Below are 129568 nucleotides of genomic sequence, written 5' to 3' on the forward strand. Positions count from 1 at the left end.
AGCATTCATTTACTCATTCAATAAGCCAAAATCATCGCTCACTTATTCAGCTGCTCAAAGCCTCTACATTCACAATAATTCACTATCCTCAGCTTGTGTTAAGATGAAGGGCATGGAATCTCTCAGTGTACAACACAAGTAACCAAGGTACTTGTAATAAATGCTCAAGCTGAGTAGCCCATTGAGTTTAATGGGTCTTCTTACCCACTGATTACAAAGAAAGACACTGATTCTTCAACACAGTCTTAGAATGTTAGGCAAGAAACTAATCATGCACAACAATGTTATTTTAATTCAGTTTTCTTAGTTAATTTATTTCACTTCATTTATCTTCTATCAGTTTTACACATTTGTTTATCTTACTTAATCTTATTGATTTATTTACTTTTTTTATATATTTATTTACTTGTTTATTGATTTCAGTTTATCATTTAATTTACTTTGTTTCTCTTTTTTATTTTCTTTATTTAGTTCATTAATCATTTTTCTTACTCTGTTTAAAAGATCTTATTCATTTATATATATAAATATACATATATATCTTATTTGTATAGTTATTTATTTATTTATTTATTTTATCTTACATGTTCATTTTATGTTATTTACTTATTGAAATTATTTTATGCATTGGTTTATTTCATTTATTTGTTTACTTGATTTATTCATGTTCCTCTGTTTATTTATTTTATGTCATTTATTCTTTCCGTTTTTCATTCATTTGTTTTATTTATTCTTTATCTATTCCACCCATTTTATTCATTTATTTATTTTTGTTGTCATTTATTCTTTCTATTTGTCCATTTATTATTTCATTTATTATCTGTTTACTTATTTATTTGTATCATTTATTCTTTTATGTCTATTCTGTTTCTTTTCTTTATTTATTCTATTTTTTCTTATTTTTATCCAGTACTTTAATTAGTTTTCTTTAACTTGCTTTAATTTATTCCTTCGCTGATTTATTTCACCTATTTATTTATCTATTTTTTCATTTATTTACTTATTTTATTAATTCACTTTATTATATTTTATATTCATTTATTTTTCATTTACTTGTTTACTTTATTTGTAGATATTGTTTAGCAACTTCATTTTATTTATGTACTTTTTTCCTATTTGTTTATTTTTTAAGTTTTAATTCATGTACTTTATATTCCTAATTTTCTTATGCTTATTCATTTATTTATCCTGTTATCTATAAAATTTATGTATTTGTTATTTTATCTATTTATTTATTTCTTTATAATTATCATTTTATTATTCTATTTATTTGATATATACATGTTTTATTCAATAATTTTATTTCTTTTTATTTTATTTTTTTCATTTAATCATTAATTTGCATATTCTATTTCATTTATCGTTTCATTTATTTTATCATTCTTATTTAGTTTTATTTATTCTTATATTTCTACTTATTTACATATTTTATAACTTTATCTAATTCACTAATTTATTTGTTCCATCAATTTATTTGATCTTATTTAGTAATTTTCTGTTATTCCTTTATTTTTATTTATCTTTTGTTATTTTATTTCACTGGTATTATCTACTTATTTAGCTCCATTGTACGTATTCTATTACTTCATTAATTTTCTTTTACCTACTTATTTTATCTATTCACTCATTTTATTTTTATATAGATATTTAATACCTTTATTTTAATTGTAAGGATATTTATTCATTATTTTATCTATTCTGTTTAATTATTTTATTTATTTACTTGATTTATTTTATCATATTCAAACATTTGTTTATCTATTTGTTTTATTTAGTGATTTCCTTTTTTTCATTTCTTTTATTTAGCTTTTTTGCTTCATTTATTTGTATTGGTTAATGACTGTATTAATTTTATATTCATTTATCTTAATTACTGATTTGTGTTTATGAATCTATAAAATCATTTTATCTATTTTTTGGTTTATCTAATTCACCCTTCTGTTGATCGTATTTTGTTTTATTTACTTAATTTTAGACCTATTTATATTTTTACCTTGACTACTTATTTTATTCCTTTATTTTATATGCTTACCTATTCACTGTATCTATTTTTTCTATTTAGTCATTTTTATAATTTACTGGTTTATATTCTTTTATTAATTTTATTTTATTGGTATTACTTATTTATTTAGCCTTATTTTATATATTCTGTTATTTGCTTTTTCTGAATTTATTTTCTGTCACCTATTATTTTCTTTATTTATTTATTTATTTATTTTTATTCTCATATTTGATTTATTCATTTATCAAATGATTTTATTAATTAGTTTTATTAAATTATTTTATACATTTACTTTGTTTTACTTTATACACGCTTTTACTTATCGCTTTGTGTTATTTATCAGTTTTATCTTACTGGTCTTACGCGTTGTGTTTATCTTTTGTGCTTAGATTATTCATATTTTTTTAATTCGTTTATTTATTTATTTTTTATTCCATAGTTTAATTTATTCATTGACATTTAATCATTGTTCACTTATTTTATTTCGCATATTTCATCCAGCTTCTCATTTATCTCATTTTGATTTTTTATTTGGTTTATTTTACATTTATTCATATTTTTGCCTCATTCACTTATTTTATTACCCCATTTTATTTTCTTATTTATTTACTTGAACAATTCATTTTATTTTATTTTACTCGTATTATTTACTTTTTTAGCTTCATTCTATCTTTTCTGTTATTTATTTTATTTATTCATTCATTATCTTTCACTTATTCATTCTATTTGATTTCCTTTTATTTCTCCTTTCATATCGAATTTCATTTTATTTACCAAAAAATTATGTTAATTTTTTATATATTATATTGTATTGTTTTATGTATTCACTTTATCTGTTTTATGTTATTCATACATTCATTTACTTATTTGCTTTATCAATTTCATTTACTTTGTTTTACTTGTGTTATTTATGTTTTTCGCTTAGTGTTTTCATATCCCTTTATCCTTTCATTTATTTGTTATTCTTCCATTTTATTCATTCATTTCTATTTCATGAATTTATTCTTATAGTCAATTTTCATATTTTATTACATTTATTCCATTCATCTTTTTATTTATCTTATTTCATTTTTTGTATCTACTTCTTATAGATTTACTCAGATTTTTTACCTCATTTTCTAATTTCACTACTTTGTTTTATTTAGTTATCTTTTTACTCTATTTCTTTCATATATTGTATTTTATTTTGTAATCTTTAATTTAATTTAATTTATCATTCTATTAACTTTCTTCCATTGGTATTATTATTTATATATTTAGCCTCATTTTACATATTCTACATTTCATTTTATTTGTTCATTTATTTTCTTTCATATTTTAATTTTATTTATTTATTCATTTTATTTCATTATTATTATTCATTTATGTATTTATCTTCATTTTATGTATACTATATATTTTATCTATTAATTTATTTCCTTTCCCCTATTTATTTTGCTTTTTGATTTATTTAATTTTGATTTGCATATCTGATTTCTTTATTTTAATAATTAAGATATTTCATCCGATTATTTTATACTCCTGAGAGATTTTATATTACGGTTACTTAATTAATTTAGTTTCATTCATCCATTTGTCTATTTGTTTTCCTATTCAATTTCATCTTACTTGTTTAACTAGTTATATTTCTCTTTTTAGCATAATTTATTCTTATTGATTAATTCTTTCGTTCACTTTTTCTGTCTATTATTTACATTCTTCTTTATTTTATACATTTCTTTAAATCATTAATCTACCTATTTTCTTTCATTCATCTTCTTATTTATCTTATATTTCCGTTATTATTTTAGGTTGGTGTATATTTTTCCTTATTTACTTACCTTATGGATTATTTTTATTTACTTATATAATTATTGCAAGTATTTTTTATTTAATTTTTTTCAACTTTATTCATTTTTAATTCATTTTATTTTCGGAATTATTTATTTATTAGCTTTATTTTATATGTAATATTATTCATTTTTTCATAAATTTCATTTTTACATATCTATCTTGTCTATTTATTTATTTATTTATTTATCTATTTTGTTTTTATTTTCATATCAAATTTCTGTATTTTAGTCATTAAGAGGATTTATCCAATTTTTTAAATTATTCTATCGAGTTATTTTAAATATTTACACCATCTATTGTAAGATACTTTATATATCTACTTTATTCTATTTCTTCATATATCTATCTATTTATTTGTTTCATTTATCAATTGCATTTTTTTGGTTTAACTTGTTTTATTCTTATTTTTTGCCCAGTTTATCAGTATTCGTTAATCAATTTATCTTTCTTTATTCATTTATTTTTAATATTCATTTTCATTTTTTCGATTCATTTTTATCATTAATTTGCCTGTCTTATTTCATTTACCTCATTCATCTTCTCATTTATTTTTTCCTTCATTTTGTTCTTGTTTATTTAGTTTATTTTTTCTTTATTCATAGTTTTGCCTAATTTACATATTTTATTACTTTATTTGATTTACAGACCTACCTATTGTCTATTTCCTCTTTTATTTAGTCATTTTTTTATTAATTGATTTTTTTTCATTTTTTATTAATTGGATTGTATATGTATTACTTAATTATTTAGATTCCCTCTGTATCTATTGTTTTTAATGTTTCATTTATTTTAATTCACCTACTTATTTTATTTTCATTTACATATTTATTTTCTGTATTATTTCTATCAAGATATTTTCTTAATTCATTTAACTTACTTTATTCATTTATTCTAAATGTTTACTTTATCTTATCTTATTCATAAATTTATTCGTTCATTTGTTTTATATATCAAATTAATTTTATTTGTTTGACTTGCTTTATTATTTATGCCTAATTTATTAATACTGGTTAATTAATTTATTTTTTATACACTCATCTTACTTATTATCTTTATTTCATCAATCTTATTTTCATCATTAATTTACCTATTTTATTTTACTTATTTCATTCGTCGTTCTCGTTAGTTTATTTCATTATCTCGTTTAGTTTTTGTCTATTTATATTTTTACCTTATTTACTTGCTTTATTATTTTATTTTATTGCCTTATCTATTTATTCTCTGTATTTATTTGGCTGTGTTCAGTACTTTTTAATACATCGATATTTATTCATTTTTTATTCATTATTTCATTAGCTTTATTTGTTTATTTTGCTTCATTTTACATATTTTATTCTTTATTTATTTACTAATTCTCTCTTACCTTTTTATTTTATCCTTTATTTTTCCATATATTCTCATTTTCATTTTATTCGTTAAGAAATTTAATTAATTTTTTCATAATCCTTTTGGACTGCTTTATGCATTTGCTTTGTTGCATTTTCTTCATACGTTTGTTCGTCTATTTGTCTTCTCATCCTTCTTGTTTTGTTTGTTTACTTCTTTTATTTCCATTTTTCGCATAATTTTCTCATATTGGTTATTTCATTTATTTATGTTATCTATTTATTTTATTTATTCATTTTCATTTTATTAATTTATTTTAATCACTAATATACCTAAGTTATTTCGTATATCTCATTCATATTATTTTTTATATTTAGCTTCATTGTGCATGTTCCATCATTTATTTTATTTATTCGCTTATTTATTTATTTATTTATTGCTTTATTTTTACATTTACGTATTAATTTCATTATTATATTTATCAAGATATTTTATTATCTGCTTCTTATATTTTATATAGTTATTTTAGATACTATTATTTTACTTTAACACGTATTTACTTATTTGTTTGTTTTATTTATCAGTTTCATTTTATTTGTTTCACTTATTATAGTTATCTTTTTGCTTAAGTTATTAATTTTAGTTAATTGATTTCTTTATTTTCTATTCGTTTACTTTACTTATTCATTTGTATTTTATCAATTTATTTTATCATTAATATACCTATTTTATTACATTTATTTCATTCATCTTTTCATTTACCTTTTTTTATTTTGTTTATTTACTTGATTTAAGATTTATTAATACTTTTACCCTGTTGACTTACTTTACAGCGTTATTTTTATATTTATTCATTTTTTGTTTACTAATTTTTTTATCGTTTATTGATTTTTATTAATCTTTTATTCACAGTTTATTGGTATCATTTACTTAGCTCTTTACATATTCCATCATTTTTTCTTTATTAATTCATTTTCTTTCACCTATTAATTCTATTCATTTAGTCATTCATTTCATTTGCATTTTTTATTTATTTTGCTTCATTTTATACGGTGTGTTACTTTTTATTTACTCATTTATTTTCTTTCACCTGGTTATTTTGCTTTTTTATTTATTTTATTTGCGTTTACATTATTAATTTCCTTTTTATTTACTAAGTATTTTAATTATTTATGTTATTCATTTATTTTATATGCCCATTTTATTTTATTTTATTCATGCATTTATTTATCTAATTCATTTTATTCATCAGTGTCACCTCATTTTTATACTTGTTTTATTTACCTTTCTTTCTGATTTCATTTATGTTGGTTACTCATTTTTCATTTTGAATCATCTTATTATATTTATTTTTATTTTTTTATTTCATTCACCTTTTTATTTATCTTGGTTGTTTATTTAATTATAGATTCATTTGTATTTGTATCTCATTTTCTTCTTTTATTGTTCTATCTGTATTGCTTTCCATCTATTTTATCTACTTTTTATTTTATTTGATTTGGTATTTTTTTGTTACTAATTGATTTCTATTCATCTTTTATTCATTTTACTTCATTGGTATTATTTATCTATTTAGCTTTATAGTATATATTTTTTTACATAATTCATTCATTCACTTCCTTTCACCAATTATTTTTATTTATTCATTAATTTTATTTTTATTTACATTTTAATTTCTTTCTTTTATTTATCAAGATATTTTATTCATCTATTTCATTCGTTTAGTGATTTTTATATATTTACTTCATTTATCTTATTTTATTCAAACTTCTATTTATTTATCACTTTTGTTTATCAGCTCCATTTTATTTGTTTTACTTGTTTTATTGCTCTTTTTTGTTCATTTTATTCATATTAGTTCATTATATAAGTCTGTTATTTCTTTTATTTATTCTTTATTTATTTTATTGATTTTTACTTCTTATGTCATTTTATGTTAATTTCTGTTTTATTTATTTCAATTGTGCTGTTTATTTATGAATTCTACTTATCTATTTATTTTGTGTTATATACTTATTCATATTTGTAATTTGTTTCTTTTTATTTTACTTATCTTTTATTTTATTTTTGACGTCATTTATTAGCTCTATTTATTTGACTAGTTTATTTATTTATTTTCTTTTAATTACTTTATTTGATTTATATCAGTTATATACGGTATTTATCTTATTCTACTTATTCTATCTATTCATTTTTCTAATTTATCTCATTTATTTTTATTTCACTATTTTTCATAATTATTTATATATTTATTTGTATGCTTTGTTTATTTAATTATGTATTTTTCTCAATTCCAATATTGATTTTATTTATTTATCTATTCATATTATTCCAGTTATTCATTTATGCATTTTAATTTTATTTTTCTATTTAATTTATTGGATTTATAGATTTGGCTTTTTCTTTACATTCATTTGTCTCTTCATCTATTCTACTATATTTTTTTATTGATTTTATTTTGTATATTATTTTTTTTTTTTATTTTGGGAACAAAAATACACTAAGGAGGCATCGTCTTTTCTGGCACAACAGTCGAAGTGGCACTTGAAGTAGTGGGTATTAAGGAGTCTAATAAGAAACTGGCACTGAGGAGGCTGACCTTATAGAGATCTACCTCAGGCAAAGGTGGCATAGTAAGTGCTTGGCCAAGTAGACATGCGCTGACCCTGGCCATACATAGCCTGTTGTTGCCCTATCATCCGGTAAACTTGCTCCGGTTGCGCGTATGATGTTGTAGGCATGGGTGCAGGAGGCTGAGACAGAAAAGATCTGTAGGACGAATTTTGCTCCATTTTCAAAGACGTCCGTCTAGTGCTTGGGAACCAATCAAAACTCGCTTTCAGTCTCCCTTCTTTCGTGGTCATCTGCAGTTTCTGCACCAGAAACCCGACCTCCGTCTGCAGGTATGGATAGAAGACTGGGTCAATCTCCACGCAGTCCTTCGTAACCTTCTTTAGGTGGAGGTTCCAATGTGCCTCTTTTGGGTTGGATTCGATCTTCTCCAATATTGCATTCTTTGCTGCTTCAGCGTTTTCAGTCACCTAAAGAAAATGAAAAAGAAATTAGTCATTACAGAATGGTTATTTATTATATTTCATTTCAGAAATGAAAACCAGAAACAAATCACAGACACAATAAAAACAAATCTATACAGTTTAATGTTAAGAAAATCAAATATTTTATAAATGTTAATCAACATTTTAATGTAATGTTTTGTTTCAAGATTGAAAATACTAAAATATTTATTTACCTTCTTAAAGACGAAACCTTGGTTTGCTGACGTTCCCGGTCAAACTTTTTTTCTTGAGCCTCTTTTCCTCGGTGGCGGGAATGAACTTCACCTTGTCATCATCCCCGCCCAAAGTTCGGCAGGGTCCTCAGGGAGGGCATCGGCAGCAGCAGCGGACTGTAGGGAAAGAAAAAGGAAAATGGATTAATAATTTTCGAAGCAGCATATACTACTTTGGTTGATCTGTTTATCATTTATGAAGTATGAAAACTTATATTATGAAATTTAATAATAGTAAAAAACAAATTTACCATATAAAACCAAGGGTCTTGGCCACTTCTCCCTTTCCGTCAGGTCCCTCACTGCTGCCTGGCCGCTTTTCCCTTTCGTCAGACACCCATACCTGGTGTGGATCGACTTCAACCACGTACTTAGCTGAGGTCCTGTCAAAGGTGGGTCGAGGGACCTGGCCTTCTCATCAAGGAGCAGTGTCTTCTTGGCCACTTCCTTGAAGTCAGTGAGCCCCTTGTCATACAAAATGCGGTGCTCCTGCAACCATTCCCCCAACATCCTCTCTTGGTCGTCTGTCAGGAAGACAAATGGAGCTTTTTTTTTTCCTATGCTTCTGCATTCCTCATCGCCTTTCTCTGCATCCATCGTAGAAATATACTCTTCGTCGCCTTCTAAGCCATCCTCGGGCATGACCTCGGCGTCCTCCCCAAATTCAAAGGTCAGCACGGAGTTCAGTTCCTCATCCTGGTCAGTTGTGGCCATTGACGTTGATGGAGGCGTGTAGCTTTCTTCGGTGGCTTGATGAAGGGCCTGATGAAAAGGGTCACAGTCAGCAGAAGAAGCTTTGGTGCTGGACACCTGCTGCAGAAGAGGAAGGAGCATCCTGAAGAGGGGAGTCCTTGCAGGGCACAATCTTCATCGTCTTCTTCCTCATCTCCTTTACAAGGGTACGTGGCATCCTGACGGTTAATCCAACAAAGGACACAGTGAGGAGAGCAGCAGAGGTCACGGTGAGGTGGCTCGTGAAAGACTGGTTGACCTCTTGTGTGAGCTGCTGCCTTTTATATGCTCGGCGATGTGCGCGAGGCAGCATTGCCACATCACAGCCCATGCAGTGCACAATGTGATACTGCCAACTGCCACGTCACCATGGTGATTCATGGTGCATGTCGTAATGGATGGTGCATGTCGCAATTGCGAGTTGTGACTTGCGCAATAAAATGGCGACACCATTGCGTCGGTGTTGCGTCTTGCTCAATGACATGGCGACAAATGGCAGTTGTCGCAACTCAGCTGTGTCTGTGTTGGGTGGTGTTGCGCATCCGCCATCATTTGGTACACGTCACCAAACTCAGTGAAGTGGTCACAATTCCTGGCGATTGTTGGCGACTTGGTCGTAATTGCATCATAATGGCTTCAGAATGAGAAAATTTTCGGCTGTTACAACGTGCGCGGTCTTGAATCTCCAATATGTGAGTCAGGCATAAGAGTTCATAAGCTGTAACTCAGTGGCGTAACTAGCGTTAGTGGAGCCCGGTGTGGACTCTAGAAAGTGCTGCCCTATCCTGCGCTACAAAGTACTCAAGTGGTGAAAATTAAATGCACATATTATGCCTTAACATCTCAATCATTTATTGTATTTCATAAAGCTGAAACAAAAACAACACAGCATATTTACAACGGAACCCTACGAGCTTTGTTAGAGGTGAATTCGCTAATAACAACGTCAAAGTCCAACTGATTAGTAATTTCATGCTCTATTGACAATATCACGAGGTTTGACAATCTGAACTGACTCCTAGTTGATCTTAGATAGGTTTTGATTAATTTTAACTTGAAGAAACATCTCTCACAAATGGCAACACTTATTCCGACGGTTAAGAACAATCGCAACATTATAACAATATCTGGAGGACAGATATCAGGGCTGAACTGTTTAATGAACTGCAGATGCTCAAGCTGTCCTCTTTCAACCAGATTAATTAGCAAGTTACAGTATAACTTGCTAATTAATCTAATTAATGCATTTTCATTTCACAGTCAAACAGTACAACTTAATAAAGTAACAAATTCACTATGACATCAGAACCAGAGCATCATAATCATATTTTCTTGTTCCTTCATTAGTCACAACTTTTTTTTATTTTTCACTTTCAGTAGTCCTTAATCTTCCAGTCACTAATAACGGCAGATACAGAAGCAAGCATGAATTGAGATGAAACTCTGGTAAAAATCAGACAGCTGGATTAAAGTTTTCATGAGAGGAATAAAAAATCAAAAGTGACCCACGCTAAAGTATAGCTCTGCCCAAGCATTCTCGCACAGATCAGTCTTCATGATTAGTATGTATTTCTACAAGTGGAATAGAATGGACTATAGAGTTTAGGCCAAAGGCCAAGCACTGGGACCTTTGAGGTCATTCAGTGCTGGAAAGGAAATTGAGAGTAGGTAGGTTTGAAAGGTGTAACAGGAGGAAAACCTTACAGCTGCACTACGAAATAATCATTAGGAGAGGGTGGATAGCAAGATGGAATAGATATTATATGAATGGAGGTATAGTGAAAGGAATGAAAGGGGCTGCATGATTATACCAGTGCCATTACTAGTTTCTTTGTTCATGAATAGATTTCTTAGGGTTTATTCAGTAACTTTCAGATAACTTTATTAGGTTTCACAGAATTCATTCATTTTAAGAGATACAACTGCACCAACGCTTGTACTTGTTGGAGCTATGTCACTCATGTCACTCACTTTACTTTTACCTGCAGATCTCTAGAAACTATTTAAGTAAGCACATTTCTTCTTTATTTTTCACAACTTTTTTTTTCCACTCATTTGAACTTTCCCTGTTTATATCTACAGTAAGCAAGTGGCACAGTGAATGACCACTAAGGCCAAAATTCCTACAAAACTACATTAAAATATTAATACTTAATACACCAAACAGCCTTTGGAGTCCTTTGACACTTTATGAATTTTTGATTGCTTGAACTAATATCATCTTTTCACTGATTCAAGGAAGCCAATATCCGTCATTTGTAAGACCTGGATACCCCAGTCATACCCTTCTTTTTGCTGCACACATTTTGATAATACTCTTAACATTTCTTCATGCTCTTTTCACTCTTCAACTCTTATTAAGAAGTCAGTAGGAAAACAAAATAGCACAGGTAGTCTAAAAATACTTTTTCCGTAATCTTTTACCACAAAGCGTTACTACTTACAACTCCACATGGTAGTCGCTGTGGACAATCTGTATATAGTAAAATGTAATGTGTATCAATACATTTATCATTCTGGTGTATAACAACAATAGTCTATGGTTAATGAACTCTAAGTTTACACTTAACATCATCCAGCCTGGGCCAGCATCTCTTATATAAGGACCCCTACATAAGTATGCAGAATGAAGGTACCTTGCTCCGATCTTCAGGACAGCATGTAATGTCTTTAGGGTCAGTACTCGTTGACTCTCTCCTCTCTTATATTACCGCCAGTGTGTGTGTATCAAAATTTGAAAGGCTAGTCACTTTACAAGATCCCTAGTATTCATTTGGGAGTAATATTAGGGAGGAATATTTGAGACTAATCTTGAAATCAAGTAAACCTTCAGAAAATTGATGTGTGATATGGCATCTTGAATATTAATACATATGTTAACCCCCTTTCAAACTAAAAACTCCAAAGGAGGGGGAGAACTTACCTCTGCCCATCATCTATGTCCGGCAATAGTTTTAGAAGGCATCTCATGTTTTCTATCACTAACCCTACCCATTCCCTCATTCATACCTAAGACGTATCTAGGTTCTTGAAAGAGATTCTCGAAATACATAAATATAGTTTTATTCAATAAGTTTAACATAATGAATCGATAAGTCAGATTAAGCGAAGTAGCAGGTAATGCAAGCCCTAACTTTAAACAGAAAAATTAAGCACTGACTTTAACTAATCAAATCCTCCCAAAAGAAAAAAAGTCAGAATTATCTACAATGACAGAAGTCAATATATCTGTCAAAGTTTCCCTAATCTCGTGACCTTATAATGAGACATCTGCAGAAACATCAACACTAATAAAATCTGGGACAATTTCCCTGGTCATTTAAGGTCTAAAATACAAATTAAAGAAAATGGGCAAAATATGAAATATCAGAACATAAATAATATTATGCAAAATACAAGTTAGAAACAAATAATAAAATGTCCACTTCGCATCAAAATATTTCAGCTTACCTCAACAGCGGTAGTAAAAGGCCCACCACAAACACATCTTACACAAATAATAGTTCGTGTCTTAATAATTCACCTGTACAAAAATCATAATCTTCGACTCATTCGCCCCTCCCACTGGGAACGAACATACGAACTAATTTCTACATTCCCACACTCCACCAGCAGACTTCCGCCGGAAGCCGCACCAGTATGGGTCAATGTTCAAGGATGCTGATATCTAATAGATTTCAAAAGAAAAGAATTTTCTCGGTTTCCAAGGGAACGAAAGCTGACGTCAAACCAGCTAGGCACTGAAGCAAGCATTCATGGCGCCTGCAAGACCGCTGAGCAAAAAAAACACATATCTGCACAGTTTCATAAGCAGTGGCAACGCATTATTAATACACATACAAAACAGATACTCAGCCACCACCAAGCGCAGCCCCTGGCACAAGTTAGCATGTAACAGGTTCAGTCGGCCACCGCATGTCACCAACAACTCCACACTCGGGACTGGCATCTGATTAGCACAATACTTATACGCAAAATTTACGTATATGGTGACACACATCATCGCAATAATTATCGCCAATAATATTACAACACTTGGTAGCGTGTACTCTTCTGGAAAAAAGAAATCATCTTCCTCTGTGGCCATTGCAGGTATAGTAGTCAACTCCCATGTTTCCAGCAACACGATGCTGTGTTGTTTATGCAGATGATGCATGAAAATGTGGGTTGGTGAATTGTAGATCCAATGGCTCATGACAAAAAAAACCAGGCTGAGACGATCCTACAGAATGCATCATGAAGTTGGGACCCTAGCAGGAGCTGCAACGTAGTGGTGTGGCACAGAGGGTGGCGATTCGACAGCTGCAACAGTAGATCGTTGTTACAGTCTTGAGAGAGGTCACATGGAACTTTGAGGGAAATGTCTTGAAGACGCAATGTGAAGGTGTCTCGTCATGAGTGAGTTCTAGCTCACAACTAGTCAAGTCCACGTTTCTCAAAACAAAAGTCTTACTGTCACAAATGTGTTTATCGTGAACTAACACACAACTGATTCATAGTCAACAGCAGAAGACTGATACTCATCCCCCAAAATGTACATAATCTCTATTCCATCCCATGTAACTACTGAACCCTTAAAAATACTAGGAAAGGGTCTAATGATAAAACTTCGGAACTGCTCCTTGCTACTAACAGGGACTTCAACAATTAACCCCTTGTCAGACAAATAAACCTTGAGAATTCCATAGTACCTATATAAATTTCCATCTTTAAAGATTGTATTGGAACCCCAATCATAAGTTGCATTCTTCAAAGTAGACTCCAACACCCCAAAAGGTAAAATATACCCTCAGAAATACTCCCCTGCGAAGCTGCTATTACTGCTTGAACCTGGATTTTAATCTCGTCCAACAAAGACTCAGTTTCTTTCTCAATATTCATAATCATAGCCTGTATAGTAAAAAGTACAACAGTCACATCTAGTTTACCCCGAACCTCATGGACAGAAAACTGCAACACATTAAAAGATTTCCTCAACTCTTCAAAGCTCTGCTGTAATTTGTTATTACTACCCCGTAACGCCGTCAAAGCCCTCTCCTGGTCAGCTATTATGCCCCCAAATGTTTTCAACCATTACTAAGCTTGCTATTGCAATATTACCAATAGCTGCTATAGCTGCTGCTGCTGTTCCAACAAGTACCGCTGCCATTTTACATCTCCTAGGTGTAGGCTGCTGTGTACTATTAGGTGTCGTATCCGGAAACCACGTTAATGTCTCCGTAATTGTACCCTGTACCCTCTCCGCTGTAATCTTAATTTCTGTCAGCCCAGCCAACGGACCAGAGATGGACAGATTCCGTTTAGATACCTTTTCATCCAACGTAAGCATTAGCAACTCCACCTTGTCACGAGAGCGTTCTAGCTCCAACCTAGCTGATCCTAAATCTTCAAATTCAGTGCTCAATATGACTTTCTCAGATGACAACCATACTTCATGGTCTTCCTTGATAATCACACCTGGGCCTAAACACACTTTCCCTCTGGCATACACAAGCACCAAGGCAAAGAGCAAACAGAACATCAGCATAAAAAAAAAGGAAAAACTTATAAATAATAACCAGATCCAAAAAAAAAAATGCTAAGACTACAAAAATGCTACGGACACCCGTCCCCACATTTCAAAACTCACGAACCCAAGAGACTCTACTCAATTAAACATAAAATCGAGGAAAAAGAGAGGGAGAAAAAATCAAACCAGAAAAACAAGCAAGCAAGCCCCCATCTACAATTAAGTTGTTCTCTTGATCTTCGATATATGCGTTAACCTAGTCAACCCAGTTCTTTCATCAAGAACAACAAATCTATTTTTTCTCTTTACTTCAACCACCCGAAATGGGCCTTAGATCTTAGGTCCCAGTTTGTAATTTAATTGATTCCTGACATTAATTTTCAAGAACATGTTATCCCCAATTGCCACTTTTATGCCGTCTGATTTTGAATTGTTTCTCTTGACCATTTCTTGCGTCTCCACCTCAAGATTACTACTAAGACATGCATGACGCTCTTTAGCCATAGCTACTAACAACTTCATTGTATCATCACAACAAGAAGGTATAGACAACAAATCAAACGAGCCCCGAGCTGGATAACCAGATAATGCTTCCACAGGTGACACCCCAATCGTGTCTATGTACTTATCCCAATTCTTATCATTGCCACCTACAGTGGCCCTAAGAGATTCAGTCACTTTCCTATTGACTTGCTCACACCATCCATTAGCTTCTGGCCTTTACAGAATAATATTTACTTTCTGTATCCCCATAACTTCTGCAAGACACTCTAATGTCTTATTCAAAAACTCTATCCCATTATCTATAATAAGCACCACAGGAACCCTATAATGGCAAATGTACCCATTGAAAAATGCTATAGCAACCTCTTCTGCTGTCTTATGCTTTAAAGGGAAAATTTCTACAAACCTAGTTAACTCATTTACAATCACTAACAAATGTCTGTGGCCTTAACTAGACTCACAGAAATTCGACAAGATATCCGTATGCATCCTCTGAAAAGGCCTACTAGAGATAGGAAAAGAACCCAGTTTACAAGAAGTAACCCTCAATGGCTTGCATGCATTACAAAATGAACATCCCTTCACAAAGTTCTCCACTGATGAAAACATGTTTTTCCGAAAGAACTTACCCCATACGTTCTGATACGTCTTCTCAATCCCCAAATGTGGTCTACAAAATGTACAATGAACAATTTCCAGCACTACAGGGATTAATTCCATAGGCACAGTGATTTGTGTCGTATCCCCTTTATCTTCACTACTCCTCAACTTATACCTAATTTTCCTAACTAACAAATTACCCTCTAACTCCAGACCTGCAAAAGGCAACTTATAACCCTTTCTTACTAATTCACCTCTAAGAAACGCCTTTGTGTCTGCTAAAACTTCATCTTCATCTTGTTTAGACTCTATTAAGCTAATATCCTAGTCTAAACATTCACCAGTTACAGTCCCTCCGTGTCAACAAAATTCCTACAGAGCATCTGCTATCACATTATGCTTCCCTTCAACATACTTCAACTTATCAAAATCTCTAGTTGTCAAAAACCACCTAGCTCTCCTAGGGGAAAGATCAGGCTTATTAAAAAGATCCAACAATGCCTTATGATCTGTAAAAACTACCACTTTATTCCCCCTTAACAACATCTTAAAATGGACCAAACTACTGTAGACACAACAGCGAAGGCCTCCCTGTCAATAGTGGTCATCAACCTTTCATTACTCCCCTGTGTTTTGAACTTTCTGCTATAGAAAGCAATTGGGTGCAATTTACTCTCTAATTTCTGCATTAAGCAGGCACCTATCCCATCCTGACTGGCGTCTGTCACTAACGTGAAAGGAAGCGTAAAATCCGGGAACTCTAAAATTGGAGGACTCATTGAAGCTTATTTGACTTTCTGAAAGGCTATCTGCTGTGACTCGCCCCATGAAAATTGTACATCATCCCTTAAAACATCTGTCAAGGGAGCTGACAACATAGAAAATCCTTTCACAAACATCCTAAAAAACCCCTCCATCCCCATAAATGACCTAACCTGTTCCTTGCTCCCAGGGACAGGAAAATCGACGATGGTCGCAACTTTGTCATCATTTACTCGAACACCCTCCCTAGAGATGACATGACCTAAATGAGTGATCTGTTTCTTCAAAAAATCACATTTGACTACTTTAACCTTCAAATCCACTAACTTAAGTCTCCTAAGAACCTCCCTAAGCACCTCTAATTGTTCTTCTATAGAGTCTGTAGCTAACAAGATATCATCCATATAAACAAAAACAGTCTTCCCTAACATCCTGTGCTAGACAATATTCACTAACCTTGTAAAAGTCATAGGACTACCTGACAAACCAAAAGGCATTCATGTAAACTCATAATGTCCTTTCAGTATAGAAAAAACAGTGAACTCCTGACTCTCCTCGCTAAGAGGCACTTGCAAAATCCCTTGCATATGGTCAATTGATGAGTAAATATTTTTACTGCTAATTTCCACAAACAAATCTGTAAAGTCCCCTCTAAATGGGTTTTATGTGAAGAACCTCCCATTTTCTACTGTGCCTTTTCGCTTGACCCTGGGTCAGGGTAATCAACCCTATTTTTACTATGTAATTGTACATTCATTACCTATCCATTTTTGCCATTGTATATTGTGTATGTGTCAGAATATCTTTGTGTTTAATTTACTATTTTTATTTGTCACGTTATCTGTATGTACCTGTCTTGTTTTGCATATTGAATAATTGACCTCGGGTCACTTGTATGTCTTTGTATGTCTTCGTACTGACGTCCGCATGCCGCTTTATAAGCGGGCTGCTTTCTCAATAAACTAGCAGTACTTGTCTACCTACTCTTTCTTTTGCACCCTCTCACAGTGGTGACCCCTGGAGTGGTTCCCGGAGCCATAAACAGACCCAAACGGCGACTCAGTCTTGGTCCCATGAACCACCCCACGCCCCTAACGGACTAATTACAGTGCTCTAACATTCCCTCCCACATACAAATAACCGCAAACTTCTCGAAGATGGAAATCTCCCTCACGCAACCCCCACTCGCGCCAAAACCAGCGCGCTCCTCCACGCCAATACCCGCTCCTCACGTGATGCCCCTCCCAACGGATCAACCAAAGGCCGCCCTCACCATAAAGCTGCCGCCGTTCACCCATCACAACCTGACATCATGGCTCTACAGGGTCGAGGGGAAGTTCAGGGTGGCAGGCCCAACCGACGAGGTGCTGCAGGCAGACATAGTGATCAATGCCCTGCCGGAGGAGATATACAGGAAGGTCTCCTCATGGTGACATCATCTTCGAGCCCTTCCACCTACCAGCACCTGATGGCCTCTCTCGACGAGACCTGCTCCCTGCCAGTCTCCGAGAGAGCCACCTGCGCCTTCGACCTTGCAATTAACCCCCGGCAGGACATGAACCTCCTGGAGACATGGCATGCCCTCCAGGACCTCCTCCTCCTCCCCAAGGAGATCAGCCTGTCGAGGGAGATCCTCATGTGGCAGCTCCTCCCGGATGTTCGGGGTCAGGTTAAGGAGCCCTACACCCTGCCGGTCAAGGATCTTATCAGAACGGCGCAGCAGCTAACTGACTCCACGAGGGCGGCGAAGCGGGCATCCATGCCCGCACTCCCCGTCAACTGCCTCCAGCCAGAGGAACCCAACGCGGAGATCAACGCCGTCGCCAGGAGGCAGCCACCCTATCACCATATAAAGAAAGGCCGGGGCTTTGCTACTACCATCGGAAGTTTGGTGAGGGCACTCAAAATTGAGAAGCCCCCTGCCTTTTCGCCCATCCAAAAAACTGGGGAGGCGGTGGCCACCCTCACAGGCCGCCATTGCAGCAGAAGCACCCAGGAGCCCCGCACCAGTAGGGTTCTACGTCCGCGACACCGTCTCCAGCAGGATGATGCTGATCGACATGGGAGCCGTACGGTCAGTGTTCCCGCCTTCCAGAGAGGACCGCAAATGCCCGCCAGACCCTGTTGCCTCCCTGACGGCTGCCAACGGGTCCCCCATCCTCTCCTACAGCACCAAGCTCCTGTCAGTCTCCATCCTGGGCCAGAGATACAAATGGAACTTCATTGTCACGGACATGAGGACCCCACTCATGGGTGCGGACTTCCTGGCCCACTTCAGACTGGCAGTCAATTTCAGCTACAAACACCTGCTGGACACCAAGTCCTGTCAGTCCCTGCCCCTGGCGCCGGGCCCCAGCGAGCCCACAGTATGTTCCGTAGCTCCCCACCAATACGCCTCCCTCCTGAAGGAATTCCCTGAGGTGTTCAGGCCCAAACTTCGTCAGGTGCCCGGAGCCCCCACCAAGCATGGAATTTACCACCACATCAAGATGAGGGGCCCCCCCAACGCATGCAAAGTTCCGGAGGCTTCCCCCTCAGTGCCTTCAGGAGGCCAAGAATGCTTTCGCTGAAATGGAGTGTATGGGCATATGCAGAAAGGTCCCCAGCCCCTGGGCCTCTCCCCTTCACATGGTGCAGAAACCGGATGGCTCCTGGAGACCCTGCAGCAATTACAGGTGGCTCAACCTCGCTACAGAATCAGATCACTACCCCCTCCCAAACATGCAAGACCTCACGGCCTCTTTCCGCGGGGCCAAAATATTTTCAAAATTAGATCTGTTAAACTCCTATTTTCTGGTACCAGTAGCTCCAGAAGACATTCCTAAAACCACCATCATCACGCCCTTCGGGTCCTGTCTTCGCCTTCTCCACCTTTGGCCTGAGGAACGCAGGGCGACTTTCCAGAGACTGATGGACAGCATCCTGGGGGACCTGAACTTCTGTGTCTGCTACGTCGATGACATCCTAATTTTTTCCAGGTCCCACAAAGAACACCTGCAGCACATCCGGAAGGTCCTGCAGCGCCTGCAGGAGAACGGCCTCGTCGTCAGGTTCGACACGTGCACCTTCGGCGTCGAAAGAATAGTCCACTTCCTTGGTCACGAGATATCCCCAGGAGGCATCCGCCCACTTGCATCGAAGGTTGAGGCCATCGTCCTTTTCCCCACCCCTACCTCCATCAAGGGCGTACAAGAATTCCTCAGGATGGTCAACTACTACAGGAGGTTCATCCCTGGGGTCGCGCACACCGTGGCCCCCCTTACGGAGATCCTGAAGGGCCATCCGAAGTCTTAGTGTGGGGCCCCAACCAGCAGCAGGACTTCTCCCTGACGAAGGCCGCCCTCACCAAGGCAACAGCCTTGGCCCACCAGGACCCCAGCATCCCCCTCCAGCTAACAACAGACAACAGCAACGTCGCCTACGGGGCCGTCCTGGAGCTGGTCGTCAATGGAGCCCCTCAGCCCATCGCCATCTTCAGCAGGAAGCTCAGCCCCACCGAGTCCCGCTACAGCACCTTCGACAGGGAACTCTTCGCTGTGTACCAGGCAGTACGCCACTTCAAGTTCCTCCTGGAGGGTACGCCCTTCACAATTTGGATGGACCACCAGCCGCTGGTCCACGCCTTCACAAAGCTGGGGGGGTACATGGTCCTCCAGGCAGCAGCGGCACCTCACGGCCATCGTGGAGTTCACCTGCACCATCAAATGCCTCCCCGGCAGGAAGAACCCTGTAGCGGACACCCTCTCAAGAGTCGAAAATAACGCGGTGCAGCTCGGGATCGACTACAAGGACCTCGCCCAGGAACAGGCCACCGACCCAGAGATTCCAGCGTACCGCACCGCACCGCCATCACATCGCTGAAGTGGAAGGACGTGCCCCTCGCCCCTGAGGGGCCAACACTGCTGAGCGACGTGAGCACTTGCCACTCCCACCCACTGGTTCCCACCTCCCACCGTCATCTGGTCTTCAACATCATCCACGGACTGTCCTACCCCTCCAGCAGGATGACGGCCAAGCTGCTGGCAGAGAAGTTCGTCTGGCACGGCATACAGAAGGACGCAACGGCCTGGGCAAGGCAGTGCATTCAGTGCCAGACCAGCAAAGTAGGATGTCACACCGAGTCGGGGGTGGGCGACTTTCCTCAGCCAGGAAGACAGTTCGGGCACATCCACGTCGACGTTGTGGGTCCTCTTTCCACATCAGGAGGAGCCAGATACCTTCTGACAGTCGTCGACAGCTCCACCAGGTGTCCCAAAGCGACACCCATGGAAGAAGCCACAGTCAGTCCGTGCACCGAGGCCCTCCTCTCCAGCTGGATCAGCCGGTTCAGTGTCCCGGACCACATAACTACGGACAGGGGCCCAGCTTTCATTTCCGAGCTGTGGACCGCCCTGGTGCGCCTGCTGGAGAACACTCACCACAGCACCACCGCCTACAATCCCGCAACCAACGGATTGGTGGAAAGGTTCCACAGGTCTCTGAAGGTGTCCCTCATGGCTCGTTGCACTGCCTACAATTGGAAGTACCAGCTGCCCTGGCTCCTCCTCGGATTGAGGACTGCCCCCAGAGCCAACAGCAACCCGTCCGCAGCTGAAAAAGTCTACAGGGAGTCCAACGTTGTCCTGGGCAAACTCATCACGCAGTAACAGGACAACCTAACAACACAGAGGCTCCATGACAGGGTCGGAAAGTTCGCCCCCTGCCAGCGGACGTATACCAACAGGACACCCCCCTTCATGCCTCCCGGTCTGTCCTCTTCCACCCACATCTTCATCAGGAACGACGCCGTCCACCTGCCCTTAACCAGGCCCTATAGGGGGCCTTTTCTCATGCTGGAAAGGAACAAAAAACGCATTCCGGGTGGCCATCCACGGGAAGGACGACTGGGTGTCGGTAGACCTCATCAAGCCCACAATCATGGAGGAGGAAGATTTAGAAAAGATACCTGACTCAACACCCACCCTCATAGCAGCATATGGAACTCCCATCCGCAGGTATGGCACGACGACCCGGACTATCTCAATTCTGGGACGCAGATACAACTGGCCCTTCGCCATTGCGGAGGTAAAGGTAGTCCCCTGCTGGATGCAGATTTCCTAGGGCACCACAGACTTCTGGTCAACGTCGCAAAAAAACGCCTCCTCGACACAGGAACCTGCCACACCCGTCAGCTCTCCACCAGACCTGGAATGTCCACCATCTGCTCCACAGCCCACAATGGCTACACGTCCCTCCTACCGGAGTTCCCGGACGTATTCAAACCAGAGCTACACCAGTCACCTGGGGCTTCAGCAAAGCACAGCATCTTCCATCAAATCACCACAATGGGCCCACTGACCCATGCAAAGTTCTGACAACTGTCTCCCCAGAAGTTACAAGACGCCAAAAGGGCCTTCGCAGAGATGGAACAGATGGGCGTCTGTAAAAAAGCATCAAGCCCATGGGCTTCTCCCCTCCACATGGTAAAGAAATCTGATGGTTCATGGAGGCCCTGCAGAGACTATCGGCATTTGAATTTACTGACAACACCAGACCACTACCCCCTCCCTAACATGCAAGACCTGAAGGGAGCCCTCCATGGAGCAAAGATTTTCTCTAAGATTGACCTGCTGAAGTCATACTTCCAAGTCCCTGTTCATCCCGACGACGTCCCAAAAACCGTCATCATCACGCCCTTCGGGAGTTACACATTTTCCTATTCCACCTTCGGTCTCAGGAACGCAGGTGCCACATTCCAGTGCCTGATGGATACCATCTAGGGGGATCTGCCTTTCTGCATCTGCTACATCGACAACATTCTCATCTTCTCCAGGTCCCCAGAGGAACACCTTTCCCACGTGTGCGCCATCCTGAAACGTCTGCAGGACAGCAGACTAGTCGTCAGGTTCAACAAGTGTGTTTCAGGAAAGAAACAGTAGACTTCCTTGGCCACAAGATTTCCCCAGCAGGAGTATGCCCCACGGCCTCTAAAGTGAAAGCTGTAGAGAATTTCCCAAAACCACAAACCATTAAGGCCCTTCAGGAGTTGCTCGTCATAATAAACTACTACCGAAGTTTCATCACAGACGTTGCCCGCACTATGTACCCCCTGACGTCAGTCCTGAAGGGCAAGCCAAAAACACTAACCTGAGAGGCTCTGCAGCAGCAGGCATTCATTGAAACAAAGAGAGCCCTCTCCAGTGCCACTACCTTGACTCACCACAACCCTGCAGCTGCCTGCAGACTGACAACGGACACCAGCAACATCACCTGCAGCGCAGTACTTGAGCAGCTAGTGAACGGCACCCCCCAACCCTTGGCGTTCTTCACCCACAAGTTTTCGCCAGCAAAGACCCACTACAGTGCCTTCAACATGGAGCTGCTCGCTATCTACCAGGCCGTGAGACACTTCAAGTACCTGTTGGAGGGGACAAAATTCACAAACCCTTGGTACATGTATTTGCAAAGCCAGGAGATGCGTGGTCTGCAATACAACAGCAACACCTGACCGCCATCTCCGAATTCGGGTGCATCATCAACTACATCCCTGGCAGGAAGAACCCAGTAGCCGACGCCCTGTCAAGGGTAGAAATCAATTCCCTTCACCTCGGCATCGACTATGAAGACCTGGCAAGAGAACAAGCAGCAGACCCAGAGACAGCAGACTACAGGATGGCAGTGATGGCTCTTAAGTGGGAAGACGTGCCCTTGGCAAACTCGAACACAACTCTCCTCTGCGACACCAGCACAGGCCGTCCCCGTCCCCTAGTGCCCGCTTCAAGGAGGAAGCAGGTGTTCGACATAGTCCACGGTCTCTCCCATCCATCAGAGCACACAACGGCATGCCTCATGACTGACAAGTTCATCTGGCATGGCATCAACAAGGACATCCGACAGTGGGCAAGGAGCTGCATCCCATGCCAGGCGAGCAAAACATCCCGGCGCACAGAGTCCGGGGTCGGCGACTTCCCCAGGCTCGTCGGCGCTTCAGCCTCATCCACATCGACGTCGTCAGGCCTCTTCCGCAGTCGGAAGGAGCCAGATACCTCCTGATGATCATAGACCACTCCACCCGCTGACCTGAGGCAACCCCCATGGAGGAGGCATCAACAGCATCATGTGCAGAGGCCCTCATCTCCAGTTGGATCAACCGTTTCGGAGTGCCATACAGCATCACCACAGACAGGGGTCCAGCCTTCCTGTCAGCGCTCTGGGTCTCCTTGGCACGCCTGATTGGTACAACTCTACACAGCACAATGGCCTACAACCCAGTAGCAAATGGCATGGTCGAGAGGGCGCACCGCTCTCTTAAAGCAGCTCTCATGGGAGTTTGCACCGACAAGAGGTGGAAGGAACAGCTACCCTGGGTCCTGCTGGGTCTCCGCACCACACTGAAAACAAGTGGCGACATCTCCCCTGCTGAAAAAGTCTACGGGGAGACACTGGTTGTTCCAGGAAAATTCTTCCCACCGTCAGCTGACGGCACCGACATCCCCCTCCCGAGGTAACTTGCCCAGAAGTTCGCGCCCTGCCATAAGACCTTCACCGACAGAACCACCACCTACAGTTCACCTGCCTTAGACTCCTGCACCTACGTCTTCGTCAGGGTGGACGCCCGTCGGCTGCCCTCAACCAGGCCTTACAGTGGCACCACTGAGTCATCAGGTGGGCCGCCAAGGCATACCTCCTTGACATCCACAGGCGGGAAAATTGGGTCACCATCGACAGGTTGAAGCTGGCATTCCTGTTGGACAGCGAAGTATGTGAGGAAACAGGCAGGCACCCCAGAGTTCCCCTTCAATACCTCCCCACAGACACACCCGCTTCCCCACCAAAGCGAGGTCCGGGGAGGCTCAGGGGACACATCGAGCCAACCCAAGATGTTGGTTCCACCCCACACCCACAGTTCTCCAGGAGTAGGGGCCCACTCCAACTGCCTCAGCATTTGCATGATTAATGTTCTTTCTTCCAATAATTGCTCCTCTAATTATTGTCTTTGGGGGGGAGTATTTGTAAGGGCATCAAATCGCCTCTCCATTCTTGTGTTTTGCTCTTCATATGTACATTAATCACATCATATATGTTACTAGTTATTGTTTCAGATTCTTTATGTACCTCATTGTATGCATCATTGTACTGCCTGTCCCCTGATATATATATCTGCCTTTTACATTTTCTGTAACACAATATATATGTCTTTTTTATGCCTGTTAACAAACACAACCTCTGTATGGACGCTGCGGGGGCCTCGGGTTGCCCGCTACCTTTCCATCCGCTTTCCGCATTATAAACACCTGTCGAGAATAATAAATGATCAGTCTTTCACTTCTGACATTTTTTGAACCTCACAAAAGTTACATGTTCAGTAACCTCCTTGAAATTCTTGGGATTCCACTTTCAGGGCTCAGTGTGTGAACCAGTTTCACTGTTTAGTTTGTTGAAGAGCATAGAAGTGTACTAATGAAAAGGAGGACATATGAGAGAATACTTTCCATTGAGTTTGGTCAAGTTCTTCATACCTTAAGACGAGGGTAATTGCCCTCATTTCCCTTAAAGATCTTAAAGAGTGATACAGAATCATTTCCTTGAAACAAGGTTTTAATTTTTGGCAAAGCAGGCTGAAATTCGTTTTAAATCTTCCACAGAGTAAGAAAGATTCCAACATCAGACAAAGTTGGCTAGCTACAGTATTCCAGGATAACCCAGATCATTGCCCAAAGAAAGCGGTGCGTTGCGGTTGCTGGTGGGATGCTGCCACACGCTTGAATGCAGCCATATTTTGCCTGTCTGGATGACATATGAATTTGTTTCTTTGTTTGTCTACCTGTTGGTTAACCTCCCTGCTTTCTTGGTGGGCTTCGAAATTTGATGTGCATTTTTTAGTAATATAAGAAAATAGTTCCAGTTGCTGTTACATTGATTTTTCTCTCTTGATTTTACCATGTTTCATTAAACATAAAAGCAGCTTTGAACTGATGACCCACAAGAAACAATGACATTTCTTGATTGCTTCAGCAGAAATATAATACTTCCTTCACAAACGAGGAGTGTTTCTATCCCCTAGCTGAAAAAGGCAACAAGACCACCAACCTTCCTGAGCATCATACCAAAAGTGAAACTGGAGGAGTATGCCTCCACAATGGCGAGAGTAAACACAACTGTTTTAAAGGTAGACTCCGCCATATATGGTTATAAGCCACAGCACAATAGATAAGAGTGAGAGACACTGATCTGTGTGATGGACATATTCTTTTCTAAAATGCCAGAAATTTGTTGAGAGAAGTAAGTAAATATATCAACAGCTAAACACAATGAACCTGTATGTAGGAGAAACATCTCAAGAACACTTGATACTGAGTTTTGAATCAGGTTTGATTAAGCCTTCAACAGTACATCCATTGCAATTGGTGAATCTGAACAGAGAATAAACATTTTTCTTTGTTTAGGATGAGCTTGTAATTTCTCATTGCTTCCATAAACCTCATTACATTTTTGTTGTCTCTTCTTGTCGGATCCATAGACTGGTACCTCATCAACATATGTATACGTCTTCCCAGGCTTTTCAAAGATTGTGTGTTCAGTTATTCTTTGAAAACTTACCTGCCATTTTTTTCCAAGAATTAAACACTTCTCCGCAAGATTTCCGATCGTTATTTGGTGACATGCACTTTGCAGTCAATTTCAGTGAAGATTCTGTTCTGGGCAACTTTTATTGGACCTTCATTGTTATTGTTTATTCAGTAGATGAAACCTATTCATATGGAAGAAGCCCACTGGGCTTCTTCCATTGACTTGAAATTCAAGCTTCCAAGAAAAGTGGTGCTCATTAGGAAGAAGAAAGAGGAAGTAAAGGGAAATACAGAAAGAAAGAAGAGATCCCACGCATCAAAAAAGAAAAATCAATAAATAGATAAAAATTTATTAAAATGCAGGGAGAATAATATTAGGGAAGTAATGCATTGCATTTTCGCTTGAACCTCTGAAGTTCCAGCTGCACGACATCCTCTGGGAGGCTTTTCCACAGCCCAACGGTGTGAGGAATAAAGGATCTCTGGAACTGAGAAGTTCAACAGTGAGGCACATTTACTGCATATTGGTGCTGTTGTTCAGCGAATCTGGTTGCTCTCGGCAGATAAAGGGGATCAGGGATCAACTGTGAATGTGAAAGATCTCTGTTGAAATACAACTTATGAAAAAGTGACAAACAAGATCTCTTCTAAGTAATAGGTAGGCATCAGTTAACATTAATTGGTGTATAGGATGAGAACAGACAATCAATAATCTGCCTTTAAATCTGTCATTCATCGTCACCCAGACCTGTGATGAGTCATTGGGCTCATAATGTTCTCTTTCAGAATCAACAGAAGACCCATCAGCACTGAGCAGTGCCTGCATTCCACCACTATAGGAATACAATCTAGGTGCAGGTAGGTGAACACAGATGGAAGAGGTGCATTTATGTTAGGCCATTTACAAACAGAGAGTAATAGCCGAGTCCCCCAAAGTGGGATCTCGACCCTGGTGTACTCCTGGCATACTGCCAAAGTACAAGTCCCCGGGCAAACATCCAGATTTTACGGACCTCCACGGTCCAATGTAAATATTTTTAGACAGGAATTTAGTATACTCCAATAAATGATTAACATGGTAGTTTTAATACTTTATATTTGAAGAGCTTTAACTATAGCTGGATGTTCCAGGATATCATAATGTGGTCGCCTTTAATGAGTTATTGGGATTACATCTGTTGGTTAATAGTGTTGATTGTGTCATAAATCTTTACAGTCGGGTGAATTGAATTTGATAGCATGTGGCCGTTGATGGAAAACCGTATAGCAGGTAAATGCAGATCACCGTAGCGAAATGGTAGGGAAAGAAAATAAAAGTCAGTAACTAATACAATTATTTGTTAAGAGGGAGGAAACTAAATATTATATCCAGAAAATCGGAGAAACGTCATCGGGTAGGAATAAATTCCACCGATTCCTTGAAAGTCTGTCAGGATCCCTAATGTTTTCTTTGATCAAGAGCTAGACAATGATTTTCTTAAATTTTTAATAAACAAAATTACAAATGTAACTGTGACTTGCAGGAACGGCTATGTTAATACCGAACCTGATAACGGGTAAGATTATCGAGATTCAATACTGTAAATAATTATGATGTTGCCAAGATTATTAGGATGCGAAGGAAACGAACTATGCCATTGATCCAATGTCGATACCTGAATTTTTAGGGTTGAAATTTTTCTTGCTCACTGAAAGTTACAGACACCAGCATTTTTTGGTGCACATCTCCTATTTCAGGGAAACTGGCTATTATCACAACAGTTTTGAAAGGTGCCCTGGATTATCGAAACTGGTGTTCATATAGACCTATTTCTAATTTAGCATTCCTGTCCACGATACAAGAATATGTGATTCTTGAAAAACTACAATTAGTTGTTACGCTTTTCCATATAATCAATCGGCTTGTTGACAATCATATTCTACTGAGGCTCCTATATTCTCTATTGTAATTGATCTACTGGAAATGGGGTGTGAAGGCAAATGTGATATCCTGGTTTTAATTGATTTTAGAGAAGCTTTTAATACATGTGTGCATGAACTTCTAATTGAGTCACGATCCACTGGAAATGTTGGTAAAGCCTTATAGGATTTAAAATACTACTTGCAAGACAAAAAATACTGTGTACAAACTGGAGATTCGTATTTATCTTAAGAAACTGTCAAAAGGGGCGCTGAGTGAAGTTACAGCTCTTTGAAGATGAAGTCTAATTTTATTGCCGCATGAATGACATGGATAATACAAAACTGCCGAATAGTGTTCTTATTAATGTTAAGGTACTTATGTCATTTAAGTAATTTAAAGTAAATACAAACAAAACTTAAATCATATTGATGAGGGAGAGAAATTAATGGAGGGTCCTTGATGATATCCAGGTTATCATTAATTGTAATCTGGTCCAAATTACTGACTTACACGTAACGCTGGACGGTAGTTTGTCTCCAGGTAGGCTACTCATCGGTTGCTGAACATCATCCTAGAATTATTACTTTCCTTTTTAAAAAAAATATCTTAACGAGTGCTTCGTTAGGAAATTTGTGATTAATTGTACCATTAATAAAGGGGATTACGGTAACTCTGTCATAATATATGTCAGATAAACTTAAACGCATGAAGCTGAAAAATATACTCAATAGATCGGCGAGATCGGTAAAAAGTATTGCACTTAGTAATAAGATTACCTTCGATGGTAAGATATGAACAGGCCGCCATCAAGGCTAAAATAATGTTTAAAATAAGTCTATGACACACCACTATCATGTCTTGGTGTCCTAAGCATCTGAGAGATTATCAGTACACGATAGACAATGACTCATGTCAGCACAAACTTAATTGCAGATGATATGTTATCCGAGCCAAGATGTACTTCAAAATATTTAATGTTGGTTTGAGAGCCTTCAAATAATGCAACCCCTAGATTGTACAATATGCTCCACTTGGTATTAGGACTGAACATACAAGATATAGGTTTTCAAAATTAAAAGAAAACAAGTAAAAAATGCAATCGAGTTTTCTGTACAGCCGCTACAGCGTATAATCAAGGCCAACGAAAATAGATCTATCTTTCGGTGGTCTCGGTATCATGAGCCGCGCCCCACGAAACTTTAACCACGGCCCGGCGGTGGCCTATCCTATATCATAGCCAGAAGCACGAGTAAGGTTAATTTTAACCTTGAATAAAATAAAAACTACTGAGGCTAGATGGCTGCAATTTGGTATGTTTGATGACTGGAGGGTGGATGGCCAACGTACCAATTTGCATCCCTCTAGCCTTAGCTCTGAGGGCGGACAGAATAAAGTCCGGACAGCCAGACAAAGCCGGCGCAATAGTTTTCTTTTACAGAAAACTAAAAACAGACGTTCTTATTTTCTGAGTGTTATGACAGTTAACAAAGAATGTGCCTAATGACTGTTTCTTCGAATGTCTACTGACATGTGCATATGACATAAACATACAGGTCCCACACTGCGCTTTCACAGGAGTGCGACCGAGTGCTAAAAAGCTCATGGCAAGTAACAAACATTATAGAACTCGAGTAAGGTATTACTGAACCAGTTCAATCTTAGTATCTGAACCTATGAAAAGATAAATGTAGCAAATAAATCAGCAACAGAATTCCACACATTTTATGTAACATAACTCCTCACCATATTACACTATGGATCCGGAAAAAATTTCATGGGGGCCCACTAATTTTCATATACATACATATACATATATATATATGTATGTGTATATATATGTATATGTATATGTATATATGTATAATTATGTATGTATAATTATACACACACATATATATATATATATATATATATATATATATATATATATATATATATATATATATATATATATATATATATATATATATATATACACACGTATATTGTGACGAAGTGTCCAGTGTCAGTTCTTCAAATCAAACCTGATATCTAAGTGCTTGTCCCAGAATCTAGTGCACCATTTATATATAGGTGACCCCAAGAGTATCCAGTACTTGTTCTTTAAATCAAACCTGGTATCTAAGGTAACTGATATTTGATTACCAAACACACCATTTATTCAACAATTATAGTTACCTCACAAAAAGCCAGACACCTGAACCCTCATCACACATAAAGACAACTGGCGGATTTCTCTAAAGGCAACAGTGATCCTTATAAAGCTTTTTATCAATCATGAAAAGCAGATAAAGTTCGTTAAACAGGTGTGAGAGTAAATCTAAGGGCATCACTCCATTAACATTATAAAATTTCAAATATTTCCATTTATTTCATTTCCCTAGTTCGAGCTCACTTCAATTACTTGAAGGAAAACATCTCACTTACCACTCTATATAATTCAAATCAAAATTACTGGTGGGTCAATGAATGAAACTCTGATATAATATTTTTAAATACAAAAATTTATTTCTAAATTCAAGATTATACATGACATTTAACAGTCTCAGGGAAATCTATTATTACTCGAAACAAAACAAGTCGGATTAAATCTGAATTAATCATCAGTCCAAAATTAAATCAGAAATTAATTTTATTAATTCATAAATTTATTCAAGAAGATTTAAATTGTTAAATAACAAAACTTGATTGCGAGGAAATATACTGTAAGTAAATTAATTCCCACGTGTTAAACAAAATAAGGCAAATAAATCAATCATATAAAAATGCGGATACAAAAGACACAGAAATATACTCTGCAAAAGATTAAATATCCAAATGTAAAGCAAAAATTAAGGCAATAGCAAACACATCACATATATAAAAAAATTCTTCAAGATAAATATCAAAACATATGTACGAAAAATATTAAAAGTGAAAGGTATCTTTACATATAACCACTGCAGATATTATTTTCAGTGCTACGAGAACCATAATTATTTTACAATACACCTTCAATTCAAATACTTCATTAATCTTTAACCAGACATAGTGCACACACCTTAATAAACCACTGTTCAGATAACTGGACACATTTGCCAGGAATTAAACAGTTAAAGGAATATGAGTGACCATCGTCTACCAAATCTGCAATTACATTAAGCAGGGACATTCGTAATCCCGAAGCGGCTTGAACAGAGAGAGAGAGAGAGAGGCGCCCAGGCGAAAAACGCAACTCAACTTTCCACAACGCTTTTGGTCTCTCAGTGTGGGCCTTTTAGATGCAGAGGGCACGGTCTATGGGTGGAAAGAACAGGTCCCCCGAGCGATGTTTTTATTTTAAAACTCTTTAAATGATGATTAGGAGACAAGTGGAATTACAGTTAACACTAATATTTATCATTACATAGTTTCAGAACAAGAATCTCTAGTTATTATAATAAAATGGAAAACATCGCTACAATAACATTCTGAACGACATTATGCAACTTTGTAATGGGATCTTCACCCCACAATGTTTTTGATGCGGCCCATGGTGCTTGTCACTAATGGAGAGGTGATAGTCTCAGCAAGTTTTGAAACCGACTAAAACAAAGCGCGTCCCTATACAACGAATTAGCGGTTCTCTCTCTCTTAGTATCATTCTTGTCTCTCTAACTATACAGCGTCTCAGACATGCAGCGTTTAATCTTTACCCCACCTACGCTAACTCTTTTATGGTATACGCATATCTGAACACAAAACCATACAGTACACGACAATACACACATACACACGGGGAGATTACTGTATTATGAAAACCACAGCATAAGACTCCTCCCCCAAGAAGATTGGTTATCGGAGTTGGATCAGCAGTTCCATAGCAGGATAAGTGATCATGTTTCAATTTGTTATTCCTGGGTTAATCTTTGTACCTTAATATTATGGGGTTAATAGAGATCATAGTGGTCTCTGGTTTGTGATTCTTGATCACTGTAAAAACGTGAGCGGATTGTGATCGAACAACACTAAAATCTCTTCATTCTAGAGTCTGTTCACATACACTTCCAAACTTTTCAATGCTGTGATTAAGGCTAGAGTTTCTTTTCTATCGTGGAATACACTTTTTTTCTGATGCCTTTTCAGTTTCGAAGACATGGCTTATACGGGATACAAAAAGTTCACTCATCTTCTTGAAGTAGTACGGCTCCAATTCCACAGGCCAGAGGCATCAACTTTATCCTACGAATTTCTTATTGATCTCTGGGCCAGTACTGGTCTTGAAGTTAAAATGGCTTTTACCTTCTCAAAGGATTCTTGACATTCTGTAGTCCAAAACACAAACTTACGCTGGGACTAGTTGATTGTTGAGGGGCTACTACAGCTGAGAAATTCAGGCAAAACACGATAGAATCCTGCCATGCCCAAATACTGTAACTGTTTTCCTAGTAGTAGGTGGGGTAGCCTTATGAATACCTCACCATTCACCGTTTACTAGGCGAGAAAGGCCTTTCCTTCAAACCCAAGATACTGCACAGTTGTGCCCTTCCCGAACTCACACTCTCTTCTCTGGGTTGACTGTTGTTATTCCCTTGGTTTTTCTTGGCTTTCCTCCAGGATCTTCAGATGTTCTTTATGCCTTAAATTAAATGACTATGTGTCATCCAGATATACACCTACTCCTTCTGTGGACCTAACAGTTGATCCATCATATCGTTGAAACGTTGCAGGGTGCATTCATCAGAGCAAATCATGGGAACAGTATCTTTGATACCAGTCCAAAAGGAGTGGCAAAGCTGACAGCAATTTAGCACTCTCATCAGGAATTTGATAGTATCCCTTCAACGATCTATCTTGGGAGACAAGCATTGTCAACATTATCAAGTAACTGATCTATAAGAGGCAAGGGATAATTGTCAGCCACACTGATGGAATTCAGCTTCCTATAATCAGTACACATCCTAAATGAGCCATCAGGTTTCTTCACTAGCACACATGGAGAACTGTAGTGACTTGAACTGGGTTCTGCTAATCCATGCTGGCTGAAATATTCCTTCTTTTCCAAAACATCTCGATGATGGGTGATGGGCGATAAGCTCTCTGTTGGATGGTCTTCTGTAATGTGTGGATCTTGATCTCATGCTTGATCAGATCAGTACCGGTACATCTGCAAATAGTTCTGTAGGCTTCTAATCACTTCGCACAACTCACCACCGCTCCAACACTCAAATGTTTCAGTTTATCCTCCAAATTTTCAAAATTGAAGAATTATTCATGCTTTTTACTTTCAGCTCCCAATTCATATCCATCGTCGTCTTCTGGTTGAAGTTGTCTGGGTTATTGACACAGTTTCCATTTTGGTTTCTGAAGTAAGGTTTTAAGAGGTTCTGCATGTCTTCCTTTTTCGTCTTCGTTTTCTGGTGTTTCAATTGCGCTAAGTTCTGTCACTTAACCTCTCAATTATCTTGTAAGGACCTTGAAACTTGTTGGAAAGGGAAATCTCTTGACAGGTAAAAAGCACTAACACTTGTTGACCAACACTAAAACTTCTTAGCTTGAATCTTCTTATCATATCTCCTTTTCATTTCTCTTGACTCAGTTTCAGATTTTCTAGAAATTTTCTAATCTCTTCCAATCTTTTCCTCAAGTTCTTTACATACCTCTCCTTAGTTTTCCACTTGATTTTCTTCCCAATTTTCTGCAAATTTTCAACGGTCCTCTCACTTCTCTACCAAATCATCTCGTTAGGTGAACAACCCATGCTTTCTTGATAAGCATTCCTAATTTCAAATAACATCAATTGTACACTGTCCAGTCTCTGCCTGACTCAGAACAATACTTAGTCAGCATATAATGTCGGTGAAACCTTTCAAAGTATTGAGTCTGGTTGATGTGATGGATAACTGTTGTTCCTCCTAACAGGTTCATCATCCTGAAACAGTTTGGAAGTCAGAGTGGTTCCTCTGTCACTTTGGCACAATTTCAGGTATCCCCAAACTTTGAGAAAAACTCCACTAGTTTCTCAGCAACTATCTTGGCAGATATGTTTCTAACAGGGATTGCCCACTCAGGATATCTTGTCAGGACACATCAATGTTAACAGATACTCATGACCCTTCTTCGTCTTCGGCAGTGGTCCAACCATATCTATAATCACCTTGCTTTCAGCTATCTGGCAGGTCATGACACTCCCGACGGAACTTGCTAACATCTTTGTGAAGTCCGGAGCCAGAAAAAATGTTCATGGTCTTCTCCACGGTCTTCCTAATTCCCACTTATGTCCAGTCATGAGGCTACTGCTACTACTTACAGCTATCAATGGACATTGGGATCAAATTTGATGATATTCACCCCATTCAGCATCTCCTGGTATATCTGCAGGTCTATGCTTTCTCATCAGCATACCTTCCTTCAGATAATAACAGGTAGGAGTTTGTTGCATCTCTTCTTGATCAACAACTCTGAAAAACAACTCAGCTAAGGATACATCCTTCTTCTGCAGGTCCATTAGCTTCTCTCTGGTCACCTGACCAACTTCAAGGGTTGAGCTCTCAATATCTGCTAACTCAGCTACTGTGGTTCTGGTATCTTCAGGAACATCTTGACTACTCCAGAGTCTCTTCAGGGATGTGACAACTGCAGAGCCTCATGTGATCAGCACTAGAGTATCATTTCTCTGGAACAACTCTTCTAGCTCAATGATCCTTCTTGAGTGGGTAAGTCTCAGACTCTTCACTTGCAGGCATAATCCTCTTCATTACTCATAAATCAGGTCTGCAATAAAATGAGTTAGAGTTAATTCTTCTCCAAATCTACCGTAGGACTAATCCTCAATGGTTTATCTGTCACTATAGGACAAAGGAACAAATGGCACACTACCAACTTCATTCCCTAACAGAACATGTACACCTTCAACTTAATGATGATCCTTTACAGCAAAATCAACATCTCCTGTCTGGATTCACATGACAGGTGTAAACGGCATATAGGGTTACCTCTTCTCCATCTGTACTATTAAATAACAGATCTCTGTAAGATTCTCCTCCAGCTGGGGTGGGCATGCATGGACTGCACTGTGGTTTGCTCCTGTATCCTGTAACACCTTGACTGGTACCTGCACACTTCCTCCTGGAGTTGTCCAGCGTACCCTCATAGATATGGCTTAAGCCTCCAAGCTGCTCATCTTTCACTGCTTGAAGTTACATTTCCACTGGTGGCTAAACACTCTGCTCGTTTAGTTTCAGTCTTCATAGACTTGACTCCCACTCCCATTGTTCTTTTGTCTGTTTCACCTGGTCATTTCTTACTAACTTGACCAACTGGTTTGGTTCTCCAGTAATCGTCTGTTGACACTCCGACTGAAGTGTCCTGCTCTTCCTGTGAGACAACGTTGAGTATGTGATTGTGTACAACATTGATATCATGAGGACTTTACATTGCTTGCTGAGGGATATTACACAAATGACAGTGTACCATGTAGGATTCTGTTAAATCTGCTCTGGTGGGTGAGACCTAAAATACTGTTGATTCTGGTGTCTGACATTATAGTTCCTTCTGCTGCTGATATTGAAATCCTCGCTAAGTGTAGCAGCTTTGTCAAGCTTATTCACCTCTCTCTCTCTCAAATAGGCTCTTATGTGTTCAGGAATTCCCCTAAGATATTGTTCAGGACGATAATTCTTCAAGATCTTCAAATGTTTTAACTTTGTAATATCAATAATCGTTAAACATCTTCTTGCTTTATCTGTATAATCAAGAAAGTTATCTGATCAATCTATTATCAAGATCTGAATCTTTCATTATAATATTCAGTGGTCATCTGGTAAACTTGTAGCACATTGTGTTTAAGTACCTTGTACTCTTTACACAGATCAGCTGATAAGGCTAAATAGGCACTTCTTCCTTTACCAATGAGAACACTCTGTAACAAGACTGACCATTTATCCTCTGGCCATCCCATTCCTGCAGCCACTTTCTCAAAGTGATAAAAAAACTCATCTGGAGCTTCTTCTGTAAACTTTGGAATTAACTTCTGCACTCTTACTACATCAAATACAGGGTCTGAATCACCTTGAGTAGGGTTAGATGAATTGTTACGGGCAATTCAGCTGGCTTTCAACCTTTCCATCTCTCTCTTTGTGTGTCTAGCTATTTCTCTTAATTCTTCAGCAGCTTTCTCTTATATCTTTCTTTCTTTCTCGTTTTCTCTGTCTTTATATCTTTTTCTTATATAAATACCTATCTTTCAATATAATTCTCTCTCTTTATATTACATCTTAATAGTCAAATTTGCTTCTGCTTTTAGACGTCAGCTCTGCTTCTGCATCACTTTTCTCTTTCTTTTGCTTATGTTTATCTATAAGTTCTGCCTCAGCTGCGTTCAACAATTCTTGAGCTTCTCCAGGCTCTTCATCTAATACCAGAGTCCATCCAGTAGCGGATTACTATTGAATTTTATTTGTGCCTTTACCATGTTGGCAGACACCTGACCACCATATGCTACTGCTATCTCATACTGTGCTTTGGTCAAATTGATTTCAGATAACTCTTGGATGGAGGGATATGCTAAAAACTCTTGAACATCAGAGGGAGCCATCTCTCAGTTAATCAATAACAATTAATGTATTAATAATTTAACTTAAATAAATGAAAAAACGAATTATATGGTCTCTCATCATACATAAATAACTATATGGTCACTCTTCTGATAAATATGTCCCTAACACCACCAGTATACACCAGAGTGATATTTGTGATCTGTTTCCCAGGGTCTTGGGCACCACTTATATGTGAGCGAAGTTGTCGGTCTGTTCTTCAAATCAAACCTGATATCTAGATTAGCGTCAGAATCTGAATTACCATTTATATATGGTGACCCCGGAGTGTCAGTGTCTGTTCTTTAAATCCAAACCTGGTATCTAAGTGCTTGATATTTGATTCCTCAAACTTACCATTTATTCAACAATTATGGTTACTCACAAAGCCAGACACCTGAACCCTCATCACCACATAAAAGACGACTGATTTCTCTAAAGGCAACAGTGATCCCTTATAAAACTTATCAATCATGAAAAGAAAGCAGATAAGTTCGTTAAACAGGTGTGAGGTAAAATCTAAGGGCATCACTCCATTAACATTGCAAAAGTTCAAATATTTCCATTTATTTCATTTCCCCTGGTTCATTTCATTCAATTGCGAAGGAGAAAACATCTCACCCACCACTCTATCCTAATTCAAATCAAAATTACTGATGGATCAAATGAATGAAACTCTGATATAATATTTTAAATACAAATTTATTTCCTAAATTTAAGATTATACATGACATTTAACAGTCTCAGAAATCTATTATTACTCGAGAGCAAAACAAAGATTGGATTAAATCTGAATTAATCATCAGTCAAGTAAATCAGAAATTAATTTATTAATTAAATAAAATTTATTCAGAAAGATTTAGAATTGTTAAATAACAAAACTTGATTGAGAGGAAATATACTGTAAGTAATTAATTCCACGTGTTAAACAAAATAAGTGATAATCAATCATATAAAAATGCGGATACAAAAGACAAGTGTACTCAAGATTAAATATCAAAATGTAAGTAAGAAATTAAGGCAATAGCAAACACATCACATATATCTATAAAGAAAAATTCTTCAAAAGATAAAGCATAAAACATATAACACGTAAAAATATTAAAAAAAGTGAAAGGTATCTTTACATATAACCACTGCAGATATTATTTTCAGTGCACTGAGAACCCCATAGGGTATTTTACAATACCTTGGTACCAAATGCTTCATTGATGTTTAACCAGGCGCCGTTACACACACTTAATAAAATACACTGTTCAGATAACTCGGACACATTTACTAAGAGAATTAAGCAGTTTAAAGAATATAGTGACCATCGTCTACCAAAATATCAATTACATTAAACCAGGACATTCGTAATCCCGAGGCGAGCAGGGCAGAGAGAGAGACCTTGGAGAATGAGCATGTAGCTCCTTTCCCTGGCACTTTGGTCTCTCAGTCATTGGGCCTAGATGCAGAGACTTAGTCTATGGGTGAAAGAACAGGTCTGAACGATGTTTTTTGTTGTAAACTCTTTTAAAAATGGTGGGACAAGTGGAATTACAGTTAACACTATTATTTATCATTACATAGTTTCAGAACAAAGAGAATCTCTAGTTATTATAATAAGAATGGAAAACATCACTTCTAATAACATTCTGAACGACATTTATACAACTTTTTGTAATGGAATCTTCCCACCACAATGTTTTTTGATAAGCGTATACTGCTTGTCCACACACTAATGGAAGGTGATAGTCTCAGCAGAGTTTGAAACCGACTAAACAAACGCGTCCCTATACAACGAACAACGGTTCTCTCTCTCTTAGCGCCACTCACATCCTCCTAACTATTCTGGCGTCTCAGACATACAGCGTTTAATCATTTACCTACACTAACTCTTTTATGGTATACGCTGCATATCTGAACACAAAACCATACAGTACACGACAATACACACATACACACGGGGAGATTACTGTATTATGAAAACCACAGCATAAGAATATGTGCATTATTATTATCATTAAGATTATTGATATTATTATCATTAGTATTTTTTCCTCAAAATTTTATTATTTCTATAATGGATTTTTTATTTTTTCCCCATTTTTATATTTCTCATTTATGTTATTATTATCTAAATCTTCAATATAATTTTTTTCATTATTTTTCATGGGGGGCCACGTGCCCAGGTGCCCACCCCCTGGATCCGCTAGTGCCATATTATTTAGTATGGGATTATCAGTCCTGGAGCCAGGGGTGTTTTCGTGTATGAAAGGGCCAGAAAATGTCGTGCTTGATTTAGTTAGAGGGTCCACCGGGACACCTTTTTAGCGAGGGTAGCCATCCAGAAACCACGCCGTTATCGTGTTAATCAGGATTTTCGTTGAATTTGATGAAATCAAAATAAATTCTTTTTTTTTACGTGTGTTGGTTACATAAATTGCAATAGCTCAGCAATAAAATGGTCTACAGAGCTCGTTCACCTCTCAAAATTAAACTTAAAGAATGATCTATTCAATGGATAAAAGAACAATAAGATTGGTCAATACCCAAGGTCACAAGAGGTCAAAGTATTACCTCTTCTGATGAGAAACTAAAATCTATGACTTTTCATATCTAAATATTTGTGAAAAATAGGCGAATAGATTGAACATTTAATGTTTTTACATTCGGGTTAGGTACACTATAGGCAAGTTCTTGAAATTAGTTGGAAAACTTGTTTACTTATTCTAACCCCCGTGTAGCAATCGATAAAAGGAATATATACCGGATCAGCATAGCCTACTGAGGCATAAGAGATATATACCGTAATTTGTATTCTTAGGGATGGCAATAAAGATGCAAAAAATGAATCAATCCAGTTTATTCTACTGTATGTTCTCTGTTCATATATTGTTCATTTAAAATTTTGGGAAACCTAATTTTTTTTAATTTTCTCTTTTTTCAGTGAAGAATTTCTGACTGGCATCACAGTCACCAGCCTCAAGTAGTTCTTGCGATCCAAAGAAATGCATAATCTGCCAAAAATCTAATGATAAATGAAACTACCAGCACAGAGTAATAATAAAGTTAACGCAGCGGAAGTGAGAAGGGGACGAAGTTTTTGAAAGACCGAAGCAAGTGAAAAAAAGCACATTCTTATACCATGTTACTAACGAATGTTATAAACAATATACCCTCAAGAAAACACTGGATAAATTCTAGGTATAATCAGGCCCATCTAAAATATCTGACCCTATTACATCCAGCAAATTGCGGCAGCACAGATTGAACATTTTGGAGACGAGGTTTCCGGTCTCCTTCACCGTCTGCCCTAACCAAGTCCTTTAGAACAGCCACCATTCTGACGAAGTGGTCCCAGAAATTAAAAATCACTGATGCTGCACTATGACTTCTAATTTATTGAAGTCTTCGACCATGACTTCTGAGTTTGACATAAATGCCTCCAAATGATCCTTGCTATCCTCCATCTTTTCCGCTACAGAGTTTTTCAGTAGTCTTAGATGCTCAAGCTCAACCCTGTACCTCTCAATGCCTTCCACTTTGAAGAACTCTGCCCACTGTAGCCATTCTATACACTCAGAGAGCATGAACAAACCCTTCAATGACGTTGTATAATGTGATCCATCAAGAACTGATCTTACCACATTTTGATCAAATACTTTAGACTCTACCAATATCGTTTGTGCTCCACTGTCATTAATGAACTTTCCTATTGCGCCCATGACTGCCTTAGTCATATGAAAGGAGCCCAGACATAACACCACGTTATCAATTTCAAATGATTTGCTCATGATGATTTCACGGGAAATGTGATACACCCCCTCCTCATCACATACCAAAGGCAAGTGTGTTTGGTCTAGCTGGCTCAAAATATTCTGGAATTTTTTTAATGCTGTGTAAACTGTGCCATATTCCATAACAAGGTTGGGGAAGGACTGGTAGGAAATCTACAACCTTCTGACACACATTCTCATCAGTAATAAGAGAGTTAAAGGCACTCTAAGAGGGCATTGTTTGGTCCATAGTTGTTTCTTTAACACCTTCTGTCATACATGAAAGATCCATTCAACTAATAGCCTACTCCAAGTTGTCCTTCCTACGGATACTTTTTGCATGTGATTTGTCTATTTTGTACAGTTCTGGAACTATGTAGGTTGTTGGAGGGCTTGGCTTTTTAGCAGTTTTCGTGCAAGGAAACAAAGCCTGACAACCTAACTCTCGCGTGAACTGTCTCTCTATGTGGGTGACACCTGTCTCTGATATCTTAGGCTTACTATTCAGAGTCACTCCCTGAAGTTTGTCCTGCATGAGAATCATAACAGTGTCATGACTTCCTATGCCAGATAGTGTTGCTTCCTCATGATCAAAATTATCAAAGGCCCCTAACGTGAAGCTTGATGGGTTGAAATGACTTGGAAGTGGGAACTGACCCTGACTTGCTTCTGTAACAAATGATGCCATATCAGAGTGATGCGGAGTAGCTCATCATAATTAATTGCCAGTCCAAACCTATTGAGACTAGAGATAAGCATTTTCTACCTACACACATTATAAATAGCTTCAGAATTCAACATGTTCAAAGGGGTTCGCTTTTTACTATTATTTACGATATAAAAAATGACTTGATACACAGATACAGTAGAACTTTTTTCATCATGGAAGATCTAGTGTAACTCTCCTCATAAATTTCAGGCTCACCATCAGCAATATTATAAATGTGTAAAATATCAACATCAGAAAGAGCTGAGAAAAAGTCTGCAACGTCACTGGGAATTATCATGTCAGAATATGCTTTCTCCAGTTCACTGGCATCACAAAACCTGTCATTCAGCTCAAAGACTTTGTTAAGGATACATTTTCTCAACATGGTACCACACTTTCTTATTGTTTCCCTATCCAACGACCTTTCGCTTCTCTCTGGTTCTTTCTCAACTGCATTTGGCTTGAAAACAGTGGTGGGTTTTTCTGAACCGGTTGGGACAAAAAATGAGACATCCCCACCAAACATGTGGATTAGGTACATTGTCACAACCTTGTATGTGTCCTCAAAATGAGTTTGATCATTACTCCGCGCTTCATTGCAGCACTTGGAAATATAAGTCAGGGAATAATTTCTCCCCGAGTTGAAGCCTGGTTTTAAATCTTTCATAAAATTTTTAAAGATATCATACTTCTGCTGGCCAGATGGCGTTGACAATGATTCAATTGCTGCTTTCTCTCCTTTCCTGATGTTGTTACAAATACTGTACATTAGCTGTGACAGTAAAGATCTGCTCCAACTATGGCATTCGCACCTTGCAAGTCGGAAGTTCGGGTAAACACAAACACATCATGACTAACTTAATAAAAAGTATCATATGACTACCTTAAGGAATGATTCAGCTCGTCCTTTTCAGAAATCCTCCATTTATCATATACAGCGATCGAGACCACAGGTTGTGTTTTGAATTCCCATACAAAAATGACACATTTTGAAAAAAATGAACAAAAAAAAAAAATTAATATTAGCTGGCAGAGATGCGGGGTGCTGAGAATCTACCATAAAACGTGTACTCCTTTGCTGAACAGAGGCTGAGCTATCCTCTTGGGAATGAGCAGCAATATCTGTGGAGACTTTGCTTAACTGCTTAAGTTTATCCAGAGTTTTCTTGGGGTTAAACTGTATATAACATTCGTTATTAACATGGTATAAGAATTTGCTTTTGTTCACTTGCTTCAGTCTTTAAAAAATTACGTCCCTTCTTATTTACGTTACTTTAATGATACGTGTCCTGCCATTCTCTGTGCTGGTAGTTTCACATTTATCATAAGATTTTTGGCAGATTATGCATTTCTTTGAATCGCAAGAACCACTTTAGGATGGTGACTGTGATGCCCTTAATTTTTTTCTATGGTGCGCCAGAGTCAGACATTCTTCACTGGAAAAAAATTAGGTTTCCAAAATTTTAAATGAACAATATATGAACACAGAACATACAGTAGAATAAACTGGATTGATTCATTTTTTGCATCTTTATTGCCATCCCTAAGAATACAAATTACGGTATATATCTCCTATGCCTCAGTATGCTGATCCGGTAGCCTATATATTCCTTTTATGTTGATTGCTACACGGGGGTTAAAATAAGTAAACAAGTTTTCCAACTAATTTCAAAAACTTGCCTATAGTGTACCTAACCCGAATGTAAAAACATTAAATGTTCAATCTATTCGCCTATTTTTCACAAATATTTAGATATGAAAAGTCATAGATTTTAGTTTCTCATCAGAAGAGGTAATACTTTGACCTCTTGTGACCTTGGGTATTGACCAATCTTATTTTTCTTTTATCCATTGAATAAATCATTCTTTAAGTTTAATTTTGAGAGGTGAACGAGCTCTGTAGACCATTTTATTGCTGAGCTATTGCAATTTATGTAACCAACACACGTAAAAAAAAGAAGTTATTTTGATTTCATCAAATTCAACGAAAATTCTGATTAACACGATAACGGCGTGGTTTCTGGATGGCTACCCTCGCTAAAAAGGTGTCCCGGTGGACCCTCTAACTAAATCAAGCACGACATTTTCTGGCCCTTTCATGCATGAAAACACCCCTTGGCTCCAGGACAATACCATACGATTCACAACGGCTGATGTACTACAGCTCACTTTTAGTACCATCTCGACTAACTATTCTCAACATTACGCCGCTAAAACGTGTAAATTTTGTTTGTGGTGAATAAAAATAAATATGATGATAAAATCCTTCCTAGTAAATTGGTTAATGATTATTGTTTTAATAAACTTGGGTGGATCTTGACGTATGCAAGACTCGTTCGTGCTTGAGTGCATGACAAGAGAATCATCCGTAGGTAGCCTACAAATCTCGTGTGGTGCCAGGTGATAATGTCTTACACAACGAAAATTGTGTACTGTAGTTTATAACCGAATTAACATGCATTGCCTGTAGTGAATTGGAATCTATTTCGAAATCTGTGTAGGATCATATATAAATAACATCAATTCTATAGTAACCCTTTTTATGCCGTAAATCGGGAAAAACGTAAATTCACAGAAAATCATGCTTTCACACATTCCTTACTGTTTGAGAGCTAATTTCCAAGAAAAATAGGAAGCTATAGTAAAGACAAATTTTCCCAGTTTACTCCCATAAGAATTATGGTTTCCGCCGTGATAGAAGACTTAGTTTCCCCCCGAAAGTGGCCAACTTACTTTTCTGCGTAACGAAACGCGGAAAATGTTTTACATACCGTGAACGCGGATGAAATTTGATATAAGTAGGCATTTTTTTAAAAGATGCTATTGTCATAGTTATAAAGCGTTTTGGTAATAGTGGTATTAATAATTGTAATTATTGTTTTAATAATAATCTCCGATTACCCAAGCTACAAGTCACGTGACATTAGCGTAATCAGCGTCATCTGTAAAAAGGGTGTTCAACTTATCATTTGCTCGGGAAAGGTTGCTAGGTTCATTTTTAACAATTTCGCCATATTGTAAACAAAAGTGGTTGCGTGGTCACGAATTTGAGCGAAATATTGTGAAAGGTAACACGCTCCTCTTAAAGCTTTGGTTGTTTATGAAAGTTGTCCTGCAACTGAATCCAGGAGATAAAAAGAGGCAGTGAGCTATACTGTGACAGACTTCTGTGTTTGCGTTAGGAGACATTCAACAGGAACCAAGGGGAATACTGTAAACAAGGTAGGGGGGAACCTAACCTATTTTAGTTGAGGTCTGGGCTAATTTAGGCCTTACCTGTATTAACGTTGTGTTCTTATGGTCACAGTTTCGTACTTTTGGATGGTGTGCCAAAAGAAGTGAGAGAAAATGACTTGGTCTCAGGCCAGGCCTGGCCTAGTCTGACCAGGGCGTGATCTCTTAGAATGATAAATTAGCCTACCAGGCTAGGCCTGATTTCTCGCAAAATGCATCGAGCTTGGGGTAGTCTAATCAATTTTTCGTGACTGTTTAGTGGGTGACCTATCTTGTTTGTGGGCGAGTGTAGGCTGGAAGGACGGGACAGATTCCACTGATCTAAACATGCTACAACTTTCCTAGTTTGCCCTATCCTGACCTAACCAGACTTTACCTTCCTAACGTCACTTAGGCTATGGCACCGTGCCCTGACCTGGACCCCCCCATTAACACTAAACATCTAAGGAAATGGAATTTGTTTCTTTTCAGAGGCAGTCCTGTCTTTCTGCAAACTACCCCACTATTGGTAGCCTAGGCTAGCTTTAGGCAAATCCACTCAGCCTAACAATTAGTGGGTAGTATGCAGAGTAGGGAGACAGGTAGGCAGTGTTGATTTTAACCCACTACCACAAAAGGGTAGCCTAGGCCACACCATGTGCTTGATGTTTAGTATTACTTGGGGGCTGTCTCAGGGGGCGGGCAAAGTTCTCCTGGCCAGGCCAGTGCACAGCACCTTAAATCAGGTTAGGAAGGTAAGTTATGGTTAGGTTAGAGCACGACGCTTTATGAAAGGTTGTTTTGGTTAGGCTGTAGTCAGTGTCAGACCATGTGTCCCGTTGGAAATTTACCTCTGCCAGTCTTTTTCTGATGTTCAGTGTTACTTTGCAGTGTCCAGGCAGGGGAGGGCCAAAGCTGCCCCCCGTCCTCCCCCAGCCAGGTCAGGGCACAGCACCCAGAGTTAAGTTAAGAAGGCAAGGTTTGATGCCGGCATCCACAGGCTCTAGGCTAATCCTTTTAGATTCAAAGGACTTCTTTCTATTCCCAACCCTTGAGATTTTAGTAAAACTGAAGACTACTGCTGCAGCCTGGTTTCCTCCAATTGCCAACCGTTATATTTACTGCTTTTTGTGTTGTTTTTGTTTGTTTGTATTTATATTTACCATCTTTTGTTTATGTTTTTACTTTCATTCCCAAGGGACTAATGCTAAACAAGGCACCCAGTTTGCACATTAACAGTTATTTACCAAATCAGAGAGGCTTGGGAGCAATCTTCAATTTTACCAAGGTTTTGATGTTGATATTGGACAAAAATGTTCTGCAAACTTTGTTTCCTTTGGACCTTTTCATTTGTTGTTTTCTGTTTATGAACAGACTACAGCAGTATATAGTACTATAGTCGAGCCAAACGAAAGTGGCACGTCAGAGACTGAATGTAATGTGGCGAAATGTAAAGAGTTGGTTCATTTTACCTGGAGAGCGCGGTTTAGAGAAGTCATGAAATCGAAGATGCATTAAGGTCTTAAAGGTGGGAGGGTTCCGTCGGTCATAATCCCAGCTATATTTTCCTTTTCGGCTTTTTTTCCCAGGTGGTCAGTAGAAAAACAAATAGGAACCTTGGAAGAATTATGATCCCAGGTCAATCAGAGCCACACAGGAAGCTCTTTAATACAATTTAAGTGTTTTCTTCCTTGAAAAATACATTTATCCTTAATGTCTTCTGTATAGGATTGTTTCTCCTCTTTAATTGTCATGTATATACATATATTATATATATATATATATATATATATATATATATATATATATAGATATATATATAGTACACATGTGTATACTGTATATACAACCACATAAAACTGCCCATTGACTCGGTATTTGAATACCTTAAAGATGAATTGCATAAACTCTATTTCCAATGAGGAATATTTTAAACAAACGTTTGGTATAGCAATGGGAAACCCACTTTCGCCTGTTCTTTCAAATTTATACATGGAATTTTTCGAATGCCTGTACATCCCCAAGATTTCCTATTCCTGTAACATGGTACTGTATCATACCCAAAGATTTGGATGTAAATACCATATACTGTATATTGGCTCAAACACAAGGGAACCTTTTAATTGTACATGTAGTATTTATTTATATGAAAAGAAAAATAATTTGACATGTGGCTAAGATTTAAATATCAACCCCTCTCAGACAAGAACAAGATTAATTTTTTTTTTTTTCGTCTGACACGCTGAATCACTTAATCCGCAGGTAATAAGCTGGTCAGATTGTTCGCTCGTATCCTCACTGACCGGTCTTTAAGGTCTGATGTCCGAAATCTTTTCATGTCGATACGATGCATTGGACGGAGACCTTCTCTCACGCGCCACTTTCATTTGGCTCGACTATAGTGTTCAGCTTCAGAATTACATCAAACCATCTTATGGTCGACATTTGATTTGCCACAGATGAGTATTGGGACCATACAAAATCTCTCTGTGGACTGCAATGAAATATAGTATCACATGATTAAAATCTGGTATCCAAAATCAATTGCAGATCATCCAGTGTGGTCATGATTCCCCCTATGAATTATATACAGGCAGTCCCCGGGTTACGACGTTCCGAGGTTATGACGCTTTTCAAATATATTGATCAGAAATTATTTCCCAGTTTACGATGCACATTCCGGGGTTACAAAGCTTTCGGTGCTGATCCGACGGAAGAACATGGCTATAAAAGGCAGAATAATCAAAATTTGTGAGCTTTTTTTTTATGAACAGCTCAATAAAAATGCAGTTTACATCATTTTCAATACACCCAAAGCATTACAAGTAAGGTTTTCTTGGGGTTTTTGATGATTTTCTAGGATTTTTCGGCTTACAACGATTTCGGCTTACAACGCAGCGTAGGAACGGAGCCCCAATCGTAAACCGGGGACTGCCTATATTATCATCATAACTGTGCACTTATTATTGTTTCATTCTACAATTAAAGGTATTAGCACCTCTACAAATGATGATTGTTCCGACACAATATACGAACCGTCGGTCCTTTACATTAGGAATTACTTTCAGCGTAGGCTGGAAACAGCCGTTAAACTCTTGAGCAAGGTGGTTAGGCAGTAACTACCATCAGGTAGGCGGGAATACCCGCCTGCCCGGATGTTAACATTCCAGTTTGCTTTCAGCCGTCATGCGTTGCAGACGTGGTTTCGGATCTCCTGCCTGAGTGTCGTTAAGCTCTTATTATCCTGGTGGGATCTTAATGTATTTTGTGTATATATTACGTGTTTGATATTTATTAATACAAACCCACGATTTGTGATAACCTTGCATAGCCATCATTCCCCATTGCTGTGTCTTGGGTTGACAGCCAAGGGCGTATTTAAAGGAGCGTAATCGAGTGGTAATGCTTCTCTCCAGTAGCCCTTTATTTAGATACTGAAGGTGTTCCCCTATACAATCAGAAATATTAGATTGGTACGTAATATCTTTGCTCCCCTACATTGATCGGGATGTAAAAGTTCGCTTCCCTTCTTGGGCTTCCGCCCTCCGTGTACAAGGGTATGAACACTTCCTACTTGTGCTGAGTGTTGTTTTCGTCACCTGCACTTAGAGATTTGCGGGGCGGGGAGCTTTTCTCTCCCCGTAGGTTCTTCCATATCTCTCCTTCAGTAGAGATCTCTCTCCTTCATCCTCTTCGCTCACTCGTCGGGCGAAGACCGCGAGTGGAGGGGGGTGGTCGGGCGACTTCTTGGGTACCTCCTCTTGCTGCATAGGGCAGTAACCCTTGTAGTGAGAGGAGTTTCCCTCTCTGGTCATCTTTGCTTTTTCTTTCAGGTTGACAGTGAGCATCTCAGACACAGCAGTAGTTGGCTGGATATCTTGGGATATCTCGCATGAAGGAGTCCCGACGTCCATTAGTGTTGCTTCAGGATCGACCACAATACCTGGCTGGATGACATAGTTCCACGCCGGTATCGTTCTGACTGTTCCCGCCGATGTGGATCGATCGCTGTCATTGCTGGCCTTCATGTATGCTGTGGCAATGCCTCTGGCATATCTGTGGTCCATCTGCTCCTGCTGTTCCCTGTGTTACGCTCCTGTTAACTCAACAACAGTCTCTGGGTGGCTCTTCCTGGTCTCCTGCCACAGCCATCCTGATCGTTCCTGTTGCTGCTGGTGGCTTTCATGTGACATTCCTGGCCGTTGCAGTAGCTCCTGCCTTTGGAATTGCTTCCGTAGTTCCTGCATTGGCTGTCCTGATCGTGCCTGCTGTTTCTCCTGGTGGTCGTACCCGGGGCCACTTCCATTGTGTTCCTGCCTAGCTGCCCTGGAGGTTACAATGTCCACCATCGTGTAGAAGATGTCGTCGTGAAGGTGAAGGAAGTCGCCTTGTGGACATGACGTTCCTGGCCATTGCAGTAGCTCCTGCCTTCTGGACCCCTGCCGTAGCTCCTGCATCGGCTGTCCTGATCATGCCTGCCGCTTCTCCAGACAGTTGTGCCCTGGGCCGCTTCCGTTGTGTTCCTGCCAGCTACACCAGATGTTACAATGTCCGCCATCCTGTAGAAGATGTCGGCATGAAGGTGAAGGAAGTCGCCCTGCGGAAAGTGACGTTCCTGCCGTTGTAGTAGCTCCTGCCTTCCGAACCGCTGCCGTAGCTCCTGCATCAGCGGCCCTGATCATGCCTGCTGCTTCTGGTGGTTGTGTCCTGGCCGCTTCCATTGTGTTCCTGCCTGACTGCCCTGGAGGTTACCATGTTTCACGTCCACCATCCTGTAGATGTCGGGGTGGAGGTGAAGGAAGTCGCCTTGTAGAACTAGCCGCTGTCTTCTTCATCTTATCTTTGATTTTATCTTCTGCTGCGTCTTCCCTTTCTCTCCCGAGGTCCAAGGGGGTCCCGGGAATCAGATAGACCTCCGTCGGCTGAAGGAGAGGAAGGCTTCTTCTTCCCCTTGATGCCCTTGGACGTCTAGGGACTGCCCCCTTCTGAGGAGGCAGTGGATCTCTCGTTGGCTCTTCCCGACCTTCAGGTTAGGAAACTGATTCGCATACCCCTGGGTTTTGTGTTTCAGGAGCCGCGGGCGCGCAGACCTTGGTTTGAGATCCCGTTCCCAGTCCTAGAGGTTCCACCTCTAAGACGGGGGCTGCTTTGGGCGCTCGTTCATGAGCAGCTCCAAGTGCTCGAGATTCTATGGAATATCGAGTATCCTGATCTGGTCTGGAAAGTATTTCCTTGGCCCAGTTCGGGAGTAGTGCAAAAGAAAGGGCCGAGGCGTCCAGGTGTCTCAGCTCTTCCTGCCAGCACTGCAAGCACTCCAAAGAGATTCCCTCCCGGGAGTCCTGCAGGACGTTTAAGGGACTGACTCTCTTCCGGGAGACAAGTTGCATTCTCCTGTGGGGTCTGGCATTTCAGGGGCCGCGAGAGTGCTGCCTCTCGAGGCCACGCCCTTGTTGCCAGTCTAGGAAGTCTGCGTCTAAGACTGGTTCAGTGCCTGGCTCTTTCAATCTCCTAGGAAACTGAAAGCAGCCGCTCCTGATTTTTGGGAGTCTCATGGGTAGCTCGAATTCTGTGAATCACGAGCGCTGTCTTGACGAGAGGCACAGAATGAAAGAAAGTGCTGAGACACCCAGGTGTCTCGGTGCCTAGACGCCAGGTGTCTCAATACTTCCCGCCAGCTGCTTCAGTTGCTCAGCTGGGTTTCATACTTGTGTCTTGAACCTTAGGGTTTGAGCATGCAGAATAGCAGACACAGAATTCCCCTTTGAACCCTCTTCTCGAGGGGCCTTGGCCTCGGAGTTTAGAGTTCGAGAAACTAGCAATAGTTCATGGCAGACGAGAGTTCCCCCTGTCCAGTTCCCATTTTGTTCGCATGATCGGCTCGGCCCCTGGTCGTGCTTACGAGACTGGCTCGGCTTACTCGCCCCACCCAGCCCTTGGTCGCACTTGCGAGACTGGCTCGGCTGGCCCCGCCTGCATCTCGTCCACCGCATACCTCCCAGTCTGGATCGCTTTTGCGTAATCGGCTCGGCTTGGCCCCACTCAGTTTTTTCCAAATCGGGTTCTCGGCTCTGTTCGAGTGAACTTTTTTGCTCTTCCCAGGAAAGCACTTTGCCACGGCATAAGCGCTGTTCTTCCCTCATGTAGCAGTAATCTCCTATGGTTGATTATCGCTCATGGTCCGCCTCTCCTGCTGGTCTTACTGGCAGGACAGGTAGGGGTACTCTTTCTTCTCACGTGTTCTCTTTTCCTCTCGGTTGTTCCAAGAGGTGCAAGACGGACAGAGAGAGCTCATTGGAGTTCGGCTTCCTTGTATGCTTTGGGTGTCGGTCCCCTGATTGCCTCGTAGTAAAACCAGGTAGCCGAGGAGGGTTTCATGGGATCTGTCAAGGCTTCCTCCAAGGGCAGAGGTACAGAAGTTTCACACTTCGGAAGCAGTGAGGATCTTTCAAGTTGCAATCAGCCTCATTTTTCGGAGAACTTCGCGCCGATTCGTCAGCTCGAGGATCCCCGGGACAGGACCGCAACTCCCCCAATGAATAACCTTCATCACTCACAACCCTTGTAGTTCCCGAGGGGCCAAGAGTGTTGGGGGCTGCCGCGGACCTTGCTTCCGAGAGCATTCTCAACCAGATGAACTCTTTTCTTCGGAGGGGTTCATTCAGGTTGAGATACCAAGCTTCTCCCCTGCCTTGACAGAATACGAATTCTTCTTGCCTCGAAGGGTCTGGCCGGACTGCAGTTCTGTGGACAATTCCGGTGCTAAGAAGAAGGACTGTGTTTCAATTCAGTTTCGTAAGTCCAGAGTTGGCTTGACCCTTAGGAACGAACCTTTCTTGGTTCTGCCTTTCTCTTGCAGAGATTTGCCAGATACCTAGGTAATCAAGGTTCGTACCAGGGCACTGCTTTGTCCTTTGGACAATGGCCGAGACCTTGGGGTCTTAGTCATCTCGACTCGACCTCGAGTTCAAGCCAGCGCCCCCTCAACTCCCAAGAAGTCCCAGGCTTCAATAGAAGATTGCGGAACATAGCCTCTCCTACTCTTCTAGGAAAGTGTGCATAACTGTGTCTCTTTCCACCCTCTTTCCCATAAGGGAGAAGGGAAGAGAGAAAGAAGTATCAACCGGGAAGAAGTTCTGCTACTGCAGATTCCTGGATAAAATGATACTTATCAAGTCTCTGGAGGTGGCAGCGACATTGCGGAGACCTGGGAATGGATTCCTTCAGAAGAAGTATCTATTTAAATCCCTTAAGTCTCGGCAATTCTTTTCATCCCACTTCCTCTCCCGTGCCCCCGATTCGGGAAATGCCAGCCTGGCTAGAGCTAATTGTCTCAGTATCCTGTCATCTTGCAGAAGCTTCCCCTTGGCAGAGAATGGAGGTTTGCTTCCATTCCTCCATCCTTCTTTCCTCTTCAAAGTATGAGGAAGGAATTAGGCCAATGCTTGATTGAAGGAACCTTCGAATATGCTTGCATATTCCCCTCACATCGTGTGTCTACTTACGGATTCACCAATCGAGGAATAGGCACACACCTGTAAGACTTTGTCTTGAAGGTGTGGGACCGAGACAATTAGTACCTTCTCATCACCATCCTGGACTCAAGGCAGCCTTCTGGCCTTCCAAGAATTCAGGATGAGTTTTGCGACACTCACTGGCTCGTTGAACAACAAACCACAGTAGTGGCATTTGTCGACAAACAAGAGGGAATCGTTTTTTTCCTCCTGTTTCATCTGTCGACATTTGCAGGTACTTGACTGTTCTATAGCGCACTCGACATCCCAATTAGCCAGATGCATCCCTGGTGGGCAGGTATTGGCAGGTGAGCTTGGCCTCGGGTTTGTGTGATCAGTCCTGTCTTACAACAGGAAACAAGGGGGAACACATTCTTTCGCCCTCTGCGAAGTAGTGAGGATCTTCTCCTCTAGGCAAGACGGAACCAGATGAAAATCGTAACCAGATTCGTCCAAGACAGACTGAACATCCTGGCAGACCAGCTGAGGAGACGCTTTTAGATCATTCCCACAGAGTGGACTCTAGATCCACTCATTTACGTAGACCTGTGGAAGCTGTGGGGGAAACTGATGCTGGATCTCTTGGCGACTTCTGAGAACCCTTGTCTACTGTTATTTTACTCACCAGTCCCAGACCCCTTGGCATGGGCGATGGATGCCATGTTGCAGGACTGGTCTAACAAAGATCTGTATGCCTTCCCTCCATTCGGGATGATCAGAGAAGTCCTGAACAAGTTCCGATCCCACCAGACTGCATTGATGACGCTAATAGCCCCATTTTGGCCTCTTAAGAGAGTGGTTCCCAGATCTCATGGAACTTCTGGTAGACTTTCCCAGGCTTCTACCACTAGAACACAGGCTACTCAGACAACCCCATTTCAGACAGTTTCATTGAGGGTTGTCAAATCTAGCTCTGACAGGTTACAGACTCAAGAAATTACTCAAAGCTAAGGGATTTTCAAGGGCGGTTGCAGATTCTGTTGCGAAGTGAAGATGCCAGTCGTCTGCCAATGTCTACCAAAACAAGTGGTCTATCTTCCACACTTCGTGCAAAAGTACAGTGAACCCCCCGTATTCGTGGGGGATGGGTACCGCACCCCCCCGTGAATAGCTAAAGTCCGCGAATACATAAAACCCCTCTAAAAACACTTAGAACTGCCCATTTTGATAGTTTAAACACAAGAAAAACCCTGTAAAAATGCTTATACCTGAGTATTTTAATAGTTTTATCACAAAAAGTGCATTTATTCATGAAAATTATTTAAAAATACAGTAATTAGTGAAAATTTCTCAGTGAAAAATACCGCGAATGGGTGAATTTTCTGCAAATAATGGGTAGAAATGTTCCATAGAGAAACCCGCGAATGTGTGAGTCTGCGAATTGTGAGAACGCGAATTTGGGGGGTTTACTGTAATGGCATCTCGTCTTCTAAGACGTCTTTAACAGGACTTGCAGATTTTCTGTTATTCCTGAGGTTCACCAGAGGTTTGTCCGCCTCCACAATTAAAGGTTATAGGTCCATGCTTAGCTCTGTTTTCCAGCATAGAGGCCTGGACCTTACTGCTAACTAGGATATATCCGATCTTATTAGATCTTGTGGCACTATTAGCAAAGGATTATGGAACTAGTATCTTGGAACATGGCTATCTAGCCATTTTCGGACCGCTTAACTCCACGTCCCCTAGGAATCTTACTAAGAAGACCCTTCCTGGTTTCCCTAGCCACTGCTAAAAGGGTGAGTGAAATACATGCAATTGACATAAGAGTCGGATTCGCTCAAGGCGATGCAGTCTGCAATTATACCCTGGGATTTCTTGCAAAGAATGAGATTCCATCAAAACCCTTGCCTCGTTTTTTAACATCAAGAACCTAGTGCAAGTGTTAGGTTCGGAGGATGATGAGAGAGTTCTTTGTCCTGTGAGGGCTTTAAAATATTACCTACACAGGACTGAGAAGATATGAGGACCTGCCAGTAACTTGTGGTGCTCAGTCAAAAGACCCCTCTCGGCCCCTTACGAAGAATGTCCTGTCTTTCTTTTTAAAGGACCTCATTCATGAAGCTCATTCTCATATTGGAGAAGAACTGTCCCGTTTTAAAGTCAGAGCTCACGATATTAGAGCTGTAGCTACGTTGTTAGCTTTTAAGCACAATCTCTCTCTCTCTCTCTCTCTCTCTTTCTTCCACTCTCCAAGCTACGTATTGGAAATGCAAGTCAGTGGTTTCGTCCCATTACTTAAAGCAAGTGGAAATGATTTTTAATAATTGCAGTACCCTAGGCCCATTGTCATTGGCTGTCATGGTGTTGAGGGAGTAAGTGTAGGAAGTATCCCTTCCATCCTGAGTCTCTTCACCTTGACATGGGTGTTGAGTCTTTGAGGAGCCTGGGGTTACTGTGTACTTGGATACCCATAAGTTTTTAGCAGAGGGGTGGTGGTGTTTTTTTTTTTAATTTTTATGGTGTAGGTAATACAGTAAACCCCCGTATTCACGTTCTCAGGATTCGATGACTCAAGTATTCGCAGATTCCTCTGTGGAACGTGTCTACCCAGTATTTGTGGAAAAATCACCCATTTGCAGTATTTTTCACTAAGAAATATTCACTAATTACTGTTTTCATATTTTCATGACTAAATGTACTTTTTGTGATAAAACCATTAAAATACTCAGGTATATCATTTTTAGAGGGTTTTTCTTGTGTTTAAACTATCAAAATAGGCAGTTCTAAGTGTTTTTCGAGGGGTTGTAAGTATTCACGGATTTTAGCTATTCGTGGGGGGGTGCGGTATGCTTCCCCCACAAATACGGGGGGTTTACTGTAGTGTTGTTTTTGGTCTGGTTGTTTTTTGTGATGGTACTGCGCCCAGGGCAGGGGCAAATTTTCATGCTTTATTAGCGATCGGAAAGGTCCTTCGCTAAGTTAAAGCTCCCACTTATGTAGCAGGCACCCCACGGCTATACCTCCATGCCGCTACAGGGTAAGATGAGTGCCACCCAGAGGCAGTATCTTCCTGCAGCAGCTCTTACCAGGTAAGGAAACAAGCATTGTATGAATGCTGGCAATTTTCTCTCCATGCTCAAATTCAGTTCATATACTAATGTTTTGGGATAGTGGTTATCAATGCATCCCACCTCCTATCAGTGTGAGAATCAGCCATGTAATTGCTTGGTATTTTACTTCTATAAAAATGTAATTTTTATGATAAAGTTGTATAAATAGCCTACTTACCAAGTAATTACAGAATTGAAGCCCACCCTCCTCCCCTCACATGGACATAAAGGCACAAACAAATTGAGGTTCTTTGCCAAGTTGTTCCTCTCTTGGAAAGAGAGGAACAAAACAAGAATCACTACCACAAGTTTTCAAATTTTACCTGCTTTACTAGTTAGAAACTAGGTCTATGTAATTACTTGGTAAGTGTATATAAAACTTTATTTTATTGTAAAAATGTCATTTTGTTGAATATTGAAAAAAGACTACGTCATCTTAAGCTTTTCAGTAGTAGAATAAGTGATCTTACAAGAGGCAAGAGTTGCACCATAATTAGTGTGCTTTTAACAACAGAAAGTGAAAGTGTGTTCTGTACTAACTGCAAATAACAATGATTTGTCAAAGTCAGAGGATGAGAACAAATTGGACAAACTTCTCAAAATGGCATCCATCTCACTGCAAATAAAGTAATAGTCCACTATCCAAATATCAAGAAAAGAAGCTCATTCCAGAGAAGCCAACAACCTCTTAACCTTTGCTAAATTCTCTGGGTTATCTGAAACAACTGTGATGAGTCTAATTATCAAACTGAACACCTACAGTACTCCTGCTAGTTAGCAGCAACAAGCATCTCCTTCAAGGAACCTTCCCTGAAGCCCTCCTCTGTTGGATTCAAAGCCACTGTGCATCAGGGCATGCCTAAGGAGACCTTCCTAGCCAAGGTTTCCATACCAGGGCCACCTGACATGCATGTGTGGAACAGTTTGCCTATGCATTATACTGTCTAGAGATGGCATTTGTCAAAGGGGAAAGTTTGCAGAGTTTTCAAGGGTTTATCTGCCCCAGCCTTAGAGCCTTTGCCCTGTATCCTCTCCTCTAAGAACAAGAGGATGGTGCTCTTACAGGCACTAAATACATTTATTAAAGTTAGAAAGATAACATGGTCTAAAACAGGTAAAATCAATTAAGAAAGAGCAAAGACTGGTCAAGATCTGGGGAGCAGTTTTAACAGGTCTGTTCAGACTGGCAGACGGAATATTGAGGATAGGGTATACTTTTCCCCATCTTTAATACATATCCTTTCTTCAGAGTATTCATCATTAAAGTTTTCCTTTCATGTTATCATGATTTTCACGGAACATAGAAAAATATTCAGGATTCCAAATTATATAGTTCTAAACTGAATTTTGCAGTTATGGATATTTAAGGTGTAAATGAAGTCGGTACGGGTCTCAACAAACTACAGTATTAGTACAAGACATGTCCAGTATTCAAGGAACACCTGACAACCCTAGCATCACTAATACAGCATGGAAGACCATTCCATAGTCGTACAGTGACAGAGATGGAAGACATCCAGTATTGAAGAGTGTGGCAATGTGGTACCTCAGGAGAAAGTGAATCCTGCTCTGCAAAACATCTAGTATAAATATTTGCAAGTGAAAGGTCACAGTGGAGGTAGGAAAGTCATTATTAGAGCAGAAATAAAAGATTACAGCATCTAGTAGATACAGGAGGAGATAGAGAGAGGATAATTTTGTATAGACCAATTTTTCATAATTTGAAAACAGCCAGAGAAATATCAGTCTTGTCTTTCAGCCTAGATAAAGTATTCAAGTCAGAAGGAAAGGGGAAAACTCAAAACTTGGGAAGATCCTCGTTGGACGCTCGGTATAGTTCTCGGCTAGCACTCTGCTGGGCCCGCATTCGAGTCTCCAGCCAGCCAATGAAGAATTAGAGGAATTTATTCCTGGTGGTAGAAATTCATTTCTCAATATAATGTGGTTCGCATTCCACAATAAGCTGTAGGTCCCATTGCTAGGTAACCAATTGGGTCTTAGCCATGTAAAATAAGTGTAATCCTTTGGGCCAGCCCTAGGAGAGCTGTTAATCAGCTCAGTGGTCTGGTTAAACTAAGGTATACTTAACTTTTTTTTTTTTTTTCAAAACTTGGGAGTAGAGGGAAGGTATCCATCCACATCTCTAATCTGGTTGTCCAAGTGGCTTAAAGTTTTACAGAATCTATATTTCACATTTTAAATTCCAGACTGGTCTTACACAAATAACATGCAAAAGATGATTGGCTACTTGAGCCAGGGTAACTTTTATGCTGAAACCTGGTGATGTCCAAGTCAGAATAATAATAATATAGTACTGTGTATGGACAAGTTATATCTTTTTGCACAGAGATCATTGAAATTGAACTGTGCATGATAACCACCCAAAGAAGGTTAACCAGTGTTGGAGATGAGTTACTTTGCTAAGCAATTTGGCATTGTTAAAGGGGAATATAGTACTTCCATCTTGGCTATCTAAATTTTTATATAAATAACTTACCAAGTAATTACATTGCTATAGTTTCTATTAACTGGCAGCTAAAAATATTGAAATTCGCTGGTCGCCCTATTTTGTTTGGCTAGGTGACTAACCCTGCCCACTTTTGGGGTAAGAGAGGAACAACTAGCAAAAGCATTCAGTTTGTTTCTGCTGGCTAATGGCTGTACACCAGCTTTTAGCAGCAGCTCTGACTTTGGAATTCATAAGATTTCTCATCATATTTGGTTAAGTATTCTTGCTTTGATAGCCTTTCAGCATTATTAGATAGAGTGCGACTCTCTTTTTTTACCTTAATAATTGTGATTCTCATTATAACAACTCTCCTTATTTACTGATTGTGACTTTAGTCGACTTGTTTTTCCAAATGTCAGACTCAAATTCAACTAGCTTTAGGTATTGCATCAAAGGCTGCAATACGCATTTGACAAAGGAGTCATACGATTCACATTCTATCTGCCAGATTGTAGGGGACAAATTTGTTCAGAAGACTTAACAATGTAATGAATGTGTAGGCTTGGACAGTAAGAAGTGGACGACTTTAAGATCTCATTTAAATAAACTTGCTAGAGATAAAAAGAGAAAAGTGACAACCAGATGGATTAGTAAGTCTTTAACTAGTCAGGGATCTTCTGTTGATCATGATATTGATAATGCTAACATTGAGATTGACGTTTCTGTTATTTCTGTTGATCCTGTACCCAGTTCTCCTGCTATGGAACCCTCTCCTTTACCCGGCTCTCTCACTTCCAAACCCAACACTACTGCCAGCCTTGAGTGTAAAATTAATAAAATTTTCGAATTGATTGTTGAATCTACTGCACAATTAGCCTCTTCGGTTAAGAGTGATTCGGAGCGCCCTGTTGCTCCTAGTGCTAGTGCAGTGTCGGTGGAGCGCCCGATTGAGCCTAGTTCTAGTGATGTGTTGGTGGAGGAGGTGGCTGCCCATCCCACCGATTCTCCTAGGCAAAGGTCAATGTCATACTCCCCTAAACCTGGGAGGAGTCAGACTGGTAGCCTATGGGAGGTCGGTGGGGTCTGCCCACAGGTAGTCGCCCCCTCAGTTGAACCTGTTGTTGAATCCCAGGTTGCAGCCAAACGCCACTGGAAAGGCATTTCCCTGGACTTGCATTGTCTTTCATCTAGCTCAGATGATTCTTCTTCCAGACGCCAATGGCGTTTTGTGGATGAATCACGCCCTTTGAAAAGGCATGCGGGTGGTGTATCTCATTCTCCTTCAGTACCATGTAAGAAATTCAAGGAACCTGTTTGCAGTCCTCTCCCATCTTGCAGTCATTGGGACAATCTGGAGCATTTTCCTTCTGTTCCTCCCTTGGTAGAGTGTCAGAGAGCGGCTTCCAAGTATCCTTATTCTTGTAAGAACTCTTTGTCTAAGGTGTCTTCTTCTGAGCGTCCTCTTGCACCCGAGACTCCTCTGGCTTCCAAGCGCCCTGCAGTGTTGGAAGCTCCCTTGACTGCCAAACACCCGGTTTCTTCTGAGCACCCGAAATCGTCTCAGCGCTCGTTGGCTCCTTCTTGTGCTGCTGTGTCAGAGCGCCTGTCTTCTCTAGAGCATCACAGAGCACCCGTCTTTGCCGTCCACTCTATGATTCATGGATCGCCAACTAGGATGAAGCGCCCAATGGTGCCCGAGCTTCTTTTGACACCCAATCTTCCGCCCACTGTGCTTCTGCTGCAGATGCTTTGACTCCTTCAGCTGTTGTTCCTTGAGCAGTTGAGCATTCTTGTGTGTCTCGAACTTCTGCTCCTCAGGCTTTACCCTCTTCTAGCAAGCAACCACCCTCCATGGTGGAACCAATTCAGAGCATGCTCAACTATTTTGAGCCTGGATGAAGAAGGCTCTGTCAACCCCCCAACCTACGGACTTGACTTTGTCACCTATATCCTCGGACGAGGAAGAAGAAATTGCTCAAGACTCTCATCCTTCAGCTTTTACATCGCTGCTAAAGTATCTTCTTGCTACCTTCCCAAATTGCTTTTCGCCTGCAGCTCCTTCACCTGCATCGACTTTTCTTGGGGAGTCACAGCCTTCCGAGTCTTTGAGACCACCCAAGTTAGTACTTTCTTCTTCTGCCAAGAAAGCCTTTGGTATTATTGAGGGATGGCTGGCGGAGAAGAGGGAACAGGGTAGAGCCACTTTCAGCTTCCCTCCTGCTAGATTATCTAAGAGGAGACAGCTCTCTTATGCCACAAGGGAAGCTGCTCCTCTGGGAGTTTCTGCCTCCTCCCAGGGGGACTTCTCTGGGTTGATCAATTCCTTTCATAGATCTGCCTTTGCTTCAGCGAAGATCATGTTCAGTTCAATGAAGCTCTCACACCTTAAAAACTTGTTTAAAGCATTCGAAGTGTTGAGTTTTCTCGATTGGGCAGTGGGCCCTGTTGCCCGTAAGATTAAGGACTGCACTACTATTCCTGAAGATAGTGCCTCCGACTTGCTGGGGTCCTCTTGTATATCGATAAAGGAATCAGGGACAGTTCCCAGGAATTAGCTTCCCTTTACACAATGGGAGTTTTAAAGAAGAGAGAACTGTGGTCTTCCTACACCTCTAGGGGAGTGACTCCCTCCCAGAAGTCAGCCCTTCTGTTTCCCAGCCAAGAACATGTCCAGTTCCAACCCATGGCCTCATTCCTTTGCAATTAAAAGCTTGTCTGAGATTGTAGGCCCAAATGAGGAAGAGACAGTATTGTGTCCTGTGAGAGCTCTAAGGTTTTATCTTCACAAAACAAAGATGATTCGTGGTCCTTCAAATGCCTTATGGTGTTCTGTTGAGAATCCTTCTTGGCCCCTTTCAAAGAATGCCCTGGCATTCTTCCTTAGAGACCTCATCTCAGAAGCCCATTCTTCTGTTGAAGATGAGGTAGTAAAGTGAGAGCTCATAAAATTAGGGCTGTAGCCACCTCGTTGGCATTCCAGCATAATTTGTCTCTCTTCTTGATGTTGCAAGCAACTTTTTAAAGTCGGTCTTTGCAGCACATTACTTGAAGGAAATTGAAACGGTTTACAATAATTGCAGTACTTTGGGTCCATTTCCGTGGCTGGCATGGTGTTGGGGGAAGAAACGTAGGAAGCAATCCTTCCTTCCTTTCTTTGCCTTAATTTGAGGTTGTTGAGGTTTTTAAGGGAGACTGGGGTACAGTGTACCAGAGTGCTCTCCAATCCTTCGTATTTGGGCAGTGGTTTTTAACTTTTTATGGTATTAGGTGATATTTATTTCATTGTTGTTTTTCCTGTACTTTCCCCTGGGCAGGGGCAACATTATTACCTTTGTCAGCAATTGGGATCATCCTTGCTATAAGGTACCCACTAAAGTAGGCAAGCCTTGGCTATACCACCACGCCACTAACGATAAGGAGAGTGCCAATAGAGGCAGTACCTTCCTGCAGCAGCTCCCTTATCAGGTAAGGAGACAACAGGCATTTTTTAATGCTAGCAATCCTTTCTGTTCTCAAATTCATTACCATTATTAATGTTTTAGGGTATATTTGTTCATGCATCCCACCTCCTGTCAATGTGGGAATCAGTAATTGTAATTACTCGGTAAGTTACTTACATAAAAATGATGTTTTTTGATAAAGTTTTATACATATAAAGTAATTACATGATTGGAGCCCTCCCTCCTCCCCTCACATGAACATTATGGTACAAACAGATTAAATACTTTTGCTAGTTGTCTTTCTCTTGCCCCGAAAGTGGGCGGGGTTAGTCACCTAGCCAAACAAAATAGCGCGACCTCGAATTTCTAAATTTTTAGCTGCCCTCTAATAGAAACTATAGCAATGCAATTACTTGGTAAGTATATGTAAAACTTTATTTTATCATAAAAATCTCATTTTAAAGTGATAGGAACAAAGGCAAACCAGATTCATTTGTGGCTGTCAGAAGAGAAATTTTACTAGTCATGTGGAGGGTTAAAAGTACTGACAAAAGAAAATAAAAGTAATACATGTGAATGTTACAAGAAAATGTCTGCAGCACCTTGAACCAAACCCTGAAACTTAGTAGATCTGAAAGTGTAAGCCACATCTTCACTCAGGAATATTAGTAACCCTTGATAGTACTGTTGCTTCTCAGTTGAATTCATATTCAGTTAATGTTTAAAGTCTGGAATGCATTGTTAGGAAACAGTGGATGTCATTGGACTGTGTACTGTAGTGTTTTCATTTGATTAAGAGTTTTGGACTTGGTGTGTACAGTACATGAGTTTTAAATACTAAAAGGATGACTTAGATGCTCTGTTCTTCTGTATACTCTCCATGGCACTTTGTGTTCTCCATTGCTGTCAGGTTGAATTTTTGTTGGCAGTGTACAGATCTTAGATTACACAGGAAATTTTTTAACATGATGTAAAGTTGTATTTGTTTCAGTAAAGGAAAATAATTAACCTAGGAACTGATATTTTGCTCTCTTAATTTTACTGAATGTTTTGATGTTTTAGAAAGTTCTGAGGTTGAATTTTATTACTTTTGCTTATTTTTTTTAAAAGAACCTGTCTATTTTGTCCCAATCAGTTTGAACAGTACAGTATAATTATACTGTTTACTACTTTATACAGGACCATGAAATGGTTGAGGGCATGAATGGTCACACCAAAGAGGAGGGAACAGGTCCTGTATCAGGAGATGATGACAACATTTGTCGGGATTTTCTGCGAAATGTTTGCCGACGGGGTAAACGATGCAAATACAGACATCCAGAAGATATAGGGCCTGGACCACCTGGAGGGAACCAAGTTAAAACAGAATTAACATTTTGCCATGACTTTCAAAATGGCAACTGCTCTAGACCAATGTGCAGGTAAGTTTATTGTAATGAGGCCTTTTCTGTAATAGCCTAAGCATAATTGGAAGGCTCAAGCATTTGATGCTTGGGAAAACTAATATTGATATTATTGTCATCAATATAATTGATCTATTATACTGTACCATTTACCACAAACCCATACCTTTACTTTAGCTTTGAATTTGCACCAGCTCATTGTCCTGACACTCCTAAAAACAGGCGTGTTCCTGCCCTGTCTCCCTGCACATCTTGGTTGACTGTAAAAGTCATTCCAAGTACAGTACATCATTTCAGGTACACCTGCATGTTTTTATTGCCAGATGTTCCAGTTTTCACTCTTGTATTCCTGTTGGATTTGCCTTTTCATTATCAGTTCTTTTTTTTCCTCGGCAATGCAATCGTATTTTTCCTAGAATGTCCTAAAATGTTTTAAACAATACTTAGGATGCAGAGGGTTAGTGCCAGTGTGCAGCCGTCAAAGTAATTTTCAGTAGTAAGCCTTGGCATCTAGATACTGCAGGCAGTCCCTGGTCTATTCCTAAGCTGCGTTGTATGCCAAAAAAACAGCGCAACCTGAGACATCATCGAAAATCGTAAGAAAACCTTACTTTGATCCTTTGGATGTCTGGAACACAACGTAACCCGCATTTTGATTGAGCTTTTCATCAAAAACCCACAAATTTTGACCATTCTGCTGTTTTGGAGTCATATTAAAGTTCAGTCTTCCGTTGGACTGGTGACATAAACCAGGAACTTGCGCTGTAACCCAGGAAATAGTTTTTGATGAATATATTTTGAAGAGCACCATACTTCGGAACAAAGTCAGCCAAGTCTAACGTAACCCAGGGACTGCCTGTATTAGGATTTTATCTCTTACCAGTTTCAGGTTGGTATGCTTACCCCTTTAAGGGATGGGCTATATATCAAGCACATCCCCAGACCAGGCAAACTTTCAGGTTGGCCAATTTAAAAAAAAACACATCAGTGGAAAGAGGAAGATATGCAAATGCACACTGTTTAAGAAAAAAAAAATTCTAAAAATTTTTCCCTACCTTCAATGGGAAGTTGAAAGTGACTGTTGACAACCCTGTGTGGGGCCTCTTTTACAAGACACTTATAAAAATATGTTAATTTTACCAAGTTATGCATGTTTTTTCTAATAATTTATTTTATTTTATTTTGTAAAATTATAATTACAGCTCACACAATATCGTAACTTATAAGAACTAAAATCAGTAACAAATTCTTAGTATATTTGTTGTAAAATATTTATGAGATTTCCTGCGATGGGGAGATGCAGTAACTTTTTGTGAGGTATACGTGTTTCTTCTAATATTTCCTTGCACTTTTCTTTGCAAAATTACAATTAAAGCTGACATAGTATCATAAAAGATAAGAACTAAAACCAGAAGCAATCCCTTGGTATATTTATGAGCAAATAAATAAAAAGACGTCCTGGAGCGGCAGAGAGGCAGTACATCCCCCTCTGAAATATCAAGGCATACTGATTGATGTCTCTCCTGTGCCAAGGTATTATAGTGCCATGAGTCATTTATTGACCATTGAAGTGCTATGAACATCTTTCCCACAAAATTCATTCAAACAATATGGCGCAAAATATGATTACTCATATGAGGATTCCTGTCCATCACCCAAAACCTGTTATGGATACTTATATGAGGATTCCCGTCCATTAAAGGTTAAAGCGTGGGGCTCCTAGCAAGCCCAGCATTATATTTAAAACAGAATTTTTCTTATAGATATTTTGTGTGTGTGTGTATTTGTGTGCAGAAGCCTGTAGAACTTACAAATACCTGGTACCTTTTTTCCCATGGTAGATGTGGGAAAGGACCATGTTTTTAATTAATTTTTCATTCCCATCCTAGGTAACATCCCAAGTGTAAATTTTCTTGCATTTAGAGTGTTGTACTGTAGTACAGTCGACCCCCAGTATTCACGGGAGATAGGGACCACACGTACCCATGAATACCTAAAATCAATGAATACTGAAACTCTCCCTCTAAAAACACTTATAACTGCTTGTTTTAATAGTTCAGACACCAAAGACCCCCTCTAAAATGCTTATAACTACCTATTTTAATACTTCAAACACCAAACATACCTTAAATTATCATCCTAAAAGACTTTTAATATCATTTCAAAGTCGTCTTACAAATTACCCTTAAAATATATGGCTTACAGCTACTTGTGAAAAATTAAATAAGTTACTCGAAGAGAGAGAGAGAGAGAGAGAGAGAGAGAGAGAGAGAGAGAGAGAGAGAGAGAGAGACACTCTTGACTCCATGAAGGTTGTTACACCAAAAGATATCCATTTTCAAAATTTTACATATTTTTTGCAGTTATATTTCATGTATTATTGTCATATTATTATTATTGTACAATTTATGAACATAGCGTTTAGGCACCATTTGTATTCTGATAACGTTTTCCATTCATAAAATCATCAGTTACACCACAAGATATCAAATTTAGGTTGTTACACCAAAAGATATCCATTTTCAAAATTTTACATATTTTTTGCAGTTATATTTCATGTATTATTGTCATATTATTATTATTGTACAATTTATGAACATAGCGTTTAGGCACCATTTGTATTCTGATAACGTTTCCATTCATAAAATCATCAGTTGATTGCGTTTTACTGACATCATCGCAGCCATTAGTTGCTAAATGAAATGCATTTTGCCAATTCATTTTTCCTGTAAATTATCACTGCTAGGTCTAAAAATGCAACTTTCTCTATAAATGCAGTAAGTTAAATGAAGTAAAGGTATGATTTTGCCAGTATCAGATGTTGCTTTTGCCTCTTCCAAAACATTTTGTGGCCTGCACATTATTTGTTTCCTCTGCCACAGCGACAGCCGTAAATTTAGTGGCATACTCTCTGAACACTTTCCTCCCCTTTGAGTGATAGATGAATAAAGATTTATTATTTATGGAATTCATCATTGAAAATTAGCAAATTTTTAACAAGTCGACAACTGTAACACAACCCTTAGTAAACATATGTTAGTTATGGTAATTGACATCGGCAAACGACTGCTTCTCGATTAGATTGTGTAGGTCAGCACTTGCTGTTGTTTATGCCCATGTCTTGCATGAAGTAGTAAGTGGTTATTAATTATAAGAAATAGTGATGAATTCTTAGACAAGTCAATGTTGGTAAGCCTAATTTAGTGTATGAAGATTCTCATTTAACCTAATGAACTTTGGCCTCTAGGCCTATTTATTAGTTCAAAGCTAGTTTGGATGTACGGTCATCCCCCCAGTATTCCCAGGGGATGTGTACCACAACCACCCATGAATAGTTAAAATCCGTGAATGCTTAAAACCTCCCTCCAAAAATGTTTGTAACTGCCTATCTTGAAAGTTCAAACACCAAATGTATACCTTAAACTATCATCCCACGTCAAATATACCTTAAACTGTAATCCTATTACTGTATTAATCTTTGAAATGATATTATTAATATAATTTCAAAGTCATCTTAAACATTTTACCCGTAAAAATATACATACGTACTGTATGGCTTACAGCTATGTGTGAAAATAATCCAGTCCCCCTACATATTCAGGCATGCACATTTTCTTTCATACAGTTACTATTCAAGCCGTCCCGTTTTCTTTTACAGGAGAAACATTGGTATGTACGTAATTCACAAGAAAGAGAGAGAGAGAGAAACAAAAATACATATGCACATTTAAAAATTTAATGTGTTTACATATTAAGATGCGTAAATCATACGGGTACTCACCAGTGATGAATGTTGATTAAAGATGATGATGATGAATTAGCTTTGCAGTCCAGTGAATGACGGTGAAGATATGACTGCACAGCAAAGCAGAGGAATTACATCTCTGAGGGGGCCCCTTCCCCTTCTTCAGGAGGCGCTTCGTCGGGGGTTGCGGGGGGCACTTCTTCAGGCGCATGGGGAGGCACTTCTTCAGGGGTTTGGGGAGGCTTTGAGGGTCCTTCTTCATGTTTAATAAACACAGTGATAGACAGTTGCTGTTGCTGCTGCTTCATGCTGATGAGGGCTTGATTACAGGCAGTCCCCGGTTATTGCCGGGGTTCCATTTCTGAGGGTGTGATGATAACCGAAAATTGCCGCTAACCGAAAATTCGTGATTTTCAGGGGTTATCGGCGCTGAAAAGCGACGATTTTCAGTTATCGGCTCCTCTGTTAGGCATGTATCGGCGCCGATAAGTGGAAATCGGCGATTTTCGGCGCCGAAAATTACTGATTTTCGTTGCTAGACAAGCCCCATAAAACCGAATCGCTGTTAACCGAGCCCGCCGTTAACCAGAGGCTGCCTGTACAGGGCGCCAATGCCTCATCGAGGGCATTTGAAAACTTTAAGGAGCACTCCATATAAGGATCCCATAACAGAGCCGCATCCTGTACATCCTTGATCCCATAACAGAGCCGCATCCTGTACATCCTTAATCATCCTCTTAAGTTGGGACAGACGTTCCAAAGACAGGTCCTCATCCTCCTCCTGGCGTGTCTTCTTCCTTGTTGGCAGACTTCGTCAGCTCTTCCAAATCATGATCCATCTGGGGGTCAGAGTGGCATCAATGAGGGTGCCAACTTCATCTGGGGTGATGTCCTCGAAGCCTTCTCCACCAAAAATCCTCACCAACTGGATCGCCTTATCGGTGGCCGAATGTTGAATTTCCTCACGAGAGAAGCCTTATCATTGTGAACTCACTCCGGCCACAACTTCTTCCAGCAGGCATTAAGGGTCTCCTTCTTCATGTCATTCAACAATCGGTTGATGATGGACAGACATGGCAATCGTGAATTTATGCCAATACTCCTTCAGCCTAAATTCACGGTCAGTGTCCATTGCATTCGCAAGGTGCTCAAGGGAGTTCTCGGGTGTAGAGTGTCTTGAAGCACAGATCATGCCCTGGTCCATAGGCTGGAGGAGAGAGAGGTGGTGTTGGCAGGGAGGAACTCGAGCTGGACTCCCTGGTAATAAAGATCGAGAGGGTGGCCACCAGCATTATCCATAATCAGTAACACCTTGAACTCCATGGCCAAGTTGTTGGGGTATTGTCTAACTTGAGGGATGAAGCTATGAATGAACCAGTTAGATTTTAGGACTTTGGTGATCCAGGGCTTGGGGTTGTGCATCCAAAACACAGGCAGCAACGCCTTGTTCTTATTCTTTAGGGCCCTGGGGTTTGTAGCCTTGTAAATGGGGCCTGGTTTCAGCATGAAGCCAGTCGCGTTCCCACACATATGAGGGTAACCCTAACCTTCTGGGCCTTGAATCCAGAGGCTTTGGCTTTGTCCTTCATGAGGTATGTCCAGGTATCATCTTCCAGAACAGGCCAGTCTCGTCCATATTGAACATTTGTTGTGGATGGTAGCCATTCTCCTTTATAATTTTCTTGAAGATCTCCGGATATTTCGCAACCACTTCCGTATCTGCAGATGCTCCTTCCCTATTTGGAGAAACATTCTTTAATTGAAACTGCCTCTGAAACTGATGGAACACCCCTTGCTGGCCTGAAAACCTTGAGGAGCTGATGATGGTCCTGCTTGTGGCTTCTCCTCCTCTTTTTCTTCTTCTTCTTCTGGCACGGGTTCATCAAAGCCTAAGAATTCTAATTCCCCTGCATTATCGTCTTCCTGTGCCTGTACGTCACTGCCTTCCTGTGCCTGTAGATCGCTGCCTTCCGTAGCAGTCAACTACTGCTGGTATAGCTATCGCAAATGGTGGAGTCAATGGGGATGTTCTTCTTACGGCAGTCCTTTATCCAAAATGCCAGTGCAAATTCCATCTTAACAATTGTCTTATCACACACTGTCGAAACTGTTTTTGTACTACCAAAGAAGCTCATGCTTACAGCCTTCCGTATCTCCACTACTTTCTTCTTGATGTACCTCACAGTACTGTACTTTCATTCAAGTTAAAATGGCAGGCTACCTCGTTGTTACTTTTGTCTGCCTTCAACATATCCAGAAGTTTTACCTTCTCATCAAGCTTCATGACCACCTTCTTTCGTTTAGGTTCTTAGCCAGAAGCCATAGAAGGAGCAGGGCGTTTAGGAGGCATTTTAGGGCATGATTGGATGTGATACAAAAAGATTTAAAACGACACACGCAGATTTGGATTACACCCAATCAGAAGATGCTACATACAACAAAGTGAACTGGGAGAGATGAGGCTCCCACAGTTCCATCTTTGCAAGATGGGATTGAGGATCCAGCCAATCAACGCCAAGTGTACAGCCAATGAGCGCCAAGGAAAATGAATGGCACTCCTGGATTGGCTGCTTTGGACAACAGCCAATAGCATGTCGAGTATCATTGTGCCTGGGTAGACAGCATCCCAGCACTCATTTTCTTTCTCTGCCACTTGCTGGCTTGGGTAAACACTTTTTAAGAAAAAAAAATACATGTTATTGAAATTTTGCTGTGTGTACATTAATATATTGCAGTACTGTAATATTTGGAAATTAGTGAATCTTTTTTCATCATAAAAATGTATTGACGTACAGTAGTCATGAAAATGTGTTGTAAAATGAAAATACTCTGCACCAGATACTAGTAGTGTAGTCCCTTCATTCAACAAACTATGTACATATTTTAGATATGCTTTACATAATATGTATCATTCTGAAACTGATATTTCAATATCATTTTACAAAACAACAAAATACTACTGTATCCATAAAATATACAGTACACGCAGAATATCAGTGTTTTTATGAGCAATACCCTGTATGTACGTATGTACATTGTATACGATGTGGAAATGACCCAGCATCTCAGTTCACTGTGTATGCCTCTAGAGCTTGTGTGTGGTGTATGTATGTATCGGTGCAGATTCGCGTATCCTCTTGAATTGTGCCCTAAGATGCCTCCTAAATGCCCTGCTTCTTCTAAGGCTTTTTGCAAAAAGCCTAAGCGCCAGTGGAAGATCATGACACTTGAGGAGAAGGTAGACGTGATTATGTTAAGAGAAGGCAAAAGTCACAAAGAAATAGCAGCCCATTTTGGCATGACATTAAGTGCTGTTGCCCTCATCGAGAAGGAATATGAAGAGGGTAGAATGCTTGAGAAGGCCCTTGCTAGAGAAGAACTTGCCACCTTTGTTCATGTACTCACTATCTCACCAACAGACCAGGATTTTGGAAGAATTTCATGGTCTGTACAAAATTCTTAAGAAAGTCAGGCAGCTGGAGACAATGATAGAGGCATGGGATAATTTTGAGGAAAGAGCCAGAAATTTTTCCAGTGGCCTTAATGAACTAATGCAGCCCTATCGTAACACCTTTGTGGACATTTTCAGTTGTCTCAACAAATCCATCCTAGGCATTGTTGGGAAAAGGACCATAGGATGGATTTTAAAAATAGTAGGCTTATATACAAAAACAGTAACAACAGTCATAGGAGGGTAGTGGAAGTGGCACTCATCAGAGAGATTAAAGTGATAGAAGGAAACAAAGGATTTACCTCAGAAGATCCCATAAGCTGAGCTTCAATATTAAAAGAAGCTAAGATCGACCCTTCTGACCTGGAGGTTAGGTCTCCTACCCAACAGACTGATGGTGACCACTCACTTACCACAAGGGTTAATCCCACTGACCATCAGATCAGGATATCAGACCGACAGGAGAGGATTAACAACTCTCAAGAGAATGGAAACCAGGACAGCCATCATATAAATGACAGCACAACAAGAAGTAGTTCCAGAAGATTGCTAGGCCTTGAACCAGCCTGACCACCTTCACATCTTTTGAAAAAGGATCACAGTTAGGACTTGAAAGTACTCGAGATTCAAGTAATATGTAAATATTTACAAGTAAACAAGTTATACACAGGAATCTTGTGGGTTTCTCTTTCCATCTTCAGAAGAAAACTGAAAGAAGTTTTTGATTGGTTCATTATTATTATTATTATATTAACCTTATTAATACCTGAAAATTAATACTTATTATTAGTAAATCATTTATTTATCGTACAAAACAAATAAACATATATATGTAACCATAAAAATTCTCTCATCTCAGTAAGAGAGAGAGAGAATTATTAAAAATATTTAATGTTATTTAATTTACACATAAAAGCTTGAAAACTTATAAATTACATGAAAATATAAACAAACACTTTTGCAGGGTTTCTAAAGGATTCACAAATGTCACATGTCGTGAAAAAATTGTGTATGATAGTTAGGTTCCAATGAAAAGTTCGTGTGTCTGTGAATTTGAGCAACTCAAATCATGTAAGATCGAGGTATTACTGTATTGTACATACAGTAAATGCTTATTTGTAGAGTTTAAACCCTAAATATGACAAAGTCATACTCCCAAAGCATTTTAATTTCATTTAAAAGTTAATGTAATACCATACTGTAATTCATATTTCATTACAGTACTGATAGAGAGAGATAGAGAGAGATGGATGGGGGTTTGTCCTTATGTTAAATATCAAAAGAGTGAAATTATTCATGAATTACAGTCATGCCTGAACTTAAGCGAGGTTAGTTTCCAGATCCCCTCGCGCAAGGCAATTTTTTGTGGAAGTTTGGCACGGTCTCTAAAAATGGTAATAATGCTTATTTCTAAAGTTTAAACACTAAATATGACTCTAATCATGCTCCCAAATTATTAAGCTAACTTTTAAATGAAATTAAAGTTACTGTAATTTCATTTAAAAGTTAGCTTAATACATTACCCTTAAAAAAAGAAATAAATGGTTGACATGAAAATAGAGAGTTGGAAGAGAATTTCTGTCTCTCTCCCCTTCCAGCCGACCTATTTTTAGAAGTCTTCTCAACCTCATTTTAATAACTTCTTTATTCTACATCTCTTTCTCTTTGTTCTGAAATGCTTTTTCATGAACAAACTGTTTTTTATTTGGACTAATACAACTATTAGTTATTATGTCTCTATGTTTTAGAACGTATTTGCCACACTAGCGCATTTACACATCGTAGACGGTACAAGTAAAGTTACATCAATTTAAACTATCTACTGTACAGGTAAAGACGTACAGAGAAATAATAAGTTGTAAAAATGTGTGAGTGTTAACTATGGAAGAGAGAGAGAGAGTGAGAGGTAAGGTTTGTCCTTACTTAAGAAAGTGAAATTATTTATCACTTATTAAGGAGACAGAGAGAATAACACGAGAGAGAGAGAGATTGCCCTTACTTGAAATACCAAGTTAAATTATTTATGAATTATCACGGAGACTGAGAGAATAACATGAGAGAGAGAGAAAGTTATTCTTACGTTAGATATCAAAAGATGGAAATTCAGTATTAAACTAACTTTAAATGAAATTAAAATTACTGTAATTTTATTTGAAAGTTAGCTTAATAAATTACCCTAAAAAAAATAAATGATTGATGTAAAAATATAGGAGAGTGTGAAGATTAGTAAACTATTTCTCTCTCTTCCCATTCCACCAATCTATTTTTAGAAGTCTTCTCAACCTCGTTTTTAAAAACTTCTCTATTCTGTCTCTTTCTCTTTGTTCTGATATGCTCTATGTCTCTATGTTTTAGAACAGCACATTTACAGTTTGTAGATGGTACAGGTAAAATTAGATCAGTTCAAAATTGTCTACTGTACAGTTGAAGACATTCAGAGAAACAGTAATATGTAGGTTGCATTAACTATGAACGAGAGAGAGAGAGAGAGAGAAAGAGAGACTATACAGACCTTACAGTTCGTTTGGGTTGCCTCAGGTCCCTCAGTGTGAGGCACCTCTGATGTCTACCAGAGAATTGCTAATGCTTCTTCCGGTATATTTTGCATCTTCCAATCTTGGATGGTCTGGGATGCAGCTTAGATATTTCGAGCTTATTCTTAAACACATCTACGCTCACTCCTGATATGTTCCTCAGATGAGCTGGTAACTTATTGAATAGACGCTGCATTATCGATGCTGGTGCGTAGTGGATTAATGTCCTATGTGCTTTCCTTAGTTTTCCTGGTATAGTTTTGGGCACTATTAATCTACCTCTGCTTGCTCTTTCTGATATTTTTAGCTCCATGATGTTTTCGGTAATTCCTTCTATCTGTTTCCGTGCCTGTATTATCATGTAGCGTTCTCTTCTTCTTTCGAGACTATATAATTTTAAGAATTGTAGTCTTTCCCAGTAGTCAATGTCCTTAACTTCTTCAATTCTAGCTGTAAAGGACCTTTGTACACTCTCTATTTGTGCAATATCCTTTTGGTAGTGTGGGTACCATATCATATTGCAATATTCAAGTGGACTACTTACATTTTATAAAGCATAATCATGTGCTCGGCTTTTCTTGTTTTGAAGCGCTGAACAACATTCCCATTTTTGCTTTGCATTTTGCCAGTAGTATTGCTATTTGATCATTACATAACATATTCCTATTCAACATCACACCAAGGTCTTTAACTGCTTCCTTATTTGTGATTGTCTTGTTATTAGGTCCCTTATATGCATATAGTATTCCTTCTTTATCTCCATTATATATTGATTCAAATTTATCAGAGTTAAATACCACCCTCTTTACCTCTGCCCATTCGTATATTTTATTTAGGTCTCTTTGTAGCGAGTTCCTATCTTCATCACAAGTAATTTCTCTACCTATTCTTGTGTCATTGGCGAAACTTCTCACTACCGAGTCCTTAACATTACTGTCTATGTCTGCAATCATAATAACAAACAGCAATGCAGCTAACATAGAGAGAGAGAGAGAGAGAGAGATAACAGTTGTCCTTACTTAAAAAGTGAAATTTTTTATGAATTGTTACGGGCAGAGAGAGAGAGAGAGAGAGAGAGAATTACATAAGAAACCTTTGAGTCACTAATCAGCAACACTCCCCCCTCTTGTCGTGGTAAATCAACATGTCTGACAGCTTTGCCTTCAAGTTTCTTACAAAAGATGAGGGGAAGATATTTTGTTTTGTTTAAAGTATGTATCACATGCAAATATTGTAATTACAGTTATATATTTATATATATACAGTGGTACCTTGGTTTCCGACGCTAATCCGTTCTAGAAGGAATGTCGAGATTCGATTTTGTCGAATTCCGAATCAATTTCGACCATAAGAAATAACTGAAAATGGATTAATCCGTTCCTGACCACCAGTCACTACTCCAACCTTGTCTTTTTATACAAAACACTACACACATTACAATTAAATAAGTTCAGAGTTAAATAACTTACCTTATTAGAAGTCTTCTTATAGTTTTAAATGCATACTGTATCAAAAAATTGGCCTACCAGTGGTAGACCGAGCGCTGCAGGCTAGGCTAGGCAGCCCATATGCACTCCAGAATGTACTGTAACGGTACGCACAAAAACTGTTGTTAATGATAAATACAATGAAAAACAAGCCTGGTCATTACATTAAATTAATAATATAATATTAAAAATAAGCCGAATGTGTAAGGTGTCAAAGAAACGAGCAGGTAAAGGTTACTGCTACTTTATTACAGATCCAGGCAGCTTATATTGCAACCGACTGACGCCGGGTCGTGAGAGACAATGGAATTGACTGTGACCTGAGGTCGAAACAATAAACAATAATATGCAGAATGAGTACAAATTACAATACAAAACATACAGAGCTACAATATAGATACAGTCTTGATGCCTGTGAATGAAGAAACATGTGATACACAATGTGTGACATTCGTATAAATACCATAAAGTAAAAATGATTAAAATGCGTGACCTGGCACGTTTTAGGCGTGACTAATTGAGCTTGAAGAAAACGGGAAGTCACCAAAGAAAACAAGCTCAGCGGAGACTTAGTAATGGCTACTTGAAACACTATCCTGGCGCCCGATTGGTGACTTTACAAATACTCCCCCCAAGACGAGGGACGCGTCTGATTAATCCCTGTACCTGGTGGGACGCTGAAGCGGTGCCGGCTCCTTGAAGATAACTGAGGGGCCTCCCGCCTGTGAGGCTGCTGTTTGGGCGGTCCCTTCCTGGGGCGGCGCACCTGCGGGGTGAGGCGTGCTGGAGTGCGTTTGGGCGGAAGGGGTGCTGCGGCGCTGCCGGGACTCTCCGACAGGAAGGCGGGCTTTAGCCGGTCTATGGAAACCCAGTCGTTCTTGCCTGGGAGTGCCAGCCGGAACGCCTTGCTGTTCCGCTCCCAGCACGCCGGAAGGGTCCCCTGTAGTTTTAGTTAGTGGTGGACGGACGGCGTCGACTCTGACGAAGACGTGGGTGGCGGATGGCAGCTGTGGCGGCATGAAGGTGGTTGCTTTGTCGATGTATGAGCGCCTGCAAGGGGCGAACTTACCCGCCACGTCGCGGAGCCTCTGCAGTGATGGGAGTGGCGTTCATCCGTCACGAGCTCTCCGGCACCACGAGGGGTTCCCCATAGGTTTGTTCAGCTGCGGATGGGGTGCCGTCGGCTCTGGGGCGGTCCTCAACCCGAGGAGGACCCACGCAGCTGATGTTTCCAGTCCTCGGCGGTGCAGCGGGCCATGAGGATGACTTTGGGACCTGTGGAACGTTCAACCAGCCGTTGGCCGCTGGGTTGTACGCTGTGGTGGTGTGGTGCGTGGTTCCCAGCAGTTGAGCCAGGGCAGACCACAACTCGAGAGGAAAGCGGGGCCCCTGTCGGTTGTGATGTGGTCCGGGACGCGGCGGCTAACCCAACTGGAGAGCAGGGCCTCAGCGCACGCGCTGGCGGTGGCTTCTTGCATGGGCGTGGCCGGGCCACCTCGCCGAACGGTCTACCACCGTGAGGAGGTATCTGGATCCGCCTGATGGGGAAGGGGCCCGACGACGTCGATGTGGATGTGGCAAGCGGCGCCCTGGCTGTGGGAACTCGCCTACCCCGACTGCGTGTGACGACCCACTTTACTGGTCTGGCACTGCAGGCACTGCTTTGCCCAGGCTGTGGCGTCCTTTTGCACCCGTGCCAGACGAACTTTTGAAAGCAGTTTGGCGTGGTCCTGCGGAGGGGTGTGAGAGGCCGTGAATGATGTCGAATACCTGGCGGCGGCGTGAGGCTGGAACCAAAGGGGGGGCTGGCCTGTGCTGATGTCACAGAGCAGGCTGGGGCCTCCCGGGCGAGGTCGTCCCCGCCACTTGAGGGATGTGATGGCGGTGCGGTATGCTGGGGTTTCTGGGTCAGCGGCCTGTTCTCTGGCAAGGTCCTGGTAATCTACACAAGCTGCACTGCGTTCAACTCGACTCTGGAGGGCGTCTGCTACGGGATTTTTCTTGCCGGGAGGTACCTGACGGAACAGGTAAATTCGGCTATGGCTGAGAGGTGGCGCTGCTGTCTGAAGACCATGCGTCCCCCTGCTTCGTGGAAGGCGTGAACCAGTGGCTGGTGGTCTGTGAAGATTGTGAAGGGCGTCCTCCAGGAGGAACTTGAAGTGCCGAACTGCGCTGGTACATCGCGCAGAGTTCCCTGTCAAGGTGCTGTAGCGGGACTCTGCGGGACTGAACTTCTTGCTGAAGAAGGCGATGGGCTGGGGCGCGTTGATGATTTGCCCCAGAACAGCACATCGCAGGCAACGTTACTGGCGTCTGTCGTCAGCTGGAGGGGAGCCTTGGGATCCTGGTGTGCCAAGGCGGTTGCCTTGGTGAGGGCGGCCGTCCAGGGAAAAGGCCTGCTGCTGGCTGGGTCCCCAAGACAGGGACTGGTTGACCTTTTAGGACTTCCGTCAGGGGCGTGGTGCGCGCGATCCGGGGATGAACCGCCTGTAGAAGTTTACCATCCCAAGGAACTCCTGGACGCCTTGATGGAGGTGGGTGTCGGGAACTTGGCTACGGCTGCCACTTTCGATGTAAGAGGGCGGACGCCTGTCGGAGACACCTCGTGACCCAGGAATTCTGCTTTCTGGACGCCGAAGGTACACTTGTCAAAACGGGACGATGAGGCCGTTTTCTTGGAGGCGCTGGAGGACTGCTTTGATGTGCCTCTGTGTTCGCTGTGAGACCTGGAAAATATGAGAATGTCGTCGGCGTAGCAGACGCAGAATTTTAGGTCCCCAGGATGCTGTCCATGAGCCGCTGGAAGGTGGCCCCAGCGTTCCTCAGCCCAAAGGTGGAGAAGGCGAACACATAGGACCCGAAGGGCGTGATGATGGCTGTCTTTGGTATGTCCTCTGGCGCAACAGGTACCTGGAAATAAGATTTAAGAAGGTCCAATTTAGTGAATATTTTGGCCCCGTGAAAGGAGGCCGTGAGGTCTTGCATATTGGGCAGAGGGTAGTGGTCGGGCTCCGTTGCAATGTTGAGCCGCCTGTAGTCGCCGTGAGGGTCTCCAGGAGCCGTCCGGTTTCTGCACCATGTGGAGGGGAGGCCCATGGACTGGAGGCTTTCCTGCAGATGCCCATCTGTTCCATCTCCATGAATGCTTTTTTTAGCCTCCTGAAGGCGCTGAGGGGGAAGCCTGGAACTTATGTCGGGGGCCTTTAGTCACTATATGGTGGTATATGCCGTGCTTGGCTGGGGCCCCGGGACTTGGCGGCTCGGGCTTAAACACCTCAGGGAACTCCGACAGAAGGTGTGCATACTGGTGGGGCGACGTGGCGCTGATGGTGGGTCTGGGTCCCGCCGTTAACGGGAGAGACCGGCAGGAGTCGGTATCGAGGGCGCTGCGCCCACGCCGACTAGCAGGCGAAGTGCGCCAGAAAATCGGCCCCCAGGAGTGGGGTTCCTACGTCGCGACGATGAAGTCCCAGGAGTAACTCTGGCCAAGGATGGAGATCGACAGGAGCCTGGTGCCGTAGGAGAGGATGGGGTTCCGTTGGCGGCCGCCAGGAAGGCGGCCGGGTCTGGTGTCTGGTTGCGGTCCTCTCTGGATGCTGGGAAGACCGACTTAAAGGCTCCTGTGTCGACCAGCATCATCCTGCGGAGACGGTGTCGCGGACGTAAAAACCTACTGTTTTGAGGCCCTGGGTTCTTCGGCTGCCATGGCGGCCTGTCCTGCTGGCCGCCACCCCCATTTTTTGAGCGGTTGAGCGAGCAGGGCGACAGGCAGTTTGAGGCGTCCTTTCCGAACCACTTGTGTAGCGACAGAAGCCCGGGACCTCCGTCTGCTGTGGTTCGGTGGACGTCTGTTGGCGATGGCGTTGACGGGCTGCTCACGTCCTCTTCAGGCTGGGCCAGAGCTGACCGGCTGTGTGGCGGTTTTAGCCGCTGTGAAGCCTTGCCGGAGTCTGTGAGGTGTTGTGCCGCCTCTGAGGTCCTCGACAGGCATGGTGTAGGGGTGGCGATCTGGTTGCGTACTTCGGGAGGAGTTGGCGAAGGAAGATTTCCGTATGAAGCTTATCTCCTGCCGCTTGTTTGTGCCACCCAAGACTGGTATTGACAGGAGATCTACGACCATGCCCAAGCGTCTCTTGGATTGAGGTCGTGGCGTGGATTATTGGCAAGGTCGATATGCAGGCGGCCCGCTTCGGCGATGGGCAGGGAGCAAGCTTCGAGGGAGGAACTTTTTTGTGGTGCTGTATGTGAGGGTGTGTGTTCGGGTACTCGCGAGATGAGTTTGTTGTACCGTCCTCCGGAAGGGGCGTTGAGCACTGTGTCGGCCTGTAGGATTTTCGTCCGTGAGGTCCGCGATTCTGAAGTGGCTCTCCACCCTGCGCAGCCACATCGATGGGTTCCCCCTGCGTAAACGGGGCGGCAGCTTTACGGTGAGGGCGCCCGCGATTGTGTTGCCCGCCGCGTGTGTTCGGGCGCTGGTGTGGAGTTGCGGGAGGGCCTCGATGCGGGGCGGCGCGGCTGTGATGGGAGGTAGGTAAACCTCGAGTCCGCGGGGTCGCGTTTAACTGCATGAAGGAGGGGATATCGCGTCCATGCTCGCTCCTTTGACCCCCTTACTGGAGTGGGGTACTCGCGTCAGCACGCACTTTCGTGAGCCGTGTGGTTCCGCTAGTGGCGCTGGTGGGGTGCGCCGGCGAGTCAGCACGCTCAAACGCTGGTTACAGCGCGTGTTTAGGCCGCTAAGAGCGTTTTGGAGAAATCCTGGAGCCAAGACTGAGTCGCCGTGTGAGTCGCTAATGGCTCCGGGATACTCCGGGGGTCACCACTGTAAGGTGTCAAAGAAACGAGCAGGTAAAGGTTACTGCTACTTTGTACAGATCCAGGCAGCTTATATTGCGGCCGACTGACGCCGGGCCGTGAGACAATGGAATTGACTGTGACCTGAGGTCGAAACAATAAACAATAATATGCAGTGAACGAAGTACAAATTACAATACAAAACATACAGAGCTACAATATAGATACAGTCTTGATGCCTGTGAATGAAGAAACATGTGATACACAATGTGTGACATTCGTATAAATACCATAAAGTAAAAATGATTAAAATGCGTGACCTGGCACGTTTTAGGCGTGACTAATTGAGCTTGAAGAAAAAGGGAAGTCACCAAAGAAAACAAGCTCAGCGGAGACTTAATTAATGGCGCCACTCAAACACTATCCTGGCGCCAATTGGTGACTTTACAAATGTACTGTAGAGTCTGTTATAAAAATTAAGAAAAAGTCTTTGATTACGTCGGCATCGCAGCTTGTGGCAAGCGCTGAATGTAAACAAACCAGGCGCCGTCCTGGCGTATCGCGGTACTACTGTAATTACATAAACATTGTGTAACGTTCAAGATTGTATTAATTTATGGTAAATTCCATTCAGAGTCTACTGTAATGTATAAAATCACTGCAAAACATCTTTCAATAAATGTTATGATACCTAACATGTATTTTCAATAAAATATCCTTGTAAGCAGAATCCCCGAGTTAACCTTAGGCTAACCCCTTCTTTACCGAGAATCTTACGGCATTCACTAACGGACAGCACACGTAAACATTGCATTCGCTATAGAAATGCACAAGTGTGCCTCTGTCTAAAAAAAAATCGAGCATGAGACTATTCCTTGTAAGCAGAATCTCCGAGTTAACCTCAGGCTAAGCTCTTCTTTACTGAGAACCTTACGGCATTCACTTTGACAGCACACACGTAAACATTGCATTCGCTACAGAAATGCACAAGTGTCCCTCTGTCTAAAAAAAAAAAAAAAATCGAGCATGAGACTGTTCCCTTGTATGTAAGCAGAATCTCTGAGTTAACCTCAGGCTAAGCTCTTCTTTGAGAACCTTAAGGCATTCACTAACGAACAGCACGTAAACATTGCATTCGCTACAGAAATGCAAACGTCGCCTGTCTAAAAAAAAAAAATAAAACCAACATGAGACTGTAGCCTATATGCGCTGCAGTTACACTTGTTTCCAAATTAGTGTATGTACGTAATACCATACTGTATGTACTAAATTTTTGTCATCAATTATTGTTACATATGTACAGTATGTGTATCCAAATGTCTGAATGTACAGCACTGTACGTACAGTAGACAGCCAGCAATGTTTTGCTTCATCATACACCTGGCAGCAGTGGACAACCTCCGATGCTTTGTTTTTCTCTATGTACCGTAGTAGAAATCTTAAAGAGGCCTACCACCTCCGTGTACCCGACACGTATTATGCAATATTAAACGGGTTAAAAATGGAGTTTTGAGGGAGAGAGAAGTTACTGTACAGTAACCCTACATAGACAACACAAAATCTTAAGAGGCCTACCACCTCCGTGTACCCGTTACTATGCAATATTAAACTGGTAAAAATATGGAGTTTGAGGGAGAGAGGAAGTACAGTAAACCTTAAGAGGCCTACATAAATCGTGTACCCGTTACTATGCAATGTTAAAGGGATAAACAAGAAAACCAGAAATTAACTCATTTTTCATTTTATTATTGCACTGTATGTACTTAATGATTACTAAAACTAGTCTACAAAGGAATCCTTAATACTAGCACAAACATAAGACTTAATATTACTGTATACTTAATACTGTAATAATTGTCGCGTTGCTACTGACTATGGACTGTACACATACACCTAAATTGAAATGTACACGTTCTAATGCTACACCTAAATTGAAATTACACTATTTACTGTACACGTTCTACTGCTACATATTTACTGTACACTCTATGTTACACAGCTGCTCCTCTCCAGGACTTGCACGCAACGAAGTGTAAACCTGTGGAATAAACACAAAATCAAATGTAGAAATGGTTTGAGCTGTAGGCTAATTTACAAAAAAAACCCTTAATCTTACTGTATGCACAAGCATTTCCAGGTCACTTATAATCACAAAAACTTTTTCACAACCAGTAGGCTACAGCTTTATCCATACCTTGACGTTGATGAATATGTACAGTTGCCCCTCACACAAGCACTGAACTCCTCCAGGACTTTCATTCAACGAAGAATAAACCTGTGGAATAAACAAAATCAAATGTAAAAATGGTTTGAGCTGTAGGCTAATCTACAAAAGAATCCTTAATCTTACTGGACAAGCATTTCCAGGTCACTTATAATCAAATTAAAAACTTTTTCACAACCAGTAGGCTACAGCTTTATCCATACCTTGACGTTGATGAATATGAACAGTTGCCCCCACACAAGAACTGAACTCCTCCAGGAACTTCACTCAATTACTGCACAGTAATCTGTGGATTAAACACAAAATAACATGTAGAAACATCATTTCCTGTTATGAGCTGTAATAATACACAAAAGCCTTAATCTTACAAGCATCTTTAGGTCATTTATAAACATTAAAAAGGTTTTAACAACTAAGCCGGCATGGCCCATACCTTGACACTCATGAACAGCTCAGATGAACAGCCCAGACTCAACGGCTTTGGGAGATTCATTCAATGGAGTGCAGTACTGTACAGTAACCTGTGGATTAAACACAAATTGAAATGTACTGTTAGTAACTCAATGTGTACTGTATTTATGGCACCTTTCATTGCTTTAACTTGCATGAATAAATATTATTCACTGTACTGTATCTCTAGGTCATTTATAAACACTAATAAAAGTTTTTAACCACGACAGTAGGGCCCATACCTTGGCATTGATGAGGATCTGGATCTGTGGAGATGGATGTGGAGAGGAGGTATGGAGAGAGCATCACTGGTTGGAAGGGGAATCGCCTTCCATACAGTCTGATTGCTGCTCTTCAGGAGATTCCTCTTTCCTCTGTTTTTTGGCACTGGGACCGGGCTGGTTTTCTTCTGTTGACGTTTTTTCAGGTGTTTCCTGTACACATTGACTAAGTTGTCGTCAACATAGTCAATAGCCCGGTTCACTACACCCTTGTCATGGTGATGCTTCTCGAAGAATTCCTGGAATTTCTCCCAGTCCATCAGCATCTCCTTGATTTCTTTAGTGCCTGTAGTAGGCACCTCCTTGCTCTCCTCCTCTTCAGACACCTCCTCAGCCAAAACCTTCTGCTGCTCCTTGTGAAGTTCCTGGAGTTCCTCTGTTGTCAGCTCCGTGTTGTGTTCTGCCACCAGCTCCTCTACATCATCAGAACTCACCTCCAAGCCCATGGACTTGGCCACAGAAACAATTTCCTCAACATCAGCGTCAGGCAGAGGAAGGGTTCAGCTTCAGGGTCATCTCCAAGCTGACTTGGGGCATCAAAACTCTCGAAGTCCCCAAGAGGAGCCCCATCAGGCCAAAGGTTTCTCCAGCCTGCTGTAAGGGTCCTCTTAGAAACTTCGGCCCATGCTTTATTTATCAGCCTAACACAACTGAGGATGTGGAAATGTTCCTTCCAAAATTCAGTAAGTGTTAGGCTGGTTTCATTGGTGACTTCAAAACACCTTTGGAAGAGTGCCTTGGTGTACAGCTTTTTGAAGTTTGCAATGATCTGCTGGTCCATGGGCTGGAGTAGTGAGGTAGTTCTGGGTGGCAAAAACTTGACCTTAAGCCAGCTGAACTCGTCAGCCAGCTCATATTCCATGTCGGGGGTGGGCAGGGGCATTGTCCATGACGAGGAGTGCTTTCAGTGGCAAACCTTTCTCTTCGAGGTATTCCTTGATAGTGGGGCACACACTTCAGAAACCCACTCTCGAAAGATTTGCCTAGTTACCCAGGCCTTAGCATTTGATTTCCACATTACATTCAGCTTATTTTTAAGAACTTTTGTTTCTTAAAAACTCTGGGGTTTCGGAGTGATACACTAGCAGAGGCTTGATTTTAAGGTCCCCACTAGCGTTTGCACACAACAGTAGTTAACCTATCCTTCATGGGTTTATGGCCAGGCAATTTCTTCTCCTCTTTTTGTAATATAGGTCCTCTTTGGCATTTTTCTTCCAAAAGAGGCCTGTCTCATCACAATTGAACTCTTGGTTTGATACGAAACCATTCTCATCCACGCACTGCTGGAATTCAGTCACGTACTTTTCTGCAGCTTTCTTATCAGCACTTTCGCTGCCTCCCCATGCCTAACAACACTGTGGATGCCACTTCTTTTCTTAAACCTATCAAACCATCCACGGCTGGCCATAAACTCATGATCGGTTTTTCGAACCTGCTGTACTTTTATCAAGTCAGTGTGCAAACTTTTGGCCTTCGCACAAATCATGGCCTCAGATACACTATCCCCACAAGCTGTTTTTCATTGACCCAAACTAATAACAGTTTCTCAGTTTCCTCTATTACGGGGGCCTCTGCTTCGTCAAACTCAGAACCCCTTAGCAACACTAGCACTCTTAATGGCTTCTTTGTTCTTTAAAAATGTGCTGATGGTGGACCTGGGTAACCTATACTCCAACGCTAAATCAGTCACACGAATGCCCCTTTCATACTTTTCAATTACCTCCTTCTTCAGTTCAATAGTAGTCCTCACAGTCTTCCTCTTCTGCTTATCAGCTGTGGCTGGCTTGGGACCCATGATTCGAGAGAATGTAGAATTTTGCAGGAGACAAAAATTCACGGTACAAGCCTGCACTTCTTTTTCAAACAGCAGCGGCAGCGTGAGTGGGCTTTAAGTGCTTTTTAAATGCGTGGGAAGAACGCCACCAACAACGCCAACTAAGCGGCGTTACCAAAGCACTTTTGTTTACAAACATCATATGTTTAGTTGACGGGTCGGATCGCGTCGGGTCGGATTCGGTTTTTGTTGGGAACCGCGCAAACTTTTCTCGGCATTTCGTGTCGGAATCCGATTTTGTCGAAGTTTCGGTATGGTTGAAGACCGGGGTTCCCTAAATATATATATATATATATATATATATATATATATATATATATATATATATATATATATATATATATATATATATATATATATTATATTTTATCACATCACCGTGATTCATATAAATCAATAAGCTACAAACATCCTTTAATATCCAACATCCAATTCAACTGTAGTCCTGAGTTCTTGTCCTTCGCTGGTTCGGACGATGACTTATTATCAACTAAAAAACGTTGAAATATATTATCAACTAAAAAACACTTATATAATATATATATATATAATATATATTATATTTATATATATAGATATATATATTGGATATTAAAGGCGTTTGTAGCTTACTGATTATATATATATATATATATATATATATATATATATATATATATATATATATATATATATATATATATATATATATATATATATATATACTATATATATATATATATATATATATATATATATATATATATATATATATATATATATATATATATATATATATATATATATATATATATATATATATATATATATATATATATATATATATATATATATATATATATATATATAATCAGTAAGCTACAAACGTCCTTTAATATCCAAGATGCATTCTACCTTGGAAATAATATATTTTCATATATGTTACGAAGGGAATTTTTAGTTGATAATAAGTTCATCGTCCCGTGGGCTCGAACCAGCGAAGGTCAAGAACTCAGGACTACAGTGGACGCATTGGATATTGGATATTAAAGGACGTTTGTAGCTTACTGATTTATATGAATCACGGTGATGTGATAAAAGATATATGTACAGGCAGTCCCGGTTTACGATGGTTCCGGCTTCTGACGTTCGAGGTTCGGCGCTTTTCAAATATATTCATCAGAAATTATTTCCCGGCTTACGATGCATGTTCGGGGTTCTGACGCGTCGTCACGCCGATCCGACGGAAGAAATTTGGCCCCAAAGCGGCAGAATAATCATAATTTGAAGGTTTTTTTATGTAAAACTCAATAATAATGCAGTTTACGTCGTTTTCAATGCACCCAGAGCATTAAAAGTAAGGTTTTCTTATGATTTTTTGATTTTCGATGATTTTCCGGTTCTGACGATTTCGGGTTATGACACGGCGCAAGAACGGAACCCCGTCGTAAACCGGGGACCGCCTGTATATATATATATATTATACAGTGACCCCTCACTACTTCATGATTCGATTATCGTGAATTCACGACTTCGCGGAGTTTTTAATATATATTAATGGAAAACGAGCGCGGATTTTCTGGAGAAAATCGCGATATATGAACACCCAAAATTTCTCATTAAATCCATTAAAATATTAATAATGAATAGTATTTCCTAGTCTAAGAACAACAAAACAAGCATAAAATAGCAAAAAAACACATATTTGCACTTGTAACTCCTAACAAAAAAAAAAAATCTGGAAAGTGATGCCTATACAGTTATTCCTCGCCATATCGCAGTTCACTCATCACGGTCTCACTGCATCACAGATTTTTAAATTTTATATATCTAAATGTGTATTGTGGATTTTTCGCTATATCGCTGGATTTTGCGGTATTTATTATTTGTATTTTTTGTGGTAAAATAAGCATTTTCTAGCATAAAACTTTTATTTTCATGACAAAATACATTTTTTGGTAAAAAAAATGATTTACTAATTTTTAAATATTAATATTAATGTAAACAGCATAAAATATATAGAATGCTAAATTAAAATCCCACAAAATCACAAAACAGCTTACCAATGTACTGTATGTACATCAACACCCCAGTTCTCTCTCTCTCTCTCTCTCTCTCTCTCTCTCTCTCTCTCTCTCTCTCTCTCTCTCTCTCTCTCTCAATGAAAAAAAAAACAGCAAAATTTCAATAAAACTTTATTTCACTTACAGAATAAACTATATTGGTTTTATTATTATTGTAAAATATAAGTATAAAAAACCATTGTCCCGACATCTGTAACTGTTTTTACTGTAGGTGCATGATGCATTTTTTCTTTCTCTGATTTACTGAACTGTGCTTCCGTACAAGTTTAGTAGTTGAATCTATGATTATCACACATATAACAGTACACAAGAGAATATCTTATCACTGTTGATATCTCATCTTTAATCACTATAAAAATAATTTAAATCCGAATTTCATACGCAAGCAACTCAAGGATACTGTATACTCTCTCATCCCCAGCTTGTCAAGTCAAGACTTAGTCTCGTCCCAAGGTGTAGTACACACCAGTTCTCTCTCTCTCTCTCTCTCAATGAAACATGAATTACTGTATCATAAACTTTTATGTACAAAATTAAAAATAATTTCATTGATAAATTTGTTTCTTTTAGCAACTAAAAAATTATTTTCCTAATTCTTTCGGTAGAAGTGAGCAGCTTCAGTCAGCTGATTCTCAGAACGTAAACATTACAAATATGGGACGATCTTTTTTTATGCATATTACGGTGATAACAGATCAAAATAGTAATACAGTGTTTAAGTGCATAGGAAGTGTTTATAACAGTGTGGGAAAGGTTTATAAAAGGGTTTATAACAGTAAATAAATCAAATAAATACAAGGTCGCTACTTCATTAAATAAATAAATAAGAGTGAATTTCAGGGGCTGGTTTATAAAAAGGGGTCACTGTGTGTGTGTGTGTGTATATATATATATATATATATATATATATATATATATATATATATATATATATATATATATATATATATATATATATATATAAATATATATATATACAGTAAATAATCATATATATATAAATACAAGGTAAGCGCAGTGTAATAAAGGTAAATATGCGTTTTTAAAAATGATAAAACGCATTTAAAGTTTGCCAACTATGAAAACGCTTTAAAGAAAAGAAAACCAGCCAAACGATTTCTATGAATCATACCTCATTTTAAAGGAAATTTATTCGCCTATTACATATGCAAAAATCATTATAGTATGTTTTGTCATTTAGCGCCACAACCACAAAAAGTGAGGTAATGTAAGATTGTAAAGTGTTAATGAACACAATGAAAATGTTTTCATACGGCAATTAAAGCATGTTTTTGTGAAAACAACCTAAAATATTTATCCTAATAATGCTCTAAAATTATTATTATAACATATCTGAGTAAAATTTCCATGAAAATATTATAAAACAAAAACAATTAGTACCAAAACAGACTACATTACAGTATTAATAACATGATGTAGCATTCGCTATGGGCGAAAAATGAACCTTTTGCCAGTAACATAAGGGGACAAAAGTGTGTGTACAGGATAGTGCTGTACTTTAGCTGCTCGCTCACAATAAAAAAACCAGTTCGGCGCGGGCGCTTGCCACCTTAAAAAATCAACATCGTAATCAGTCATTCGCAAAATGCCTGAAATTTCAGTCAGATGGCAAGAAATGCTTAGGGGACATTTGATCCCCCAAGGGCTAGTACTAAACACGGTGAAACAGTGAGTCACCTACACTGCTTCACCGTGTTTAGTACTAGCCCTGAGGGGTCAAATATATTTTGCCGTGTTTAGTACTAGGTCCTGGGGATCAAATGTCCCCTAAGTGCATTTCGCTGACTGAAATTTCAGGCATTTATGCGTAATGACTGATTACGCATGTTGACTAACATATATATATATATATATATATATATATATATATATATATATATATATATATATTTATATATATATATATATATATATATATATACATACAGGTTCTGACAGGTTCTGACAGAGCGGTGGAAGTCCATCGCGTCGTAAGTCGACCAACCACATATGTACATGTATTCTGTACCTACCGTATATTATCCATCATATATTATATCCTAAGTATGACTAGCCTACATATACATTTTATATTATCCCAAAAATGTGCATGTATAGTACCTGTTATTACGTTTAGCATATGAAATCTTATCATGCTTGAACTCCTTGATTAATACTTACTTTTATTACTGTATTTAACATTTTTATCGTAGGCATTCAAACCATCTGTCTGGTCTGTTTACATTTTCTTATCCGCCATTTGCATTGCCAATCGGCTACACGTATGACGTATTATTTACTCTTATTTATTTATAGGTTTGAATTAAATACATACCGTATTTGACGGCGTATAAGACGACTTTTTAAAAAAAAATGGCCTAAAAATCCCCCTACGCCCTATGTACATAATGTAGGCTCAAAATTTAAGAATTTTGGCGAAATTATACGTGAAAACGTCCACGTAGATGTTGTAGCCTAGCGTAACATTCGGTGTTATCCTGATAACCTATTAAAAAACAAAGTTTATTATAATTATTTATCATTATCACACTTACCATCACCGCAATTACTACTGCTAGTATTATAATCAATATCTACATTGTTATTATCGATATTTTCATTAAAATGTTAATATCATTATCGTCGTCTACAGCAGATCGCCTCATTTCACATTTACAGACTTACAGTACGTGTGCTGCCACCTATTGGTGATTATCTCGAGAGCTTTACGGATAACAAGGCTACCGTTCAGTTGGTAGTTGCAATTCCTGCTAACATTCTCTTTACGCATAACAACATGGCTTCGATCAATTGGTGGTTGACAATTCCTGCTACCATTCTCTTTAGGCATAATAACAAGGCTTCGTTGAGTTGATACCCAGAACTCGTGCTAGCATTTTCTTTTAAGAATAATAACATGGGTTTGTTCAGTTGCTCACGAGACTCGAGCCGTTACATAGGAAACATTTTTACTTATTGATTTTACCCTTGATTGCATACTTTTATAATATATGATGGATATATATAACATATATTACCGTAGGTAACATCTTTATTAATGTTTTGTTGATTCTGCGGTAAGAAACAATGTTTACAAATGAATGTGTTGCAATCTATTGGTAAACCTATGAGTAGCTTTCAGCAGCAGACGCTTAAAAACATTCGATCGTAGTAAATGGCTGATTGTATAATACATATTTTGATAAATATAAATATGGTAAATAACTTCTTTATTAATGTTTTTGTTGATTCTGTTGGTAAGAAACAATATGCATATGATAACCTAATACTACAGTTTTTACTTAGCAAAATCATATGAGCATAGGCTAGGAAACCTTTTTTTTTTTTTTTTCCTCAATGTCCTGCTGAAATTAAAAAGTGCGTCCTATGCAGACATGCGTGTTATAAGCCATCAAATACAGTAATTTGTTATTACATTTGATTTATTTGCAAAAAATAGAAATACAAAATACATTACAAAAATATGAATCTTTTACCATTTAGAAACGCACAATAAACACACTGAACGCTGCCGAAAGCTGAGCATCTCTCGGATATGAGTGCGCTGCCGTTAGCGGAAGAAGTATCATATGCGCTCGAGCATTTTTTAGCAAAAATATAAAATTAAATATTATTATATATTATATTGTCGTTTGAAAGTAAAGTCGGTCAGTAAAGTTGCATAGCTCGTAAGTCGGGTCAACTGTATATATATATATATTTTATATATATATATATATATATATATATATATATATATATATATATATATATATATATTTTATATATATTTATATATATATATATATATATATATATATATATATATATATATATATATATATATATATATATTTTTATATATATATATATATATATATATATATATATATATATATATATATATATATATATATATATATATATATATATATATATAAAATATATATATACATATATATATATATATATATATATATATATATATATATATATATATATATATATATATATATATTATATATATATATTTATATATATATATATATGTATATATATATATATATATTTTATATATATATATATATTATATATATATATATATATTTTATATATATATATATATATATATATGCATTTATATATATATTTTTTTTTTTTTTTTTTTTTTGTCTATCACTGTCATCCTATTTGACTGGGTGGTTTTTATAGTGTGGGATTCTGGGTTGCATCCTACCTCCTTAGGAGTCCATCACTTTTCTCACTATGTGCGCTGTTTCTAGTAGCACACTTTTCTGCATGAGTCCTAGAGCTACTTCAGCATCTAGTTTTTCCATATTCCTTTTCAGGGATCTTGGGATCATGCCTAGTGTTTCTATGATTATGGCATATTCTATATCCTTCTTATATCGATTTTCAGGTCTTGATACTTGTAAATTTTTTCTCTTTCTTTCTCATCTACTCTGGTGTCCCACGGTACTGCGCCATCAAGGAGTAATACTTTCTTCTTGATTTTGTCAACGTCACATCTGGTCTATTGGCACGTATCACCCTATCTGTTGTGAATCCATAGTCCCAGAGGATCTTTGTCTGATCATTTTCTGTCACTTCCTCAGGTTGGTGTTCGTACCACTTATTACTGCAAGCTAGCTGGTGTTTCTTGCACAGGCTCCAGTGGAGGGCTTTTGCTACTGAATTATGCCTCTTTTTGTACTGGTTCTGTGCAAGCGCTGGACATTCGCTTGCTATGTGGTTTATGGTCTCGTCTTTCATATTGCACTTCCCGCATATGGGTGAGAAGTTATTTCCACCTATTGTTCTTTGGACATATCTAGTTCTTAGGGCCTGATTTTGTGCCACATTTAGCATTGCTTCTGTTTCCTTCTTGAGTTCTCCCCTCTCTCCCCTCTGTAGCCATTGCCATATTTCATTGCTGGCCAGTTCTTTTGTCTGTCTCATGTACTGTCCATGCATTGGTTTCTTGTGCCATACCTCTGTTCTGTTTTTCATTCTCCTGTCTCTGTATATTTTTGGGCTTTCATCTACTTTTATCAGTCCTTCCCATGCACTCCTTAGCCACTCGTCTTCACTGGTTTTCAGATATTCCCCCAGTGCTCTGCTCTCAGTGGTGACGCAGTCCTCTGTACTTAGTAGCCCTCTCCCCCTTCCTTTCATTATGCATAGTCTGTCTGTATTTGCTCTTGGGTGTAGTGCTTTGTGGATTGTCATGTGTTTTCTAGTTTTCTGGTCTATGCTGCGGAGTTCAGCTTTTGTCCACTCCACTACTGCGCTGTATCTGATTACTGGTACTGCCCCTGTGTTTATGGCTTTGTCATGTTTCTGGTGTTGAGTTTTGACTTGAGTATTGCCTTAAGTATCTGCATATATTCTTTTCTGATCGTGTCCTTCATCTCATGGTGTTTTATATCCTCTTCTATTATTCCCAGGTATTTGTATCCTGTCTCATCTATGTGTCTGATGCTATTCCTGTCTGGTAGCTTTATCCCTTCAGTCCTTGTTGCTTTGCCTTTGGTATGTTGGCCAAGGCGCATTTTTCTATTCCAAACGCCATCCTGATGTCCCCAGATTCAATCCTTACAGTCTGGATTAGGGTATCTATTTCCTTGATGCCCTTACCATACAGCTTGATGTCGTCCATGAACATTAGTTGGTTAATTCTGTTGCCTCCTTTCTGGAGTTGGTACCCAGCATCCATCTTCTGCAGTACTTTTGTCATGGGAATCATGGTTACTACAAAGAGTAGTGCAGACAGTGATTTGCCTTGAAAGATCCCTCTTCTGATGTTAACCTCTGCTAGTCTTGTCCCAGAGCTTGTAAATACTGTCTTTCAGTTGCGCATTGTATTTTTAAGGGAGCTGATGGTGTTTTCCTCTGCCCCATATACTTTCAGGCATTCTGTTAGCCACGTGTGGTATCGTGTCAAAGGCTTTCTTGTAGTAAATCCATGCCATGCTTAAGTTGGTTCTCCTTCTCTTACTGTTCTTCATTACCATTTTGTCTATTAGGAGCTGGTCTTTTGTGCCCCTACACTTCCTTCTGCAGCCTTTCTGTTGGTGGGGGATGGTGTTTGTATCCTCTAGGTAGTTGTATACCCTTTTACTGTTGATACCTGTTAGTAACTTCCACATTATTGGTAGGCAGGTGATAGGCCTATAGTTACTTGCTATATTTCCCTTGTTCTTGTCTTTCTGTACTGAGGATGTTCTCCCTATGGTCGTCCAATTTGGCGCTTGGTGGTATGTGATACAATGCTGGAGTTGTTCTGCTATTCGTGAGTGTAGGGCCTTGAAGTGTTTGAGCCAGTATCCATGGACTTCATTGGGACCTGGGGATTTCCAGTTGGGCATTTTCTTTTGTTGGTGTCTGACTGTGTTTGTTGTGATCTCAGTAAATCCTTGTTTTATTCCCCCCATTTCTTCTGCCTTGATTTCCTGGAGCTATGTTGCATGTTTGTTGTGTGATACCGGATTGCTCCATGTTTTCCCAGAGTCTCTTACTTGGTTTGGCTTCAGGAATTTCGTGGTGGTTGTCTTCCCCTCTTAGTTGGCTGTATAGCTTTTTTGGTTGGTTCCGAAGAGTTTGTTCTGTTGGTATCCTTTATTCCTGTTCATGTACCGTTGGATCTTTTGTGCTTTGGCTTTAAGCCTCTGTTTTATATCTTCTATTGTGTTGTTTAGTCCCTTCTCCTGTACTTTGTGTTTCTCATTCAGTTCCTCTCTGGTTTTCTTGCTTCTTAGTCTCTTTTCTGCCATCTCTTTCAGTTTACTCAAGTCAGATCTCATCATCATGATTTGTTTTCCCCGGTGCCTTTTCCAAGGCGGTTGCTGTTTTGGCTTCTGTTGGGGTGGTTGTGATGGTGGTGTTGGTGTTTGTATCCCCATGAGTTCTACTACTAGTCTTGCTCCTGCATATGCCAGGTTATTTGTTTCTGTGATACTGGTGGTGTGAATTAGTCTCTCAATTTCATTAACTTCACTGGTTTTTTCCCTTAGTTTCTTTGTGTTATAGGCTTTCATGGAGGGGATCTTTGTTCTTTCTGTATCTGGCTTCATCCATTGCCTGATCTTTACCACCCATTCCGACCTCTCTGTTACATCTTCTGTGTTTCCTCGTGTGTCGTTGTTTGGTAGCTCATTATTCCTGTCATTTTCTGTGTCATCATCTCTTATTTGGTGTTCTTGTTCTTCGTTGCTGGGTGCTATTTCTCTTTTCAGTTCCTCTCTTTCTGTTATGGAAAGCCAGTTCTTTTTCTTTGTTCCTTACTGCTCTGCCAGCCTCTGTTCTGTTTGAGGGGTGTTATTTCTTTCATTCCAGATGTTGACCAGTCTTCTTCTCTATCCTCTTTCTGTCGGGTTGCTTCTGATGTAGCATCTCCATATTTCCTATTTTCTTCTCTTGTGTATTTCTTCTTCTGGTTTACCTCTGTAGCTCCAGTCTCTGGTTGCTGGTTATGGTTGTTGTGGTGGTCAGTTGCTGGATGACGACCTCCAAGTACCTGACCGCCCTCCCCATTGATTGGGTTGTATACCTGGCTGCCAGACGAAGCTTCTCTGTTGCCAGAGGTTCCATTTACGTTGTCTTGTTTATTCTTTCATTTTTTCCATCATTGCTGAGTTTGCTATTTAACCCTTAGCTGGACCCTACCCCATCGAGAATAGGTACTCATTTACAGCTGAGTAGACTGAGGAAATTATGGTAAAGGTCCTTTCCCAAGAAGTCAACGCCGAGGAGATCGGTTACCCATCCAACGATTGGCGAGCCCCAATGTTGCTTAACCAGTCCATCAGTGAGCTAAACCACTCTGCCGTGGCACCCATTTAGACAGGACCTCGCAATTTTGTCAGATCCTCTCCTTTAAAAAAGGGGGGGATACTGTCATTGGGTCTGCTATTAGGCAGGAAGTATTTTCTTAATACAAGCCTATTCAGGTTCTATTCTAAGCTCATGATCTTAGATGGTGACCACTTACATTATTTTCATTACATGAATTTAGAGGACCTTACTAATGTTCAGGGTAGAATTCTCCTAGTTTTCAACGTCTCTATTTAAGTCTTTAATAGCATAAGAATGATGTTTATTTCTCTGTTATTATTTCACTGGCTGACACGGGACCCGATCCAGAAAAAGGATTTTGACAAAGGAAAATCTATTTCTGGAGAGGGGCCCTTGTCACCCGGTGACCCACCCTGTTTTTCATTCTCTCCCTCCCATGGTAAACTCCATTCTAGTGGGGTGGGTGCTAACATGGAATGCGGCTAGTGTTGCCTTGTATACAGTCCATGAGTAGTGCATGGGCTTGTATCGGCACTCTCTCGTTGGGACTTTTGACATTGGGAATCTCTATAGGATAAGGTTCCGTGTTTTTGTAGTTCACCCTTTTCCATACACGACTCCATCTAGTGGAGCTCGCTCTGGGGGGTAGTAACTCCAGCATTTCATTTAGCTTTCTCTGGTATCTAGCAACGGAATTACCTAGAAATAAGTGCTGAATGGACTTTTTCACCGGGTGACACGGCCCCCTCTCCAGAAATAGATTTTTCCTTTGTCAAAATCCTTTTATCATACGAAACAAATAAACATATACATGTACCATAAAAATTCTCTCATCTCAGTAAAAGAGAGAGAGAGAGAGAAATTATTACTTTTATTATTATTTAATGTTATTTAATTTACACAAAAGCTTGAAAACTTATAAATTACATAAAAAATTAAACAAACACTTTCGCAGGGTTTCTTAGTATTCGCAAATGTTCACGTGTATGTGAATTCATGCAGCTCGAACCGTGCAAGTTTGGGGTATTTCTGTATTATGAGAAAGAGAGAATAACGTGATAGAGCAGGAAATATCTATGGCAGTGTCATTCATGTATTGTGTACATCATAATTCTTTGCACTCTTTATTCAAATTTTAATTCCTCACGTTGCGAGTAAATTGGTTTCCTCGGGGGAGAGAGAGAGAGAGATTTTTCAGTATACTTCCATAGCAGTATTTTATTTGACCATCTGTGAAAAAATCACATATGCCAGTTAGTTAGGCTCCAGTGAGAAGTTTGCATGTCTGTGAATTCACTCAACTCAAAGCGCTTAAGATTGAGGTATTGCTGTAGACATTTTTCGGTTCTAGGACAACTGAACCAGTGGACAATTGAAGCAATGACAACTGAACCAGTCTACAATTGAAGAAACTTTTATTAAGAAACATTCATCTGTTAAAAAATCATGAATAGTTGTGAATGCTGTAGGAAAAGAAAATACAATACAAAAATATTAAGAAACATTGATTAAGAAACATTCATCAGTTAAAAAATCATGAATCATTGTGAATGCTATAGGAAAAGAAAATACAATACAAAAATTTAAACCAGCTGATATAATCACACACAGTGTACTACAGTGTCCCCTATTTACATGACCTGCATATTAGCTACTGCTCGCAGACACAGGAGCTTATCTAGTTCACCTCTTTAAATCATAACTTAGTGGCGCGTTTGATGTACTTGTTAGTGGGTGCACCATACCGATGTACTAAAGCATTCTGGTGAACTAAACACTGGACAGCACTGTCCCAAGTGATGCCCTTCAGAAACTTCCACATGGTTGGGTGCTCATACATGTACACAGATTTCAGGGCATTGTGGAACCCTTCACAACAATTTGTGGTTTTTGGAGCTCATTCTTCTGCATCCTCAAAGTGATTCCAAAGTTTGATAGGGAAACAGGATCCCTTCAGCGTCCACCAGACTGCATGCCTCGAATGTAAGTGGACTCAAAATATGCCACCACTTCTTCAACTTCTGGCTCCTGAGGAAGGGTAAGGACAAATTCTTCAAAAACTGGTATGACGTCATCTTTGGCCACAAATGCCAAAGCCAGCTGACACTTCATGAGCACTGAAAAGTCGCTGTCATTTTCATATCTAGCCTGTAGACCGACACTGGCAATTTTTCGTATGATGCACTGACTGAAATTAAAAAAACAGCCGGAGGTGGAGGCAGATGGGAACTTTTTTCTGATTTCTTTGATGGCCAGTTTCAGAATCTGTGAGGTTTGTTTGTCTACTGGTTCAGTTGTACACTGGGTTAGTTGTCACTGGTTCAGTTGTACACTGGTTTAGTTGTCACTGGTTCAGTTGTCCACTGGTTCAGTTGTCCACTGGTTGAATTGTCACTGGTTCAGTTGTACGCTGGTTGAATTGTCACTGGTTCAGTTGCCACTGGTTCAGTTGGTGGAAAACCTGAGTCAAGGCTCATCCTTAAACTATAATTAGCTCTCATCACTCACGTTGACAGACGCAGCTTAAGGGTTAAAGTATATTTTGTAGTGGATTGGTTTGTATGCAAGGCTTGACTTGCAAAGTGTGTAAATATTGGCCTGATGATCAGTGATGGTTATACAAAAGATATTGCTTTGAAAGAATTACTGGAACATGTTTACTTTGTGGGTTTTCACAAGAATGTTTAAGGTGTGTATAGTAATATTGGATACAGTATTATGAAAAATAGGATGTCAAGGAATATTGCATAAGTTGAATTGACAAGGGTGCATATAAAAGCTTAGGAGGAAAATGTGGAAAATTTTATAATAATACTATACTGTATATCAGGTCCACAGTAATATACTGTAAAATGAATCTTAACTGTTACCTATAATTTTTAAGTGCTTTGTTGCAACATCAATATTTTTTGTTTCAACCATTCAAACTGAAATCAGACATTCCTTAAAGCAGTGGAATGGGTATATTTAGTCCAAATAGATAAAAAACTTAACATTAAGGAATCATTTATATATTTTAAAAGAAGTAAAAGCTTTACTAGGAATAATATGAAAAAGTGCTATGACAATTGCACAAATTACCATTTATAGGAAAGATTTTCTGAAGTGAAAGAAAGTCCTGCTTACAATTTTCATTAAATTCACTTATTTTTGTTAATCAGAACGGAGAAAGATTTATATTTCTGTAATGATACTGTATTGAGTTTTGTCAGCTCCCTACCCAGAGCATTTCGTCATATCTTCTGACTAGGTTATGCTATTTTTCAGTACAAAATGAGCAACATATATATTTAGTATCATGTATAAAGATTGAGCACACCTATTCAACACCTAGTTACTTAGTGGCTGCTCCTCACAACTTACCACCACATAAGAAGATTACACCACAACTTTAAGTAAAAGACAAGTTTTAGAATTAAATCAACTAAGGGTTTCATCAAAATCTCCCAATAGTTTTACCTCTGTATACCGAGCTATCAAGTTTTTTGAGGTACAATACTTTACGAGATAGTTATTTTAGAACAGAACCTTCCAAACAGCCCTTTCAGGTGAGAAATTTTAGAACAGAACCTTCCAACCATCCCTTTCAGGTGAGAATTTAATTCATGATTCTTAATAAACTTTTATAGTAATCCATATCACACAATAAAAATAATAGCTTTTACTCATTTTATTTTAGGTTCATTCATTGCACTTGTGAAGATGAAGACTACTATCTCCGCACAGGAGATATTCCTCCATATGTTTTGGATCAGGCTATTCGCAGGGGACAGATCAATGATGTTACTCTGGATGGAGATATTCCAATTTGTAAGGTAAGCTCTTCCTTCATGAGCCTAGTTAATGTGACTTGAGTCATGTGCACCCAAGGAACTGGAAATGTTTTAGAAATTTTTTTATTTATTTATCCAAGAATTTTTTTAGCCTATAGAATTGAACTATGAGGATTAAACTTTGTTGCACTATTATCCTATTACTTATACAGTAATTATCCAACAAATTAGTTGTTTGAGTTGCCAGACATTTTTAAAAAACAAAAAGACCAGTAGTATCCCAGTACATGTCCCTGTGGATCATTGGGTCTTGCAGCAGTTGACTGCCTCATCTTTCATGTGTCTGCAGTGCTGTAGTGCACAAGTCTACACACACAATTGCCTAAAATTACTTATTTCACTCAGTCTATTGTAATTTCCTTCATATTTGGCAGCTTGCTAAAGAATTGGTGTTAACCTTTGCCAAATAAATTAATCTTTGCCAGCTGTTTGGATGGTGTTTGTCAAAATTAAGTAAGTACCTCCTTTCTTACTTATTCTAGAGGATAATACTTCTCTTACTTCAAATGGCATTGATTTCTCATTTGTTTACTACAACTCATTTAACCTTAGATTGCCATGCTTCCTTGGAACATATCCCAGTCCTGCCACCGCCTACCATTTAAGATTGTGAAGCTAATGGCAAGAGACAGATTTCTTCATATTTTACATGTTCTGGCTTTTGATGATAACTCACAGCACATAGGTCCAGATAGTAAAAAAAAAAAAAAAAAAAAAAAAAAACACTCCAGTGCTTGATAGCATTCATTGAAAATTCAGGTAAGAAATTTAAACCTTTCAAAGATTTGGGCAACAATGAAAGTCATATGGTATGGCAAGGAAAGCTTAGTGCCGAGCAGTACATTCCAGATAAAAGACGTTGACTTGGAGTTGAAATTATTGAAATGTGCGATGCCAAAACTGATTACATTCTCAGGTTTATAATCCACACCGGGAAAGAGATAGAAATATGTGTAGATAAGACTGTAGGGGTATCCAGCAACGGTAGCACAAAAGGTAGCCAAGGCAGTATGTAGAAAACAAACCCCAACAAAAAAGTTTACTCAATTTTTTTTTTCCATTTATGTATGTATCACATGAATTACTTCTTATATTAGGGAGAGCTCTTAAATTAAGAATAGCTGCTATCAAAATTTAACCATAACAGTAAGAAAGGTAAGTTTATAACAAATACACCAAACAAAAGTGCTACCAAAATTATTGTTCACGTTTTCATACTTTTGGTAGAGACAACTACTGTCTCAGCTATTTGGATTGATGGAAATATTGGACCTTGTGTAATGAGGTCAAAAGGTTAACTGCTGGGGACCCAGGCAATTCATACATGCATGCACAGGGCTATTGCTGCTCTTCTTTTTTTCTGTTAAACAGAAAGCTGAAGTATCTGCAGCATTTGGATGTAATGGATTTGCATGAAAACATCAGTTTTTAATTATTTTTTTGTTGGTTTTCAACATTTCTTACAGTGAACAAAAGTATAATAACAGGGGAGTTTTCATAGATATATTTTTGTGTAGGAAAATAATGGGAGTCTATAACATGTAGATTTAGTTAACCACTGGTTATACACTGCTTATGATCCATGGAGTCCACCTATGGGGTTAGTCTTTTTTTTTTTCAGTATTTCATTTTAGTCTTACCTACTCAGTCAATAGGTTGGGTTTTGGGATTTCTATTGAGATCTCTGTTAATTATTGAGTTAATAGAAATTTTGAATCCTATAGTTTTTTTTTTTTTTTTTTAGTACAATGGCCGTTCAGTAAATAAGGCAACATAATTTTTTCTCAGCCAATTTTTGTTTAGTTCTTGCGTTATGTCATTTATTTTCATTAATTACCAATAGATGGCATCCCCATAATTAGCTATCAAAATAGCATTTGTGACTGAGGTATGTTCTAAACAAAGCCATGATAGAATTGCTTTTGACGAAAAACAAGACCGTCACAAAAATTCACAGGCACTTACAGAATGTCTACATAGACCTGGCAGTGGATAAAAACACTGAGTCAGGTAAAGCATCTACCGCCATCATAAGAAGGACAAGGAAATTTGTGTGATCTCCTGAACCCTGGCCAGCCACACACAGTAGTAAGTTGGCTGAGACACAGACCAGTAGAGTGGTACCATGAAGGCAACAGGCTCTCACATTTAGGTGGCATGAGACCATAGACTTAAACTGAGATTACATTGAAAAATAGGGTTTTGTAGCCAAAGAATTGGTGAACAAATGGTGTATGTAAACCCAATGTAAACAACCTGCTTTGAGAAAAAATATGTTGCATTACTTATTGAACGCTCCTTGTATTTTTGATGAAGATTCCAAGATGCTGAAAATATATTCCAAATATAAAATCATTCTAAATGAGAAAATAGCATTCTCAAGATTGCCGATAGTAAACAAAGTTTCCAATAGACTTGGCATATTGATATGTGTTCAAAGACACATATTCTTTTGGATAAAGTAGCAGTGTATATGTGTACAAAAAATATTTTGTAAAACCATTTACTTCACGAGGAAAGAAAATTTTTTGTTAAAACTAGAATCCTTTGAGATTCACTGGTGTAAATTCCAAAGCTGTAAAAAGTATTGAGGAAACATCATGAACAAATAAGCTAGAATACAGTGCAAAAAAAATATTAACAGAAAATGAGAAATCCTACTACAAAAATCATTGTCATGCTCATGAGAATCAAATTATTACTGGAAAGTTTGAAATATTGCCAATAATAAATGTAAGTTGGCAAACTTGTGTCACAGTGATTAGACATAATCAGCATAGCTACCCATGTACTGTGCATCATGTTTTCCTTCACAAAAATTGGGACGTTATTGATTTTTTTAAGTACATGTGTACAGTAATACTTCAAACTTACACAAGGTTGGGTTCTAGAACCCCTCGTGCAAGGCAAAGATTCGCATAAGTTTGGTACAGCCACTAAAAATGCTAGTAAATGCTTATTTCTGGAGTTTAAACGCCAAATATGACCCTAATCAATGCTCCCAAAGTATTAAGGTAGTTACTGCAATTTCATTTAAAACAACTTATTTACATTACCCTTAAAAAGAGAGACATAAAAATTGAGTATACAGTTTTAAACATCTGACTTAACTGGTAGTTATATATATAGCTTAAGTCCCTGACGTCACGGTAGAATTTCAAAACTCGCGGCAATCGCCGATAGGTATGTCAGGTGGTCTACCTATGCCCTCTATCCAGGTATCTGGAACCACACCAGGTATTCCTCAGATCTTCCCTGCCGCCATTCCGGTGAGATCGTTTGGAATTTCACTCTTTCAGCCCGTGTTTTTTCGCAAAATTTGGTGAAGTACACTTTGGCTTGGCTTTTGCTCGTTTTTGGAATTTGTCTTGGACTTTCTTTACTAGTTAAATTTGGTTTTGACCCTTGGAACTTGTATTTTGATCTCTCTTTGGATTTGCTACCATGTCTGACTCTTGAGTGTGCGAATGTGTGTTAAGGGGTGCAAGACTGGCTTGCTAAAGCCTCTTTAGATCCTCATTAGGTATGTCATGAAATGTAGGGCAAGAGGTGTGAGTTAGGGATAGATGCGATGAGTGCTTGGGTCTTTCTGAAAGAGAGTGGATCGAGTATAACCGCTACGTAAGGAAACTTGAAAGGGACCGGCTCAGAAGAGCCAAGAGTGCTTTGTCTTGCTCTTCCAAAGGTAGCCAGGATTTTAATGATTCGTTGTCCCAAACTAATGAACCTTCTGATCATTCCCCCGTAGTGGTAGTTCCTGATCCCCCTACTGATTCAGGTAAAGACCCATCCCTCAAGGATAAGATGGCGGCCATTCAAGCCCTTGGCCAACGTGTTGAATCCCTCGCTCAAGACAGAGAGAAATTGTGGTCGAACATGAGAGATCTAGAAATTGCAAGTGTTGGTGATAAAGTTAGTGCAGTGGAGGGTGTGGCTGCTCGGATCTGTCGTGCTCCTAGCCCTAGACCTCTTCCAAGCTCCCCAACCCCTGGGAGAAGGAAAGTCGACAGGCGAAGGGAGGCGAGAGATTTTAGCTCCCGGCGGTCGTCCCCTCGAGTGTTCCTGTAGACGCCCAGGACGCTCACCCTCGCTATAGGAAAGGCGAGGTTAATAAGTGTTCTTCGTCTTCTGAGGACGCAGTCCCCAAACGGGCTGGCGTCGGGTCTGTGAGTCTAGACCTCTCAAGAGGAAGTTCCCATATGTTGAAGGACACCGTGTTGAGTATTCTCAAGCTCCGGGTGTAGCCATTGGAGCAGTCCTGAACGCTTTAGTTCTGAAGGTAGCTCCCCTCCAAGTGCAGGCGTAAATTGCTTGTTTCAACCAGGACGCCTGGCAGCAAGAACGATCGGACGCTTTTCTTTCTTCGGTTCACGCTCCCCCTCCTCCTTGAATTGGGAATTGTCCCAGAACACCCTCCTCAACCTGTTCAATTAGTTGAGGGCGTGTTGAATCTTGCGCCTTCTCCAGTCAGTTATCAGCAGAAGGAAGCTCCACAATGGTCTCTACTAAAGGATATGCATCAGAAACTGTCTTCCTTTATGCAAGCTTGCCAACCTGCAGAAAGGGCGGATAAATTTTCCCCTCCTTTGGCTGTTCGTCGACCGAGGAAACTTTTGCCCGATGTCACACAGGCGGCCAGTGCTCAAGTGACTTCTCTCAAGCGGCGTGACAGCAAACGAGGGAAGAATGTTTCTCCTTCTCAAAGGGCCTCGATCAGTTCGTCAGCCTCAGGAAGCTTTTGACAGATGTCGACGCGGGCGCCAGCTCGCAAGCGGCCTTAAGGTTGGAAGGACAACGATCATCAGAAGCCCAGACACCAGGGCGCCGAGTAGTGCAGGAAGATGGGCGCCAGACGCCAAGCGTCAAGAGCTTGGACGTCAGGACGCCGAACGTCAAGAATCTGGACGCCGGGACGATAGGCGTCACGAAGTTGAATGCCAGGACGCCAAGCGTCATGATATTGGCTGCCAGGATACTCGTGCAGTTGGGAGTCAGGATACCGAGCGTCAAGACCGTTATCCACAGGACGTTTTGATTGAGGATTCTCTTGTTTTGGAGGCAGCAACTAGTAGACAGGACGCCGCTACCTCGGTTTCAGTACAGCTTTCGGAGGAAGCGAAGGACAACGACGATCTTCCTCCCTCTCCAGATGTTCTCCTCGAGAAAGTTTCCGATGAAGAGGAGCAAGGATCTCAACTTCCTTCCTCAGACTTGAAAAGTTGATGAAAGTGTTTACGGAGCTTTTCCGGACAACTTTTACCTGCCGCCCCGTTCTCCTCCCTCGGAATTTACTCTGGGAAGACACCAAAGAAGACTATTTTTACTAAAATGATCATGTCTCGTTCCTCCAAGCGAGCCTTGAAAGTTATGGAAGAATGGATGAAATCCAAAAGGATCAGGGAAAGAACAGTGTTCTCTTTTCCTCCAGCTAGACTTACGTCAGGTCTAGCATTTGGTATGAGACTGAGAAGCTCGGCCTGGGGAGTTCCTGCCTCTTCCCAGGGGCTTCTCTTCTCTGGTGACGCTTCTCGTAGGGACTGCTATGGGTAAATCCAAGGTTTTCTGGTCCTCGGAAATGGATCACATCTTGAAAGGAATTTTTAGAGCTTTGAAGTCTTCAATTTCCTAGATTGGACTCTGGGAGCTTTGGGTAAGAAGACTGAGACCTTATTAGACTCAGACACCAAAGACCTCATTCATGTTATGTCCTGCATGGACAAGGCTCTCAGAGATGGAGCCAACGAATTGGCAGCTCTCTTTTCAGGGAGTCTTGAAGAAAAGGGCACATCTTTGTTCCTTTCTTGCCAATGGGGTTACGCCCATCCAAAAGGCAGAACTCCTTTATGCTCCTCTTTCAACGCATCTTTTTCCTCAGGAATTAGTGAAGGAGGTATCCTCAGCTCTGACTCAAAAAACAACCCAAGATTTAATCACCAAAACTGCAAAGAAAGTTCTACCTTCTAGCTTCTCGCCTCTCAGAAAATTATAGGGAAGCTCCTGTTATTCAGCCCTTTCGAGGCAGAACTCTCAGTAGAAGAAATTCAAGACCTACGATCAAAAGATCTACGAGAAGAAGCAATAGACAAGGGGAGAAGCAGAGTCTGAGAAGACTCTCCTTCAGACAGCGGTTGGAGCCAGACTAACACACTTCTGGCTGGAATGGGAGAAGAGAGGAGCGGATCCATGGTCCGTTCAATTAATCAAGGAGGGGTACAAGATCCCTTTCTCAGGAAGCCACCTTTAGCCAAGGCCGGTAGACCTTTCGGCCAATTACAGAACGAAAATGAGAGCGGACGCTCTGCAACAGCAGCAGTTTGTTCTGCTGCTGCAAAACAAGCTATAGAGAAAGTTTTGGATCCGGAATCTCCAGGTTTTTACAATCGTTTGTTCCTGGTTCCCAAAAGCTCGGGGATGGAGACCGGTGCTAGATGTGAGCGCTCTCAACGTGTTTGTTCAAAAGACAAGATTCACGATGGAAACAACCAAGTCCGTTCTAGCAGCAGTCAGACAGCACGAGTGGATGGTGTCTATGGATCTTCAAGATCGTATTTCCATATTCCCATTCACCCGAGCTCCAGGAAATACCTGATGTTTGTGCACAGGGGAGAAACTTTCCAATTTTGAGCCCTATGTTTCGGCCTAAGTACCGCTCCTCAGGTTTTTACGAGGCTAATGAAAAACGTAGCTGGAATGCTTCACACAAGAGGCATCAGAGTCTCCCCTATATCTGGACGACTGGCTCCTCAGAGCTCCTTCCTACACTCGCTGCCTGGAGGATCTTGAATGACTCTTCGACATCGGAGAATCTAGGACTCCTTATGAACAAAAGGAAGTCTCACTGATCCCATCCCAAGAGATTCAATACCTTGGGATGAGGATTCAGAGTCAAGCTTTTTCGGGTTTTTCCGTCAACATCAAGGACGGAACAAGCTTTAGAAAAACTTCAGAAATTCCTAAAAGACGAACTTGCTCAGTGAGGGAATGGATGAGTCTACTGGGGACCCTTTCCTCTCTAGAGCAGTTTGTCTCTTTAGGAAGATTGAACTCAGTCGTTGCAGTTCCATCTGAATCGAACTGGGACAGGGACAAGGAACTAGAAACGAAGTGTATTCCCATTTCACAACAAATAAGAGATTATTTACAATGGTGGAACGATCCCCTAAAACTTCAAGAGGGACTTTCCTGCATCAGAGGAACCCAGACCTAGTGTTGTTCTTCACGTCGGACTCAGGATGGGGAGCAACACTGGGAAAGATGAAGTCTCGGGCTCTTGGACCAGAGATCAGATACAGTGGCACATCAACCAAAAGGAACTAACTGCTATCCTTCTGGCTCTAATAGAGTTCGAAGGTCTAGTGGAGAAAAAGTAGTTCAGGTCAACTCCGACAATACGACGGCGTTGGCCTACATCAAGAATCAGGGAGGCACTCACTCCTACTCTCTATACGAGACGCCAAAAAACTCCTTCTTTGGGCAAAGGAGAAAGGTGTTACTCTAGTTACCCGCTTTATTCAAGGCGAAAAGAATGTGAGGGCAGACATGCTGAGCAGAAGGAATCAAGTTCTATCGACAGAGTGGATGCTTCACCAGGGCGTCTGCAAGAGCCTCATGGATTTTGGGGCAGACCATGACAGACCTCTTCGCCACAGCTCAAACGAAGAAGTTGGAAACCTACTGTTCTCCCCGTTCGGATCCCCGGCGATCCACATAGACGCTTTTCTGCTGGATTGGTCCAGCCTGGACGTGTATGCGTTTCCCCCATTCAAAGTTATTCACAAAGTGCTGCAAAAGTTTGCAGCTCACGAAGGGACCAGGATGACCCTAGTGGTTCCTTACTGGCCTACAAAGGAATGGTTCACAGAGGTACTGGAATGGATGGTGGACACCCCGAGAAGACTACCTCTCAGAATAGATCTACTCAAACAACCCCACTTGAAAGGTATCACCAAAACCTCCAAGTTCTACAAATGACTGCCTTCAGACTATCAAAAAACTTGCAAGAGCTAAAGGCTTTTGAAGGGCGGCAGCTGACGAATTGCAAGAGCAAGGAGGTCATCAACAATCAAGGTATATCAATCCAAGTGGGAAGTATTTAGAGGATGGTGCAGAAGAAATTCTATTTCCTCTTCCAGTACCTCTGTAACTGAAATAGCAGACTTCCTTCTCTTCCTTAAAGGGAACTTAACTTCTATTTCACGATTAAGGGATATAGGAGTATGTTAACGGCCGTTTTTAGGCACAGAAACTTAGACCTTTCCAGCAATAAGGATCTTCAGGACCCTATCAGATCCTTCGAGACCATTAAAGAGAAAGGCCAGAATTCTCCAGCTTGGAATTTGGATGTCGTTCTTAAATTTCTTATGGGAAATAGGTTCGAACCCTTACATAAGGCATCATTTAAGGATCTTACTCTAAAAACTCTGTTTCTGATCAGTTTGGCCACAGCTAAGAGAGTAAGTGAGGTCCATGCCTTCAGCAAGACCGTGGGCTTTAGACAAGGCAAAGCAATTTGTTTGCAACTTGGGTTCTCGCAAAGAATGAGACTCCATCTCGACCCTGGCCCAAAACGTTTGAGATCCCGAACCTGTCGGATATCACAGGTACGGAAATAGAGAGACTCCTGTGTCCTGTAAGAGCTCTCAAGTCATACCTGGAAAGAACTAAGGAAATACGAGGTAAGTCAGAAGCACTGTGGTGTTCAGTCAAAAAACCCTCGTTACCCATGTCTAAGAATGCGTTATCTTACTTTATCAGACTATTGATAAGAGAAGCCCATTCAGAGTTTAATGAAACCGATCTGCAGATTCTTAAAGTTAAGACACACGAGGTTAGAGCAGTAGCAACCTCGGTGGCTTTTAAACAGAATAGGTCCTTACAAAGTATCTTAGATGCAACCTTCTGGAGAAGCAAGTCGGTGTTTGCATCGCATTACCTCAAACAGGTTCAGACCATTTATGAAGACCGCTACACTCTCGGACCTTTTGTAGCGGCTAATTCAGTAGTGGGTGAGGGATCTACCCCTGCTGTACCATAAATCTATACCCTTTTCTCCTTTTCTTGAAATGGAGAAAATTTTTATGATTGTGCGAAGGTTTGACGAGCCTTCCATAATCATTAGTAAATATTTTACCCTTTGTTAGTTTGTTGTGTTATTCGGTCAGGTGGTCTTTTGTGTTCCTTACTGGTGCCCGGAACGAGGGTATATTTAAGGAGGTCTAGTCACATAGAGGTTATACACCGGTTGACAGCCCCTAGAGATTTTCAGCCCCCTGGGTGGATCGCTGGATCTCTTAAGGAATGCAGATAGAATGAAGCAGGGAAACTTCGAAGTTTGCTTCCTTAACAGGTAGGAACCTTGAGTTGGTTTTACAATTGTTATTTTGTCAATTCCAACGATACTGGCTGTCTCTGACCCTCCACCAAAGGTGTCAATCAGCTATATATATAACTACCAGTTAAGTCAGATGTTTAAAAATGATATTTTCATAATAAAATAAATTTTTGAACATACTTACCTGGTAGTTATATATAATTAATTCCCACCCTCCTCCCCTCTAGAGACAAGAGGCATGGAAGATCTGAGGAATACCTGGTGTGGTTCCAGATACCTGGATAGAGGGCGCACAGGTAGACCACCTGACATACCTATCGCGATTGCCATGAAGTTTTGAAATTCTGCCGTGACGTCAGGGACTTAAGCTATATATATAACTACCAGGTAAGTATGTTCAAAAATTTATTTTATTATGAAAATATCATTTTGCTATACTAACTTTCCCTTAATTCATGGGATGCCATTTCCTTTTTCACACACACAGTAAAAGATGCACAGTGAAATACAGTAATTCCCCCATATTTGCAGGGGATGTGTACCAACCCCCCCCCCACCTCATTTGTTGTTATTGCTATACATAATACCTAGATCGTACACGATTCGAGTTGCACAAATTCACAGACATGCGAACTTTTAATAAAAACCTAGCTACTGTAGTTGACATACGTGATTTTTTCACAGACACGTGACATTTGCGAATCCTTGAGAAACCCAGCGAAAGTGTTTATGTTTAATTTTTTATGTAATTTGTAATTTTTCAAACCCTTGATGTAATTTGTAATTTTTCAAACTTATGTGTAAATTAAATAACATTAAATAATAAAAATAACAATTCTCTCTCTTACTGAGATGAGAGAATTTTTATAGTATATACTTATTTGTTTTTGTATGATAAATAAATGGTTTACCTAATAATACTTAACTAATTTTCAAATATTAATAAGATCTATATATTTATTTGTTTTTGTATGATAAACAAATGGTTTACCTAATAATACTTAATAATTTTCAAATATTAATAAGATTAGATATAATAATAATAATAATAATAATAATAATAATAATAATAATAATAATAATCTTGTCCAGCCACTCCAACTCCCTCTTTTCACCCTTCTGCGTTGAATGACTGAAAGTGCCCTAGTGCTTGGCTTGACAGCTTAAATATTATAAAATCAATAAATAGAATTATTTCTTTGTAACGCCCAGTGATGATGTATATACTGAAATATACATCATCACTGGACTGGTTACTGTACAATAAATATATCTTTTCAGTTTATTGGGCATTCTTTTGTCACACACACACTACCCTGTTGCCACCTTTTGTTTTAGCCAGACACATACCCTCCCTCCTTTCATATTTCAAAATTCTCTACCCGTTTTAGATCTAGGCCTCCATTATATTGTATAAATAACCTATCCCCTCCCAGCTTGTTGGGCACCATGATCTCACTTCTGTCCCTATTCAGCCTCATACCACCCCCATTCAACGGGTTCATGCCACTCTTACCGTGAGATTTTCATAATTAATCCCTTAACTCAGTATATCCATAACCAGTACAAACAGAAATGGGCCAAGTGCCAACCCTTGATGTAAACCAACTCAAACTTCAAACATTTTTGCTTTGCCACAGGCTGTTATTGATGCTGTTCTGGTTCTTTTACACATCATTTCAACAACCTAACCCACTTTTTTGGCACTTTTCTCTCTCTCTTGTGAGCACTAAAACAGTACCACCCTTAGTATTCAATCAAATGCCTTCTATAGGTCTATAAATTCACAGAAAAGTTTCCGATTATCTTTTAGCCTCTTTCCTGTAACTTAATAAAATTATAGAATTAGCTGTATCTCACACTAGTGAAACTGTGCTGTTATTCAAAAATTTTCCAAAACTGCATGAAAATTCTCATGACTTATTCTTTTCAAAAACATTTTGCAAATTCAGCTTTACATTACTTCTTGGAAAAAAAAAGCACTTGCTATGTACAGTACTACTACAACTTTTTCAACTTCATTACAAAAGCTGATAATTGAGTTAAGTATGTGTATCTCCAAGGGAAAACCTATTGATTATGGGGTTTGCTTTTACGTTTTATGTACAGTATTTTGTTCCATTGTTTAGGCAGTGTAGTACATCTTCTCAGCAATAGTTCTTTGCCCTAACCCTTTTGCTGCAGAATTTATTTTGACTCACATTCCCAGCAATGTGTAATTTTAACACTAATAATTGAAAATGCACTGTTTTAAATCAAAATATTTTTTATAACATCCTCAAGTATTTTATTTTTAGAGTTGAGCACTATTTTCACTGGGAAGTAAGTCATTCTCTTTAAAGAATTATGAAAAGTAGGAAAATAGAAGAAAATGGGGTAAAAATAGGAAAAAATAAAAATCACACCGTCACTACCTAACTTACGAATGATTTATGTTCCGGACAGCCATTCATATCTTGAATTGTCGTAAGTTGGCTTTTAATATGTAGAGCATATTTTTTGTTGATGTTCACCTTATAGAGCTAACTCGGGAGTCGTAGATTATGCTATTTTCATTGTATTTTTGAATCATGGATATTATAAAGAATTAATTTGGATGTTAGAAAGGTAAAAAGAAGAAAATAAAATTTAGATTCATGCAACATCCAAAATTTAATTTTTTTTTCCATGCATTGAAAATTATGAACTTGGAAAGAATTTTGCAAGATCAGCGTCTGTCATTGGAAGTTCATAAAGTAAACGGTGCACACTGCCGTATATTGACAAAAAAACATACTAAATATTTCCTATGGGGAGAGGAAATATAGAAAATGGGAATTCTTTGAAGAATGAGTTAAATCGAGAAGACAGAAATAAGCAGGAATACTTTACGAGTGTGAACGAGTATTCTTGTGATTGTAAGAAGAATGCATGGTAGTTAATCACAAGAATACTACTCAGGATAATCATGGAAGGTTAAAGGAACAGCTTCTTCTTCTTCCTCATGTTCTTCTGGTCTTTACAAAAATCCTTATTAGCAGAATAGGATGCAGAGAAAAAATTGAACTTATAACCCTGTCTCTTTGTATCTCTGAATGTTTGTAACATGAATGTACATAAGTAGGGTGGTGACTGTATGCAGAATTCTCATGTCTTTGTAAGTGAAAATAAACAACTTCTATTATATTGTGTGTGTATACATCAAAATAAACCCAAATATAACATAAAAGTGGTTTCTAAACCCATCGGTTACAAAATTATTGTGGAAAATGACAAAATACAAAATACAGGCTGTCCCCGGTTATCGGCGAGTGTTCCGTTCCCGACAGCGTGACGATAACCAAAAGTTGCCGACAACTGAAAATTGGTGATAATAGCGCCGATCCGCAGTTATCGAGGCTGGTATCCAGTTATCAGCACCGATAACTGGGGATCAGCGCCAATAACAGGAGATCAGCGCCAATAAGCGGGAATCGGTGTAAAAAATCTGGTTATCGTCGCTGGACAAGCGCCGTAAAACCGGATCAACAATAACAGGCCACCGATAACCGGGGACTGCCTGTGCAGTACTTTTTATCTTTAGTAGGGACCGTAAGCATCCTTGTTGTTCACCATTAAAACTTATACAGTACTGTATTAATATTTCACACTGACAGTGCTTCTTTTATACCTTGATTGTGATATACCTTGAAACAAGGAATGATAAACAAAGTGGCTTCTCCAAACATTGTTCACAGTAGTATGTGGTTTGCTTCCTCTATGTTCTCATTTACCTTTTTTTTTTAATAAATTTTGAGAAGAATAGAATACACCTTGCAGAGAACAACGTTTAAAGTTTTTTGTTTTATGTATCAAATATATACAGTATATATTGTGATAATAAATCTTAATTGTCCCTACACTTATACAAACCCTTGGTCTTTACACAGAGGATATACTTTCAGCACAAGCTGAAGTCTGCTGTTTAACTAAAAACAAGTCGGACTCTCGGACTCTTTTTCCTTGGGTTCTGTGGTGGCTGCTTAACAGCCATGTAGCTCACCCAGCTCTTGAGGACAGATGGCATCTCACCTAAGGTGTACAGCTGCAGAAGAGGGGGCTTTGTGTGGGACCAGCCTCCTACCTTCTCTTTTATGGGCATGCATGCAGGTGTTCTTGATGACTGAGTATCTTATCTATAATCTAGCTCTTTTTGGATTACTGTAATGGATGCAACTCCTACCCTCTCTCTAGCAAAGGGAGAGAGGGACTGACAATGAACAGACCCGTTGGTTATCTTCAGCTTTATTGACCCTGACAATATGGGTTCATACAAGCCTATCTTCGGATCAATGACGTTACATTCCATTTATTCAAAAGGCTCAGAAGTTTCAGCAGTTTCAAGTGTTTTGTGATACAGAACCACATAAAATTCTTCATGTCTCACAGACAGGATGGCTATCTCTCCACACGGCTGTATCTCGTATCTTAGAACAGCGGCGGCCATTAACCTTATATTTCACAGACAGACATCTTCAAGATAGGCTCCAGACATCCACAAACATCTACGATGTATTAAAAGATTGTTCAGTGCATTTGTATTATACATTTTTAAACTTTATCCTTCCAAAGTTTAATACGTTCAACTTGTTATTTCAGAGGAAGGAACCTATGATACATTTGCTATATCAGGCTTGTCATAACTTATATTTGGATATACTTAGTTGCTATTACCAGCAAAAGCCACTTAACACAAATGACTTATCTCAAATAAATCCAGGTGATGAAGCAAATTTCTTGCCACTAAACCAAATGTATTTCGGCTCAGAAGTACATCGACTCCTCCAATCACCTGAAATTACATCTAATAGGGATATGATCACAGAGTTTAGAGCAAGGTGCAGACAGGTTTTGGTGACAGCTTGTGTGGAAATGAGGAGTAGATTTCCACTAAATTCAAAATTACTGAAACTATGCAGCGCCCTCAGTGTCTCTATTTGCATAAACCCAAATCTACTGGCAAAAACTCAAACATTAACAGACTTGGCACTGGAGGTACCACGTATCATCCAAGAAGATAAATTTCAGGCTCTGGATGATGAATGGAGGACTCTACCCAATATTACCCTATCTGAGGAGTTGTGTCATACAAAGAACTTGGAGGAATTTTTCTTAGGTCTGTCTAACCTCCGAAATGGAGATAACAAGCCCATGTTCACTGTTTTGCCTATATTTGCTCTTCAAGTTCTGACCCTCGCAACATCAAATGCAGATGCCGAGAGGATATTTTCAAAAATAAATTTAACAAAATAAAATTAGAAACAGACTAGTAACATCAATTCAAACTGCACTGGTGAGTCTCAGAAACTGAAAAATACCGGGGGCTGTGTGAAATTTGAGCCCACAAATAAAATGATTAAAGAATTTGCAAGGAGTCAGAATTGAAGCTGATGATGATGAAGAGGATATTCTGTTATAGTTCTGTTATAGTTCATATAGGAATATATACTGTTTATCTATTTATTACAGTAAAGATTTAAAATTTTGGTATAATTTATGCAGGAATATATACTGCATATATTTATTGCAGTAAAGATTGTTAAAATTTTATTGTTATAATTCATATAGGAATATATACTGTTTATATATTTATTGCAGAAAAGTTTGAAATTGTGATAGAGACATTTACTATATTTTATAGTATAGACTAGCCTACAGTACACTTATTTTTATTTGTGCAGTATAAATAGTCATTATGTTTTTTTTATTTTTGTATAATATTTGTATATTTATGAATATAGAGAACCTATTGTTATATATAGTGTTGCTGCAAGATTATTTAGTTTGTAAATATTGTAATTCTAATAATAAAATTCAGTAGGCTCGTAAAAAAAATCATATCCATTTATATAATCAATATAACAAGATTGTGAACTTATTGTATACATTTTGTTAATTCAGCAATAGTACTGAATTATCAAATTTGCTGTTCAATATGTATGCAGTCTGTTACATTGCACACTGAACCAGAGACCTTGTCAAAAATATCTAAATATTTTTCTAAGTTTACCATAAAATAAGACACGTTTTCTTTAGGTATCCTAGCACCTGCTAGATTCGTTTTCTGTTTTAAACATGTGGAGTCTAGACTGCAGAGCTCTCGGCAACGCTGCTGTTACTAGCGAACAGTATAATCATCATACATTTCTATTCTTTAATCTCTCTTCACTAATGTTTGTTTTTTTCATTAAATACATTGCATGACTTTAAGTTTTTGAAATTACCACATCCATTTTACCAAAAGAAAAAAATGTATGATTCTTTGTGAATCATAAGTGAAGAGAAAGCAGCTGGTGAAATATAAATGGCAGTGTATTTATTGCCTTATTGTACAGAAAAAAATAGTTCATCCATTTCTGTGGAAGATGCTACTTTGTTGAATTCCGTTGTCGGGAAATCCAAAGCCTACTAATTAGCCTAGTCCCAAAATTTCCCAAAACTATGCCTCTTGTGATGTTTGACCCCAAAATTTTAGGCCATAAAATTGGTCTTTAAATATCGAACATTACACTAGTATATACAGTAGTTATAATATAACTACTGTATATAATTATGATATATTATATCATAATTCCATCTTTACATAACATGAAAATTATGAAAACTCACAGAATTCTGTTTAGGAAGCAGGTAAGTTTTCAGTCACTTATATCTAGTGCATAGTGCATTAAACTGTCAACAGATGGCAGCAATAGAAGAGCGACTATGTCAGCTGCATCAGGGAGAATGGGAATTTTTTTTTACGTGGGGTGGAGAAAAGTCGTTTTTCGCAGCTAGGTAGTACATACTCTCAAACGACTACATTTGTCCACCACAGTGAAAGGGTTAATATATAATTTTTGAGAATGAGTTTTCCTCTGCTGTTTGAAAGTTCTGTGTAATATTTTTGTTCCTTGTCTATTGACATGTATTGTATTCTCTCATCTGTACAATATTTCATTGCACATGCTTTACTTCTTGGAATTTATAGTTGTATAGCTTATCTTAGCAAAGAATTTTTGTGATCTGTTTGTACTGTACTTCTGTAATTCATCCCTCATTTGATGTAGCGTGAACAAAGCGAACCTTTTTTTTTGAAGATAAAGACTTGCCAACCAAAAAACTTTTTGTAAGTTATATTCTTTTTTTCTTTGAAATTCTTATCAGTAAAATGTTATCCTGCACTTCACCTTAAAGTAAGTTGACTTAATTAAAGTCCCCTTATCTAAAGGTAATGCTGTTTATCTGATCAGGAATAGTCTACAAGAAATTACCAAATTTTTAATATATTTGTTTATTTGTACTTCAAGGACTACCTCATGGGTGAGTGCTCAAGAAGGAGGGGGGGCAAATGCAAGTTTAGACACCTCACACTTGCTGAATATGAGCAAGCAGTATATGGTACAAACCAACCAAAACAGTGCCCACAAGAACCACCTCCTAGTAGTATAGGACCCCCAGATCCAAAAAGACAGAGATATGAACCTAAATCAGTCAGTGCAGAATTTGCAAGAGAGAGAGATTTCTTGCGGCCTGTTGAAGAACTTGGTAGAGAAGCAATGCTCGGGCAGACCATAAGTTTAAGAGATTTTCGTGATAGAGATAGAGAGCGAGACAAAGAAAGAGATCGACGTGGCTTAGAAGAAATTTTGATCTTAAGAAAACAAATTGATGATCTCAAGAAGGATAACGCCAATCTCAAGAAAGAAAATTCTGATCTTCGAGCAACTAATGAATTCTTATTAGATCAGGTTGGTATTGTGTTTATATAACTTTTACAGTACAGTATATATTTGTAAATACAGTATTGATCATTTTGTGGTTTACAATTTATACACAAGATACGTGACCTTGCTGAGAAAAAGTTTCATACATAAGATTTGTGGACTTGCTTAGAAAGATAATTGATTAGACTGTAACAAAATAGGAACCTCATTTATGGCACTCACAATTAATCCTTTAAATAGAAAAATAAAATACTGTATTGGCAGTAAATTGAGAGAGTTGTCAGATATTGCCATTAAATAGTAAGCAAAAGCTACTGGAAATACTTAGTATGGCGATGGTATATCAACAGTTTGCTTTTCGGAATAAAACGTGATGTTTATGGAGTTAGTGTAGTCACATGCTTATGGAGTTAGTTTAGTCACTTATGAAATTTTTTATGTGAATATAAGAAATGTCTTTGGGCCCTGGCTTCTGTATTCACTTTTGATATTAGTAGTCATGAAGACAAGCTGATAGAGGTGTTGTTGCAAGCTAAACATTATTATTGATAACTGCTAAACTTTTATTATAAAGAATTTGTTTGTTGTGTGGCTTTAGGAACTATCATTGTTGTCATGGGCTAATTTCTCTAGCATTTCTCCAATAGATTCTTTTTCCTTGTTGATGGTAATGCTATTAGTGAAAATAATTTAAGTATACAGGGGGTCCCCGGTTTACGACGGGGGTTCCGTTCTTGCGCCTCGTCGTAACCCGAAAATCGTTGTAAACCGGAAAATCGTCAAAAATCATCAAAAATCATAAGAAAACCTTACTTTTAATGCTCTGGGTGCATTGAAAACGACGTAAACTGCATTATTATTGAGTTTTACATAAAAAAAACCTTCAAATTATGATTATTCTGCCGTTTGGGGCCAAATTTCTTCCGTCGGATCGGCGTGTCTGACGCGTCATAACTCCCCGGAACATGCGTCGAAGCGGAAAATAATTTCTGATGAATATATTTGAAAAGCGTCGTAACCTCGGAACGTCGTAAGCCGGAACCGTCGTAAACCGGGGACTGCCTGTATATTACAGGTATTTAGATGTTGAAAAATTTTTATTTTTTTATTTTTATTTTAGGTAACTACTCTAAGATTAAGCAAAGCAAGTGGAAGTGTGACAGCTGTAACTGTGCCAGCTGTGAGCTTGGCATCTACTATCCCTGTTGCAACAAGTGTACAGCCTTTGACTGCACAACTCTCACAGCCCCTCCCAATTACATCAGATGTTGTTGCCTTGCCTACTGGTCCACCTCGGCCACCACCACCACCTCAAGCACCTCAGCAAGCACCACCACATTCATTGGCTCCCCCATCTCAGCAAGTTGTAGCACCTCCAGGTTCAGCAGTAGTAGGATCAGTCGGTGGTGTGCAAGTTTCGTTGCCTCAGGCAACAGCTCTTACAGCTGTGTCTTTGTCAACTGTTACTCTAAATCCACAGATTGCACCAGCAACATCAATGGCACCCTCAATGGCCCCCCCATCAGCACAGAATATGGCTATTTCCATGAGTGGTGCATCTGGTGGTCATCTTGTGTCCTATCCCATAATGACACAACCTGGGTTAAGGCCACAACTGCAGTAGATGTCAGGAGATGTCTAACTGATGGCTGTGTCTTTTTAGGTATTTTATGGCAGTCTGCTTATGTTCATATTTAATGATTGCAAATAATTTATTGACTTTCTGTTGTTACCTGCCAAGTTATACACAAGTTGATAGGATTTTTGTTGTAAGCATGTGTCCCGTTCATTTAAGGTAGGATGATTGATAATGTAGATTTTCATTGTCAGTTGCTTATCATTGATACCATACTCAAATAATTAATTTTATTCCTCCTTACAAAAAAATTGTCAATATAATTAGTTTTTATAGGTATGTTGCAGGTAAAAGAAAAGTGGTTTCAACTTTGGAGTAGGTTATAGAGTAAACGTTATTCAACATGTTCTTGGTTGAGTAGAGTATCTTTTGTAGAGTATATACCTAAAGGATAGCTTTCCCATACACTTAATCCTTCTCATTTAAAGTAAAAGTTCATTACAGTAGTACAGTAGATAGTATTTTATAAGTTTGAGTGATGCCTTTTAGTTACAGCTCTGAATATTCTGGGTGATGGTTTGATGACTTTAGAGGTGTGTGTATATACTGCTGACAGTTTGTATGAAATGAGTGTTTATAAGCAAAATAGACTTGAATGAATGCCTCATGTCACACTTTATTAATCAATAATTTTGTTCAAAGAATCAGGAAGATAAGTGTTTGTGATTTCTTAGTTATGGACTACATACTTGAAAAAGAGTTCCCTTTTAGTACTATCTAACTGTTCTTCATTTTTTTAAGGAGATTGTTAGATTGTGCTGCTGCTTCTTTACAAAACCATAGAAGGACATTGAAGTAATGGTAGTATAAGAAACATTGTAGAATGCAAATGATCAGGGTAGAAATTATGTAATTGGATAGATTTGTATGGAAATTAAAAGAAGAAAAACAAGTTATGTGCCAGAGTCTGAGACTCTAGGACATGATAGAATAAAGGAAGATTGGATTTATACCAGGACCTATTTAACAATTCAATAAAGGTCAGGGGAATCAAAATAAGATAATAAGACTTAGGACATTTTAGACCAGAAGAAAGTGAAAGGAAAGTTCAGAGCGAAGACCAGAAAATGAGAAAGGCAAAATTTTAACCATAAATATGTAAAGAAACAGAGATGAGTGATTCAATCAAGAAAAAGTCTAAGTATGCCAAGATGTATAAGTAAAGAACAAGATGTATAAGTAAAGAAAGGGAAGAAATAAAAAGCCAAGAGAACTAATAATATATGAGAGCTAGAGGGAATTGTGTGTTTGCTGAATAATAAGAGAAAATTTGTGTGATCATATTTAGCCACTGTAGTTGAGGGAGAAACATTTTATACGGAAAAAGACACACATTTTTTGTGTGATAACATTTTACATCTAAACTTACATGGTTCATGATATTTTATAAAGTTCTTTGAGAGCAACCTTATAGAGGATGAGTGTTCAGTTGTTTGGTTTCTTGATTTAAACAGTATCTTATCCTGTTTAAAAATTTGCTTATACTGCAGAGTACAGTAACCATAAATTTTTTTTTGCTATACTGCATACGGGAAAAGTTTACTGCAGGTAGTTGATATTTTTGCTTTATACTGTAATGTTCTTTATAACATCCATTTCATATTCTCTCTCTCTCTCTCTCTCTCTCTCTCTCTCTCTCTCTCTCTCTCTCTCTCTCTCTCTCTCTCTCTCTCTCTCTCTCTCTCTGCACCACTAAACATGTTAATGAATGATGTCAAGTAAAAATTGGTATTTGTGAGACATGCATTAGTCAAATTCTCAAGGTTTTCTCAACAGTCTTGCACCTAACTATAGATTTGATGTTCGTTGTGAGCACCTCAAGATCAGTTATTTGTTTTACTGTTATCAATATTTACAAAAAAAGCAAAGTTTTTATAATTTTGGTTGATTGGCAACTTATTAGTGGAAAGTCAGATATTAATTTAAGATGAAAGTTTTTTCAATTATTTTAATAACTATTAGTCTCGAGCATTTGTGAAGTTTGCAGTAATAAAAGCCATAAGATCGTATTTTCTAAAATAGAATTTGTTCAAGGTTGACTTTATTTTCATCATTTGGAAAGGATGTGGTAGTTGTGGACATACCATCATCACCATCATCATTATCTTTTCAGTGTGGACTACCCTAGGTGTACTGAGTTTTCTTTCATTTATCTTGGTAACTGTTATATCCTATAATTCTTTCAGAAATATTTTCAGTTGATAAGACATTGAAAAAGTTAATATAAATCTCATTAATGGAAAGCCTCATTCTTATCCATACCAACTTGCTGCTCATCAAGAATCAGTTGCGTATAAATTGTTTGGTGTTTGCTGCAAGAGGAAGGAGATTTTATTTGTGTTTGTACTGAGGTATGTTTATTTTTGCGCAAGTTTAATATTTTTTATGATAATATATTTTAAGATGTCAAGTGATTCCCCTAGTGACAGATAAGATTTATATTTCAACTTGTCCAGTATAGGAGTATTGACATTGCAAAAGGGCTATACCACTTTTTATTTCTCTCTCTCTCTCTCTCTCTCTCTCTCTCTCTCTCTCTCTCTCTCTCTCTCTCTCTCTCTCTCTCTCTCTCTCTCTCTCTCTCTCTACATTTCCATATGTTCATTTTTTACAACATAAAAATTGTTACTGCATCTTTTAATCCTTTTTCATTTGGCCAAGGGGTTCTTTTTGTCAAGTCTTGAGAACATTTTGGTAAAAGTAGTGATTTTTCAAAGAAGTGTACTATTGACAAAGTCATGTGTAGATATTCTGTACAGTGTGTCTTAGATTTTTGTTCATTTTTATATTTTGACCCTTGATTGTGAGTGTTTAAAGTGATTTCCTGGAGAGGAAAGGAGTTATGTGGTGAGAGTTATGAATTTTAGTACTGTTATGTGCAGTTTTATGGGAGTTCATTTTATGTTTCAAATTAAAGTATTGTATGTGTAAAACTGTAAAACAGTGGCTAGACAGTGGTACTGTGGAAAAGTCAAACTTTTCAGGAAATATGATTGCCTTTTTGTAATATACATCTGTACTGAGAATGATAAGTCCTTAGATTTGCGTATTGGATATGTTTCTGGAAATAGTATGTTACTGTGTCCTGGATTATTTCTTACAAAATAAGAGATGATTGAATAAGAAACAAACAGGTTTAATACACTGCAAGAATTATGATATTAGATGATATTCATTCCACTATTTTGCTTAGTGTATAATACATTTTTTTAAATATGAATACATCCATAGGTTTTTTGCGTAATTGCAAAATACTTGTACACAGGAGATTAGTGGAATCTCTCTCTCTCTCTCTCTCTCTCTCTCTCTCTCTCTCTCTCTCTCTCTCTCTCTCTCTCTCTCTCTCTCTCTCTCTCTCTCTATTCCAGCCCGAGAAGAACCCTAAAAGGGTTCAGAGGTCTGGTTAAACAAATCATTTATAACTCTCTCTCTCTCTCTCTCTCTCTCTCTCTCTCTCTCTCTCTCTCTCTCTCTCTCTCTCTCTCTCTCTCTCTCTCTCTCTCTCTCTCTCTCTCTCTCTTCATTAGAGGTACAGCCTGATGCGCCATTTGTGGTGCACTGTAAGGAATACCAAAAGTTTATTGCAGTGTCTTTTATGCCTCACCTCAGTTGTTTCCTGCTGTTGATTTTTCATCCATTTTTATCTTTCCACCTAGCTGTCCAATGTCCTTAACTTTAACTTGCTTCAGTTTTCCTCCTGTACTTAGAACAAAACAAAAAACAAAAAACCTCAGGACAGCCCTAGGAGAATGTAAATATATGAGCTGATGGTGTGATATAACCACTTCAGGGTGATAATTCTCTCTCTCTCTCTCTCTCTCTCTCTCTCTCTCTCTCTCTCTCTCTCTCTCTCTCTCTCTCTCTCTCTCTCTCTTTCATCAGCAAATTTTATTTCGAATAATTGGTGGAACACATCTGTTGTTCAAATGTGAATCATTACTTTTTTAAGACAGCATCTTTTTCCCTGTGAGACTGTGATAGGCAATTCCATAGTGCTTATGTGGTCAGTTAATCACTTACCTTTAGTGTACCAGGCAATTCCTTAGTGCTTATGTGGTCAGCTAATCACTTATCTTTACTGTACCTTAGTATATGACAGATTTGTATTGTTTACAAATGATATTTCAGGTAATATTACTTAGATTTTGATTGTTGTGGCTGCAACAGTGAAGCTTGCTTGTTTTGTGATTTAAGAAGTAAGCTCCTGAATTATGGAAGTCAAATGTTTTTAGATGAACCATTGACCTATTTGAAACTGGATTCTGGGGTTGTTGTCAAGAAAATCTTCAAGGTTCAAGTTTTCCTCTCTTAATTTTTTCAGAATTTCATTTTGTGTTCCTGTCCAGTAAGAATATTCACTTAATGTATCTTCTTTGACTATAAATATTTTCAGCCATAAATCAAAGGCCATTCAGATTCAACCGCTTCAACAATTGTAGCTGATATCTTGGTAAAATGGTTCTTACCTCATTGGATAGATATCATCCTTAGGGATTCACATTTGATATGAAAGCCTTATTTTGTTTTCAGTACTTTAAACTCTCAAGAATTGATGATAGTTTGATACAAGAAGTTGCTGTGTATGTTAATCCCACTTCATTCACAATTTAACCCTTAGTCTGTCCTTTAATTTTTTTTATTGCATATACCGTATATGTGGAAGGCTATATAGCTTTCCTTGCACTTTATAAAACAAATTGACTTATGAGGCATGCCTTTCTAGTATTGTGAATGTTTCTTTTTCCCTCAGTATACTGGAATAGTTTAATGAACGAATACATGCTGAATTAAATAAGTTTTGCTAAAATGTCATGCTGTTAGCAAGTACTGTTTATTCTTAGTGGATGTTATACCTAAGAATTACAATGTTTGAACCCCCTATCCATTTTTTCCACTTGGCAGACACAGCTGTAAGGACAGTAGTTGTTGATTCACTTGCTACATGGAATAATAGCACAGAGAAGTACAGCTCCCCCTTTTTTTTCCCCTATTGTAGGTCATTTTTATGTGCAGGCATACAAAAACTTGTGTCCGCAACAGTTTATTCTCATTTATATTGGTCATTAAAAAGTTGAAGGACAGAGGATATTGCTGGCTCCTGAATCAAATTGGTTATTGTTGTACTTGTAAGGAACTGTGTGTTCAGTGTTTTAGAATTTTCTAAGAACACTTCATGGTTTTCTATGTGAAACCCATTAGCATTGTTTAATGCTGTACTTCCTGCAGTCTTATTTCCAGCATTAGTTATTTTGACTGTAATTTTTGAATCCACATTGTTAAACATTATCATTTATATTGTCACTTTACACCAGCCTTGAGATTCAAGATTTGTAGCTCAGTCATCAGGGTAATCTCTTGTACAACTAACTATGTTGTCACTCACTGTATGTAACACTACTGCACATGCACAATGTACATTATCAAACTTATTCCAAAACTCATGCTTTGGCAATCTTCTATTCATTACTTTTCATTTTTAGGGATGTAAGCTCAGTAGTAATGTGACTTCCCCATTTACTGCTTGTTTTTTTTTTTTTTTTTTTTGGTTTTAGATTGTTCTAGTTAGCTATATAGACAATAAATAGTGAAGTTGTTGTATTTTTCTCTTTTTAGGAATAGCAGGGTTATGTATAGCATGTCGTGATGTGTCTTAAAATGGGAAACCATTATAACTTAAAGGAATCTGCAACAATTATAGATTTTGCATGCACACTTGTAAGTTATTTTCACACGCACATCATTCAAAGAAAGAGGAAAATATAAAATAGATGTAATTTAGCAATATGCTTGATTAGGCATTTTTCATGCCTTTTTTCATTTCAGTCAAGTTTTGTTTCACACGTTGTGAATTCTGTTTTAGTTTTAATATACATTTACATGCTGTGTATTCAGGTCTGTGATAATTGCATTTTGAATGGTGTGGCTAATTATTAAAGGTTGTAACAATTTTCGTTTTAATTTCCAGAAGAATTACTGGAAAGTGGTAGTACTGGCATTCTAGTGATGTTCACTGTATATTTTCCAAGGGAATACAAACATTTAATTGCATCAGTTTTATTTGGCTTGGTTTAATGAGACATTTTGCCATTATTTTAACATATAACCTGGATTCATGTTTTAGGAAAATAGCAACATGACAGTAGTACTGCGCTATTAGTATGTTGTTGGATCAAGTAGAATTAGAAAGGGCTCCATAGTGCACCTTGACATGATGCTGCAGAGTAGGTGGAGGGCTGGTTAGGAGTAGCCCTTTTTCACAGTTTTGTAAATAATGTAAAGTTTGTGGCAGTTATTATTAAAATAATGTTTTACTTTCAGTTTTTCATATTCCTTTTAGATTCCAGAAGTGTAGATTTTTATTGCCATGAGGTGAATAAGGGCCTTTCAGGAATAGCTGTATGTATCAGAAAACTTGAGTCGACTAAATAAATGAATAACCCCATATTCCAGCCCGAGAAGAACCCTAAAAGAGTTCAGAGGACTGGTTAAACAAACCATTTATAACTAAGTAACTAACTGAAATTTCATGTTTTCTAGCAGCAAAGTAATCTATATCTCTCATGCCGTAATGTGTGACAGATTACTATGGAACTTGCTTTGCAGGCATATATTAATGAGTCATTAACAAAGAAAAATTATTATATATATTGTAAGAAAGGTACTAACTGACATGCTGGCTGGTTGCTGTCTAGTTTATTACTGCTTGATGTACAGAATCTTCACAGAGGTTATCGGCTGGTGAGAGCCGCAACGTAGTTACTACTCTCTGACAAATGGAAACAGGGATTACGTTTAGGCTTCTGTGTTTGTTCACAGACAGCAACGGACTGGCCATTTGGAGAAAGGGGACTTTTCCCCTTGGGCCGGTGGTTAAAAGGGGCCTGTAAAAAAAAAAATTATAAAAAAAAAATTTTTTTTAAATAAAAAATAAAAGTTAGAAAGAAAACTTAAAAATCTGAAGAATAAGGAAACAAAGAGAATAGAATTGGATAAACAACTCGGAAAGAGATAGAGAGAGAGAGAGACAGAGGCGGGACACGAATCTCATTGCTAGCAAACCTTAATGCAGTCATTGCAAGAGAGTAATCTTGAAATGTCCCTATTAATGGTGGTTCCGATAATTTTATCAACATTTTCTGTAAGCTATCGTTCATTAACCATAAGCCAGCATACAATATGCTAGCTTTTCCATTTCATTATTGCTAACTGGTTGGGCAACACAGTCAGAATTCTATGATTATACAGACATAAATATATAATAAAGATTAATATAATAAAAGAACAGTATTCAGTATGGAAACTGTAATAATGGAAACTGAAGACATGATAACATTCTATTGTTATGTCGAACGTATGATCAAGCCGCTCAACACAGTGCCGTAATGCAATGTTCTTTTGCGTTCTAGGCTTCTGGCTATACTGCAAGTGAAAGGTTACACACATCACAGGCAGTAAGATGCTACTCAACCGGTATTCCTTGTACTGTATATTATTTTCTCGTGGCTATTATTATGTAAGCTAAAAAAAAATCTTGTGTTTCATTCAACAAACTTTGGATATAACAGTCATCATATAGAAAATGGCGCAGTGTGTTCAAGAATCAGGAAAATTTTGTCCAAGTTAATCTTGTGAAATGCATGGAATTGATGTGTGTTGGTGAAGGAGAATTCGAATTTTATTCCTAAGTGACTACGTTTACTCCAGTGATTGTTCTTTCAAAGTGATGTGTGTAAAGTGTTGTGCTTAAGTGAAGTGGTTTTGCGTGATTTTTCATCATAAAGCCACTGAGCTTTCACATATTTTAGCATTTCAGGAAAACACTTGCCACTGAGCTTTCGCATATTTTCGCATTTCAGGAAAACACTTCAATACTTCCATACTCAACTGCTGTCACTGGGTTACTGTTTCTCAAACTGTTTCTTTTGAAAGACATGATGACACTTTGATGACATCATAATCTTATAGACTGATATGAGACATTACATTTTTGCTAATGTTACTTAAACTTAAGGGCACACATATAATAATAATTATCAGGAAAGCGAGAAGAAAATTTAAATGATGTTATTTGATTAACTAATATTTGAAATGAAATGGTTTGTGAAAAGCTAGATGTGATACAAAAATATCACTCTAACGTGATTACTTAGTGAGCTTAGGCTCATCTATAAAATGTTCACCTGGTACTAAACAATCGATTTACAGTATTTCCTAATGATTTTTATTGCTTTGAGGTTTTAATAATGCCTGTACTGTTGCTTTAGGAGAAAAGTTTTTCAAAACTAAAATTAATTAAAACATAGACCTAGTTACGGAAGTTACGGTCAACAATTTCACAAGACTAAACATTTTGGCGGTGCAGTCCAATGAAAATGACATTGCTTAAGCATTGACTTTGAACTTGAAAGATTTTTCGCATTAAGTCATTCTCTGAAAAATAAATAAACAGTATATTTGTAAATTGTAATAGTCTTACTTTTTGTGTTGAAAAAAAATAGATAAAGAAAAAATAAAATTAATTTCCATAGTATTTTTGATAGGCCTACTTAGTATATCAAGCGTAAATTTTGTATTATCATGGGGGTGGGGGTGTTAAAGCAATTTACTACAACAAATATGTATAAAAACATCAATTTTGACTTTTGTTGCGAAGGCCCCCAAAGCATCGGCCCTGTGAAGTGCATCTCAGACTCTAAAACTGCTCTTCTACCACAAATCTGTGTGACTAATTAGGCTATTTCCACATATTTCTATTCATTCCTTTGAATACACACACACGCACATATAAATATGTGTGTGTGTCAGTGTGTGTTTGTGTAATATTTTTACAGGAAATATCTGTCTTATAATCAACTCAGAAAAATGGAAAGCTCTGCTAAAAAACACAAAGGTGGTGCTGAAAAGTTGAGAGATAGAAACAGAAAATCACTTGCAGCCCAAGCATTGAAATGTAGAAAACTGACAGATGTAGGAGTTGTGAAGGAAACTTGTGTTCCTTATTCACAAGCTACAGGTGCTAACTAGTGATCAAGCCACAAACATTCAAAGTGTAAGAGATCCAGTCCATGACAGGCCCACTACAATAGGAAGTGCCAGTAAAGTAAGTACTCATCTGAATATCTTAGTAATTTAAAAAAGTTAGGCCCTATTTACTACCCTGTCATAATTCACTTGCAGGATTGCATCTACATGTGAGTAGACGTAAACAAGCATGTATAGATAGGATATTCCTAACTTTGTATAGCTTACTTTATCTTAAGCCAAAAAAAGAAAAAAGTCTTTGCATATGCATTTGCAAATACTTCAGATTTTTCTTAGACATACAGCCTGAGCCTGCCCAAATTCAGGGTAATGAAACTCTCCATAAGATGAAAGAAATGCAGGAGAATTATAGTATAAGATCAAGGTCATTTTGCTAATGACCTGGAGGCACTCTTGATGTATTGTATATACAAATCCATAGCAGGCTGCAGGTAGAGTTGCCTGAAGGTTTTAGAAAACTACAGTGCTACTCTATTACATTATTTATGACAGGCTTTCCTATTTTTTCTTATAGGTTGATGAGCATGAAATAGACCAGCTAAGTCATGGCACATCAATAACAGCATGCTGCAAAGAAAAACCTAGTGAACTGGAGTACTTTACGAGACCAAAAATTGTAGACGATTATCCATCATTTTTCAAATTTCACCCAAAGCAACCATCAACAAATCCAATATTACAAAAAGTTTTTCACTGTAAGGATGGTACAAATAGGAAATGGCTTTCATACAGTTAAATAAGTCACATGTTATATTGCTACATCTGTATTGTTTTTGCTAATACTTCTGCCAAGAATATATTTATTAATGGAATGAATGATTGGAAGCATGTCCATCAACGAGTAGCGCTACACAAGCAAAGCTCTTTACACAAGCACTGTGCAGAGGCATATTTTCTTAGAGCTTCTGAGTTAGATATAAGGCATTTGTTAGGTGGCAAACAAATATTGCTACACAGGGAACAAGTTAGAAAGAGGCGTATGGTATTGCAAAGAATAACTGATGTAGTTAAGATCACTGGGAAGAGGGGGCTTAGTTATAGGGGTACACAGTCAGAAGCCTGTTATACATTGGATGATCCAAGCACTGACCATGGTAACTTTTTAGAACTGATAATTCTCCTGGGAAAATATGATATATGCATGAAAGACCACTTAATTGAATGTTTGGAAAAGAACAAAAGAATGCAGCAGATCCAGTCAAAGGGTAGAGGTTCTTTTGTCAGCTTTTTGTCTAAGACAACTGTTAATACTATTTTAAGTACAATTCAGCAGATTATTCAGGAATCCATTGCTAATGAAGTTCGTAAAGCTAGAATGTTCTCTGTGCAGATTGATACAACACAGGATATTACCTCGCAGGACCAGTGTGCTGTTGTTCTTAGGTATGTCACAGATGTTATTCATGAAAGACTTGTTGCATTTGTGAATTGTGAAGCAACTACAGGAGAGTATTTTTTTCAAATTTTGAAGAATGTCCTAGAAAAACTTAAACTGGATGTAAGCAATTGCATTGGTAATGCCACGGATGGAGCTTCCAACATGCAGGGGCATTATAGGGGATTCTCTGCTTTACTTTCTTCCCATTCACCCAGTCAAGTATCTGTATGGTGTTATGCACATGTTTTGAATTTAGTACTGGCAGAAACAACTGGAGCAGTAATAGCAAGTGCCTCGCTTTTCAACTTATTGAATGATATTGCAGTCTTTATCAGAGAATCTTATAAGTGAATGATTATTTGGGTGAATGAAAACTTTGGCTACCGTACAAGAACATGAAAATATGAAATCAGATGCTCGCAACAAAGCCAAAGCATACATTGAATCACTACTCAAATATGAAACCATACTGACTGCTCCAATATTTCTTCGTATATTTGAGCAGACTACTCCCCTTTCGAAATATTTGCAAACAAACAGAATGGATATTCTCTCTGCGTACAGAATGGTTGCTACTACTAAAGAGAGTCTGGATAAAATAAACAGAGATTTTGGAGGTATTAAGGTGGCTGCAGATCATTTTGTTTGTTGGGCTAATGAACAGCTAGAAGATGAAGAGAACGCAGATTTAGAGTTGGAGGTGCAGACAGAATTACCACTGAAAAGAGTTAGAAAGAAGAAAACGATGCCTGGCGAGAAGGCTTATGATGAAAGGCTGAATGACGCAGAGAGGGCTTATGTGTTGAGGTATATAATCCAATATTGGACAAAGTCACACAGAGCCTCAGTGATCGATTTCTTTCTCATGGGACTCTTTACAACGATTTATCGATTCTAGACCCAAGAAATTTTGATCAGCTGAAGAACAGCAATATTGAAGAGTATGAGTCTTTATTTAAAGAACTCAGTAAGCCATTGCTTAAGTTTGACAGCCAGGCAACAGCTGAAAACTTGAAGTTGGAATTAAGGAGTCTAGCTACACACTGGGAAAAATTGAAAAATGCACCCTTGGAAGACTACACCGTTAAAGATATGAATGATGAGGATGAACACGAGTCTTATTTAAATGAAGACAGTCATGAGACAATTGCAACGAAATGTTCATCAAGTAAGAATTGTCCAGTCTGCTGTTACCAGATACTCAGTAGGTACAACTTGTTAACTGATGCCTATCATATAATTGGTCTAGCTTACAAGTATCTCCTGACCTTGTCAGTTACTCAAGTTTCCTGTGAGAGAAGCTTTTCCACCTTGAAATTCATAAAAAATCGTCTAAGAAGCAGACTCTCACAGGAACACCTCCAGGAGTTTATGCTAAAGACAGTAGAGAGGGATATATTAATGTCTCTCGATAATGATTTAATAATTGACAAAGTTGCATCCAAGAGTGAACTATTAAAGAAAATTTTGATAATCTAAAATAAAAGTAATTCCTTTAGTTATGCCAGCATGTGTTATTTTTCCCAGAGCTGTTTATCTGACCCATCACTAATATATATATATATATATATATATATATATATATATATATATATATATATATATATATATATATATATATATATATATATATATATATATATATATATATATATATATATATATATATATATATATATATATATATATATATATATATATATATATATATATATATATATATATATATATATATATATATATATATATATATATATATATATATATATATATATATTTATATATATATATATATATATATATACATATATATATATATATATATATATATATATATATATATATATATATATATATATATATATATATATATATGTAGAATCTACTGGTCACTTTTACCAGACACATATGTAATTCTAATAGCCACAATGCCCTCTTAACTTCTCGATTCCTGCTTTTTTTTGGATATGCTCGTAGCCAGTGACATCCAAACACAAGAAATTGAAGAGACTTGTGATTTGTCGCGGGAGACGAACCCGGGTCACCTTAACCACAAGGAGGTCACGTTCCGACCTGGCTTCTCTCCCGACCGGCAAATCACAAGTCTCTTCAATTTCTTGTGTTTGGATGTCACGGTCAGAGTTACAAGCATATCCAAAAAAAGCGCAAAGAATTCGAGAAGCATTAAGAGGGCATTGTGGTTATTAGAATTACATATATATATATATATATATATATATATATATATATATATATATATATATATATATATATATATATATATATATATGTATGTGTGTGTGTGTGTGTGTGTAGCCTGTTTCCCATCAAATGTATACTTTTATTTCAAGATATACCTCCCCACTTCTATTTAGCTCCATCTTCAAGTGGGCCAGTCAACATCAAAAGTCCTGGGCCGAAATTTAGTCCCAGTCTGTCCCTGTTCACAGACAGAAACATACTTACAATTTGATACAGAAGATTCAGTTGAACATTACAAGTACATGATCAGAATAGTTGTATAGCAATGCATACAGTGGTGATCATAAATGAAATGTGAAAATAATGGTTACAGAGAAATATGTATAAAAGTCATATGGGAGAAGTTGTGTTTCTTTGACAGTGTGCTCTTCTTGTCAGATGACTCATGGAAGAGAAAGTTCATCTTGGTTGTTGGTCTCCTGGCAGGCCACAGGCTTGGTCTTTACAAGTAATCCCCCAACAAGAAAGGCCCAACAGCTGAAAATCGTCTTGCTGACAACGTCAAGGCTGGGTCGTTCGTACTTTCTCCCTCCTTGGTATTGGCAGTGAGTAATGGGTGCGACGGGTCGTCCTTGTTGCCTTCGTTGCTGGTACATCTGCTTGGCTTTTGTGCGAGAGTACCTTCTTCACGATGTCCAAGGATGACTTGGGTTGGCCGCCCACAGCGGGCGGTGTGATGAACTACCGCAGCTGCCTGTAAAGGTGCAGCGGTCGCTCGTCTCCTCCAGGAGCCCCACCTGGTTGAGGAATTTCTTGGCTCTCAGGGCGGGCAGCAGGCTGAAGGATGATGTCAGCTGATCCTTCGGTAGCCAGCTCGAGGATGCCGTCCAGCAGGAACTTGAGGACAGCAGCAGGCTGAAGGATAATGTCAGCTGATCCTTCAATAGCCAGCTCGAGGATGCCATCCAGCCGGAACTCGAGGGCAGCAGCAGGCTGAAGGATGATGTCAGCTGATCCTTCAGTAGCCTGCTCGAGGATGCCGTCCAGCAGGAACTCAAGGATGGTATCCGGGAAGGTCGTTCCCACCTGGAAGAACCATGCCTCTGGGTTGCGGGACATAAACGGCGGTAGGTGTGTGGAGGAGGCGGCGAGGGCTTTGTTGGTGGGGTGGGTCATCTCCGTGGGTCAGACATCTCTCGTCAGCCTCTTCGGGTCACTCCGGGGTCACCAATGTAAGGTAGGTACTGACTGACATGCTGGCTGGTTGTTGTCTAGTTTATTACTGCTTGATGTACAGAATCTTCACAAAGGTTATCTGCTGGTGAGAGCCGCAACGTAGTTACTACTCTCTGACAAATGGAAACAGGAATTAAGTAAAGGCTTCTGTGTTCACAGACAGAAACTTACATACAATTTGACACAGAAGATTCAGTTGAACATTATGAGTACATGATCGGAGCACTTGCATAGCAATGTATATAGTGGTGATCATAAATGAAATGTGACAATAATGGTTACAGAGAAATACGTATAAAAGCCATATGGGAGAAGTTTCTCTGACCATGTGCTCTTCTCATCAGATGACTCACAGAAGAGAAAGTTCATCTTGGTTGTTGGTCTCCTGGCAGGTCACATGCGTGGTCTTTACAATATATATATATATATATAT

At 39.1% G+C, this 129568-nt stretch overlaps 2 protein-coding genes across 4 annotated transcripts; both read left to right on the plus strand.

The window, feature by feature from the left end:
* Positions 1-23630: 23630 nt before the first annotated feature.
* LOC136827092 (igE-binding protein-like) lies at positions 23631-24044 on the plus strand. The gene has a single exon (XM_067084848.1). The coding sequence runs from the start codon at positions 23631-23633 to the stop codon at positions 24042-24044; it is 414 nt and encodes a 137-aa protein (XP_066940949.1).
* A 19763-nt stretch (positions 24045-43807) lies between these two features.
* LOC136826809 (zinc finger CCCH domain-containing protein 10-like) lies at positions 43808-121589 on the plus strand. 3 transcript variants are annotated; one of them, XM_067084251.1, is made up of 5 exons: positions 43808-43828; positions 61873-62114; positions 96433-96568; positions 113225-113665; positions 114762-121589. In XM_067084251.1, the coding sequence occupies exons 2-5, from the start codon at positions 61882-61884 to the stop codon at positions 115263-115265; spliced, it is 1314 nt and encodes a 437-aa protein (XP_066940352.1). In that variant the 5' UTR covers positions 43808-43828; positions 61873-61881; the 3' UTR covers positions 115266-121589. The 3 variants fall into 3 exon arrangements, with proteins under 3 accessions (XP_066940352.1, XP_066940350.1, XP_066940351.1); XM_067084249.1 differs by lacking the exon at positions 43808-43828 and adding an exon at positions 43942-44252; XM_067084250.1 differs by lacking the exon at positions 43808-43828 and adding an exon at positions 43942-44098.
* Positions 121590-129568: the final 7979 nt, after the last annotated feature.

Source organism: Macrobrachium rosenbergii, chromosome 41 (assembly GCF_040412425.1).
Source record: "Macrobrachium rosenbergii isolate ZJJX-2024 chromosome 41, ASM4041242v1, whole genome shotgun sequence".
Classification (NCBI taxonomy): domain Eukaryota; kingdom Metazoa; phylum Arthropoda; class Malacostraca; order Decapoda; family Palaemonidae; genus Macrobrachium; species Macrobrachium rosenbergii.

What these genes read in the sequence shown, in the direction of transcription:
- LOC136827092 (XM_067084848.1), top strand. Translation starts at nt 23,631, where the DNA reads ATGGAGGAGGCATCAACAGCATCATGTGCAGAGGCCCTCATCTCCAGT.
- LOC136826809 (XM_067084251.1), top strand. Translation starts at nt 61,882, where the DNA reads ATGGTTGAGGGCATGAATGGTCACACCAAAGAGGAGGGAACAGGTCCT. An exon ending in TGCTCTAGACCAATGTGCAG is followed by an intron (nt 62,115 to 96,432) that starts GTAAGTTTATTG and finishes ATTTTATTTTAG; the next exon opens with GTTCATTCATTGCACTTGTG. An exon ending in GAGATATTCCAATTTGTAAG is followed by an intron (nt 96,569 to 113,224) that starts GTAAGCTCTTCC and finishes TTGTACTTCAAG; the next exon opens with GACTACCTCATGGGTGAGTG.